At 32.0% G+C, this 144,179-nt stretch overlaps 7 protein-coding genes across 7 annotated transcripts; 4 read left to right on the plus strand and 3 right to left on the minus strand.

The window, feature by feature from the left end:
* The first annotated feature begins 353 nt into the window (after nucleotides 1-353).
* On the plus strand, nucleotides 354-68,118 carry LOC134684607 (uncharacterized). The gene is made up of 45 exons (XM_063543906.1): nucleotides 354-497; nucleotides 1,263-1,626; nucleotides 2,368-2,662; nucleotides 3,597-3,720; nucleotides 4,660-4,884; nucleotides 5,334-5,543; nucleotides 6,473-6,753; nucleotides 8,316-8,466; nucleotides 8,813-9,031; nucleotides 14,252-14,405; nucleotides 15,509-15,768; nucleotides 16,220-16,252; nucleotides 16,606-16,803; nucleotides 19,766-19,901; nucleotides 20,266-20,291; nucleotides 21,149-21,290; nucleotides 21,925-22,154; nucleotides 23,045-23,203; nucleotides 23,769-23,958; nucleotides 26,489-26,728; nucleotides 29,432-29,649; nucleotides 30,432-30,537; nucleotides 31,286-31,402; nucleotides 31,731-31,866; nucleotides 32,586-32,763; nucleotides 33,617-33,893; nucleotides 34,698-34,884; nucleotides 35,598-35,809; nucleotides 37,482-37,708; nucleotides 38,936-39,089; nucleotides 41,809-41,987; nucleotides 42,478-42,615; nucleotides 42,938-43,109; nucleotides 43,345-43,477; nucleotides 44,498-44,619; nucleotides 45,182-45,321; nucleotides 45,744-45,891; nucleotides 46,056-46,259; nucleotides 48,919-49,122; nucleotides 56,968-57,750; nucleotides 59,023-59,235; nucleotides 60,262-60,357; nucleotides 60,832-61,157; nucleotides 61,913-62,114; nucleotides 65,750-68,118. The coding sequence occupies exons 1-45, from the start codon at nucleotides 354-356 to the stop codon at nucleotides 66,031-66,033; spliced, it is 8,937 nt and encodes a 2,978-aa protein (XP_063399976.1). The 3' UTR covers nucleotides 66,034-68,118.
* A 2,414-nt stretch (nucleotides 68,119-70,532) lies between these two features.
* LOC134685685 (uncharacterized) lies at nucleotides 70,533-72,673 on the minus strand. The gene has a single exon (XM_063545661.1). It carries the CDS (start codon nucleotides 72,665-72,667, stop codon nucleotides 70,754-70,756), a length of 1,914 nt encoding a protein of 637 aa, XP_063401731.1. The 5' UTR covers nucleotides 72,668-72,673; the 3' UTR covers nucleotides 70,533-70,753.
* A 282-nt stretch (nucleotides 72,674-72,955) lies between these two features.
* On the minus strand, nucleotides 72,956-73,771 carry LOC134684608 (histidine-rich glycoprotein-like). Its single transcript, XM_063543908.1, has one exon. The coding sequence runs from the start codon at nucleotides 73,769-73,771 to the stop codon at nucleotides 72,956-72,958; it is 816 nt and encodes a 271-aa protein (XP_063399978.1).
* Nucleotides 73,772-85,931: 12,160 nt separating this feature from the next.
* On the plus strand, nucleotides 85,932-92,951 carry LOC134683871 (uncharacterized). Its single transcript, XM_063543176.1, has 4 exons — nucleotides 85,932-86,070; nucleotides 88,132-88,475; nucleotides 91,593-91,712; nucleotides 92,632-92,951. Exons 1-4 carry the CDS (start codon nucleotides 86,067-86,069, stop codon nucleotides 92,770-92,772), a joined length of 609 nt encoding a protein of 202 aa, XP_063399246.1. The 5' UTR covers nucleotides 85,932-86,066; the 3' UTR covers nucleotides 92,773-92,951.
* A 6,140-nt stretch (nucleotides 92,952-99,091) lies between these two features.
* On the plus strand, nucleotides 99,092-107,291 carry LOC134683872 (uncharacterized). Its single transcript, XM_063543177.1, has 5 exons — nucleotides 99,092-99,209; nucleotides 102,985-103,154; nucleotides 104,338-104,445; nucleotides 106,179-106,286; nucleotides 106,929-107,291. Exons 1-5 carry the CDS (start codon nucleotides 99,206-99,208, stop codon nucleotides 107,094-107,096), a joined length of 558 nt encoding a protein of 185 aa, XP_063399247.1. The 5' UTR covers nucleotides 99,092-99,205; the 3' UTR covers nucleotides 107,097-107,291.
* Nucleotides 107,292-112,249: 4,958 nt separating this feature from the next.
* On the plus strand, nucleotides 112,250-120,696 carry LOC134683874 (uncharacterized). The gene is made up of 4 exons (XM_063543179.1): nucleotides 112,250-112,344; nucleotides 114,288-114,514; nucleotides 117,113-117,238; nucleotides 119,316-120,696. Exons 1-4 carry the CDS (start codon nucleotides 112,341-112,343, stop codon nucleotides 119,457-119,459), a joined length of 501 nt encoding a protein of 166 aa, XP_063399249.1. The 5' UTR covers nucleotides 112,250-112,340; the 3' UTR covers nucleotides 119,460-120,696.
* A 2,895-nt stretch (nucleotides 120,697-123,591) lies between these two features.
* LOC134683873 (uncharacterized) lies at nucleotides 123,592-127,105 on the minus strand. The gene is made up of 2 exons (XM_063543178.1): nucleotides 126,886-127,105; nucleotides 123,592-125,706 (listed from the first exon to the last, which is right to left on the minus strand). Exons 1-2 carry the CDS (start codon nucleotides 126,935-126,937, stop codon nucleotides 125,246-125,248), a joined length of 513 nt encoding a protein of 170 aa, XP_063399248.1. The 5' UTR covers nucleotides 126,938-127,105; the 3' UTR covers nucleotides 123,592-125,245.
* Between the last annotated feature and the right edge of the window lie 17,074 nt (nucleotides 127,106-144,179).

Below are 144,179 nucleotides of genomic sequence, written 5' to 3' on the forward strand. Positions count from 1 at the left end.
CATGGTGCTTCCATTTGAAAAACGTGTCAAAATCAAAAGAAATTTACAGAATTTAGAAGAATTTGAAATGAGGGATTTTTTTTTGAAAGTATGGAAGAATTGAAGCCAAACTAGTATACTTTTTTTACATAAAATGTTGTTTTATGTACAAAACACTTGGAATGGACATCATTCAGTGTATGGAAATTGTACAGCCTCATTAAATTTTCAAAATTTTGCTGTTTTGGGTTAAAAAGTTACGATTTTGGGTCAAAGAGCAGAATTTTGAGAATTTCACCAAGATAATGCAGAAAATTTGAAAATTTGAATATTTCAGGTTGAAAAAATTATCAAACATAACCAAAACTGTGAACATGGTGTTAGTGAATGAACATGATGAAATAACTACAGACAAGTTTTTATTGACATTTATTATGAAGATCTTCCACTTCAGTAATAGTAGCCAGGGAAGTCATTGTCTCAGAGTAGCTTCTGTCTGGGCAGCTATTGGTGAAAGGGTTAATGTCACAATTATGTAATTTGGGTAAATTGATATTACATGCACAAAAATTAAGATCTGACATCTTGTCGTATCAATAAATATGTTTCACACTAACTTCTACTATCTTTGTATACTTTTTGTAGTTTAAATGTTATATGCCTATGGTTGTAATGACTTTTGTAAATTAAGATTATTATCATCAATATAACAGACTACTATTTAAAGCTCGAATTATTTTTGACTATGGAGTTTTTCATAATTACTTTTACGTATGCCAATTTCAACAAAAAGAATGCATCAAGTCAGCCCCTTCTGTGTTTTTTTAACTGTTTCTTTTTTTAGTTGGTTATCATACCATATTAGAGTTTGTTCAAGCTAGTACGTTTTCATGTTAGGTTGGTGCTTATATAATTTCAAGTTCTGATAATGTTCATTCATTTATTGTACACCGCTGTTCTTACAGAATTTGTTTTTCAAGTGAAAAATTTTGAATAGAATTATGTAAGATTTATTGAAGAACAACATTTTTATGCCCCTGACTTAGGGACATAATGTTTTTTGGGTCTGTGCATCAGTTCTTTTGTCTGTTCGTCCGTCAGTTTGTTGGTCCTTCTGTCCCACTTCAGGTTAATTTTTTTTTATGAAATTGAAGTCTATTAAACTTGAAACTTTTTATTGTCAAATGAAAGTTTTAACCCCAATTTCAGGGTCAACTGAACATAGAAAATGATAGTTTGGCATCCATGTATGAAAAGGACACATTTTTTTTTTTTATTTATAGGGAAGCTTTAAGCTTACCAAACCAGGTGTATACTCTATACATCTATCTGCTTTTGACAACACTAATAATGCTGAAAATATTGGAAACTCCAGAACAGCCAGGACCTTGTTATTCTTTGATGACCAATCAGCTGTTGACATTCTAGATGCTAATCCAATGGAATGCTCCCAAGCTTCTAAAAATAGTTCCTTTAAATGGGTTGTACAGGATACTAGTACAGTAACAATTACATGGACAGACCATTTCATTAACACTCGTCATGAGACAAATAAATGGTTGGCCATAATAGAACCATATACAGCATCAACTGTGTATGAGGAATTTGACGGAGATAGAACTACAGCAGCTATAGATAATACACAAGGTATATTGTCCTTTAGGTTATACGGATTTCAACTTGCTTAAAAAAAAATGATATGTTTTATAATAATGTGGATTTAATTAATTTTCGTGGTTGCCAATTTTCATGGATTAAGGAAAACTTACATTTTCATGGATATATATCACCATGGTTTTGCCAAAGTCTGCATATAACCTTATAGATTATGTGTCATTGTTGAAGATTTAAATTCATAGTTAACTAGTTCTCACAAAATCCATGGAAATTGATATCCAACCACAGTACACTATTTCTTTCGGACCATTTTTAATTAGGCATTCATTGCATTAGCTTTTATTAATTAAACTTTGTTTTGCACTGATGCAATTTGAGGTCTTTTGGCAAAAGAACTGAAAAGATTACTATAAGTTTACAGCAAACTTTTTCTTTTCATAAGAAAAACAATTGTTTGATTAAGCTCAAGTTGTACTGCAAAACTCCAGAATAATAAGCTAATAGAAAGGTGAAATTTTAATATGTGCACTCAGAAGATCTTTTTATGTTTTGAATCCTGCAATAAGTAAACTATTGTATAAATGGTCTACAAACAAATAATTTAGTGTCTTAGATTTCTCATTCTTGCACTGATTTCTTGCTGAAACTTTATATCTAAACATTATTATATTATAGTTTAAACCTGTACCAAGCTAAATAAGTTGACAGTAATAAAGCCAAAAAATAGATTGAGCAGAAAATACAAATGTTTAATTTTTGTTACTTTTCCAGGGATTGTGCAATTTGAAGTTGGATATGATGTTTTTTCTCCAAACCTTAGTGATTCTCAGAATTTGACTATTACGCCTGACATACATGTACAATCTGAGCTCCTGAACATTATTTGGAATGATGGAGATAAACTTATATTGACAGTAAAAGCAACAGATTTGATTGGTGGCTCTAACAATGACACTATCATTATATATAGAGATACCACGCCCCCTTTTATAGATGATCTATGGTTGACAAGAGGGGATCGGTTAAATGTTTCTGTACATTATTTAAAAGAACTAACCGAAATGACGTAAGTATGTCAGGTATATAAAAAGGAAACATAAAGAATAAGTCATAATGGGTACGATTTTTGTACCAATTTGAACATTTGTTTATGTTATTGACAGCAAATGTTGTAAGTTATGGAATATAAAGTATGTGAATGAAGTTTTGAATTTTGAATTGAATATATTCATGGTGCATGTATATATATGTGATATTAAATCTGCAACTGAAAACTTGGAGATGGGGTTGGGGTGGGTGGGGGTGGGTCACAGGGGTGAGTTTGAAACCCGACCCCGTGCAGGTGCACTCGACTCTAATCTTAATTGACTAGGATTGCCAGTTTTCCTATTGAAGGTTGGTGTTATCTCTTGGCACTCTGGCTTCAAGGCCTCATTAATAAAAAATGGCGAAATAGCCTACAAATGGTGCTTAAAAGTGGCTTTAAATGGCAACAATCTATCAAACGATCAACTGGAGATGTCTAAAATTAAAGAACTATATCATTTAGTTAAGTAAAATATATGTTTATAAAAAAACAAAAAAACAACATTTTATACCTAAAATTTAATCATGTTATTATTAAATTAACATAAGAAAAACCTAGAATAATTTCACTTGCTTCTTCAATATCCATATTCATTAACAATGAACAGAAAAAGTAATGAAATAATAAAATTGATACTTTTTTTTCTGTGATGTAATGTTTAGTTTAGGCTAGCTGAATTGTAGCTCTAAGGTCCTATTTGCGTAGTCAAAAAACATCATTAGTACACAAGAGCTTCAGTTTCTCAGCTACCGGTAAGTTTAGGCAAGATAACAAAAAAGTGTCAAGCATCTACAATCCTATTAATACTTAACTGCTGAATTACAAAACCCCTCTAAATGAAATTAAGTGAAACCAATATAGAAAAACTAGTTATAAAGTGATATATTTCATCAATAATGTATTCCCATTATAGGATTGAATGGATAGCCTATGATTACCACAGTGGTGTAGACTCTCTTTACTGGAGGATCTTTGATAATTATACAGGAACAGATATACTACATGGCCATGAAAATCTAGGAACACAACATGCTATCGTAAGTAAACACCCCCCCCTTTTTCCCCCCAAATTGAGATGTGTTGTCAACAACTCTTGAAATTCTCTATTAGTGACTGAATAAATAGCATACAGAACATATATAGTCATTCAAAAGCATAGATCATATGATTAGAAACACTTAGAACATGGATATGATATGCAATAGGTCCTCTTGAGATTTTGAAAAATTTTCTGATACTAGAGTAGAGACTTATTCAAGTTTAACACTACTAATGTAACAGGCTTATGTAAGTATTGACCTAAGTTTTGAATACACATAATCAGAGGTCAAAATTAGCGCTGGTCCAGTAGTCCAGGACAAGTAAAATTTGCGTCGGACCAGTAGATTTTGTCAGCTGGTGGTCCGGCGGACCAGTAGAAATTTGTCAATAAAAATCACTCGTTGCATCGCAGTCTCCGTTTGTTTACAAAACAATTTACCTGTGAAATCAATTACACGGTACTGGGGGGTATTACAATTGATCAAGTTAATTAATATCTCGGGTGAGCGTCCTTCACAACAATATAAAATGTGGAAATTTTTGGAAGGAGTTAAACCGCCGGACAAAAAAAATAAGATAACTGAAATCGTGAATGGTTGCATTATATAGTAGATCGGAATTTAATGAACTGTACAATATGTGAAAATTTTGAGGTCTCACAAAGGCTTTTTCAACTATTATTTTAATTTTACATTAAAAACCAAAATTTAGATGAATAATATGTGAAAAATATATTAGTGTTTGTCAAATTAATGTCATTTTTGCAGGACCAGTAGATATGGAGCCGGACCAGTAGATTTTTCAGTCCACTGGTCCGGCTGGCCAGTACACAAAAATGCTTAAATTCAACCCCTGCACATAATGTTTTGCTTGATTTAAATAATATGCTTTTATTTGCGGACAAGTAATGTCTCTTTTAAAAATTGATTTGTTAGGATGAGACAGCATGTCAGACAACTTATGGAACTACCCAAAGGGGAGCTAACTGCTACTGTACAAATTTTGAAGGCTGTTTTCACAGACACTTTCAGGTTGTACCTGCTGTTAAAACTAGTGAAGGGCTTTATACAGGAAAAGATGTAGGAGAGCATGATATTGACTATTATATTGAAATATCTGTAACAAACCATGCACAACTGGTGACAGTTCTCAGGAAGAAGGTATATGTAAAGATATATTAACTGATAAAAACTCCTACATGATAAAGTTATTGCAATTGTAACCTGCAAATTTAGAACATTTTATGTCCCCCCTTTTAAAGGTGCAGATTAAATAGACTTGTATAAAGTTTGAACAATTCTCTAGGAAATGTTTATATGTTAAAACTTACTGACAGGAATATGAACACTTTTAAAACTAGTCTTTGTTTGTAGATATATAAACAACTTTTAAAAATTGTGACTTGGATGAGAGATGTCTCATTGGCACTCATATCACATCTTATTATATCTATATAGGAATTTCTGTCATTTAGACTTTTTTATAATGTATTAACTATTTCGTTGTTTATATTTTATGATATAATGTAAGGTTTTAATGACCATGCTTTATTATATTATTTAAGTTTAAAGCAGTTTCTTTTCATTCGTTCTACAATTAAACATTCCAGATCACCATAGATATTACACCTCCACATACTGGTATGGTTCATGATGGGATGAGAGGGAGCCCAGAGGTTGATTATCAACAGGGAACCACTCTAACAGCCTACTGGGACGAGTTTTTTGATAAGGAGAGTGGTGTATTGTTTTACCAATATATACCAGGAATCAGTTGTGCTAACAAGGCAGATTTTGATCTAAATCGTACACATGTTGATGTATGTATATTGTCAATACTATGGTAGATCAAGTACTAACATTTGAAGTTATATGGTTTGCTACTGACCCCCTACAGATCCATAGAGGGTTAGTAAAATCCATAGGGGGTAAGGCCGGAGGCCGAATCAAATATGAATTTTATTCACCCTCTTTGGATCTGTAGGGGGTCACTAGATAACCGTATAACGCATTTATAGGACGCTGGACTTTTCTGCTGCGTTTTGTTGAAAAATTAACAATGAAACAACAACATTAATAGATGACGTCACCATTAACGCATCATAACCCCCCTATGAAACTTACTACCCCCTATGAGACCATAGGGGGTTACCACATGACGGTGTTTAACCAATCACAACGTGATAATTTATCAGTAGCCCTTTGCATAAAAACAATAAATAAATTGAGATTCACTTGATTATCACATGAATTTCATGTGAAATTTCAACAACAAAATTGGTATTTTTTGTGATTTTAATTGATTTGAAAATGGAGATGTTATTTGAATTACTTTATTTTTAAAATTCATATGAATTTCACAGGATAAAAATTTATGTGATTTCCATGTCAAATTCACATGATATTCACATGAAACTTCCATGAACTCATTTCCTGTGAGTTTCAGGTTTAAGCTTGTTTGCTGTAAAATTCATATGAACTTCACGTGAGATTGATGTGAGTGAAATTTGCCTGTGATATGAGGAGTGTTTTTTAACATCAGAATAATCAATTTTGCATTTTTCTACAAACTTTAACCATGGAAATGATAAATGTTCAGAACAATTATAAATTCACAGTAAACTCTTATCAAGAAATATATATTATAATAACTATGCTAACTGACTACAAACAAAGATATGGTTTTCATGTAGTAAATAATATTGCATTAATGTTTTTATGAAATTGACGGTTATGTAATGCATTACAGCTTGTAGAAACCTATGAAACCTTTGGAACCTACACAGCTCCAGGAGTAGGAGGAACATACTTCTTTACTGTCGTGGCATACAACCGAGCGTTAGATCACTCGGATCCTGTGTGTTCTGATGGTGTTACCATAGATACTACAGAACCAACAATAAAAGAGGTTACAGTGGATAATACTGTTGTAAAGGGAGGACTTGTTACAGATGTTGCCAAGACGAATTATTGGATTTTGTCATCAGATAGAACTCTTAGATTGATTCCCAATACTACACCAGACTGCATGTAAGATATGAACACAAGTATAGTGACGTTTAGCAAAAGTTTGAAACAGAATCTACAGCTGATGTGCAGCAGGGATATCAAACCCCCCAATTTATAACATATGTATCGAAGTCTTTAAAATCACAACCCATAAATATATTTCATGGCAAAATCATATTTCTGAGTTATCACATATACATTTTTTTTACATCTTAATTTGACTTAAGGTAGATTAATGGTTACTGCCATCTTGGATTGTACAACCATGTACAATCATAGTTATTCGCTCGGGGATAAATTTGCAATTTAATGGTTAGACTGTTTATTCATATAGAGAAAACATGGTGATATATTATATTATTCAAAATATTTATAAAAATATCTTTTTTGTTTGTTTTTAGAATCATTTTTTCAAATTAGCTATTTAAGGGAAGATTACTCTTTTAGTAAATTTTTTATACTGGTCTAATATGGAAACTTTTTATTTTAAGTAAACTATCTTCTCACAATTTATTTCAAAATTCTATCTCATAGAAATTTTTTTATGCACACAAATCTGTTTTTTCATGAATAATTCCACCTTATGTAATAATGCTGTATTTTGATTGGATGAGAGACATGGTATTTTTAACCAATTTCTATGAATTGAGATTTTCTTTTCTCTGCCGGGGTATTTGTCATTAGGGAATTCCATGTGCTGGGGTATTTGCTAGCAAATACCATGGCAGATGAGGAATACCCTAGCAAATACCATGGCAGAAGGGGAATACCATGTCTAAAAATAACTCAATGCATTATTTCTATTCTAATATGACAAATTCATGGTCATTCTAAATATACTGTTCCAGATGAAATATTAAGGATAAAAAGCATCATTATTGAATGACGTAAAAATTCTGCGAACCTGTACTTTTAATGACGTCATAAATAAAACTCAACGAAAATGAATTGTCAACTGTTCACATAAAACTGGAATCCACTAATATTACGTTTCGTTCAAACTGATGAACTAAGTGTAGTAGTCAGCCGAGAACCAGCATATTATCATAAAAAGGTCAGCTAGTGACTTTACATAAAACTATAATAAGAAATGATTATACGGTCAATGCAATTTGACTACGCAAATAGCACAGCTGCAGTGTATACAAACAATATACATTCAAGTAGAAATTCCATATGATACTTTTATTATAATAAACTCACTGAGGTGGAACATTCGGTGGAATTAAACAATTATATCATGCTTACAAGGGGTATTTGCCAAAAATATCGGCTCTGGAAATTTGTACCTCTCAAAAGCTGCAGAAAAAACAAACAGGAGTCTTATTTTTATCAGCTAAAGTTATCAGATAATTAATATTTTTGCAGTATAAAGGTTATTGGTATTCAATCATATATTTGATGAAACGAATTATGCTTACAACTTGCTGTCCATAAGTTACAAGAAAATCAAAAGTCTTAAAATGGTTAATGTTTTTGACCAAATATAATTTTATGTGACCTAGTCTGATATACTTTTTGTTGATATTAAAAAAGAAAGTTGTCTTAATCTGAGTCTTAAACCAAATGTAAACTATTTGCAGCACCAAGGCCACAGAAAGGACTGACCTTGACCTTTATCCTGTACAGAGATATGACAATGGATCAGCTGTTGAAGTTGATGGCACTGTGTTTTGTGAGAACTCCACAGGAGCCCCAACCAGTTCTGGTCTTTCTATGTCTACTGCTAATATGGTAAGAATTTTTATAGTATTTGAAGGGTAAAATGTAAAGTAATATCTATTCACACTGATTGTACTCGTGGAAATCATAACTGAATACCAAACATATTCATTTGAAGTATGTGATTTTTTATGCTCCTGCCTTAGTGGAGGGAGCATTAAGTTTTACCCAAGTCTGTTTGTATGACGTAAGTCTGTACATCTCAAAGTTAGTTTCTACTCTCTAACTTTAGCTTGCCTCAAGTGAAGGTTATAAAACTTAAACATAATGCTTATTACCTAAAAATTCCAATCAAATTTGACTTTTGGGGGTGTCACTTCAACTGTTCTAGAGTTATGCATTATTTTGTTTGTTTCAGTTTTCAGTATCATGGAAAGTAGATGATTTACCAGCTAAAATCTATGATTATGAAGTAGGACTATCAACTACTGCAGGCAGTGCTGCCCCAGATTTAATGAACTTTATCACTACTAACCAGAATCCACATATTAGAATACAACATGCAGATATTCCAGACGGAACAACATTTTATATCATCATTAAAGCGATAAGTGGATCCAATGTAGAGGGTCTAGTGGTATGTATTGTAACTGTAATGTAATGAAATATTACTATGAGGTAAATCTTGAATTTCTCTTTATTTCTGGTTTTATGAATTTTAATGAATATTGCGTATACCATAAACGAAGTCTTGCTATTCAACAGTTCCAGAAAAGCAGGAAAAAACATCCATATAGAAGATTTTGGATGGGGTGTTGTTCATTTCATTACTCTTGAATTTTTGATACCATTTTCTGTATTATAAATTTATGTTGGCACATCATGCACACTTTTCTCTACTCTTTATTTTTTTTTTTTTTTTTTTTTTTTTTTTTTATTCTTTGATTTTTTTCACTCACTATTCACCTTATTATACCCCTCGCAACGAGTTGCAGAGGGTATAATGTTTTTGACCTGTCCGTCCGTCAGTCAGTCCGTTCGTCAGTCCATCCATCCATCCCTCCGTCAGTCCGTCCGTCAGTCCTGTTTCTTGTCATCGCAACTCCTCTCAAACCACACAATAGAATTTCACGAAACCTTTTCAGATAATAAGGACATACTATGTAGTTGTGCATTTCGACGGGAAATTGCGATTCAATTTTTTTTTCTAGGAGTTACGCCCCTTTGAACTTATTTACTTTAATGTACTTCTGCAACAGTTTGTCATAACAACTCCTCTCAAACCACACAACAGAATTTCACGAAACCTTTTCAGGTAATAAGGACATACTATGTAGTTGTGCATATCGACAGGAAATTGCGATTCAATTTTTTTTCTAGGAGTTACGCCCCTTTGAACTTATTTACTTTTATTTACTACTGCAACAGTTTGTCATCGCAACTCCTCTCAAACCACACAACAGAATGTCATGAAACCTTTTCAGATAATAAGGACATACTATGTAGTTGTGCATATCGACAGGAAATTACCATTCATTTTTTTTTTAGGAGTTACACCCCTTTGAACTTATTTGCTTCAATGTACTTCTGCAACAGTTTGTCATCTCAACTCCTCTGAAACCACAAAACCGAATTTCATGAAATTTTGTAGATAATAAGGACATACTATTTACATGTGCATATTGGCAGGAAACTAATTTTTCTTACACAATTTTTTTTCTTACACTTATTTAAGGGCATACGATACAGTAGAGATCCCTCGTTGATTTTTTCTTAAAATTTTGATAGAAGGTCAATTTCAATGTGTACTTTTCAAATATGAAAAGAAAAAAGTACCTTTATGACTTACTTTTTGAGATAATTTGGTTTTAAATTTGCATATTTGGAAGAAAATCCCTGAAATTTCATAAATTATGACTTTTAAAGAAAGTAACGATACTTGTGAACGAAAAGTCATAACTTCATCGGGTTTTTTGTAAAATATTCCCTTGATCCGTGGCATCAACCTGCTGAAATAAGTTTAAGGTTATATCAAATCATCTTGTTCCGGATTTAGAGTGCTATATCCGAAATAAAGAAATTGACCATATTTTTGCGTCTTTTCGGAAGTGCAGAAAAAATTTGATCGTTGAATTTTTCCTGAAATTTTGGCGGAGTATTCTTGAAACAGTACTTGATTGATTGCAAAAGAAAAAAAATGGGGTCCATGTGCTTGTTTTTTCAATAATAGCCATAAACCTTAATTTTTTACGACGTCTGTCAGTATGGCGCTAAATAACGTTAAATTAAGTTTTAATCGCAACCACGTCGTGTACTCATTCCCGCCGTACACGAGTTCGCTGTCAAGTATATGCAGGTGTTTTTCAAAGCGTTGTTACTTATCATAAAAAATTATAAGATGGTTAATCATAAAATTGAAAAACATTTGTGCTAAACATTTACGAAACGAACTTTGGACAGGATCCTTTTCATAATAAAAAAAAACTATAAAAAAGGATTCTATATCAGATTGCTTTGTTAGATGTAAGGGAAAAAAAGAAAATCAGATAGAAGTATACAGGTGCATCTCCGTCCAACATAAGTTCTAAATTGCTTCATGTACAGTAAGAGGATAGACAACATTATTGACATGACAACATGTGAACCAACTATAAATTAAGTGAGGCGATACTATAAATTGATAACAGTATTACCTTCAACAATGACAAATCCGATACCTATCGTCAACAGGACTTAAAAAGGTCCCGACGTATTTTGATTTTTTTTACATTCAGAAGATAATCATCTCTCAAATTTTAATTATAAGCAATACTTCTTGTTTTAAAGTATAAAGAGCTGGTTTCATTTGTACAATTTAACTCATGCCATTATTGCCTCAATCGACCGAAAATGAGGTTGTAATATAATTGTTCATAGGAAGTACAGCAGCCGATATAAGAGAATAACATTGCACGATGTCTTTATCAATAGATAAGTTACATAACCTTTGTTACGGCGTAAACGTATGAATATTGGCGTACTTGTTTGTCTAGAAGTAGAGCTATATCTAAAGTGTGTCTCATTGGGTCGAAGCGTGACGCGGTATTGACGATTTTTTGTAAGAGTGACAAGTGAAAATCAAATTATTTTGTCGTGAAAACGGGAAATGAGGTCTAGCAGGACCAGGGAAATCACAAAAAAAAATGAGAATTGCTTATGTACATAGTGTAAGCGGGATACGAGAATCTGACAAAACAATAAGAGGGATCCGGGATCGGAACCCCCCAATGAAACCCCCTTGAAAACACTTTGCTCGTCTGTCCGATCGTCTAACTATACGACGAGTTTTAACGTGTTTACACTTTCTGATCTGTCTGACTGCAATTAGTGTACATTTGCCGATACTTCAATTTTTATCTCTCAATACATTGAAATACAATAGGGACATACTTATACAAATAGGAAGACATAGTATGATTACCAATGAGGCAAATCTTAACCAGAGACCAAATGCCTAACGACTATAGGACATCGGACGGCCTTCAACAATGAGTAAAACCCATACCGCATAGATTATGAAAGGTCCCCTATATAGCTACATGACAAATGCAAAACAACTCAAACAGGAAACTTACGGCCTGATTTAAGTACAAAACAATGAACAAATTCAAATATGATGAACAATACCAAACAACACCATTTAAGGTGGTATGGGTGTCTTTCGCCATCTTGGATTGTAAAAAAAACAGAGAATCTAAGGTCCATATTTTCTATCAAATTTGCAAAATTTGATGCAAGAATGCAGATATTTCATGTGTTTTTACATTTAAAAGATCCAATTATAAGAATATAACTTAAAAAATATAAATATATGTACAAGTGTAGATTATTTTTGGTTGTTTTTAAATATTTTGAAATTGTCATTTTAAGGGGAGGTCACCCTAAAACAGTGCATTTCTGTTGGATTGTTCATGGAATTTTCCTACTTTGTATTTTAGCCGGAAAAAAACGCACGGTGACCCTATCTTTTCTTTTGATATTATCAAAGCATTGTTTGAAAGCTATATTTTCCTAATTTATTTTACAATTCTATCATTTCGTTTAGTTTCTATTCACAAAATGGTGTTTTTTCCTGTATAATCCATACAAAATGTGTCATTTTGTCACGACCCGTAGCTTGAAAAAATGCACGGTGACCTATCATTTTTATAATATTTTTTAACACGTATCAATAGATACTACATTTTGGCAAAGTATGAACAAATTCTATCATTTTTATTTTAGACTCCCATACCACCTTAATTACAAGCCCTTTTACCAGCATGTGAACGGGCGTTTTCTTCTTTTGTTCTATTACATCCAGTTTCATATACATAAATAATAACTAACGTGTGACAATTCTGTATCTATTGGTTATATTTTGCTTAAATTCAAACCAAAAACAACACCAATATATTTTTTTTAAATCTTTTTAACAGATTAAAAAATAAAAAATAAAAATATCACTTAAAATCGGCAATTTTTTTTATGTGCCAATTTCAAGTCAAGAAAAGGATGAGACACTCTCTTTGTTTATTATTTTATTTACGAATATGTGTGTAATACGAACTTGTCCACCAATGAGGGTCTCGCACATGCAGTCGGTTTTGTTATTTCATTGATAGTCTGTTTGATTTGGCCTTACAATGACAATTCTCCGTAAAATGTGGAGGCTGTCAAATGCAAAACAAACAAAAATAGGAAAAAAAAAAGACACAAACTTAATAATTTTGATTCCGATGTTTTTCAATTCAAGATATTATTATATTTCGACTTCATAATCAATAAATGAAAATAACTGTTCTCGTCATGAAAAATATTGCATAGCTGTACAACACGCCGTAGTAATGACTTATGTGCATGGATTTCAACACCAGACCCGATTCGGCCATCATATTTTGTTAAATTTTTCTCATTAATCACGGGTTCATACGTTTACTCATTTCTTTAAGTTTCATTAAAATAATGTTTGGATGTCATAAATGTGCAATTAGATATTTGCCGCTGGACGTTAAGCCGCTATTAATACTCATAATTAGCTATTGCAGGTCGTTTTGTTACGAATTGTGTTATTGGTAAAATGTTTTTCAGTATGTTACAGTTTAAGCAACGAATAGTAAGATAGACCCAATTCCTTGCATTTTTTCTTTCTCTACGCTGAGCAGATTCCGCTCGGCCGTGCTGTTTTGGCAGTTATTCAGTGCCAGACTAAAAAGCTCCACAATTCTTTTTCCGTCTTTCCATGTTTTACTGCCAGTACTCTCTTCTGTGTCTATTAACATTTCTTCAATTTCGTCATGCAAAATTGTATTTGAATTGATTTATTTTTGTACATCTCAAGTATTTCCTTTAATCTCACTGCTTTTCGGCGGATTTCTCCGTATTTTAGAAACGGCATGGCCACTTTTTTAGCAGGTACTTTTTTGAAATTCACACAATCGAAATTAATGACGTCAGTGAATATTCCGCGAAATATGACTTCTTTTAGAGCGACTTCGCGAAATATTAACGTTTTTATTAGAAACATCGCGAAATTACAACGTCCTGGTTACTAACGTCGCGAAAACAACACGAACAGTTTTGAAAACGTTATTATCTGCCCCTGCTACTGTATCGTATTCCCTTAATTCCTCCAATGACAATGTGGGGATGTGGGGTATGTGAGCGTGCTCACTAAGGTTCTTTAATTTTCTATGCTGTAAACCCTTTGAATCCCTCATTTCATAGAGGAAAATATTCAGCTGCAAAAAAATGCATTTTTTTCATATTTTGAACTCTGATCCAATGTTGAAGTCGTTAATATGTATTTATTTATAAAATATTGTATCTGTATTTTCAGTCAATTGGACCCTGTTTTATGGACACCACACCACCAGATTTCACAGGAACTATAACTCTGTCCCTTTCTGGTCAGTATCTTGTGGCGGAGTGGGCCAGTGGAGCATTCTCAGACAGTGAGGAACCATTTGACATCAACTATGAATTTGCTATAGGTAAAAGTGGCATTTTTTTAGATTTCAACTTTCTAGTGTTTTACCATAGCAGGATATTTCATTTAAAGAACTCACAAATAATAGGTCATAGTATTTGAAAGTATTTCTAAAAGTTTTTTATCTTTTTATTTTTATTTTTTTCCAAACTGCAAAGTGCTTTAGTGATAAATAGTTGTCCTGTCTCATAGGAATTTAATTTATTAATTGAAGATTTTATTGAAGAATTGAATGCTTCTTTTTGTAAATTTATTGGGGTGTAAAAGCGTTGACCGAAGTACATTTTGTATGAAGCGTGGAAGCGCTCCATTCTAAAAATGTGCGCACAGTCAACACTTTTACAACCCTATAAAGTTACAAAAAGAAGCATTCAATACTTATAATTACATTTTTTAGCTATGATCATAAAAACACGAATTTTATGTATTTTTCTTATTTAATTCACCAGTGCACTTTATTGTTGGACCACGTTTTATCATGAATGAAAAGTTGTATTGAGCAATGCAACTGCTTACGGAATAACGTGTGATGTGCAGTTAGCCAATCAGAATAAAGTATTATAATGAAACATACATCTTATGTAATTATTGAAGAATATTGTGTGATATGTGTTTTCTCACCTTTTGTTAATCTCTGAATCGGAATAATTTCTAGTGATTTATAAAACAAAGGTTGATGAGTGTACTGAACAATCAATTAGTCAAGATTGAAATAATAGACTTAGAAAAATAAAATTAAAAAAATAGTTAATTCAAAGTATTAACTTGGAATAATATACATGATATATGATGATATGTATGTAGACATTTTCTTGAAAAGTTTTACACGACATTAAACATTGAACAAAAACAGTTTTTTCACCAAGAAATATAAAAAATGTATTATGAGTGCCAATGAAATAACTCTCAATCCAAGTCACAATCTGTTAAAAGTTAACTGTTATAGGTCAAAGTATGGCTTTTAAAATAGAGCCTTAGCTCACACCGAACAGAAAGCTATTAAGGGCCCAAAAAATGACGAGTGTAAAACCATCCAAACAAAGAAACTTTGTATTCAGAAAGTTTGATAGGTTAGTATTCTATATTCAAACATTATAATATTTTCAGGTAGCATTGCACTAGGTACACAGATACAACAATATATGCCCCTATCAGCTGGGGGTACATGTACAGACATCATAACACCAACCTGTACTGCTGTCATGGTAACAACCTTAGACTGGTCACTACATGGTAATCATAAGTATTACGTGTCCATCAAAGTGACCAACACTGCTGGCCTGGTCAAGATTAAGTCATCTGGAGCTTACATCCACAATGTACAACTTCCTGCTGAAGGTGTTGTTTTTGATATAGAGCCTAATCCGGTAAGTTGCTTTAAATTCAGAAATTATTGTGTGCATTTATTATTGTGATTTTCAGCAAAGCTACATATCAGATACCATACTGGAAATTCTTATTAATTCTATACTCAAGAAGTCACATTTTTGCATTATTAAAAACCATGCAAATATTTTCAAAAAATTCCAAAATTATACCAGAATTCAGTAGGGTTGAAGATTTAAGAAATGATCTCTGTGTAATCCACTATCATTTTTGAAGTTAAAGGGAATTTCAGAAATAAAATGAAGGCTCCTGACTTTAACAACTGCATGACTCACAGTTTAAACACCAAAAAAATAGTTTAAGACGGTAGTGGGTGGGATTTTTAAGCTCAAGAAAAAATTTCTAACTGATTGATAAACTAATTTATTGCAGCTAACATATGTATAGCTCTAATTATTTACTAAATATGAATGAATGCTTTTATTTTTGCAGGATTATGATTCAAGTGATCCATTACCCTTACAGGTAATATAATAATTTTTACAAATAATTCAAATTATTTTTGCACAAAATCGCAGTTACAAATATTCAATAAAAATCAATAATCATCACTCTTAAACAGTTATTACAAAACTTCTACCTTTCATAGAACGATACTCGAATAATATGTTGGAATTGATTGATGTTAGACCAAGCTTTAGATGCACCTACTATTTGTTTTTCCAAAGAAATATGTAATAACTTTGCTCTTTTTGTAACTGGTATTGAAAGTATTGTAAACAAATCTAAATTATCTGATTACTAAAATGAGGTGTTCTTTTCAATTATTCCGTGCAAAAATTGTACAATATTATTTCTGATAATGGTCTAAATTACAGGATATACAGGATGTTGATTTCCATACTGATGCCTCTACACTGGTGGCTCGCTGGTCAGGGTTTGATCATCCACATCTTACTGTTACCTATACAATAAGTATAGGCACTACCAAAGGAGGGAATGATGTGGTAAACAGTAAAAATGTGGGAACCAGTACATACCATGAAGAAAATGGACTTTCACTTGACTCATTCAAGGTTAGTAATTTGAATTACTTAAACGGTTTTTATGCTTATTTATGTATGTTAAATATGGTATTTTGGGTTTATCCTAAGTTAAGAGGTTTATTAGGTGAATTTTTTTTTTTACTTAGTACAAATATTTTTGCAAACAAAGTTTAGGTAGCTAACAACCAAAAAAGATAATTTTCTACTATCTTTTTATTAAGAACCTCCAATAATGTACCACACTTAGGTCACAAGTTCATTTTTGAATTATTTTGAACATTTTCAAGAGTCACAGGTCCTTTTAAATGAGAAGCAGGGCCAAAATAAAAAAAACATGTTTGTTTCCCCTTGCCCCGACCTGGTCAAAAATAAGCCCCCGACTCAAAAAATTATATGCCCCCAAAAAATTGGACTTTTTTTATATTCCCGAAAATAATTCGTTTCCTTTCCGACATTGGTTCCGATATTACCAGAAGTCTTCCCGGAACTTTCTGGAGTTATCTATCAATTTAGCGGTATGTATCGAGGGTAAACTGTCTGCTTGAAAGATGGGCGACAAGATCGCATTGTCGTCTTCTGTACGAATTCAGTACAAGGACGCGTCAAAGGTGTTACCCATCGTGGTAAATAGATTATACAGCTGTTCTAAAAGGTGGACATGGAACGATGTGTTGAACGATTTAACTACAGATGATGGTCACAACATAGTCCGAGATTACTCTGACGTCAGACAGCTGTTTTACCAGACAAGCTGGGGCCGTGGGACTGCGGCCCCAGCTTATCTGGCAAAACAGCCGTCAGCCGTCAGAGTAATCTCAGACTAGTCACAACATAGATAAATTAGATGAAGTGACAGTTTCTGTGTCTGATAAGATGACTAACGGTGTGACTTGACCCCGATTTTGCTGAAGAAATAAGAGTTGTTCATGATTTTGACAAGAGATTCAAATACGTCCAATTTGACATTATAAGGGACACACCACCTTCAAATGACAAAAACAATAATCAGACTAATAGTAATGCACAAAATGCATTTGACGTCCTAATGAGAAAAGCTACTACTCAGTCAAACTCGAAAGTGCCTTCCAAACTTGATGAAACAGCACCAAGATAATACTTGTAAGTATGTTAAAATTATTTAAGGTAAGAATTTTCTTTATTTTCTTGAAGACATGAGATGGTGTATGGTTCATAACCTGCCCCACACCAACTCAATTTCTATCTACATCCCAAACTTTGGCCTGGAAAATGGTGTGGGAGGGGCTAAAATGGTAACTTCCTAGGCAAAATGCTGTCGAAATTTTTTACAGGTGTGGACTTATCATTTTTATACCCTGCCACACGTAGTGGCAATGTATTATGTGATACCCTCAGAAAAATTTGTAGGTGTAAAGGGGAAATATTATATACCAAACATGATAGTGATTAATTAAGTTACACCGTTAGCCATCTTATCAGAAACTGTCACTTCATCTAATTTATCTATGTTGTGACCATCATCTGTAGTTAAATCGTTCAACACATCGTTCCATCTCCACCTTTTAGAACAGCTGTATAATCTATTTACCACGATGGGTAACACCTTTGACACGTCCTTGTACTTAATTGATAAAGTACATATGTATAAACTTTTATTTCCAGTTCTATATTTTGGAAGAAATCCAAAGAAACAGACTCTTAATTATTAATCTAGTACAGTTGATATAAAAGTTTGTTCAGTGCCTCTTTTCATTCTAGTCTTTGTGTGTTCTATTGTTCAAACCAGACATTTTGTTCTAGTCAGACACTTTAAATGTATTATTATATAAAATACATATATAAATAATAACTGCAAAGTTTGATTTTCTTAATGTTATTTCCAGTTTTATATTTTCGAGATTTTTGTGCCAGGGTAAATATCCTGGAATTGAATACAGTATACATGTTTAACAAGCAACAAACTATGGCAATTTGGAATCTACACCTTGTCATACATGTATTAATATGTTATTGATAAAAGCTTTAATAACTGTCAAATCAGAAAGTAGTAAATATACACTTTAATGCTACATTAGAATTAGTTTTATGCACTAAATGTGCATATTTTGAATAGTACTTGAAAGCAAAAGGATTGATAATCTAAATAAATACACTAAAATTGAGCACTAAAAACTGATAAGTGGCCTCCAGTGGACAAGTCAAACCATCCATGACATCCAGTTGGAAAAAAAAAATTACCTGCCTGCCTGGGCTGTTTACAAAGAGTAGACCCGGGGGAGGGGAAACAGACATTCTTTTAAATGTGGCCTAGAGTGGGGCGCCCATATTCGCCGGGGACACAATTTTGCCGTTTTATGATTTTGAGGCGTAAAAACTTCAAAGGATGGCTGAAATGGAAGACTTGTCTCGGTAAATGATATTATATAACAAATATGATTATTTTTTAAAACTGAGACAAAATTGCGGCACCTACTGAAAAGGATAAAAAATAGACAACAATTTTCGACCAATTTCCTGAAGAAAAAACATGAATTCAAAGAAGTATTTCTAAGTTATTCTTTGACTGAATGCCCTGAATTTCAGTTCTTTAAACACCTTTGAAATGTCTGCTATTCATCTATAATGAAATTGATTTGATCAATCATGTTGAAAGCTGCAGTTATTGGGTTTTAAATAGATGTGTAAAAACGGTGAATATGTGTCCCCCATTGACAAAAAATCAGGAAATTTCAAACACCCTTTAATCTAACTTTTCAGATGATTATATTCAAACAAACACGTTTTCAAGCTTAAGAATATTTTGCATTTGAAGTTATCTTCATATAGAAATATCAGTATTCTTTAAAAACATTTAGACCTGAACATAAACTGTAAAAAACATGAAAAGATGTGGCGAAAATGAGCACCCCACTCTAAGGTCATTATGTCGCAGGTCAAATTACGTTCTTATGTCACATAACATTAGTTGATCATTATATAAAGAATATTGATAATAATTTTTTTTCTCTCTCAGAAATATTATTTTACTGTGACAGCGGTAACATCAGTCGGCAGTACTTCAGTATCATCTGATGGAGTTGTCATAGTAACAGAATATGAGACATTATTGGGGATTACAATTTTCGATGGTACCCCCTGCAATCTATCTAGTAAGTATAAATGAAACTAATATGTTTTATTGTAAAACCTAACTGTTTTATAGTTATACAATATATTTCCGGTCAGTTGAAAAAATTTAGAGTGAAGAAAATTGTGACATTTTTTGTTAATTTTCCTGTTGATTTCTGATAATTCATTTTGCACATTTTTTTTACGGATTTGATGGGTAAAGGTAAATAAGCATTGGTGCACATCTAAATACAATAAAATATGAAAAATTAACTGATGAATCAATAGTATGTTTATTTAAAGTATTTTCTATGGTTACAATTCAGTTTTTAAAAGATTTTTTGATGATGTAAATGAGTGATATTTTTCAGATCCTGAATTAAGTTTAAATTTATCTTTTTTCAGGTCAAACATTCTCTCATCATGAGCATGTGAGTATAATAGATATTTTATTACCAATAATTACTGAAAATTCAGAAATTATTGTAAGGTTTTTATAAAGGCGAATAATGCTACTATTTGGTAATTGCAATAATAAAAACTGGCATTCTGATCTCTGATACATATAACTGTTTACCTGAAATTTTCCTGATATTGCAATAATGAAACCAGCATTTTTGTCTATTCTATAAAAACTATAATAAATGCATTCAAAAATTTCTGAACTTGCAGTAACTTAAAGTCACTTCTCTGCCTTTAATTTTTCTGTCAGATTTTATCTTTCTCTGTACTACAAGCAGGGGTTATTTGGGCTGATCAGTTGGTCCGAGACCAGTAGAATTTTTGTCGGACCAGTAGATTTTGTAAGCGGGTAGTCTGATGGACCAGTAGAGATTTGTTGTAAAAAATCATTGATTGCATTGCAATATCGGATTGTATACAAAACAAATTGCCTGCAAAATCAATTACACGGTACTGGGGGTACTAAGTATTACAATAATTAATAAATTAATATCTCAGGTGAACGTCCTTCAACAACACAAACTGTGGAATTTTTTTTTGAAGGAGTTAAACTCGCCGGAGATAAAAAAAAAAAAAAATGACATTCAAACATGTAAAAATGGAGATTAGAATAAAGTTTTTGAAATTGACTGAAGGAAACAATAAAAAATCCTAGGAAAAAGATTGTGAATGGTTGAATTATATACATGACAGTACACAAAAATAAAAAAAATCGTCCCCGACTAAAATGATAATCATGCAGTCAGACTTGGTTTCACAAGTATAAATAAGAACTTGATATCTATTTCCCAATGTCATATAATCATGCCTCTTGCTTTTGTTGTAGGACCATAGAGTACCATGTGAAGATGACATAGATGTACAATCCTCTACTAATACCCTGAGTGCTTATTGGAATATTCCATCAGATCTTCAATTGTACACGCCTGATGCTTATTTCAAGGTTGAACAGAGGTCACAAGTTTCTGGTGAGATACGTTTTAAAGTATGATAACTACCGTATAGCAGGTTAATTTTCGTGAGTGTAAATTTTGTGATTTTTATTGAATAAGCCAAGGTATGCGAAATATTTTGATGGTTAATATTTTGGGGAATTTAAAACTTTCATCAATACCTTTGCATGAGCACTTTATAAATTGGCGGAATTTATTTTGGTGATTTTGTTCTATCTGCGAAAAATAAGCAATAGTTTACACTCTGCTAATATAACCCGCATACGGTATTCTGAAAAATTAGATGTTATGAATTGGTGATTTAGGGGGAATATTTGATAGACAAAATGATTTGAATATGAATTTTAAGCTGTTTCTTCATATAAATTTTTTAGAAAGACCGGCCTTTTTCTGTTGATATTAGATATTATTACCTTATATGATAGAGTTAGCTTTTTGTATTGTTTGCAGTAAGGTTTGATGATAGCATATATAATCATATTTATATTTATTGGTGTATCACTAAAAATTTGACTAAAGTATACAGGTGAAATACCTTTTCACAGAATTATGGATATTTTTGTTAAGATTTTGGGATCAATAACAGTTCATTAATTTTTGCAATGGAGGATCTTTTTTTCTAATGCAGACATGTTTTATTTCTTTCCAGCAACCACTTGGACTGTGTTTAGGAACTATGAGTACATAAATTCTACAAGTTATAGTGTTAGTGCCAATGAACTCACTATGATCCCAGGGTATAAGTACCGTACCACTCTAAAGTTGTGTGCTAGACAGACCTGTTTCCGACCTTTGTCAACAGATGGCGTTATGATCATAACCAACCCACCAATAACAGGAAATTTTAGTGTAGAACATCAAGATGGAAGTCCTGAAAAGGTAAGAACAAGACAAATCTGTGAAATAATCTACTTCAGTTGGTTTTAGTTTAAATTTTTGAAATTGATGCATTGTGTTGATTCATTTATTTTACGTGGGTACCAATTTTATTATGTGGTTTTTACCAAAGTCTGCATTAATTCCTGAAACAAGTATAATTGCTAAAACTAGCATTATTATTGGTAATATAAACCATGTAGTTTGCAAACTGAAATAGTATATTGGCCTGAGAACACAGTTATTTCGTAGTGCATTTCTTTTAGACAATAAATTCAAATTAAAAAAATCGCACCTGCTCTTTCTCAAAAAGATTTTTACAGTGTAGTGTACTACCAGTGAGACAAATTATATCAAAATTATAGAAATTTCTACCAGCTCTAACTCAAAATATTGACCTGTGTTAAGGGGGCTTAAAATTCAGTTTGACAGCTTCAGACGTGATAAAATTTGACCTTTTTGAACTGGACCAAATCACTACTTTACATAAAGATTCAGTACCCAAATTTTTTAAACATGTAATTGCATCCCCCTTCTTCTTATTTCATGCATTTAATATCAAGAAATAAATTGGGAAAGTGTATCAAATAAAACATGCAAGTTATACACTGTTTACACTAGGGACTACATTCGTAGACAACGAAAACCAAAGGACGATAACTGTGTCCTTGGACCTAATTGATGTTCATTAATTGACTTTTCAGAAATATTGGAATAAAAGATATTGGATATAATACAAAAGGAAACTACTAAGAATTCAAAAAATCAAAAAACAGAAATCATATGTTCTTAAGCAATAGACATGCTCATAAGCAACCAGATATATAGAAAAGTTGACCTGCTATCAAAAATGGTGATATTATTATTATTTCTGTTATGTCTTTATTTAATAGTTGAGCATTACCTTGGGAAACTTTTACGATCCTGACATCCGAGATGATACAGAAAAGTATGATGCAGTTGACAAATATGAATATGCTATAACTGATAATTCCTGGATGGGTAATATTTATACAAACTGGACAGCAGTAACTGTTCCTGCAGGAGATATAGTAAGTTGGCTATCGGCATTTCATTATTTTTCAGAGTAAGTTCTTACATGTTTTCAGAGTATTTTTCTTCAGTCAAATTAAACACTTAGATTTAAATTAGAATACTAAATGAAAGGAATTTAACTTAATGTTTGCAAGATAAAGAAAACTGGATATATGCTATCCTCACTTTACTATCAAAATCCATTGTATAATGTATAGAACAGTATCGGTACATTGATATATAGGTATAATACATTATCATTGCTCTTAACCATTCAGTTTGATTTTGTCTGAGAATTTTATACATTTCGAGACTTTTTACCTGAAAGAAATATTTTAAAGAGGATTAGACAGTCAAAGTCAATTTTATAAAGAGCCTATTTTCTGCAGTATGTTATTAATTTGAAAGTTACTGCAATTTGAAGAAATTCAACTTATGTAGTAAGGGACTTTTAAAAAGCAAGTGCTTGCTAGTTACATATGGTAAACCACTACTTTTAAATATTATCTCTGAAATGCTTGTGTAAAAAATGAACACATTTAAAAAGCACATTGTATTTTACTTTTACCTGTCTTCTTTCAGGTGACCTTTGATGTGACCTTGACAGGAGAAATGGATTTTTCTAAATGTAAAAGAGTTTCTATTAGAGGATTTAACAGAGTAAAGATGTACTCCTTAGTATCTACACAAATAAAGCAATGTGATGCATTCAATCCTAAGTTAATTGTTCCTAATATTGTTATTGATGCTAAAGGGGCACCTGATTCAGTAGGTAGGTTTATTATCTTTGTGAGCTGTCACAATAATGTTTTCTAAATGTAAAATAATTTCTATTAGAGGATTTAATAGAGTAAAGATATACTCCTTAGTATCAACAGAAATAAAACAATGTGATGCATTTAATCCTAAGTTAATTGTTCCTAATATTGTTATTGATGCTAAAGGTGCACCTGATTCAGTAGGTAGGTTTATTATCTTTGTGAGCTGTCACAATAATGTTTTCTAAATGTAAAATAATTTCTATTAGAGGATTTAATAGAGTAAAGATATACTCCTTAGTATCAACAGAAATAAAACAATGTGATGCATTTAATCCTAAGTTAATTGTTCCTAATATTGTTACTGATGCTAAAGGTGCACCTGATTTAGTAGATAGGTTTATTATCTTTGTGAGCTGTCACAATAATGTTTTCTAAATGTAAAATAATTTCTATTAGAGGATTTAATAGAGTAAAGATATACTCCTTAGTATCAACAAAAATAAAACAATGTGATGCATTTAATCCTAAGTTAATTGTTCCTATTATTGTTATTGATGCTAAAGGTGCACCTGATTCAGTAGGTAGGTTTATTATCTGGTTAGCTGTCACAATAATGTTTTCTAAATGTAAAAGAGTTTCTATTAGAGAATTTACTAGAGTAAAGATGTACTCCTTAGTATCAACAGAAATAAAACAATGTGATGCATTTAACCCTAAGTTAATTGTTCTTAATATTGTTATTGATGCTAAAGGTGCACCTGATTCAGTAGGTAGGTTTATTATCTGGTTAGCTGTCACAATAATGTTTTCTAAATATAAAAGAATTTCTATTAGAGGATTTACTAGAGTAAAGCTGTACTTCTTACTACAGAAATAAAGCAATGTGATGTATTCAACCCTAAGTTAATTGTTCCTAATATTGTTATTGATGCTAAAGGTGCTCCTGATTTAGTAGGTAGGTTTATTATCTGGTTAGCTGTCACAATAATGTTTTCTAAATGTTAGAATTACAGAAGTAAACAAGCCAATTATAATGCAACCTGTTTTTTGTGTAACATTAACTTTATAACTCAATGCAAGTGGCACATGGGTCAAAATACACAATTCATTTCAGGTAGGCAGTTCTGGAAGAATTATTTTTTAGATTCCTCCACCAATATAATGAACTTAGATATGTTATGATTTCTGCTTTGAAGCAAAGAGGTTTTTAAATGTCTGGTTAATTTTTAGAATTTGAAATGAGATTGAAATAAGCTTAATGTATTTTTGTAGAATTATTATTATTATTATTATTATACAGTATTTATAACAGCGCATTATATAATATTAAAATTACCCTAAGCGCTTTACAATATATTTCCATATACATATATAAGAATTAACAATAAAATATAAAAGTCCATGTTTAAATCTTTTAAAACAAAAACAATTGAAAAATATAGTATTGATAAAACAATAAAATTTATATAAAATGGGCATGATAAAATTAAAAAGATATTGAATCGGTACCAATAAAAGTAAGTTAAAACTTCAAAATATTTGCTTAAAAAAATCTAAAATAACCAACAAAAGTATACTTAGTTTAAAATTCAAAATAAGTAATATCCTAAAAATTCAAAATTACAATGATGTAGAAAAATGTTAAGAACTATAAAAAGCATGTCTGAATAAATGAGTTTTCAAATTTTTCTTAAAAACGTTCACACAATGGATGTTTCGTAGATCACTTGGTAAATCATTCCACAGAACGGCTTCTGCTTTGTCGAATCTTCTTTCCCCATATGTTTTAGTTCTTACACGTGGCGTTGTTAAAATCATGGAATTTTCAGATCTTAGTGCTCGCATTGGTTTGTATATTTGAACGAGTTCTCGTAGGTAGACCGGTGCATCCTCGTGCAAAGCCTTGAACACATACACTAGAAGTTTATACTGACATCAGTATGTTACAGGTAGCCAATGGAGAGACTTAAGGGTTGGTGTTATGTGGTCGAACTTCCTCTTCCTTGTAATGACCCTAGCTGCTGTGTTTTGGACTCGTTGTAACCTTTGAATAGATGTTGCTGGGAGTCCATACAGTAATGCGTTACCATAATCTAAACGAGAGGTTACAAGGGAGCATACTAATGTTTTGCATGCTTCTTCGGTAATAAAAGGTCGAATTCGTCCAATGTTTCTGATCTGATTGAAACATGATTTTGATATAGCACTAATTTGTTTGTCCATTGTCAAAGTTTTCTCAAAAAAAATGTCTAGGTTTTTTACACACTCAGCATTACTAACAATGTTTCCACCAAAATTGAGATTCATGTTTGAAAGGTCCTTCACTCGGTGTTTTGGAGCAAAAACTATGAGTTCCGTTTTATCAAATAGAAATTGTTAACAGGTAAACAATATTTTAGTGTCTTTTTGAATTCTAAATTATCGGGGTTTTTTTTGTGGCTATTTTCAATATTTTCATACTACGGTCCATGAGGTGGCATGAAAACATAAAAAAATACTGCTTCTGCAATGCTTGAAAGTAAATATTATAATTTGTTTTAGATGGAGTTGGTAATGAAATAGTCCTTGTAAAGAATGCACTGTGGACTGTACCTGATGTAGATTATACCCCATATAATAACATTATATCAGCAGTCTGGCCTACTCTTCGTCACAGAGAATATAAATATGCCATCTTGGATGGCAAAAGTGTTGGTGTGGCAACCTATTATAGACAGACTGGTACCCTTTCATTAGCTAATCCCTGTTCACATGGTGATCAGATACGATGTGGTACAACAGGTTTGTGTATTTTACTGTTATGTGGGTCTCATTGGGTTCTAATCATGACGCCGGATTGTTGATTTTTAGCTCACATGGCCCAAAGGGCCAAGTGAGCTTTTCTCATCACTTGGCGTCCGGCGTCGTCCGGCGTCGTCGTCCGTCGTCGTCCTGCGTTAACTTTTACAAAAATCTTCTCCTCTGAAGGAGGAAATTTTGTTGTTTTTGGTTATTATCTTGAATATTATTTTAGATAGAGATAAACTGTAAAAAGCAATAATGTTCAGCAAAGTAAGATCTACAAATAAGTCAACATGACCAAAATGATCAGTTGACCACTTTAGGAGTTATTGCCCTTTATAGTCAATTTTTAACCATTTTTCGTAAATCTTAGTAATCTTTTAGAAAAATCTTCTCCTCTGAACCTGCTGGGCCAAATTATTTGAAACTTGGCCACAATCATCATTGGGGTATCTAGTTTAAAAATTGTGTCCGGTGACCCCGCCAACTAACCAAGATGACCGCCATGGCTATAAATAGAACATAGGGGTAAAATGCAGTTTTTGGCTTATAACTCAAAAACCAAAGCATTTAGAGAAAATCTGACATGGGTAAAATTGTTAATCAGGTGAAAATCTATCTGCCCTGAAATTTTCAGATGAATTGGACAACTTGTTTTTGGGTTGCGGCCCCTGAATTGGTAATTTTAAGGAAATTTTGCTGTTTTTGGTTATTATATTGAATATTATTATAGATATAGGTAAACTGTAAACAGCAATAATGTTCAGCAAGGTCAGATTTACAAATAAGTCAACATGACCAAAATGGTCAGTTGACCTCTTTAGGAGTTATTGCCCTTTAAAGTCAATTTTTAACCATTTTTCGTAAATTTTATATATCTTTTACTAAAATCTTCTTCTCTGAAACTGCTGTGCCAAATTGATCCAAACTTGGCCACAATCATCTTTGGGGTTTCTTGTTTAAAAAATGTGTCCAGTGACCTGGCCATCAAACCAAGATGGCCGCCACGGCTAAAAATAGAACATAGGGGTAAAATGCAGTTTTTGGCTTATAACTCAAAAACCAAATAATTTAGAGAAAATCTGACATGAAGTAAAATTGTTAATCAGGTCAAGATCTATCTGCCCTGAAATTTTCAGATGAATTGGACAACCTGTTTTTGGGTTGTGGCCCCTGAATTGGTAATTTTAAGGAAATTTTGCTGTTTTTGGTTATTATATTGAATATTATTATAGATTTAGGTAAACTGTAAACAGCAATAATGTTCAGCAAAGTAAGATCTACAAATAAGTCAACATGAACGAAATGGTCAATTGACCCCTGTAGGAGTTATTGACCTTTGTAGTCAATTTTCAATCTGCTTCCTTTGTTTAATATTCACATAGACCAAGGTGAGCGACACAGGCTCTTTAGAGCCTCTAGTTTGTAAGTGTGACACATGAAAGTCAAATTGTTGTGGCGTGGAAAGGGGAAATGAGGTCTTGCAGGACCCGGGAAATGACAAAAAAATGATAATTGCTTACATTTATAGTGTAAGCGGGATACAGGAATCTGATAAAACAGTAAGCGGGATCCGGGATCGGAACCCCCCAATGAGACCCCCTTTTATAACAATCAATAAAAAAGGTAAGCAGTGTCATATCCACATTGGAAAAACATTTATTTGATAAATTCTAGTTATCCTTGAAAATAATATACAGGGTATTATTCTCTGTTTTGTGTGTGTTTACTGATCTCCATAAAGGTACTGATTTTGTAAAGATACATATTGCTAATTACTGTTAACTCAAGATAGATATCTAATCTGATATATGATGGCGTCATCTTGCATGAAATAAAGTATATTAGAAATTTAAAAATCTCCTCTTACAGAAATTTGTTTTTGTTTTTCAATAGTTCATAAGCCAATGCTTATAGAAGAGGTTTGTCAAAATATTTTAAAGATATGGTCCTTCTATTATTAAATTATAACTACTGTATGCATGTATATTTAATATTTATAATAACCTCTACCCACGGGGGGTGTAACTTCCTATTATTGGGTATGTGTGGCTATTATAGGGGGATGTGCCAAAAATATGGGTCATAATTTTGCGAGATTTTATATAAAAATGACCCTCCTTTTTAATGACATCCTATATTAAAATGCATTTACATTTGATAACTGTATATTGATTTGGGGTATGATCACATATCATATATAAATATGCAATTGAAAACGATAAAATATATGTGCACCAAATGATGTCAATTCATATATAAAAACTTTAGAGTAGCTGGTATATTTTAAATGAATTATGAGTGATGATAAGTTAGTGCTTATATAAACATGGGTCATATTTTAAATATTGTATATAAGTATAGGTCATTTTTTCTTAAATATTTATATAACTTTAGGTACTGAATTTCAGTGAATGTTATACAAAAATGGGTACGTTTTTTGAGGCAAAAATGGCACACCCCTACCAAAAATATATCGAAGTTACCCCTCCGTGCCTCTACCTCTTTATTTTCTTGTCTGGTTGCTGCCACATTGACATATACTATCATGATTTATTTTCTTGATAATCTTAAAGCATCATGCAACATAGAAATGTTTTAATTGCACTTATTTGATGGAACTTATCAGAGGAAAAAAATCCTCTAAAAATAGTTCTGTAATTCCCATAAATTTCATCCTATTTTTCTATTCTTGTATTGTAGAACATGAGTATATGAATGAAGTGTTTTCTGCTGGAGAGTTAGTACATGGTACTCGTTACATTGTATGTGTCCATGCTGATTATAAGGTGATTGACCGTGATACCTGGGTTGAAGAGTTAGCAGCGGTCAGTACATGTAGTGATGGAGTTGTGGTGGATTTGACACCACCAACAGCAGGAGCAGTTTGGATCTCTCATAGTCCTAGTGTTAGATACCAGGTATTATTGATGTTCCTACTGTCTGTATAACTCTAATCAGATGTTCATAAAGTAACACACCACAGCCTTGTGATGTTAAATACCTTAGCCCTGCCTGAATTAACTTGACCTGGATATATCATCGACAACATAATGAATGAAACTGTGTTGATAAGTTAACAAAGAAACATACTCTTTCTGTGATTTAAATATTTCATCACAAATACTTCCTGAAATATCATTCTAAAGATTAGACACTCACAAAAGCACAAATATTTATTTTTTAATTGAGTTATTAATGACATGTTCTGAACTTAAAAGTATTTCTTCTTGTTAGATTTATTTTTCAAATGAGTTGCTGCAATAATGTTATATCCTTATAAACATATAACAGGCTATTATTTGAACTTGGAATTATTTTTAATTATGGAATTTGTATAATTACTTGTGTTTAAATTTTTTAATAAATTCCATGTTCATTTGGTTTTATAATCGTTTGAGCGGTTAATAACACTTTCCATACAATATATTTTGGTTAGATAGTGTTGTGCGCTGCACAGTTCTTTCTATTGAAAATATACTATTTTCTTTGTAATAGAAAGTGTTGTGCGCAGCACAGAACATTTCAGTACAGAACAAACATGGAATTTATTAAAAATATTAATAACAAGAAATCAAGCAAATTCCATAATTAAAAATAATTACAAGTTCAAATAATAGCCTGTTATATCCTGATTGTTTTTAATCCTGAGTTATGGCCCCTTGCACACTCAGAAATTTATCATATTCCAATGATCTTACAGAGTTCAATCACAGAGATGTATGTTAACTGGGAGTCCTTTATAGATGTGGATGAATTTGGGACAGGACCAAATCCTACTGGTATCATGGACTACACTGTAGGGATTGGTAAGTTTGAGACATTCATTTGAAAGCAGCTCAATCAAAGAATTATTGGAAGGCTAAAACATGAAATTTAATACTAAAAGTAATATGCTTTTCTGTCATTTTGAACTGAATTATTTTGACATTTCAAATGCATTGATGCGTTGACCAGCAAGATTACAAATAATAAAGTATGTACATGAACTAATGAGATTTCTGGACACTATGACATACTGTTTGTTTTGTCAGAGGAGAAGGTTGAGTGTACATAATTTTTTTTGACCCTGCCAATTTGTTAATGTGTATGTCCCTAGTCTAATTAAAAGGTTGGCCTTTATTGTTTTCAATCATATTTGTTTCTAGTTTCTTATTTTGTTTGTATTTTAGGTACATCTGAGGGAGCTAATGATGTTGTAGCATGGCAGAGTGTAGGAGTGGTCAATATAAATTTGTTTGTATTTTAGGTACATCTGAGGGAGCCAATGATGTTGTAGCATGGCAGAGTGTAGGAGTGGTCAATATAAATTTGTTTGTATTTTAGGTACATCTGAGGGAGCCAATGATGTTGTAGCATGGCAGAGTGTAGGAGTGGTCAATATAATTTTGTTTGTATTTTAGGTACATCTGAGGGAGCCAATGATGTTGTAGCATGGCAGAGTGTAGGAGTGGTCAATATAATTTTGTTTGTATTTTAGGTACATCTGAGGGAGCCAATGATGTTGTAGCATGGCAGAGTATAGGAGTGGTCAATATAATTTTGTTTGTATTTTAGGTACATCTGAGGGAGCCAATGATGTTGTAGCATGGCAGAGTGTAGGAGTGGTCAATCACAAGGCCTTCCATGGTCTACTTTTACAAAATGGATTTATCTATTATGCCACTGTTACAGGTACTGTATCTTATGATACTCTGTAATACATGTACTTAAAAAGTAGATTTACATTTAGTTTGCAGAGTTCTTAAATCAAAAAGTTATGTATGACCTTTTTATCAATGTTAGTATTGACAATAAAATATGCTAAGTTTGAAATTAAATACAATTTTATAACAGACAGTTGTAATGGACCTCTTTATGATTTTTGTCCATTCAGGAGTTTTAAGTTAATGTCAGAGCTTTGTCCTTTCAGTTGAAATGTTATCAAGATAATTAACATTTATTAACAATATAACCTGAGAAATTCTTGCCTCAGACATTGGATTTTATATTTCATTTACAGCCACTGATTTTGCTGGAAGAAGCACAACTAAGACTTCCAATCCAGTTATAGTAGACTATACCCAACCTACTAAGTCTGATGAACCTATATATTTAGTGGGTCGTCACATCACATCAACCAGAGAAGTGGAGGCATGGTAAGTAAACAATTTTTTTTTCTTGTCATTTTTTAATTTTCCTGTTATGGAAAGGACTATTGTAAACCAACTTATTTTCGCGTATACTTTATTTTGCTTAATACCAATTTACTTCCATTTCTCAGCTTTTTAAATTCGCGATTTTCTCATTTAATTGATGTAGTTTATTAAAGATTTACTTATTCACGACGATTTATATTCGCATTATTTTTCTTATCACGAAAGTCCCAAAAATAAATCCCTCGCGAAAATTAGTTGGTTTACAGAAGTTTAAGTTTATGATATTCATGAAAATACAGTATAGATTTTATTGTTACTAGCCTTGAAGATAGATTTTATTTTTACTAGCCTTGAAGATAGATTTTATTTTTACTAGCCTTGAAGATAGATTTTATAGATTTTATTTTTACTAGCCTTGAAGATAGATTTTATTTTTACTAGCCTTGAAGTATAGATTTTATTGTTACTAGCCTTGAAGATAGATTTTATTTTTACTAGCCTTGAAGATAGATTTTATTGTTACTAGCCTTGAAGATAGATTTTATTTTTACTAGCCTTGAAGATAGATTTTATTTTTACTAGCCTTGAAGATAGATTTTATTTTTACTAGCCTTGAAGTATAGATTTTATTTTTACTAGCCTTGAAGTATGTATTTTATTTTTACTATCCTTGAAGTGTAGATTTTTTTTTGACTAAACTTGAATTATTACCATTACAGTTGGACATCAGTATTTGAAGATGTAGAGAGTGGTATAAATCACTATGAATGGTACATTGGATCTCAGCCTGGGTACTATGACATCATGTCCAGAGCTATGGTCACTGGAGAAGAATGTGGACACTCAAATACACCATTAGATTTACTGGATGGTCATTCATATTATATTACTGTAGAGGTATTTGCATGATTTTGTTTCTCAGAATACTATTTATGAGTAATATAAAATGCATTTTTTATAGTGTAAGGTTGAAAAAATGAGGCAAAGCTATCTCTAAAATATCTATATGATATATAAGATATTATTTATTTAAAAGAGTACAGGAAGCAAACTGAAATTAATGGAGAAAATATTCATTCATTTTAGATCATGTTTTGTTATGACCCAAAATTATTAGAAAGATTTCTGGTAATTTATTTTAATTCAATTTCATATCCTATTTAGTTTTACTTCTTATGTTAGGAATAATTATATGGTATTAGAAAAATTGCCTCAAAGGGAACTTCATTCACAGATACAGTTGTGATCCAGGTCACAAAAGTATTTTCAAATAAGTTCAGTCAGACACAGAACTTTTAAATACCTTGAAGGATACTAATGGTTTTGTCATTGTTACTAACCATTAGATTTAATAGACTATTTTTGTTTATATAGATTTGAATGTTGGCTTTCCCGTTTGAATAGTTTTACACTTGTAATTTTGGGGCCCTTTATAGCTTGTTGTTCGGTGTGAGCCAAGGCTCTGTGTTGAAGGCTGTACATTGACCTATAATGGTTTACTTTTTAAAATTGTTATTTGGATGGAGAGTTGTCTCATTGGCACTCACACCACATCATCCTATATCTATATGTAGAAAATTGTATTTAAATAAGTTTCTACATAGTCAATGTCAAGACTTCGTATATTAAGATAAGTATTAGATCAGGGGTATTATTTTATGAGTTACTTTTGCAATATTTTAGATATAATATATGTTGCTTAAATAATTGTTCTTAAGATAGTATCACTCAAAATTGAAACCAATTTTAGGCTTTCAACAATGCTGGATTATCATCTGTTGCTACATCCTGGGCCTTTGTCGTTGATACAACGCCACCTACTGGTGGACATGTTTATGATGGAAAGAGAAGTCACATGACTGGTGATGTAAAGGATATAGACTATCAGACAGAGACTAAAACCCTGTATGGGTATTGGCAAGGTTTCCATGATTCTCATTCTCATATACAGGAGTATTACGTCAGTGTTGGGACATGTGACCTGTGTGACGATGTACTGCGTAGACAAGCACTGGGCATTGTACAAGGTAATGTGTACATTATGTGGGTTCATTTATTTTGATGGTTATCAACTTCCATGGATTACAGAAAAAATGAATTTTTGCTGAAGTCTGCTTTGAAGCTTATAGAAAATTTATATTTCATTGAATATTTAAACTTTGGGTTTACCTGTACCAATTGAATCCATGCATGAACATTTGTATCCCACCAATAATATTTCCCCCACAGTATTTGATTTATGCAAGGATATATTTTCTGTAGTACTAGCTGTTCTCAACAAAGAACATGATATGATGTACTGAGCAAATTGTTCTGTGGATACACATTCTTGTTAAAGAAGATGCTGTAACAGAAATTAAAACAATGATGTCATACCTGCCAACTGTCAATATTTGCGGGGGAATTCCCCCATGGAAGCTCTCAAATGGAAATTTTGTAAGAGTATTTTTTTTCGACAATTTTAAAGAAAACAGTAGTTTTATAATTGCTATATTCTTATAAAAGTATGAAGAAGCCAAAAAACAACATTAAAATACATTTGAACGCCCCTTTGAAGGTTTTATAGGACTACAAGAGCAATCTTGCACGTAAAACCCCCATGGGTATTTTGTTAAGTTGGCAGGTATGTGATGTAATCCTCATAATAGTTATCCAAGTAACTGTTTCTCTTGACATAAGCTTAATTTCTATAAGATTTCAATGACATTATAAAGTAAAAGAAAACTAGCCAAACAAGCTCTATATTTTAATTGAAGATGATCATTTGTTTGTTACAGCAAATTTGATTAGACTAAGTATCCATTATAACAGCATTACAATTTATTTTACAGATTTTGAGCTGACTAATGTACACTTGGGTATTGGTATAAAATACTATGTCAGTATAACAGCCTGTAACACAGCAGAACTGTGTACATCTATGTCATCAGATGGTGTCATTATAGACAATAGTCCACCAAAAGCTGGATCTGTGCAGGACGGAACAGGGTACCTTGACATACAATATCAGTCTTTAAGGTAAATAGAAAATGTCAACTGGTTTTGTACACAGGGTGTCTATCAAGAGTTACAAAACTTTTTCACATGATTTCACTCATATGCTTAGGACTTCAAACTGTCTTATTCATACCAGCTGTCATGACATAAACAAACCACTACATATTAATGGTTTTGCTGTGCGAGATTTTATACCTGTTTTCCCAAGGCTGACAATATATATCATAAAACTTATCTAGCCCTTCCCAGTGGAGGCCAAACTTTAGAATAAAAAGGCAACATCACTTAGCAGTACATTTTAAAACCTTTTAAAGTCTCTCTACTAGCTGAAAATTAGATAAGTCCTATTTAGATTAGTCCTATTTATATTAGTCCTTTTTAGATTAGACCTATTTAGATTAGTCCTATATAGATAAGTCCTATTTAGATTAGTCCTATTTAGAATAGTCATACTTAGATTAGTCCTATTTAGATTAGTCTTATTTATATTAGTCCTATTTATAGTCCTAGATATATTAGTCCTATTTATATTAGTCCTATTTAGAATAGTCCTATTTAGATTAGTCCTATTTAGATTAGTCTTATTTAGATTAGTCCTATTTAGATTAGTTCTATTTAGATTAGTCCTATGTAGATTAGTGTCCTATTTAGATTAGTCTTATTTATATTAGTCCTATTTTCATTGCATGTAGTGTTTCTTAACTAAATAAGCAAATATTTATCTTTTGTTTCAGGTCTTACATATCAGCCAAATGGTATGGATTCCAAGACCCACAATCTGGTATAGAAAAATATGTATGGAGGGCAGGTACAACAAAAGGAGGAGATGATGTCATGGCACCAGTGGAGCTCCATATAACGCAGGTTGCTGCTGTCCCAAATTTGTCCCCATTGTTACCAGTTGAGAAGACAATTTATATTACAGTTAGAGTTTACAACAGAGCAGGTAAGGAAGAAAGAAGAATTTGGCACTTCTTACACAAGATATTTCCATAAAAATAACTTTAGTCCAACAAAAGTTTTGAATTATTCACCAGTTTTCTTATGAACATTTTCTTATTATTATTCATACATATGATTATTTTAAAGGAGTAGGGACATTAAGGCCTAGTTTTGGCCTAAGAAAATAAAATGTTTGATAACCATTTCAAATTGACACATAATGTTTAGAAATGCATAGGGTCAAGAAATATAAATGAAAAAAGATTTTTCTCTGATGACGTCACAATAACGTCATGATATACACTGCTTTTACAAAATCGATGAAAAATACAGAATTTATGCAGTTTTCTGTCTTTATTTCCGTTGTGGAAACATCCTGCGCAGCCGAGAAACAACAAAATAATTTAACAGAAGCTTTATTCTATCTATTGGCATAATCTCATCAAATATAAAGTTGTTTCTTGGGTGCGCACATACTTTTTCAATCTGAAATATACTTAAAACTTGATGAAAAAACAAGGAAAATCACGAAATTTAACAAAATATGCAAAGTAGGTCATGATTTGTTGCCATGGTAACTTGTTCAATGTCAAATTTGTTTTGTTTTTCTTAGTACCTTATACCTTAGTCAAGTTTTCAGTATTTAAAGTCATAAGAAACCTCAAATTAAAAAAAAATAGGCATATGTTTTTTATAACTAAATGGATAGTTTTCATTATACAACTTATGTACATATACTTTTTTCTGAGGAAAATTCTTTAATTTGTCCACATTTAGAAAAAGTTTACTTTTTTTTAATTGCTTGCTTCCAGGAAGCAATTTCGCTGACATATTTTCCGTATGCATAGTGACCCGAGCGTAACCCTCCTCGTAAAAATCTGGTGACCAAAATACGCACGGATCTGTCATTGAAATAAACAAATATCTGATTATACATGTAAAACATGTGCTCAATACCCATGCTTTTTGTGATTTGTTTACTATAAGGTGACAATTGGTAAAACTTGGCTTTAACACACAGCATTTAATGAGCAGCCATATTTGTTAAATCATAACAAACAGAGAGAAAAAAATTGACGATTATATGATATATTTGCGAAAATACTGATAAAATCCTGCACAGAGGACTAAGTTTATGATGTATACATGCATTGGTTCAAGAATTGGACAAATATTATTTTTCACAACTCACTCGTTTCATATGACTTTAAAGATTATGTGTGATAACTTTTAAATTTGCAGTAATTTTTGGGCCAAATAAGGGCCTTATTGCCCCTACTCCTTTGATATCTGTGTAGTATGATGTATATAATAAATATAATTTGAAAATGTCACAAAACTGAAATATTGATTGAGGGGTATGACATCATCCTGTCAATTCACAACTGTTCTGATTTTTGGGGATAATAGCCAGGACAGGTGTTGACCAAAATTTTTAAATTCTTTATCATTTAAACTAAAGACCTAAAAACTGGCATTCAAATGATTTAAAAGAATATAATCACATATGATACTCATTCAAGATTATGAACACGTATATATTATGGGTAAAAGTGTGATCTGGGTAAAAGTTATAAAAATGGGAATTTAAAAAATAGTCAAAAGAAATCTCGATTTGGCAAATGAGCACATGTGCCACCCTCTTAATTTGTATACCTATCTGCCAATATTTCTAGGTTTGTGGTCAGAAGCTAGTTCCAATGGTTTCAAGGTAGATGATACAGTCCCTGTAATTACTGGTCCTACATTCCCTCAGAACTTTGGTCTAAATGGACTAACACAGATATATAGGACTACTATGAAAGTAGAATGGACTGCTGAAGATACTCAATCACATATAGAAAGGCAGTATCTATCGGTCAAGTCTCATATTGGTGGTCAGTTTGAATTGTCCTCTGTTCAGGTTAGTAAATATGACTTAAAACTTTGTTGCAATTTGAGGATAATGTTAATAATGTTAAACAAACTTAATCTGCTCTCTGGTCTGGTTGTTGTCTCTTTGACATATTCTCCATTTCCATTCTCAATTTTATTAATAACAGGCTATTATTTGAACTTGGAATTATTTTTAATTATGGAATTTGCAAAATATCTTGTGCTTGAATTTTTTGATAAATTCCATGTTAATTTTGTATTATATTGTTTTGAGCTGTTCATAACACTGTCCATAAAATGTATTTTGTACAGATAGTGTTGTGCGCTGCACAGTACATTCTATTGAAAATGTACTATCTTCTTTGCAATAGGAAGTGTTGTGCGAAGCACAGAACATAAAAATACAAAATAAACATGGAATTTATTAAAAATTTTAAAGCACAAGAAATTATACAAATTCCATAATTAAAAATAATTCCCAAGTTCAAATAATAGACTGTTTAATGTTATAAAAAAATATTTTATGAACATAAATAACTGTCATTTTGTGATAACAAATTTATCTTATACCTTAATTTTATTGTAGAATGTTAAATTCTTTATGTTGCTTTGTTAGAAATTAATGATAACTATGTTAATGAAATGATTTTTCTCTGATAAAAATGAAGCAAGAATGCACTTTGATTATCATTGATGTGTCTTACTTGAGTTTGCCTAGAGAGACTTCAGTACTAGTGAACATATAAACCTCAAAATATTTTTCGGTCTGAGTTGTTTTGAGTATAGAGGTCTACATAATAAAAGAATAAAGAGATATAGTATGATTGCAAATGAGACACAACTATCCACCAAAGGTCAAATAAGTCCCTTTAAATCAAACAGACTTTTAAGATTTTCACCAAATTATGACTTCAACTGGACCTGCAACCTAAAGTAGTCTTTCTTGATACATATTTTAAAAAATAGACTCAACATGGATGATTAACATCTGAAAGTATTGACAGCAATTAGAGCCAAGATATAAGAGTTTTGGTAGAGGCCTTCATATTGTTGCCCCTGCACAGTAAGGCTAACTGTAGGCTTTTTAACAGCACTACTGGTTCCCTGCCTAATTATTGACTACATTCAAAAGAAGTTAGTACCTTAGCCCATAATGATTTCATAGTTCATGTAGCTATTAAGCAAGCAAACAAAAGATTACACAATCAATAGTTTTTATTTTTATATATTATGCATGTATATTATGTGTTTGCAGGTAAATGGGATCGTACGGAACTATATATTTACTAATCTGAGACTACATGATGGTGTTACATATTATGTGACATTGATAGCCTGTAATGGAGCACAACTTTGTACCACAAGTGTCTCCAATGGAATGTTTGTAGACACAACTCCACCATCAAGAGGTATTTTAGGAATAAATGATATGCCATATCTAAAATTCAACTGAATCTGTTAGTTTCTTGATAGATTAAATAACACTCGTTCTACAATTAAGGCAATTGAGGATACCAATAAGTTTTGGATTTGCTTCACAAATGAAAAAAAAATTAATGTGCTAGAGGAACCTGAACATGCTGAAGGCATTTAATTAGCTTTTTCTGGTGTACACAGATATTTTTGTCATCATCATTTACTTGCAAATTTTCATAAACAGTAGCTGAATTTTGTATTCCATATTTGTCAAACAAAGTATGAATTTTTTGTTTATTAATTATGAAGCTATTTAATACAATTATGACAAATTATCGTGCACCTATGTTTGTAAGTTTTCAAGATTCAGATGAATGCAATAAGCCTCACACAGATTAAAGGGATAAATATGTACTAGTATTTGATTTAGACTAAAATTTTCCAGATATTTTAATGCCCCACCTACGATAGTAGAGGAGCATTATGTTTTCTGGTCTGTACGTCTGTTCATCCGTCTGTTCATTTGTCCTTTCGTTCGTCCATCTGTCCCGCTTTAGGTTAAAGCTTTTGGTAAAATTAGTTTTTGATGAAGCTGATTTTTTAGTCCGATCAACTTGAAACTTAGTACACATGTTACTTATGATATGATCTTTCTAATTCTAAAGCCAAATTATACTTTTCACCCCAATTTTACGGTCCACTGAACATATAGCAAATGAAAGTGTGAGTTTCAGGTTTAGAGTTATTGGTCAAGGTCATTTTTGATGAAACTGAAGTCCAACCAACTTGAAACGTAGTACACATGTTCCATATGATATGCTCTTTCTAATTCTAAAGCCAAATTATACTTTTTACCCCAATTTCACGGTCCACTGAACATAGCAAATGAAAGTGCGAGTTTCAGGTTTAAAGTTATTGGTCAAGGTCGTTTTTGAGGAAACTGAAGTCCAATCAACTTGAAACTTAGTACACATGTTCCTTATGATATGATCTGTCTATTTGTAAAGCCAAATTATACTTTTGACCCCAATTTCACGGCCCACTGGACATAGAAAATGAAAGTGCAAGTTTCAGGTTGAAGTTTTTGGTCAAGATAGTTTTTGATGAAGTTGAAGTCCAATCAACTTGAAACTTAATGCACATGTTCCCTATGGTATGATCTTTCTAATTTTAATGCCAAATTATACTTTTGACCCCAATTTTACGGTCCATTAAAAATGGAAAATGATAGTGCTAGTGGGGCATCCATGTACTTTGGACACATTCTTGTTATTGACTAAATTTTCATGGCATTTGCTATGTCTGCTACAAACACATATAAGCAAAATATCTTATTCTTTGTATATTAGTTATAAATATACATATTATGAACTAAGTATGACATTTTCCTAAACTGAATTAACAGTTATGCTTTTATTGACTTCTATTTACATTTCAATTTTGCTCCCTTGTAAAATGTTTGCACAAGGCAGATTTTACAATAAGAAGGAATTGTTGTTTTTTTGTATCCATCAAAAAAGCAATTGCTGAAACTGTGAAACAGACTGTGTAATGGAGTAATGCATTATGTTATTGAATAAAATGTGTCTTTCTGAGTAAATAAAAATAAAAATTACTCTGTGTTTGTGTTTTTTGTTAGAATTAGAGGGTTTTTAATTTCAAAATATTGGACATGGAATAGACATCATGACCTACTTTACTGACATCCAGCTTATTTGGAGTGGAATTTTGAAGTATTATTTATAAGTGGAGCCTAATAACATGGACTTATATTTTAATAAAAAGTCTTCTTTTGTGTTTCAATCATAACTTTAAGGCAGATTTTTATTGGTAAAGGCTAAAAAAGGTAATTAAATAATATTGTTGCTAACGTCACGTCTTTTCCGTCCATTGTGGTATGTCACGATCGCAATTTTCTTGTTGGTTCTCAGACAGCCCATTGAAGTTATTTTTATCCCTGGTTTTATAAATAATTGAAAATAGCAATCATATTAAAATTGGATGACGTAAGGGGGTCAAAGGACTTGAGGAATCAATATCATTGGCTGTTTTATTTTTTGCGAACGTTACTGCTCGAGGTTTCCGTCCAAATCAGTGTCACGTGAGCAACATATATTTAGATCTGTAACTCTCCTGTATAGGAGTTACGATATCGCCCTTTGCAGAAATAGATTCAGAGTCAGTTCCTTCACATGATGGGGAAGCAAAGAAGGTAAGTTGTATGTAATATCGTTACAAGAGGACCTTAAATATATTCCGTCCATCAAAAAGACGTTCGCAACAAAACGTAATGTCATGATAGTAGATGTTGCTAATGTTACTATTACGAATTGGTTTCTTGTGGATTCATTTGATATAAAGTACACCTGCAAATGACATTCTGTATATTTAGAAATTCTAAACCAGACTGTACAATTTTATTACTCCAGGCATATATTAAACATCACTGTGTGCATACATTTTAACTTTTAAAGATGTTGTTGCTCATGTGACATGTCCCAATGTCGCTAACGTTACTAATTTATGTCTCCCTCACGTAAGCAACATGAAAGTAGGAGACAGAACACAATACTGTAAAATCTGCCACAAGACATATTGCTAGTAAATATTTTACAAGCAAACATAATGCCCCTCTACTATTGTAGGTGGGGCATAAAAAACTATGACAGCTCTCTTACAAAATTGATATCCTTTTATTCATACTTTTAAAAGGAATGTTTGCTGTGGACACAGAACATGCGGCTAATTTAACACGCCATGAAAATGGTCACATGACCTGGTCCAGTCGTGCATTGTATTTAGCATGGCTAGGATTCTCAGACATACATTCAGGGATAGATTATTATCACGTTACAGTAGGGAGCGGTTATTTAAAAGATGATTTGACAGATGTAAGTTAATATTCAGTTATAATCTACTGTGGATTCATTATTATTCTTTGGATACCAATTTTTGTAGTTTTCTTGGGTACAGCTGAACCACAAATTCAAATATTCAACGTATTACAATCATACCATAGGCTAATTGTATACAGAGATTGGCAAAAACCACGAAATCAAATATCCATGAAAAATGCAAGTTTCTCCCATCCAAGAAAATTGATACCCACAAAAATAAATGAATCCACTGTATTCAGTTATAGAATTTTAATCACTGTGTTTTTTTTTTCTTTATTTGAATGAGGATTAGCAATATAAAGTGGTTTAACATGATATAAAACCATACGAAGCACTAATGGAAAAAGAATAAGTTTTATTCTGACAATGATCCAATACAAATTTGTATGCTGGCCTAAAGTTAAAGAGTTAAAATTTAAGTACAATGTCATCAGTTTTTTAATAAAAAAAAATGGCAAACAAATAAAATACCATTTTTTTGAAGGACACATCAACAAAGTATGGAACCACAACAACTGGAACTGATCACAATGATGAAGGATATATACAACTAAATACTGTACCTACTCTCAACCTTGTATTGTATGATACAGTGTATGTCACTGTCTGGGCAGTTAATGGGGTAAGACATATAAGAACTTAACTTAACGTGGTAAGACAGGTTTAACTTTGATATAGAAATAAGAAGATGTGAGTTGATTGCTATCATGGTTTAAGAAGTGCTGCAAGCCACTTAATTCTTTTAACATCTAATCTATGTTGGACTGAGAATACCTGTGGTCAAGGCAAGCCTGCATATATAACCTTCTTGTGCTTAATCCAATCAGCCTTATTTAATTGATTTATTTTTTACTATAAAATGATACTATGGTTCATTCACCATTGAAACTTTAGTTTCACGTTTATACAGTCATATTACATTTGTATACTATACTTTATTTTAGGTTGGACTAAGAAGTGCCATGATTCACTCAGCCTTTAATAAAAAATCTGGTGGTTCACTAGAGTTAATTAGACGTTGTGTGACATTCTCCTGTATAGGACATTGTGTGTGTGCTCCACAGGACCAGAAGTGTTCATATGATCCAAGTCTTATATGTAACAGTGTAACAGCTGGTAAGACTTACTATATATGATGAAGAGGTTTAGTCAGGTGGAAGTCCAGGTATAATAATATCCTGCTATTGTGGATTCACATTCCTTGGATACCATTTTTGGTGGGTAATCATAAACCACAACAAAAATTCAAAAGACAAATCCCCCCCAAAAAATCAATGCCAATAATTTATAAGTCATAAGATGATTTATATTGTTTTAATTTTATATATAACTCATGGATAATCTTTTTCAGCCAACCCAAATGATCTGATAGAAGTTTATGATGTCAATGGTTATAGTTTGGATGACCAAGAAATCACATCTTCAGATACAGTACTCAGAGGATACTGGCAGTTTATAATGAGACAGGGAATAGCTCCTCAATGGTGAGTACATCCTCAGATACAGTACTCAGGGGTACTGGCAGTTTATAATGAGACAGGGAATAGCTCTTCAATGGTGAGTACTTCCTCAGATACAGTACTCAGGGCCTACTGGCAGATTATAATGAGACGAGGAATAACTCCTCAATGGTGAGTACACCCTCAGATACAGTACTCAGGACCTACTGGCAGTTTATAATGAGATAAGGAATGGCTCCTCAATGGTAAGTACATCTTCAGATACTGTACTGATCGGGGAGTACTGGTAGTTTATAATGAGACAAGGAATAGCTCCTCAATGGTGAGTACATCATCAGATACAGTACTCAGAGGGTACTGGCAGTTTATAATAAGACAAGGAATAGCTCCTCAATGGTGAGTACATCATCAGATACAGTACTCAGAGGGTACTGGCAGTTTATAATGAGACAAGGAATATCTCACCAATGGTGAGTACATCCTCAGATACTGTACTGATCAGGGAGTACTGGCAGTTTATAATGAGACAAGGAATAGCTCCTCAATGGTGAGTACATCATCAGATACAGTACTCAGGGGATACTAGTAGTTTATAATGAGACAAGGAATAGCTCCTCAATGGTGAGTACATCCTCAGGTACAGTACTCAGGGGATACTGGCAGTTTATAATGAGACAAGAAATAGCTCCTCAATGATGAGTACATCCTCAGATACAGTACTCAAGGGGGGGGGGGGGGGGGGGGGTTATTATGAGATAGGGAAAAGCACCACAATATTTGGTAAGTATATAATCAGATACTCTAAGTAATGATAGTATTAGTTGAAAATGAGACTGGGGAGAATGCAGTGTTGACAACTCTTGGCATACTGTTTGTTTGTGATATTTGAGGAACCAACTTGGTTAGAATTTCATCAATTAAATAGAATTTTGCAATCTTTACTACTACAATAGTCAGACATTACTTTGGGTATCAGCCATTTCCTTGGTCTCATTTGATTTTATTTAGTTGATCCATTAAAGTTGCATTGATCTTCTATTTTAGGTTTGAATGGAGTGTAGGGTTGTCCAGTGGGACATTACCAGATGGAATATATACCTCTGTAGATGAAAGAGTATGGCATGATGCAGCACAACTTAAATCAGCTACATACTCTTCTCAATATGGTATAACTCTTGTTATAGATCTTTTAAAAATTAGATTAAAACATTGATCATCATAAATAAATCTGTTTGTTTAGAGTTTTTTGATTGAAAAAATGACTGATTATAACTATTGCAACATGCATTTGGTATATATCACTGGCTAATTATCTGGTACAGCTGGTTTGGTTTAATTAATTGTCAACCATAATTAGAATGTAGATACTTAAGCATTCATGATAGAAAGTTATATGAAAACCGATAGCACTTTTTTTGCATGTTTATGAAACAATAGTCTAAATGATATCTCGTGAAATTAGTCAACTTTGGTATGATGTTTCCTGCTATTACAGTGTTGCTTTTTCATTAGATTACAAATTACAAAGTTAAAAGCTACTTTAGAAAAGATAAGCTATCATTAGGTTACAACAGTAAGCACAACATCATAAGAGGTATGAAAAACTTAAGTTTTTGTACCACAGCAATTTTGAAATTAAGTGGTCTATAATAATCAAGCAAAATATGTTTGGCATAGTTTAAAAAAGAATCAAGTACACATATATTTTAAGATATATATTTTTTGCAGAGTTTTACCTCACTAATGGTGAGGATTATTCCTTCTTTGTCCGTTTATGGTATGATGGTACAACATTTGCTGACTTTAAAACCAATGGTATAATGATATCTACAGGAAATCTGGCTCTGGCCACAGCAGGAGGAAAAGCTGTAAGTATAAATAATAAAATGTTAGTACTTTTCAAACCAATATTAAAAAATCTTATTACAATGTTAAATTGATAATTTTGATTAGTTTATTGTAAATTCAGAAATTGCTGCTATGTTTTTATTATTGTGGAAAATGCAACAGGGTTATAATCGCAATAATTTAAACTTGCATTTTGAAATTTTGTATATGAATTAAACAGGATTTTTCTCAATATCTCAAGATACAAATCGCATTATAGTCTAATAAAATATTAAATGGACAAAATAATTTCTGAATTGACAGTATTCAAAAGAATATTATTTGAATAGTACATCAATATAAAATTCAATTAAAATATATCACATGTATGGTATTGATTGTATAAAGTGTTGCTACCTTGTTGCATTCTCATGAATGTCATGTGACTTTGTATATGTTATAGGTTACAGAGAAGGTGACAGGTACCAATATAAAAGATGCCGATTTTGTCAGACAAGGACGACCTATGACCTTTGACTGGAATGAAAAGTTTGTTAATGCAGCCACTTTGATCAAAGAGTTCAGAATCTACATAAGTACTTTTCCTGGAGGTAAGATTTGATATATTGAAAACTCTCAATGGTAATTCACAATTCACTGTTTGTTATGCATTGAATGTATTTTACCTAAAGAATGAATTACTAGCAAATCTGCATTCCAAACAACCTTAGTGAATTGAACTCAGTTTTTAAATATATTTCCTATTTTTTTGCAGGACATGATTTCTTGATTTTATCAGATACATTATCAGGGAAGACAACTCATTACAATATGACAAGATTAAATTATGAAGTTGGAGTGACATATTATGTCAATGTTGTGGCATACAGTTACTCTGGTGTCCACATGACAGCAACATCTGACGGGTTTACAATAGATCACATCCAGCCAACAACAGGAATGGTGTATGATGGGATAGGTATATATTAAAAACTTTTCAAATAATTATAGATTCAGGTTAGAGATGCTTATTTTAAATTTTGATGATAAATTAGTAAAATAGTATTTCCTTAAAAAATAATGACTTGTTAAGTGGATAGGAACTTTTTATTGCTTTGCCAAAAACACCCTTTTCTCTAATCCCTTTTTATATGACCGCAAACATTTTTTTGGATTGATAATGGTATGATGTCATCGTCATCCGAAACCACGTTGTCTTCTGGACAATAAATTTAGTTTAAGAGAATGGATCTGTATGAAATTTTTTAAGAAAGTTCAATACCACAAAAGGAAGGTTGGGATTGATTTTGGGGATGATGGTTCCAACACGTTTAGGTATTAGGGGCCAAAATGGGGCCAACAACAAGCATTTTTCTTCTTTCAGGATAATTACTTGTGTACAAGTATATCTATTGCTCTGAAATTGTACAACAATGTTTAATACAACAAGTAGAACTAAGAAGGTTTGGGTTCATTTAAGGGGTTATTGGGTCTACAGGAATTAAGGGCCTTAAAAGGGACCAAAAACAAACATTTTTTTCTAGTTTCCAGACAAGTTTCATATTACAGGAAAGGCTGGGAATTAGTTGGGGTTAATTGACGCAAACATGGAGGAATTATGGGCCCCCCAAAAAACCCCAAAAAGCATTTCTCTAGTTTCGAGACAATAACTTGTGTTGATGTGTATGGATCTCTCTGACATCGTACTACAAGATTCCTTAATACAAAGGAAAGGCTGGGATTGAGTTTTGGGGTTATTGCTCCAAAGGGGGTTTCAAAAATTTAAGCAAGGTTTTTTCCCCCAATTCTTTTAAGAGATTCATATTTTTTTTCTAATTTTTTCAAGGTATTGTGCAATAGATTTGTAAGATCTTAAACCACATTTTTTTGTGTCAGAAACCTACATTATGTCAAAAATGTGATAACAATACAAATTCAGACAGTTTCAAGCTTGAATATTGTGTCCAAATTTTCCCCAACTGCTGAGGGCTGACTTTTGCGGTTGTTTCAGGCTGTGCTCAGGGAAGCATTTTATTATCCGTGTTTTTGTGACAAAAATGTCGGTTATTGATTTGGGGATGCTCAGTGGGCGGCCGGTCAATCGGTCGGGCAGGCGGGCAGCGATCAAATGTTGTCTGTTCATTAACTCATGAACTGTTCAACCAAAGCTTTTAAAATTTTAATATGTTGTTACTGACAACTTAATGAAGGTCAAGTTCAATAATGGCGATTTTGACTTTTACCGTTCAGGAGTTATGGTTCTTGAAAGATTGAAAAATGGTGTTTCCAGTTGTGTCCGTGCATTTACGCATGAACTGTTTTACCAAAGCTTCCAAAATTTTAATATGTTGTTACTGGTGACAAAATGGAGGTCAAGTTCAATAATGATGATTTTGACTTTTACCGTTCAGGAGTTATGGTTCTTGAAAGATTGAAAAATGGTGTTTCCAGTCGTGTCCGTGCATTTTCTCATGAACCATTCAACCAAAGCTTTGCAAATTCTTATATGTTGTTACTGATGACAAAACAGAGGTCAAGTTCAATAATGATGATTTTGACTTTTACCGTTCAGTAGTTATGGTTCTTGAAAGATCGTAAAATGGTGTTTCCAGTCGTGTCCGTGCATTTATGCATGAACTGTTCTTTTAAAGCTTCCCAAATTTTAATATGTTGTTACTGATAACTAAATGGAGGTCAAGTTCAATAATGATGATTTTGACTTTTACTGTTCAGGAGTTATGGTTCTTGAAAGATTGAAAAATGGTGTTTCCAGTCGTGTCCGTGCATTTTCTCATGAACCATTCAACCAAAGCTTTTCAAATTTTAATATGTTGTTACTGATGACAAATTAGAGGTCAGTTCAATAATGACGATTTTGACTTTTACCGTTCAGGAGTTATGGTTCTTGAAAGATCGTTAAAGGGTGTTTTCATTCACGTTGTTGCATTTACTCACAAACCATTCAATCTAAGCTTTTCAAATTTTAATATGTTGATACTGATGACAAAATAGAGGTCAAATTTGATATTGACAATTTTCAGTTTCACCAATCATCAGTAATGGTTCTTGTGATATTGCCAGGACATAAATAAATGTTAATTAATCCGGTTTGCTGTCGTTGTGACAGCCTCTTGTTGAAATTGATGAATTTATTAAAAATGAGTAAACAAGACTAAAATTAATTTGATTAATTTATATTTATTGATTGAAGCTATTAAATTGTATTTTCGTTTATATTTGATATCATGGTTTCTGCCAAGTTTTGCATACAATCCTTTTGGAAATAATTTCATTGAACTTTAAATTTGTGGTTTGTCTTTTCCTATGAAATAAACATATATTGGTACCATACAATAAATAAAGAGCCTATATAATAAAATTGAGTACAGAAATGGGGAATGTGTCAAAGAGACAACAACCCGACCATAGAAAAAACAATTGCAGAAGGTCACCAACAGGTCTTCAATGTAACGAGAAATTCCAGCACCCGAAGGCGTCCTTTAGCTGGCCCCTAAACAAATATATACTAGTTCAGTGATAATGAACGCCATACTATTTTCCAAATTGTATATAAGCTTGTAATTTTTGTTATTTCTCATGTTTCTGAGTCGGCTTTATTGGTACTTTTTTTTAAACAGGTTTAGAGGATATGGAATATCAAAATTCTTCATCATTTGCTGGAGCTCATTGGCATGGATTTTCTGATACAGAGGCTGGAATAAAAGAGTACTACTGGTGTGTCGGTACAACTTCTACCAGCACAGAATGTGACCTCAAACCATGGGAAAATGTTGGTCTCCACGTCTCTGCATCTAGATATTTGGCCACTAATGCTACACAAGGTACAAGCTGTGATTGTTTCTCATCAAAATGTTTTATCATCCATTTAGGGAATGGTCTTTAACTTTTTGTTCAAATTTTTATTGAAATGACAGTTTTTAGTGGAAGAAGACGTCAAGTCTTCTGAAGACTTAAGGGGCCGACCCTTGGCATTGAGTCTCCGTATGCCGCATTCATTTCGTGTATTACAATTTCAAAACAACTTAAGATTCCTGACACCGATTTTTACACATGATTAGGCATCTGAATCATTTAATTTGTAAATTATGATTGTAAAACAATCACTATCGTAAATATGACCCTTTTATTTATGTAAATTATTAGATTTCATCTCATCCACATGAACGTTATTTGTTTACTTGTAACAGGATGTTTTAACTGTAGATATTTGTATTACGCATGCGTGAATTTGGTATCGGGACAACTTGCCCTGTTTACAAGTTCGCCCTTGAAGTTACAAATTTGCAATCCTGCAGACAAGAAGATTTTGTTTTTATATAAATAAAAAGGATATATAAAGTGTTGTCTTTATTCATGGTTTTCCTTTGTCATGTGAATTAGATGCCCTTCGTAACATACATGTGAACCTCCCGACGGGAGTACAAAACTCCCGTTTTCAGGGGTCTCCTCCCGTCCTCCCGTTTAGGAGAAAAAACTCCCGTGTATGAAATATTTCATGAATCAAAATTTTCAGACGCCATTTTTGATCATTTCTTACTACTGTACGGGTGTAATTGACACCTGTGTTAAATTTTACCTGAACATCAAAGAAGATGTATAATTATATGGCTTCACTTGACAGCTTGGGTGTCAAACATACTGGTAATCAACGATGTTTACCTCTGGCTAACTGCCGTTGTGTTATCAAAACGATGTGTATTGGGAATATTGAAATACTTTTTTGTTACTTCCCTTTGTTTTAGCCTGTTTTCAGTTATTTTGCTTTTTAAAATGTAAATTGTAAAAAGACTATAAATGATTAATATTTCAATCAAATAATCATAAAATGATGTTGATTAAATGAATTTAAATGATTTTGGACAAATAAAAAAAATAAAATTTATAAATTATTTTAGCAATCTAGACCCTTCAAGGATTACATTGAAGTTTATATCATAAATTTGTTTCTTTCTGATTTAAGTCAATATACAATATGTGCAACTAGACTAATAAAAGGTCTTGTAGTTAGATTAATTCCAAGTAAAATCTTGAAATTTAAATTTGAAAATGTTAGTATATATTAGATTTTATTGTGTAAGCTAAGAAATAGCAAGACATTTTACACTGTTTTTAAGTCTATTTAAGCTTTCTACAAATATGACTTTCATAATGCTTAAAATCCATGCAGTACTAGTGTTAGTGTATGTTATTTTTTAAATTAATTTACGATGTTGCAATTATACATGTGGAGCTTATTTCTTTCTGGCCCAAGACCACAATTAATGACCCCTCTTTTTCGTTGTTCACGAATATAGTTCCTTTTAAATAGAGTGTATTTTTCCTTAATTTTTTTTCTTTCCCTTCCTCACTCATTTCTTAGATTTTTTTTGGTGGAAATGAAAGAAGAGAGGTGAAATAATTTTTGGGATGTTGTATTTAAACTGATTTTGATATGGAATGAGTGATTAGGCCAAGTGCAAAAAGGTAGTATTTACAGTTTTCGGAACATCTCTTGACTTGTCCATAGGGGTATGGATGTGTATTGGCTAAATTTGTAAAAGTGATTGCTTCAATCTTTCTGAATTTTGGATATATATTTGGACTAGTACTATACATTACACACAAAAAAAATTTGACAAAAGTGCATGGTGCAATTTTTTTAATGATGCAAAACGTTCTAAAGAACTGATAGAGAAATTAATTGTGGTCTGTGGCCTATTTGTCTAAACATTTACAAATGATAAGGAGATGGAGACATGAACAAAAATATATACAGATAAGATATATAAATATAATGATTCATTTGCAAGCAGCCCTGCTTTCCTGACCTTGAATTATTCATGAATGTTCATGAATATTCAAGGTAACAGTTCATGAATATTCATGAATATTCATGAATGTTAAATGGCACCTTGAATATACATGAATATTGTTTGAACTCAATAAGCTTGAATATACATGAATATTGTATGAACTGAATAACCAAGAATTAACATGAATAATTATCTATAGAATATTCATGAAAATGAAATAGGATGTCTTTGAATAATGCATGATAGAATATTCTAGAATCACCATGAATGAAAAATATATATCTATCCCAATATTGAATGCTAAATACATACTCTAGAATAACCTTGAATGTGAATATTTCATGAATATTGAATGGTTGAATATTCTAGAATAACCATGAATATTGAATGGTTGAATATTCTAGAATAACCATGAATATTGTCATTTGAATGGTTGAATAATCTAGAATAACCATGAATATTGAATGGTTGAATATTCTAGATTAACCATGAATATTGAAATAAGTGTCCTTGAGAGGTTTTTTGAAAACCAAAAGCAAATACAGACATTTAAGTTTAAAATATTTTTTAATCATTTAATCATGATACAAATGTAGCTGTGAAATATGAATTTACAATCACTTTCATTAAGATCTAGCAAAATTGTACACTATTTGATCTAGGATTTAATCCAAACCCTTCCTTAATCTATGTGTTTTCAGATCTATTTTTAAACTAAAGACAGACAAATCTAATGGAGCAAAGTGATAATCATACATAATTTTTACTTATTTGCAGATATTTTTTTTAGTCTGATAGCTTTTTGAACATTTAGCAGTTTAGTAATTTTGCAATGATATCTTTTTCTCGATTCTCTGGTCATTGTTCTAAAATTGTCATTGTCAAAAGTTCTTATGTACATGTAGGCCTATCTTATGCTGGCTTGACTTCGTGCTTTGCATTGGCTTTTCTTCCTTTCATACTATGCTCAACCCGCTAGTTTTCTCCAAAAATGAACAGGAAAACATCTATGACACGTGACTGAAAGTCACTTATGTTGCTTATTATTTTCTTGACATCTGAACTATTCTTTGTATTGTAAAGAAAAAATCATCCTCTACGATTTCTGGCTTATGGTGTTTCGTGGAATGAAATTTTTTCTTCATTTTTTTTAACTTCTTCCTCTAGCTTCTCAATTTTCTTTTCAGAATCAGCAAAGGTTTTAACTTTGGAGGCCAGTTTTGGATATTCTGTTTAATCCTGTGATAAAAATAAACATAATTAAGTAGAATATTAAGATTTTTTAACATGTTTAATTACATTGTTTGTTTCAAAATATCTTGTTCTTAACTACACATTTAAGAGTATTAATTATTACTGCTTCAGTACCAACATGATATACCAGATATATTGCATAGGCCAATCAAGTGCGGGGGGGGGGGGGGGGGGGTGTTGCAGGTGGGGCCTGGGTCCCCCCTTTCGTGGGAAAAAATTTGGTTGATCATATAGGGAATCACTGAAGCATGACTGGAGTGCCCCCTACTTATGAAAAGTTCTGGATCCGCCACTGTATTGATCCAATATCCACCCGTTTGTAGAACATGTATGAACAAGTATATATTTGTGTAGGGGCCAGCTGAAGGACGCCTTCGGGTGCGGGAATTTCTCGCTGCATTGAAGACCTGTTGTTGATCTTCTGCTGTTGTTTTTTTTTTTTTTTTATTTGGTCGGGTTGTTGTCTCTTTGACACATTCCCCATTTCCATTCTCAATTTTATCACATTTTTTTGTAATAGTAAAACACCCATGCAACCATGCATCCCGTATTGCTTGATAAGGTTGGAATTGGGATCCATACTATAAATGGGTGGATATTGGATCAATTACCTAAAATTCATGTAGATCAATAAAAGTGACTTTACAGATAAAATTCTAAAAATTCATGATTTTAACACAAATTGAAACCTTAAATGTAGACTTTAATGGCCATGCAGGTGGGTAATTTAAACGTGTTAAAAGTTAATGATAAGCATACATTGTACATTTGACATGATAATGAGCTAACTTATATCAAAGATCTGTGGGGAAAAAACAAATGAGATCATTCTAATCAGAATGTCATTAACAAAATCAATGCAAATATTAGTATATTTTGTTTTGTGTCAATATTGGTGCTTTAATTGCCATTCATTATATATGGATTAAGCACACTAATCGTTTTATATAATATTGACCGTTATGGACTTAAAAAACTTTAAACCACAACAAATTTCATTTTATACAAAAATTAATTAATTGACATCTTAAAAGTCATTATAATTAAATATGTATAAACTAATATTTAATTTAAGCAATAAAGTCCCAGTGCTCATTTAGAAGTCTTTCCCATTAATAACTTATTTTTGATCGGTTTATATCGATAAAAGTTGCAACTTGCTAAAAGATCAGTCCTCTTAAATAATAGAAATCTATAATATCTAAAAATTATTTCAAAACAAGAAAAAAGAAAACAACTTACCATATGATAACAAAATGTAGTAACAACTGTACATAGTTTTTCCATCTAACTTGAACAACACACATAAATTCTGTAGAATCTTCATCCTGAGACTCCATTAAAAATAACAGTTGTTTTTGGTGTTCATAATCTTGGGCATTTTCCAAGAAAACAATAATGTCTAAGCCATTTTCCTTAAATGCAAACTTTTTCTATCACTGGCTAATTTTATAAACTCTGCCTCTGACAATAACATGATTAAACACAATCTTTTTCTAAAAAGCACCAAAAAATTATTTGAATCTTGTAGCTACCATGTGTGTATTTTACTTCCCAGTGGTCAGTTGGGGCATTGTAGGGATAAGTTCTTACATTTTGTAAGTCATGCATAAATGTTAAATAAATGAACAGGTCAAACATATTTAATGTTTATAATTTATGAAACATACTGGCAGTTTCAAGGTTTATATTAATTTAATATAAAAGTATATCATAAAACATTATTTCATTATTAAAAAGAAGTATATGCAGATTTTCCTGTATGTGGCCCCATTCAGAGACTGAACTAAAGGAAGTTAATTCCAGATGTGAACTCAGCAGGGGACAATCTGATAAATGCACACAACCAGATCTGAATTAATAAAAGGAAGAACTGTGTGGTTAAAAGTAATTAATATTGTTAAATGATTTGTATTGTATAAAAACTATATAAATTAGGAATATAGGATAATGTTGGGCAATGATAACTTCCTTTTTGAAGTGCTAGAGATTACAGTGTTAAAATTTTTTTTTTTTTTTTTAATCTTATTTAATTTTACACACATTATCATAAATTGCTGTTTAGAAAATTTTAATATATATTTTTATAAAGTTTATAAGAGAATGGCTGTAATAATGCCATGATATTATTATTAATGAAATTTAAGAGTAGTAAATGAGGGCATCCAATTTTTAATTCAAAAAGGGGGGGGGGGGGGTGAAAAAATTAAATATGAACTTATTTTTTTAAACTTAGTAATATTTTTGGATTATATAAAAGATGACATTCCATTTTCAAAACAACTTTTGTGGAATTTTGCAAAGCATCACGTTTTAGAGTTTGTCACTCAATGTAAACATTTCAAAATTTATTCCTTATTATTCAATTCATGAAATGTATGCAAAAAAAATTCTAAGTCCAAACATTCAAGTTAATTCAAGATTATTCATGTGAAAAAAAAAGAAAATTTACAATGTTTATTTTATGATCATGGTAATTAATAAAATTAAATTTAAAATACCTTACATGTTTTGTATTAAGATGTTATGAATATCACCTACATGAGCTACACTGTATCTATTAAAATTATCATATATTTTTTTCATTTAACTGTGGAATACATACATGTACATGTATGTTATTCAGCATCAACAATCAAGTAAAAATATACATACAAAAGTCCGAGAACAAATTTCATTATCAATTTTTATGCCGTTTGACACAAATAATTCTGAGTCATTATCATGCAGCTTTATTCATGCTTATTCATGTTAGTCACACAATGGAAAAATATTCTAAGTCCAAAATTTATTCCTCATTATTCATTCTTATTCATGAAATGTATGCAAAAAAATTCTAAGTCCAAACATTCATTCTTATTCATGTTTATTCATATTGACAAAAAGGGTTTTATTACCACAAAAAAACAATTTTGAATGAAGGAAACTTGATTATACTATGATATAGTAAGTGACTAGCATTTTAAGAACATTTATTTGTTGTCTCCAAACAGTTACTAAGAATTCATGTATATTCCACTTAATTCATTTTTCATATTCATGAATAATTTTGACACTGGAATAGAAACCATGAATGGAAGTGGAATATTCATGAATATTCATGAATATTCTACTTTATTCATGAATACATGAATATCATGAAAGCAGGGCGTGAACAATCATTTGTCAAAAACAAAACAAAACAAGAAACAGATTCTTCTTATTATTTTATTTTATTCAAATAGAGAGGCAATAAGGGAACTATAAACATTACAATTTGATGGAAATTTGAAGAAAAAAACACAATTTCTACATCATTTGGTTACATTTACGACAAAATTTATGTCGATAAAAAAACATGATGTTTTGACCATTCAGTACCTAATAGATGCATAGTTCTTGGGGGAAAAGTTTCATCAAATAATATGAATATAAATGACTTTTTTGTGGTCGTTTTTTACAGTGGGTTGTGATGATCTTCCAGTTAGGTTACCCTCATTTGGAGTGTTGTTCCCAACCTGTTAAAGGTCCATCTTTGTGCATTATTACAAATTGGAAATTTCAACAAGCATCTAATATTCTTAATCTGGAAAATAAACCCTGGTCTGCTAGCTTCATGTATATTTTTTCTACCGATTTAATATATAACTAGAATCATGCAAACAGACTTAAGGAAAAGGCATGTAAGTTCATCATACAAATATGACACTTTTTCTAGACAATCCAGATCTTGCAAAATACGTCGCTAAAAATTGTAACCTTTAAAATTGTTGTTGTGCAGTAAAAACCCATATGGGAACTTTCAAAAGTTGGCGGGTATGTAACAAGTCTTACTATTTTTATGCTCCATTTATGTGCAATATGTTTTCTAGTCTGTCCGTCTGTCCTGCTTCTGGTTATAAAGTTTATGGTCGAGGTAGTTTTTGATGAAGTTGAAATCCAATCAACTTGAATTGTTTTTCTGTTTGTCTTTTTCATTTTTAGCCATGGCGTTGTCAGTTTGTTTTAGATTTACGAGTTTGACTGTCCCTTTGGTGTCTTTCGTCCCTCTTTTGAAACTTAGTACACATGTGTTCCTCTTGATATGATCTTCTTAATTTTACTGCCAAATTAAAGATTTTACCTAATTTTCATAGTCAACTGAACATAGAAAATAATTGTACGGATGGGAAATCCATGTACTTATGACCTTTTCTTGTTTGAAGAAAAAAATATATTTTAACAATAATGGAACAAAGCAGCCTGGGTAAGTGGGGCTGCTTTTATGGTAAATCAAGTTACTTTTTATTTACCTTCTTCCACTTCAGAGCTATCAGCTCTTTGATTAATAATGAATTATTTAGATTTTTTCTCCAACATGTACTTATTTATAACAGTTGGATTGTTTTAGCTTCCTCTGGGTTTAGACATATAAATGACTAAGACAGATACTTGACGGTTACATAACATTTGGTATATTAAGATTTAAAGTAAGTTTGCCAATGATACATCAATCTTTTCAACAGAACAAGCTTAGGCTTCAATAAATAAATTAAAAACTATTGTAGAAAAAAATATAAGGTTTTAATATTTAGTTATGGAATCTCGTGCACCTCTATGTACAAATGAATAAGAAGATATAAAATAAAATTTATATTTTAGGATCAAAGATGTTCCATAAAGTATATGCCATTGATGCTGTTGGATTGATATCAGACAAAGTTGTCTCTGACGGTGTAGTTATTGATGTAACTGGACCTGTACCTGAATCATTGACACATTTGGACACTAATATCGTACAGAATCCATCTTTTGAAGTGACGAAAGGAAGTATAATATCATGGGAAACACTTAGTACAACAACGGACATCTGTACATACACACAAACATTTCACCATCCCGCTAGCTGGACAGGGGGAACAGGGACTTGTCTAACAGCAGTAACATCAACCAGTAATTTAGCACATGATGGCAACTTCTTCTTGTATTTGCGTGGGGAGCTACAGCAAACATTGACAAGTGTTGAAGCAGGGAAATTGTATCGTGTAACGTTTTATACCAGTCACTTACCAATATGGGAAGCTTACGTGGCTAATAAAGAAGGCTTTGTGAAGTTAGGGGATGAATATCATGTCTTTCTTATATACACAAAAAGTTACAGAAAAGATGATCATGGGGCTTCTACAAGAGAATTAACCTCTTGGCACAGGCATACATTTTATTTCACAGCTTCAACAAATAGTGCACAATTAACAATAGGCAGCCTTGACATGAAGACAGGACTATTCTATGACAATATACAGGTACATGAGGTCCAGTTAGACTCCACCTCTTCTGGTCATGTGAATGGTCACATTGATTACATCCACCAATGGAGTTCCATTCATGGCTCGTGGAGTTTTATTGATCCAGAGTCACCCATTGTGGATTATAAATGGGCAATAGGTAGGTTTTTACATTGTTTATATCCGCTTGCCACTAAGTTGGTGCTGTTGATTCCTTATAACTTGTTGGACACCAACTTTTTTTAGTACAAGGAAACCATGAATTTTAATGTTCAACAAATAATTTTCTGTATGATAATTATATGCAGACATTTGGAAAACCATGAAATCAAATATTCACAAAAAAGTTTTCCTCAATCACCCATTAAAATAAATGAATCCATAACATTTCCTTCTAGTAAACCTATTTTTTTGGTAAATAATTGTGTGTGATGAATTAAAATAGTGAGCTGTTTTGATTCAAATTCTTACAAAATGGATTGGAAAAAATTGTCTTCTATTCAACATTCTGATTCAAATGAATTTCATAAAGGATAACATTGTCAACAAGAATTTTCTGTGCATTTCCTACCATGTGAAAATTTTGATAATGTTACAAACAAAAGAACAATAGCAAGTTTATTAAATTGATGGTGTAATGTGAATCTTGTCTGTAGAATTTCTATAAATTAAGCAACTATAATTTGGCTTGTATAGTTCACACTGGACTGGTACATTGTCCACATCCCATCAAAGTTTCTGGTAAAAACATCTTTTTGTAACTGTTAGAAAATGTTGTATGAAACTGCGATATTTTCAAATTCTGTGTAATCCTTAGCGGTATTTTCACGGAAAATCCTGTTTTTTTATCATCAAATAGAAGTTAAAACAGTTTTTATTGCATATAAATTATTTAAGAACACTTCACAAGTGTGGAAATGTGTTTGAATATTCTTTATGTTTAAAAGATGTGAAAGTCATTTATGTCATTACTTTGGATTCATCATTATTTGTTGATACCAATTTTCATGGATTTCTTTGGTGCAGGTGAACCAAGAAATTAAAACTTCAAGGAATGATACTATTTTAAGGTTTGTATGCAAACTTCAGCAAAACCACAAAATTTAATATGCAACTTTTCCTTTATCAACGAAGATTGGTACCCAAGAAAATAGATGAATCCACAGTATATACTCCCTGCTGTTTATGAAAATGTATATATATGTAGACATTTTTTTCCCAAAAATGTATTTAAAAAAATAAAATTGGTCAACCTCGTGTTACACGTATATAATGTGTCTGAGTGTTTTCTAATAAATCATTTAAAATCGTCAACTTAGGTGGCTGTTCAGTATTGAAGAAAGATCCTAAAAAATTAGAGAATTTGTGTAATATGATAAATGTTTCAGAGATCAAAATAAAAAGGTTGTATAAGTTTCATTTTGTTTTTCAGGTTATACTGAAGGTGGAACACAGATTCAAACATTCAAATGTGAAGGACGGAGAAAGTTTGGTTTGAATAACAAAGTCAAACTGGTTGACAAAACATTTGTTTACATAACTGTCATAGCAACCAATGCTGCAGGACTGCAGACCATAGCTTACTCAGACCCAGTCCTAGTTGATCTCACTCCTCCAATATTTGACTATGTTTATGATGGTACAGGTAAGAATTGTGTATGCAATTTGAAAAGGTAAAATTATGTATGAAAAAAAGAGTTGTGATGTCAAAGACTGTACCAAGTGCTTGTTATTATTAAAACTTGAGGATGCATTTAGAGGAGTTTAACAGCATCTCATAAATGTATGATTGCTAGTGACACAACTATCTACCATTGACCAAGGATGTAAATAACAGGAGGCACCTGTATGAATTGCAACAAGAAAAACCCGTAACCGGAAAAGTCCCTTGAATAACAAAATGTGAAACAATTCAAAACAGAAAACAAAACATTTGGTTAAAGTTAATAACAGTGAACAATAAACACTTACATGAGAGATTCCATATTAAAAGTAGGCCTCCATAACATTTGGGCCAGCTGAAGGATGCCTTTGGGTGGGGGAGTTTCTTGTTGCATTGAAGACCCATTGGTGGCCTTCGGGTGTTGTCTTCTCTATTGTTGGGTTGATGTCTTTTTGACACATCCACCATTTTCATTCTCAATTTTATTGAAGACCACCTTTATAAAAAATGATTTGATATCAAACTTATATCATGTTATCTTCATTTCTTACTTCCATTATTGTTTTTATAATTATTCCTCAAGCCAATAAACAATTGAAATTTTCCTAAATTTGCAGTAATCTCCCCAGTGAATTATCTCCCCCTAACCAAGATTTGACAGGTAATTTATTTGGTCAAATTACATTCTTTTATTCATAAGTAAATGTTCAACAAGTTGGTTGCTCAATGGAAATAATATTATGCTATCTCGATGAGAGAAATAAGTGACACAGTCTTAAAAAAAATAGGCAACTACAAAAAATAAATGAAATTATTATCAAGTGCCTTCTCGTTTTCAGATTGACTGAAGCATTTCATAGTTAGATAAGTAATTAGAAAGAGTTTTAGAAATCTTCATACACGGAAATTTCATGTTTATATTCAGCAAAATTGTATGGTAACATATATATCATATTAATTGGTAACCCTAGACACTATTTTATGTATCTAGTATAATTTTTGTTTCAGGTGCTGATCAAGATGCCTGGGAAATTAACATTGTTTCAGCTAACTGGGATGTAGCAGATCCAGAGTCTGGTATTGACTTCTGTCAGTATGCCTTTGGTAAGAAAACAAACCTTGTGGTGTTATTTTTTTCACTATGATTATTGTATTCAGACTCAAAATTTAACCAATCTAGATATTGGAATTTTTGTTTTGAGCACAAACTTTGTACTCAAGTTCTGAGTAATTTTTTATGGGTGAGAGCTTAGATTGCATACAAAATGTACTGAAAAATGGGAGAAAAAGTGTCAGTACTTCTTGAAAACAATTAAGATGAGAACATCTTGATATTTATTAGTCATTGACAAATTTTGATATAACAGGACACGGGGTTTGCTACACTAGACTCTGTTTAAATGGGAAATTAAAGGTAAACATCTGGCCCTGGGGGAAAGTTTGAAAAAAGAAGTATAAAATAAAAAAAATATTATAACCTTTTTGCTGAAACTTTATTTATAATTGATAATTTTTATGAAATTTAAAAAAATGAGAGAGAAATCATGTTCAGTATTTGATTCATTATTATACTTGCAGGATATCAACCAGGTGGAAGTGACCTTCATCCTTGGACAACTACAACAGTTAAAAGTGTTTCCATGGAGTTTGATTACAGTGACCTTGAAGGGTTAACAGTGTATACATCAGTCAAATGTTATAACAAGATGGGACTAGGAAATACTACATCCTCAGATGGAGTCAGAATATCAAACAAGTCTCCCTCCACCACTAGTGCAGTTGTGTCACCATTTTATCTGTCGTCCAGTGAATATATTTCTAAAGATGGCTTCCAGAGTGTAACAGATGTCGTCAGATTAAAGTGGCAAGGTTTTACTGATTCTATTGGTATCGATAATTACTTGGTATGTATGAAAAGTCATAAAAAGATCTTCTAATTCTTATATTTCAAACAAATTGGCTGAGATGCTCATTCTTAAATGTTACGGAAAGACTTCAGATTATTATTATTAGCAGGATACAAATTTTAGCATATTTCTTGGATATAGGTCTAGGTGAACTACAAATTTAAATGTTAACCTAAGAACATTTGATTTTCCTCAATTCATAATAATAATTGGATCCCTCAAAAAATAAATGAATTTACAGTAAAGTATCAAATTGTCATATAAATTATACCATGAAATTCAATATCTGCAAACATGCAAGTTTTCATTAATCCATGAAAATTGGAACCCACGAAAAAAAATGAATCCACAGTTAAGTAAATAAAAAAAAAAATTATCAATATTTTTATAGTTTTGAAAATTGCAATTGACATGTTTGGCAAAAATAAATGAGCATTTTCATTTCCAACAGCATTTTACGTATGCACCATTTTTCTTGGATCATAATAATTGATCTTATATTTTTGTCCATCGTTCAATAATCCCAATCATAAATGCATACAGAAATTTATGAATTTACAGTGAATTTTAAGGAAAATAAAATTGGTAATTTGAAAAATAAAAATTATTATAATATTCTCTTTGCTTGCTGATGATTTAAGATTATGTCTAAAAATGCTTTTACAAGATATTGATTATATAACAAAATATAGAATTTTAAACTTGTATTTAAGAAAAATGTCATTTATAATAATGTAAAAATTTATTTGCAGATTACATTTGAAGGAAGTCAGACGAAGAAAGAGAAAGTCAGTTTCCCAATACAACAGGATTTATTCTTCACCTATTTCTATAATCTGCAGCTGACAGAGTCCCACCAGACTGTACATGTACAGGCCATTAATGTCTTGTATAAAAAGAGTGACAAAGTGTCCAGAAATATGACTGTCTTATTAACACCACCAGTTAGAGATAGTATGTATTACACTTAGTGAAACTATAAGTGTCTGTATAGAGGGGTCCTTCATTTTCTGTATTCTTTAAATTTTAAGGTTAATTTTCTATATTCTTTATATGTTTTGTCCTTTATTTGCTTTTCGTTTTTTTTACCTATTATTCTCTTATCCTTTACATGTTTGACCCCATTATTCTCCTTTATGTATTAAACTCTATCCAGTTCCTAATCTATGCCTGCCTCAAATATTGTCAGCAGACTACTTTTTCATCCATTTAGAATAATATGCATGAGTAAAAAATGTCATGCAAAACTGTGCCAATATGAAATGAAATTATAGAAGATAAGTTTCTTATTTGATAATTTAGTAACATTCTAAAATATCTGACACCAAATATTACTTTTAAATAAAACAAATATTTTGAATCTCATTCTCTTCAAGAATTTTACCATGTGTTGTTATTTCCAATGAGATAACACTGATCAGCGTGACCAAATGACGTAGAAAGTTAGGCATAATTTGAAAAAATTATACTGAGTTAAATGTTAAAAAGCTAGAAGTTACAACTGCATAAATGAGGGAACAATAGAATACACTAAAAAAAAACAAATTCTTTAGGAAACTTCAAAATAATTATCTGTATTTTTGTTGCAAATACAATTATAATCACACTTTTTGTGCAAAAAAAAAATTCAGTATAAATCTTGTGGTCTATTGGTCATATTTACTTGAACCTTTAACACCGTGTAGAACGCCACATGCTGGGTGTCGGCTATGTTTGACATGGGGTGGCAATTTTGAAGCGACAAAAAAGTAACAAGGAAAGTTCAAGCATCAAAATTTCTTATTTTAAGAACTCTCAGTAACATAAAATGTATTGCAAGGAAGGAACCGCAACGTAATCTTTTTCCTGAAAGCAGAAGCAGTCGTTTTCAGTGCTCAGTTTTCTCAAACACCTCGCCCTAGTTTTCTGTGTTGCAGATTTTGAGGCTTTAAATGCAAATTTCGGTATAAAAAACTACTTTACACAACTACCCTCCGTATTATTTATATAGAATTGTATTCCTCTCATGGACTTCTACCAAATACCAGTTTAAATTAATTGGTTTTAAAACTATTATTCATCAAAATATAAAGTGTCGCTCTGGGTGTCAGATTTTGCATGTCAAGGGGTAGAGGCTTGTCATAAAAAAAGATATGTTTGCATGTAAATTAGTCTTCATATGATACATTTTATTTCAAACACAATTTCTATACTATGACAAAATAAGGGTACTCCATTTTGTCTGTTTTAGTCTTATAAAAAGTATGCTTTTGATTTCATTCAAAGTACAAAATGGCTCAAAATATTTAATTTAAAAGCTGGTAAATAATTTCTTTTCCTTTTCAGTTTACCATGGTCAGACAAAAGTCTAGGCTATGGCTCAATAAACCCAAACCTGGTGGAAAATCACAAAATAGTCCTCAATATAAGATCTGCCCGAAACCTCCACCAGCGTAACTGCATCATACTTCATCACCAGGTTTATCTAAAAAGCACTTGTGCACGCCGCAAAAATGCATCACTCCAAAAAGAACTAGAATACTCTCTCCAAAGAAACACTCACCGGAATCTTTTTCATCGAATGAAAACTCAACTTCAAGTAATCCTGAAGACAATGATACTACAATTGCAAATGATTTCAAAACATTGAATAAAATTTTTAAAAAAGTTCATTTGGCTACTGAATTTATCCATTTATCCAAATGGTAAAAAAAAATACATTTCCTCTAGACAATATTTCGCTTAACTTTTTCCTGGAAACAGTCAGCTGAATACTAAAATTTATGATAAAAGGGATGATTTTTCATTTCCTATCGTTAATTATCCGTTTTTAGATGGTGACGTTCTTTTGTCACCATCTTACGGTGTTTATATATCTCAACTTGTACGATTCGCTCGTGTATGTAACAATGTTTTAGATTTTAACGAGAGCAATTTATGTATTACTGAAAAATTATTACACCAGGGTTTTCGATATCACAAATTAGTCAAAACATTTACTAAATTTTATCATCGGTATAAAGACATCATTCGTAAATATAGCTCAACATGCAGACTTCTAATACGTTCAGGTATTTCACATCTAATTTTTTATGGAAATATTCTTTATAAAGCACAAAGGTGTCAGTATTCACCCCAGAAACTAACAAAACCTTTGAATAGACTTATTAAGAAGGGATATAATTACGATACTGTTGTCAAGTCATTAAAGATTGTAAATTTTGGCGTTAATACAAAGTCACTGATGAGGTCTTTGCATCGGAACTAAACACATTTATTCTAAAAACAGTTGTTGGCATGACACAGGTTATGTTCTTCTCATATATGTTATGATGATATGATACTAAACCCCTAACGGGAAGGATTGTGTCTGATGTTCATATGGTGAAATCCTAATCTTTCAGTCAGTTTAATTGAAGTCTGGAGCTGTCATGTCAGTTAACTGCTAGTAGTCTGTTGTTATTTATGTATTATTGTCATTTTGTTTATTTTCTTTGGTTACATCTTCTGACATCAGACTCGGATTTCTCTTGAACTGAATTTTAATGTGCGTATTGTTATGCGTTTACTTTTCTACATTGGTTAGAGGTATAGGGGGAGGGTTGAGATCTCATAAACATGTTTAACCCCGCCGTGTTTTTGCGCCTATCCCAGGTCAGGAGCCTCTGGCCTTTGTTAGTCTTGTATTATTTTAATTTTAGTTGTTTGTGTACAATTTACATTTCACTTCTATTCATATACAATTATGTTTCCACTTTGAGGCACTTTTTGCTATGTTTATCAATAAAAATGCACATTACTTAAAAGACTAAAATATGGACCAAATGACATACCATAAGTTTGTAATTTGTCATCATAACAGTGTAGATGTGTTTAAATTAGAAAGAAACAGACAGAGACCGATTTATAAGAAAATGTTTTCCTTTTTAATGACAAGCCTCTACCCCTTGACATGCAAAATCTGACACCCCGAGCGACACCTCATATTTTGATGAATAATAGTTTTAAAACTAATTAATTTTAACTAAGAAACTGGTATTTGGTAGAAGTCCATGAGAGGAATACAATTCTATATAAATAATACGGAGAGTAGTTGTGTAAAGTAGTTTTTTATACTGAAATTTGCATATAAAGCCTCAAAATCTGCAACACAGAAAACTAGGACAAGGTGTTTGAGAAAACTGAGCACTGAAAACGACTGCATCTGCTTTCAGAAAATAGATTACGTTGCAGTTCCTTCCGTGCAATACATTTTATGGTACTGAGAGTTCTTAAAATTAGAAATTTCTATGCTTGAACTTATCTTGTTATTTTTTTGTCGCTTCAAAATTGCCACCCCATGTCAAACATAGCCGACACCCCACATGTGGCGTTCTACACGGTGTTTAAGTTAATATGATAAAAAAATATGTAATGTAATATCTGAAGGATTAAAATGTCTCCAGATGCAGGAATTTCTTGTTACATTGAAGACCTGTTGGTGACCTTCTGCTGTTGTTTTTTTCTATGGTCGGGTTGTCTCTTTGATACATTCCCCATTTCCATTCTCAATTTTACAATGTTCTACTTTTGAGCACAATTTTCATCATTGAATATTTTTCAAATTTCAGATTCCAAACAAGTAATCATCGAGTGGCATGACAACAAATTCAATGTATTATGGGAAAATGTTTTCTCTTCATCAGAAACTTTATGGTATGAAATATCAGCAGGTACATTCAGGGGAGGTTCTAATATAGTACAGTGGCTAGAAACAACCAATCAGAACATAGAATTTGGAATGCCGTCATCCATTACAGAGCCTGCTGGAATTTATGTATTTGTACTGGTACGGGCAGTTTCTGCTAGTGGCTTATATACAGACGCTGATGCTGATATACAATTACCAACATAAATATATTGTCCGATATATAAAAGTTACATTTGTCTTTCATTAAAGCATAGGCCATAAACTTCTGATTAAGTTGTATCTATGCAAAACATAAGTGATAACAAAAAAACTGACATGATGAAAGGTCAGATTCAAATACTTTTAGTATAGGTAACTCTAACATAAAAAAATCCTATCAAAAACTTCTTTGTTTAAATTATTTTTGTTATTTAAAATTTGATAATTTCTTTTAGAAGTTTGTTTATGGACTACAAGAGAAAAATGACAAAAGTGTGTCACTTTAAAAATACAAAAAAAATACCATACTCTATATTCTAATAGACAAATTTTATCACAAAAAAACTGCTTATATTTGATAGTTCTTAAAAAAGAATCAGACAGTATTCTAAGTCTTGATATTTTACTAGATAACAAATTACCAAATGGATGCAATGAAATAGAGCATTTTCAATAATTAAAAGACTTATCAAAAATAACAAAATCATGGTACCAAAAAAAAAAGTTTTTTTAAATGCTTTTTTTTTTTTTATCACATTGACATTCTTGATGAGGGTTTCAACAATTTACTTTTTTTCATACATCCACAAAAGATCATAAAAGTTGTTAGCTCATTCCTTGTGCCATTTGTTTCTTTTATTGTGTTCATTATTCATTTAATTGTACTGATTTAAAGGATGTTTATTGTACAGTACATATTTTGTATTAATTTATTTATTTTTATTGTTCACATATTCATTTTTTTTGTAGCTTCATTCATATAATTGTGATAATTTATTCAAGAGTGATCTTAGTGTATTGGATAAATAATTTGTTTACAAGACAAATGTGAAGAATATAAAAGCTTGATAGGTATAGATTATCCGGTTTTCTACACATTGATATCGTAAAATATCAGACGCGAGCCACAATGTGAACCTTTTTTGGCGAGTGAGCGTAGTGAACGAGCTAAAAAGTTTCACATTGTGTCGAGCGGCTGATATTTTATGATATCTATACGAAGAAAACCCGATTATCTCTTTATTGTTCCACTACTGGTCTTTTATTCTCTCAATAAGACAGTTTATGCTTGACGAAAGCAAGCTTGATAACGTCTCCTCTCGCTTTGTGACGTCGCTGATAACTTCTCCTCTCACATTGTGACGTCGCTGATAATGCCTGGTCTCGTTTTGAAGTCTTGATACAAGAATTACTGAGCAACAGAGCAGGTTTATATAGACGTAGGGAAGAACGATAATTTTATTTATTGCACCTCTGGTTTATCAGTGAGGATGTAATCGGTTTGGCATGGTCACTTGTTGACCCCCCTATGAAAACATAGAGGTTTCATGTTGTCACATCTACTTTTGTTCTTTTTAGAATTCCATTGTTATTTATACAAAACTTTGTAAGAAAAGTTCTGTGTATGATATACATACCGAAGAATTTCTGTAGAATTTTTTTATTGCATATTTTATGTATTGCAATGTTCAAAGTGTCGGAAGTATATATTAAGGAAATGTCAAATTATGATGCTGTATTGTAATATTCTGTTTTATGTTTTATGTTTGGTGAAGAGCATTAATACCCTCATAGGTAGTCAAGATTGATAAACACTTAGTCAAGTTAGTAGTAGTTATATGTTTTGGGATGGTTTTTGTTGTCCTATCAGTAATCACTCAAAAGTCCTTTATTTTTATAAGAATCGCATTTTTTCTCACAAAAGATGTAAATTTTAGGACAGAATTGTCTAAAAAAAGGTTTTAGTTTGAACTGTATATATGCAATTATCTGAAATTTCAAAAATCCTGGATCCACCTCTGGATAATGTTATTGTTCACATCAAGTTAATGACGTCAAATTTCTTTGATATGAAAAGTGTCCAAAGCAATATGCCACTGACAAAATGATGGGAAATTAATTGAATCATATAAATATTGTTTTTTTTCTTCATTGAAATGAATGAAACCAGAAAAAGGGTACCAGTACCCTACATTTGTTAAATTACTTTTCCAAATCATATATACATGTACAACTTTTACTTAGACAAAATGTAAGACAAATATTTGTTTAACATTCCAGTTTATAAAATAAAAATGATCAACAGTTTTATTTTGCTAATTTTTTTCTTATTGCACCTTACAATAGTTTAACACATTACATATATCATTATTCCAAGTGAATGAGCCCAGACAGACAAATTATCCGTCTTTTTAAATAAAATTGAAATATTACTTATAGGAACTGACTTAAATTGTTACATTGTTTCTTTTGCCATGTTGTTAGTTGTTTTTGTGCATAGACCCAATCTGACAACAAGCCCCTTTCAACTAAACAGTTCCGTCTAATGTTTAGCCGTTTTACCAAGTTTATCATTGGCCCAAGTTAAGCAGAGAACTGAACTCTTGCAAAATGGTTAAATCCATGTCTTATTCTGTATTTGCCTTATAAAAACAAGGAAACTAATTCAGTGTTTGAGGTTGATTGCTGTCCGTCAGAAGGTTCTTGTGAAATTTACTAAAAGAGGTATGGGTTTTGATTGTTGTTAAAATTTGTCATTTCATCTTGGGTAGCTAGTTGTCTTCATAAGTCTGTTTGACTTGTGTCTTATCCACCTTGTATTTAAACAAATAAAATATGTTTAAACTAAGTTGTCGCATTGGCAATTTTACTACATACTCTCATCTTTCACATGTTTTATTAGTCCCCTGCTGAAGAAGTTAAAGGGGCTCAAGGTTTGCACCCTGTCCCTCTGTCTTTTAAGCAAATCAATTTTCCACACTTTTTTTTGTGCTTAAATACATTGACATGATTTGTGGTTTATTTTTTTTTTCATAACAATTTACAGATTAAGTTCTAATTTTGTTCTGGTCTGATGATTTTGTGCAGTTATGGTCCATTGTCTTAGAAAATTCACTTCAATTCCACACGTTTTTCATCATGATTGAAGATATTGACTTGGTTATTGTTATAAAGTTTACACCATGACAACTTATAGATCAAGTTAGCATTTTGATCCTGTACAATGAATTTTTAACCAGTAGGGAACTGTTTTTTCATGCAATGCTCTCAGAATCATGATGATGATCAATTAACCATGAAAATGAGGTCAACATATGCTAACCCAGTTAGACATTTTCATCTTGTTTCTAGCAAGCAAATTCGGTTGACCTATTATTGTAATTCAGAAATTAACTAGTCACAACCTTTTTCATTGGTCAATAAACATGCAATAGGTCAAGGTCAGCCTCAATGTCTCACCTGCTTCGTGATTGATGTGAATATAAAGGTTTTACTGCAAGTAACACATAAACATAACATCAATAAATGATCCATGTAATTGAGGTGAAGGTCAGATGAACCCATCAGACAGACATGTACACTTTACACCAAATATAGCTGGATTTAAGCCTATTGCTCATTTAATCTGTGAAAAAAAGTTACCAAAATTTGAAGTTTGATCAATTTACCACTCAATTGAGTAAAGGTCAGATGAACCCTGCAAAACAATACGTACACTATGCAATCATTCCATACACTGACCATCATTAGTGGCAATAGGACATATTTAGTGACCATAGTTGACCTATTGCTTATAGTATCTGAGAGAAAGGCTTGAATGCGAGTACAAATCTTAATAACGAATGAGTCATGAAAACTTAACATTGACCTACAAAACATGAAACATTCCAACCACATATGTACAACTTAAAATCATTCCATACAACAAATACAATATAGTGACCGCTTTGCTAAAAAAATTATGAAAAATGGATTGAACATGTTGAACCGAGAAAAAAATCACATCGTTTTATGAACCATTCTATTGGTTTCATGGTGAGAAGAAAACTGCCTGAGGGACATGCACACCTAACAATTTATTTTTAAAATACACCAAATAAAGGGGCTCTATTGATTATAGTATCTGAGAAATGGACCAAACAACAAAAATCTTGACGATGACTAATGAGCCATGAAAATGAGGTCAAAGTAAAATGAAACTTGTAAATAAACTCATCATAGATACCAGGATTAAAATTTGTATATACGCCAGACGTGCGTTTCGTCTACAAAAGACTCATCAGGGACGCTAGAATCCAAAAAAGTACGAAGTCGAAGAGCTTTGAGGACCAAAATTCCCCCAAAGTTTTGCAAAATACAGCTAAGGTAATCTATGCCTGAGGTAGAAAAGCCTTATATATAATTTCAAAAAATTTCAAATTTTGTAAAGAGTAAATTTATAACTATAACCATATCAATGATAATTCATGTCAGCACAAAAAATGCTGACTACTGGGCTTGTGACACCCTCAGGGAAATAAATCTCCACCAGCAGTGGCATCGACACAGTGGTTGTAAATAAACTCATCATATAGATACCCAGACTAAAATTTGTATATACGCCATCAAACTAGCAAGTGCTACATTTTATGTCTTTTTTTTGTTTTTTTACTTTTGTTCTACATGTTCTAAATCTTGCTGAAATCATTAGCTTTTATGTAAAAAATACATATACTAGTTGTTAGAAATAGTTATATTTTATTCACTTTTCCATATCTATAATCCTGATAATTTAAATCTCTAGCCCTCACTTTGAACTGATATATGCAAAAAAAATCAGATAGAGTTTTCAGTGAAAGTCTTATTTTAGAGTTCTGTTGAATATTAAACCACCTTTGAAAACTGTACTTTGAGATACTGTTGAAAGTTCAGAGTTATGTCTGCCACACAATATATTGAACCTGGCTCAATTACCATTCCTGGTTATCTTTTGAACAAGTGAAAAGATTCTTTCATTCCTCACTTCATCAGAGCTTGTTAATATTGCATGGATAACTGAATAATCCTCTACCATAAGACACAACTTTAAATATTTCATATAATGTTGGTGACCTATGTTGACAATAGATAGATGCTTAAAACTACAGTTCCCTGTTAATGTATAAGGACCACTACTCTTTGTAGCAATCAAGACAACTGCGTGAAGAGATACTTCTTTCAAGGTGTTTCTGAATACTTTTAAGGCATTGTGCATTGTTAGTCCCGTGTGCGAGAATCCTGTTGAGACTCGAACCAAAAACAAAGTTCCTTCACTCCGTTTTCTTTTTACCGGAACACTGCCACCGGATTCCTCGTCAATGCCACATTGTAAATGAGTATTTGCAGTATACAAGAAATAACTGAAGCCAACCAGATTCTGAATAGACATGATAGAGGGATAAACAAGTAATGTTTGATCTCTATTTTTTTTTATTTCATCTTTCAGGAAAAGAGCTGTTCTGTGCACATTCCTTACAGGTTTATCATACCTATTGGTCATTTCATCAGAATATTCCATCAATTTATCTTGATCAGGTTTCAAACATTGTAAACCATGTCTCTGCTTTATAATCCCTATACACTGCTTAATCTCACATTTACCAGGTTTTTCAACACTGTCTGTATCTGTGAAGACATCTCTATCAGGAACGAACACTATGTTATTTTCTGCTTGAAATTTAACAATCGCTGTCTCAAATTCTTTTTGCATACCTCCATAAAAAATTATCCTTTCAAGAACATCTTTTGAACAGTTGTCAGTATGACTTGTCACTTCTTTGGAATTAAAAGGGAACTTTTCATTCCAAAATGAATGAAGAGAGGGTTGCAATTGACTTATAACTACATAAACATCACCCTCTGTAAGCTCAAGCTCAAATAATCTATAGTTTTCCTTCAGAACTTGCCTGGTTACCACATTAATTTGGACATCAAAAATATTAATTGCTATCTTGAATTCTTGTAAAGTAAAAAGTGTGGTGGTAAACCCATCAGCATGATTCTTAATTAACTCCAGGAGGGTTTTTGTATCTAATATGAATCTTTCCTCCTGAGAATGTTTAACATCAAGGTTAAAAACAGCTATCTCTTCCCGTAATCTACATTTTGCAGAGTAAAGGACGGCTTCAGTTTTTAAATTGTGCAACATCATATCATCTAAAGTACTATGCAATAGTTTGGGTGTTACAATTAATTGGTTTTTCAATTCATGATAAACCTTGTGACCTTCAAGAAATAAGGATGAACCTTTATGACCTTCAAGAAACATTGATAATCCTTTAGTTTGTACTGAAAGAGATCCAGTCCATATCTTCTTAAACTCATCTAAATCTAGTTGAAGATCTTTACCAAAGTCAACACCAGTTGTTGTATGTGCACAAGCAGTAAAACCGGACTCAATTAATATGATTTGTGTATATATAGTGACGTCTGCAATTTTCTTCACTAATGGCATATTAGATAATGTCACATGATCTACTACTAAACAATCATTACAAGTCACATTGTCTGCAAAAAGCGTAAATTTTTCTAGGTTTTTATCGATTGCTTCAATTACATTCAAGTCAACATAGTGAATGCCATTGTCCCCCTTTTTTCTACAACTAAGGACATAGTACATTGCAGATGAAGACTTTCCGATCCCTTCAATGCCTACTAATGTCTGCCTCTGACTGCTTGTTATTCTGGCTATTGTCATTTTTTCTATAAAGCAATCATGAAATTTAGTCTTGATAAAACATTTGCTTCTAAAATTCTTGGCAAATACTTTGCCACAAAGGAGGTCTTCATCTTTATCTGTTATCTGCAGAATTTCCTCTTCAAACACATCATTGGAGTCCATTGTCTATAATAAAAATGAAGACATTTTGTATATGTTAAATAATACTCACATCGACCAGTATACATGTATCTACTTTAAACATAGCATTTCTTAAAAAACGAATTTCTTTTTAATATATATGCTTTTAAAAGTCTAGTCATATTTATAAATTTACTATTTACAAGACTTAGAATTATTTGAAATGCTAAGGATTTGCAACACCTAAATAGAAATAACCTGTATTTTGGAATTTAAAATGTAAACATGTGTTTCAAACATTTTCTGAAACTCTAAAATAATGGTGATGTCTTAAAGGCTACACTGCATGGTATGAGCCTGTACCAAATCGGGGGCCTGTGGGTGATACATGGCATGTGCCTGTACCAAATCAGGGGCATGTAGGTGATGCATGGTATGTGCCTGTACCAAATCAGGGGCCTGTGGGTGATGCATGGTATGTGCCTGTACCAAATCAGGGGCATGTAGGTGATGCATGGTATGTGCCTGTACCAAATCAGGGGCCTGTGGGTGATGCATGGTATGTGCCTGTACCAAATCAGGGGCATGTAGGTGATGCATGGTATGTGCCTGTACCAAATCAGGGGCATGTAGGTGATGCATGGTATGTGCCTGTACCAAATCAGGGGCCTGTGGGTGATGCATGGTATGTGCCTGTACCAAATCAGGGGCATGTGGGTGATGCATGATATGTGCCTGTACCAAATCAGGGGCCTGTGGGTGATGCATGGCATGTGCCTGTACCAAATCAGGGGCATGTAGGTGATGCATGGTATGTGTCTGTACCAAATCAGGGGCCTGTGGGTGATGCATGGTATGTGCCTGTACCAAATCAGGGGCCTTTGGGTGATGCATGACATGTGCCTGTACCAAATCAGGGGCCTTAGGGTGATGCATGGTATGTGCCTGTACCAAATCAGGGGCCTGTGGGTGATGCATGGTATGTGCCTGTACCAAATCAGGGGCATGTAGGTGATGCATGGTATGTGCCTGTACCAAATCAGGGGCATGTAGGTGATGCATGGTATGTGCCTGTACCAAATCAGGGGCATGTAGGTGATGCATGGTATGTGTCTGTACCAAATCTGGGGCATGTAGGTGATGCATGATATGTGCTTGTAACAAATCAGGGGCCTGAAGGTGACAGATCACCAATCTAATTTAGAATGTATGTGAAGTAGGCCTACTTGGACAAAAAAATAATAGTGCATTTAATGTCATTGTTTACTTGAACTATTACCAACTAATTGGCAGAAATGAAACTTTTGGTGAAAGAAAATATATTAAGATAATTTTGAGCCAAAATTTACTTGTCTATGTGTTTGCATTCAACATTGAGGATTAATGCACTCCATAGTATACTAATTTAAGATTTCCAGAAAACCAGGGGTTATTTTTAATGGTAACTCTATTATTTGTCTATTCTGGAGACCTCAATCTTACTGGTTTCTATGAAGTTAAACTTAATGTAAAATATCTATAGAAAGCTGTCAGTGAATATCGCAAAATTCGGTTGAACAGATAGGAATACTTAATTTGTGGTCTGACAGTGGTTGTTGTGGGTTACTCATTTATTTGTCATTATTTTGTTCATAAATTAGGCCATTAGTTTTCTAGTTTGAATTGTTTTACATTTGTCAACATGGTCAATTAGTGGCCTTCAATTATTAATTAACACTGATTTTATCATAAAAAGTAGATTACTGAGAACATTTTTAGCATTGTTCCTAAATTGAAATTTACATTTTTTAGTGTGTTTTGTTTACTAAACAAATAAATTCAGGAAGAGCTGATCTCAAATATTGTCATTTTCAGTTTTTAATTTGTCAAACTCACAAAATAAATCTTTTCAATAGGAACAATTAAATGTCTCATTGGCAATCAAATACCATATCTCCTTATTCTGATATCGTGTTTTACAAGTATTGGCAATGCAACTGACAACTTAACCCAACCTGTAGATTGAAAAAAATTTAATGTAACCCATACTTTTTATAAGCTCACCTGGCCCCAAGGGCCAAGTGAGCTTTTCTCATCACTTTGCGGCCGTCCTCTGTTGTCGTCGTTAACTTTTACAAAAATGTTCTCCTCTGAAACTACTGGGCCAATTTTAACCAAACTTGGCCACAGTCAACATTGGGGTATCTTGTTTTTAAAAATGTGTCCGGTGACCTGGCCAACCAACCAAGATGGAAGCCATGGTTACAAATAGAACATAGGGACAAATGTAGTTTTTGGATAATAACTCAGAAACCAAAGCATTTAGAGCAATCCGACATGGGGTTAAATTGTTAATCAGGGTAAGATATACAAAATGTATCTGCCCTGAAATTTTCAGATGAATCCAATAACCCGTTGTTGGGTTGCTGCCCCTGAATTGGTAATTTTAAGGAAATTTTGCTGTGTTTGGTTATTATCTTTATAGTCCAGTCAATCTAGCATAAATTTGACCCTAACCTGAAAGTAATTGCAACAGAAGATTTTTAAGTTTTAATCTTTAGCATTATAACCGCAATATACACAGAAAAAAAGTCCCATGAAATCTAACTTGAGGAAGACTAAAAAAATCACCATTTAAAATTCCTATGGAGATTTGCATTGAAAAGGGAGATAACTCTTGCAAAAAAGGCAGAAATATCACTAAAAATTGATACAAAATTATAACTTAACTGCTTCTATTCATCAAAATGTATTGGTTCTTGATTTTGTAGCGGTCTTTAGAGTAGAACAAACAACTCTAAAGGGGTTTTCATATATTTTATCAAGCTATACGTTAGATTTCGTAATTCATTAGTTGACCATTTATTGAATTTTTCAACATGTCAAGGTAAAGAATCTCAAATTTTATAAAAGTAATTAAGCATGTATTCTTCTTTTGTGGTTTAAAGTTTCTTTAGATAAGTAAGTTGCTGAAAAAAATAATAATATACAGATATAAACAATACCAAATTTTCAAATTATTTTTCCAAATGGTTACAAAGCTTCAAATTTTCAATTTCTTGAATGGAAAATGTACGAAAAATATAAAACTACCCATAACACATCAGTTTTGTAAATTTCATGAGCAGAAGATTATATAATTAAATCAAATTCAAACTTACAACCCAATCAAAGAATCATACCTTACATAAATTTCAAGAAAAACAACCAAAAACTAACCAAAAAAGACTCATTTTTGCAAGAGTTATCTCCCCTTTCAATGTTAATTTCAATAGCAAATTAAAAATGCTGATTTTGAGTTTTCCTCAAGTAAGATCTTATGGGACTTTTTTCTGTGTTTATAAAGGGCATACTGCTATAGATTAGAAGTAAAACCTTTTCTGTTGCAATTAGTTTGAGGTTAAATCTTAGTTTGACTGGACTATTAATATTATTTAGACACTTTAGACACAAAGTTTGTCTTTTGAAAAGTGGTGGTGGGATAAATCAACATTGAGTTGAAAAAGAAATCTGATTGAAAAAATAAGTCCTTTAAGAGCTCCCTAAAACAAACACCTGAGAGTACACAGAGATTGTTGTTAACTCAGGATATCATGTGAAAACCATGAATTCTAATAACACTGAGTGGAACAATGTCATTTGTCTGTGAGATTGGTTAATTGTTGGTTGCCTAAAGTCAAGAGGCTTGTCTGCACAAAGAAAAGTATATAAAGGTTGATTTTAACTTGGAAGGCCTGCTACAAATGATTCTAACAATAGAAATAAGTGTGTTTACATCTTATATATTTTTGTTGTAGTTAATTTAATGTACATTCAGTGGTGGATCCAGAAATTTTCATAATTGGTAGCCCACTAACTGACTAAGAGGGGGCCACTCCAGTCATGTTTCTGTGATTCCCTGTATAATCAACCAAATTTTTCCCAGAAAAGAGGGGGGACTCTGGCCTCCTGGGCTACCCCCTAAATCCACTTCTGACATTGATGGCATCATAATTTTAAATTGGATATATATATATCATGTATATAGACAACCACAGAATCAAAATATAATGGAAGTTTGCAACTGGATGTCATTTCTCAAAAATACAGGTTAAGTAATGGAGGGTCACAATGGGGGTATTCATGATGAAGATAGAAACCAGGTGCTCTGCAGGGTGCAGCTTAATACAACTGCAGAGGTCAAACCCTGAACAGTTGTGACAAGTATGGACACAACATTCAAGCTCTGAATTTGGATTGTGATCAATTTTTCGACATTATATGAGTTTCTGACGCAAAACAAATGTCAAGATCTTACAAATTTATTATGAATATTGTGCAATTGTGGAAAAAAATTTGAAAACTACTACATGTAAACATTTCTTTATACATTATTTACAAGGAGGGTAAAGGAGGTAAATCTGAACATCCAAACATTGTATGTTAACTGTTTTAGAATAACCTCCCTTACACTGCTTTTAAATTGTCTTAATTGTCCATTGACCAGAAAAACCTAGTTCCCCCGTTTTTTAGCTCCTAATTCCAAAACGTTTTGAACCATAACCCCTTAAGTCATTACTTACCATCCCTTTATGGTATGGAAACAATATGGAATAATTTCAGAGAGATTCATCCACTTTTAAAACACAAGTTATTGTTTGAAAACTACAAAAATGCTTATTTTGGGACCCTTTTTTACCTCTAATTCCGAAACTAGTGGGACCATGTACCCCCAATCAATCCTTACCTTCTTTTAGAGATATTAAACCTTCTGGTTATAGAGTTCCATTCACTAAATCTAAAGTTATTGTCTGGAAAACCTATTGTTTACCCTTTTTTGTCCCTAATTTTGCCTTTTTAAGCCCCTTATTCCAAAACTTTTTGAGCCATAAGGCAACAACCATTTGATTTTCGGGGGGGGGGGCTATGGTTTTTTTTTTCAGTTTTTGGAGAAAAAAATAATTTGTCTTTGACCCTGAGAAAAAAAAATGGTTTGTTTTACCCTCAGCTGCCACTTTATTTAATGCTAAAATTGAAGGAAAAAAAATTGTTTTCAACTTGTCGCAAAAAAAATAGATCTATTGTTTTTTGCCAAAGGCGAAAAAAAAGTTTGTCCAGAAAAAAATCCAATGCCCCCCCCCCCCCTAGAAAATCAAATGGTTGCTGCCTAACCCCCCAAAGGCATTACTAACCATCCCTTCATGGTATGGAAACATGTGGTATAATTTTAGAGAGATTCATACACTTAAACACAAGTTATTGGTTCAAAACTACAAAAATGCTAATTTTGGCCCCCCCCCCCCCTTTTTGGCCCCTTATTCCTAAACTATTACCATAACCCCCAAAATCAATCCCAACCTTTCTCATTAGAAGTATTAAAATCCTTCTTAAAATGTATAGACACATGATAGAGATCCATTCACTAAATCTAAGTTATTGTCTGGAAACAAAGTGCTGATGCAGACAACATAGGCGATGCAGAGTACGATGACATGATACCATTAAACAACGCAACTATTTTTTTGCGGTCGTATAAACAGTCATGCCAAATGACTTTAAGGGTTTATTTGTGTGCATGGCTATCAATTGTACACTTTCTTTTAGACAATAAATAAAATCGACTGATTTTGACAAATCACATAAGTTTTACTTTTATAACAATAACAATAATTATTTGAGATTTATGACGAATCACAATAAGGATATTTTGACAAATCACAGTAAATCTTTCACTTATTTATTACTTACAATACCTAAATTGACCAAAAGAATGCAGGTATCAAAGGATACAGGTAAGAATGAATTGTTTCACGGTTACTACTGGAAAGCATGCAGGTAAAAAGGTGTGCTTGATTTGGATGTGTCATTCGTCAAGCGTCAATGTGATATGATGATGAATATGACAATGAAATATGATATGAATACATGTATCATTGGACTCAGACTTCTTTTAAACTGAGTATATACTTTAAGATGTGTTTGTTTACTAGTTATCTACATTGGATAGAGGTATAGGGGGAGTGTTGAGATCTTACAAAACATGTTTGCGCCTGTCCCAAGTCAGGAGCCTCGAGCTGTATTTGTTGGTCTTATATGTTTTATTTTTATTTTAGTTCATTTATATGTTTTGAAGTATATTATGACGCTCATTTTCACTAAACTAGTACACATTTTATTTAGGGGCCAGATGCGGCACACCTCTGAGTTTGGGATCTGCTCTTTGATTGGGTTGGTGTCTCTTTGACATATTCCTCATTTGTATTCTCACTGATTTTATAATATACATTTATAGAGCTAATATCGAAACGCTTGTAGATTAATATTATGGTTGGCTCTGTTCGTTTCAACGTTTGCTCAAACATTGTAATTAGGAGTTAAACTTTACTATCATTGTCTTGTAATGTTACATGTAAAATTGGATGTTTCTTACCTACAAGATAACATCTTATCAAATTCAAGTATAAGGTATACAGGTTTTAATTATTTTCTATTGTTTGCAGATGTCAATCTTAATTTTCCTGAATGCTAAAAATACCAAACGTTCATGTAAACAAAGCAAGCATGCAGTGGATTATCTTATTTATCCAATCGAGATAGTTAAATTATCAATTTTAAAGTCCGAGCCGCCTCGATTTTTTAAAGTAAGTCAACATGATGAACAAATTGTGAAGAAAGTCTTTAAAGGGCAATAACTCCTTAAGAGGTCAATTGACAATTTTTGTCAAATTATTTGTAGATCTTACTTTGCTTAACATTTTTGCTGTTTACAGTTTATCTGTATCTATAATAATATTCAAGATAATGACCAAAAACTGCAAAATTACCAATTAAGTGGCAGCAACCCAACAATGGGTTGTTTGATTCATCTGAAAATTTCAGGGCTTATAGATCTTGACCTAATGAACATTTTTTTCCCATCTCAGATTTGCTCTAAATGCTTTGGTTTTTGAGATATAAGCCAAAAACTGCATTTGACCCCTATGTTTTATTTTAAGTAACAGCGGCCATGTTTTTTGACGGATCAAAAATCGAAGCACACACTTTGTGCAGGATAATCTAAGGAACAATCATGCTAAGTTTCATCCAAATCCGTTCAGTAGTTTCAGAGGAGAAGATTTTTTAAAGTTAGCAAATATGATGAACAAATTGTGAAAAATTGTCATTAAAGGACAATAACCCCTGAAGGGGTCAATTGACAATTTTGGTCATATTAACTTATTTGTAGATCTTACTTGGCTGATCATTTTTGCTGTTTTCAGTTTATCTGTATCTATAATAATATTCAAGATAATGACCAAAAAACTGCAAAATTTCCTTAAAGCACACACTTTGTGCAGTATACTCTAAGGAACAATCATATTAAGTTTCATCCAAATCCATTCAGTAGTTTCAGAGGAGAAGATGTTTGAAAAATTGTTAACGACGACAGACGACGACGACGACGACGACGACGGACGCCAAGTGATAAGAAAAGCTCACATGGCCTTTTAGGGCAGGTGAGCTAAAAATGTTTATTTGTTTGTACCAAGAGTACTGATAAATAGACACTAAACAACAAAAACAATAAATAACATTGGTCGTGTTGTTGTCTCCTCGACACATTCCCCATTGACTAGTTTATATTTTTAACGTGTGTCGGCAGTAAAAGAATCATTGAAAACGTTTGGGTAAACATAAGAATATTAAGTGAAAAAAATAACATAGAACCAAAAATGCTTATTGTAGAGAACGCATACAACAATGAATGTAGAAGTGTTGAAATATTATCAAAAATAGTTTTTAACTAAAAGTTCAAATTATTAAATTTTATTCGAATCAATTTATAATTTTCCACAATGATTGTCTACGGCAATTGTCTGCCATGCAACCTTTTTATGTAAAGTAATGCATGCTTTTATATAGATGATTTAACACGATAAGGATATCAAACTTGGTTTGGCTAGCCATAAAACCAGATTCAACACACCAATTTTTCTTAATTCAATTGTTCCAGGTCAGGAATATTGCAGCTGTTTTTAAATAGTCCATTTCTATGTATGTTGGCGTTTGTTTTAGTTCAACTTCAGTCTTTCTGCTGTGCCGTTGTATTCCTCTTATAGTTGATGTGTTTCACTCGGTTGGTTTCAGTTTGTAACCCGGATGGTTTTATCTCAAATCGATTGATTGCTTTTAAACAGCGGTATACTACTGTTGCTTTTATTGAGAAAAAAAAATTATATGCTAAAAAGGTTATTCACGTCGTTTTTTTTTTGTTATGCTTCTTGTTACAAATGTATGAAAATGGACATCTACAATTTCTCAGAAGAATTTTGGAACTGTACTCAATGTTCTTCAACTTTTACTTTTAGGGTTTTTAACATATTTGATCTGAGCGTCATTCACGAGTATAACTGTAGACGACATAACGCGCGTGTGGCGTATCAAATTATAAGTCTGGTACCTTTAAAACTAATTACATTTTAAAAACATTTAACTTCTAATTTCCAACTTAGATTTTTCACTAAACAATTTCCTTATTTTATCGATAATTCTTCTGGGCACACTGCATTTATACTCCTCAGTTTTTGATGGTGCTCGTGTTTGTGATGTTTGGTATACTGTTGTTTGGTTTTAAATATGATCGTTTTTGGTGTTTCAGCATATAAATAAACTCATCATAGATACCAGGATTAAATTTTGCATATACGCCAGACGCGCGTTTCGTCTACAAAAGACTCATCAGTGACACTCGAATCCAAAAAAAAAAAAGCCAAATAAAGTACGGAGTTGAAGAGCATTGAGGACAAGAATTCCTTAAAGTTTTGCCAAATCCAGCTAAGGTAATCTATGCCTGAAGTAGAAAAGCCTTAGTGTTTCAAAAATTCTAAATTTTGTAAACATATAATTTAAAAATATAACCATATCAATGATAATTCATGTCAGCAAAAAAGTGCTAGCTACTGGGCTGGTGATACCCTCGGTGAAATAAATCTCCACCAGCAGTGGCATCGACCCAGTGGTAGTAAATAAACTCATCATAGATACCAGAACTAAACGGCAGTGTATTTTAAGCATGAACAAAAATACTATTTTGTATAATTCTTTGTAATGTTTTCAATCAATTCTTTTAAAAGGTTCACATTTGTCCAAAAAAGACGGAAGAAAGATACCAGAGGGATAGTCAAACTTATAGATTGAAAATAAACTGACAACGCCATGGCTAAAAATAAAAAAAAAGAATTTCAAAAAGATAAGAATGATACACAAATTAGCGGTTGTTGAAGAGCCCTTCCGAAAAGCTTAATTGGTGTCATTGATTAAGTCTACAACTTGTTTATTTGAAGATGAGGTAAAACTACGTGACTACTTTGGAAAATCATAGGTCTATTTTCACTTTTTTCCCCTGATATTTGACTGTTGTACCCCCTTTTCATACAAAATAACTCACACAACGGAAGCACATTAAACAAAAGAAATATGGAAATCTATTTAAAATAGACCTATTTTTTAACAAAGTAGTCACGTGGTTTTACCTCATCTTCAAATAAACAAGTTGTCGACTTTATCAATTAACAACACGGCCGACACTCGGCTAACCGAGAGATAGGTCAGTTAATCTATATTGAGTATGCGGCTATATCGGCTGTGGGTCTGTTAATCGGGTTGGCTAAAGTCTGTTAATCAGGTGTTATCGTGAAAATCAGTGCAAGGTCAGCATGTTTCATTGTATAACTTTTTAATTATATTTCTATCATAAAAACTATCCATGTCTGACAAAATGATTTTGAGTACTGAATCCAGTGGTGTAATTATTTTTTTTCTAGCTTCAATAAACGATCTATAAAATGAAAAGGCGAGTTACTCATCAGTAAATTTATACACATTTTACACACACAAAATGTAAACAAAAATTTCAAGTTGGTTGAGTTTACTTGCATGCAATCTTTTGACCATCGAAAAAATACTGGCATTATGTTTGTTTACCAGATTAACACCAATATGTGAAAAATCTACACGAAAAACTGTATTTTGGTGAAAGAAATCATTTTTTTATAAAAATATGGTCTGTTAATGGGTCGGATGTATAAAACTCGGTCTGTTAATTGGTCTGTTAAGAGTTATGAATGACATTACAAGTATAATTCAATTGCTATATGGGGTGTTATCTGAATAAAGATATAGGCCCAAGATTAGTGGCTAGAATAAATGGAAACAACACATGAACAACGAAACATAAGTTTAGACAATGGAATCTGAAAATTGATAGAAATTATTTCAAAAAGTGTAAAATCAAATTAATATTAAATTCATCAAAGAATGGTCGCATATATCTGGATATGTGGATTCTGTTTCATTGATATGAATGGCACCAATTTCTCATATACATACTAGTTAACAAGTACATAAATCAGAGATAAACTTCGTAATGTTTTGATTTTTTTTTTATCAAATGAACTGAAATATGTTTACAATGCAAACAAATATAGACAAACCTTTCAACATCAACATTTCTCTAGACCACCTTGAAGGTCACTCGATAGATTAACAAGCACGTTTGCGGACTTCGAGTCGGCTAAATGACTTACAATATCATAGGAATACATCATTACTCGAAAAATAAAATTAATATTATGCATTTATTTTGATTTACAGGAATATAAAATTGTCTTGTTGTTACACATTAAATCAGCACACGACACTAATATAAAAAAAAATTACTAATGTCTATTTCTTGTTTAGAACCACGGTTTAGAACTTGGTACAGGCATTTCCTTAGGTGGCAGAAAATGAGAATGATGACTCGGTACAAAGGAAAATACATACCGGAAATAAACTCCTCATAGATGCCAGGATTGAAATTTGATTGTTGCGCCTTATATTTACGCAAGACACGCGTTTCGTCTACGAAAAACTCATCAGTGGCGCTCGAAAAAATGTTTAAATGGCCAAAAACAAAGTTGAAAAGCAATACAACTAATACCGGCGTCACACATTAGCGTATAACTCCGACGCTGCCAATATGCTTTAAGCGTGTATTGGGCGTACTATAAGCGTACCTAGAAGGCTAAGCGTCTATCCGGCGTTCAAGAAACGTATGTTGGCGTATGTTGTATGTTTTTTATGCTGCATAAAAATTTCCTCGGGTTGTAGCGTTCATAAAGCGTATTTACTTTCCTTCAGTGGCTAGAGGTATAGGGGAGTGTTGATTTCTCATAAACATGTTTATCCCCTCCGCACTTTTGCGCCTGTCCCAAGTCAGGAGCCTCTGGCCTTTGTTAGTCTTATATGATTTTTAATTTTAGTTTCTTGTGTATAATTCGGAGTTTATTATGACGTCCATTATCACTGTACTAGACTTAGTATGCATATTTTTTAAGGGACCAACTGAAGGACACCTAAAAATGCGGGGGTTTCTCTCTACATTGAAGACCCATTGGTGGCCTTTGTCTGTTGCCTGTTCTATGGTCGGGTTGTTGTCGCTTTGACACATTCCCCATTTCCTTTCTCAATTTTACCTTTGTATTTCGACGTTCTTCAAACTTATGCAACGCGCTTTGAACGATTGCTAAGCGTTCCTATGGCGTGCAACTAACGTACATGTATACCGACTTTGTCAGTTTTCTCTGTACGTTTTATGCACGCTGGTCTATCCGCCAATGTGTGACGCCGGCATAAGGTAATCTATTCATAAGATAGAAAAGCCTTAGAATTCCAAAGAAAACGCATGGAATTTAACCAGCTGAAATGCAACACATGACAGATTCATAGATGTTACAGACTTTGAACAGACAAAAAAATAAGACTGATTGATAACTTTACGTAAATAATAAATTCATGCGAATTCGAGCGGCCAATCAGTCCATATAAAAAAATAATAAAATAAAAGTGCTCTCACAGTATTGTATCATATCGTCATATGTACATCTCATTTTTTTCAATGTGAAAATATAAACTCAAGGTAGTAAGACTATTGTCGTGGCTAAATAACTCTTAACTGACACGATTTAAATTGTCCAACCCATTAACAGACTGTATTCCCCTAATATGCATTAAAATGTGGTATAACTCAACTTATATAACAATTATGAAATATTTATCAATAACAATTGATTTTATATAACCAAAGTACTACTTTGTGTCCTTTAAATCATATCTAAAAATGGTTTTTGGCCTTTTATCTAAAATATTGCTATGCGTACAATCATAAAAACCACATACTTGCGCGACGCCTTTTCGTTTTATTTAAAATTGCGCAGGCTCTGCATTTTTTATTAATGGTGGAAAATGTTCTATGATAGATATCATTTTGTCAGACACTTTTCTTTTTTTGATGTGATTCTCATAATGTGCAAAAAAATCTATATATTTAACAGAGTTTAACATTAAAATGTGAGTTTTACTCTTAACAGACTTTAGCCAACCCGATTAACAGACCCAACGCCGATATAGCCGCATACTCAATATAGATTAACTGACCTATCTCTCGGTTAGCCGAGTGTCGGCCGTGAACAAGTTGATTGTATCATATCGACTAGTCACTTCTTATTGCTATGTCATAACATTTGTATTAGCAAGTCGGCATTGTAATACAATTATTTCTTCATCCTTCCAACAAATTGAATCAACATGACTATTAGATTCCAGCTTATAACACAGAAAATAACTTATAATTCCGCTTTATTAGCAACAAAATAACTTTACAAGGGGTGTACCATATGCGCTTCCATCAGGGGGGCTACATTAGTTAAACGCAAAGAAAAAGTACAGATGACAATTACCCACAGATAGCTCAAAGCCTTATTTTAACTAATAGATAATATTGGGTCCGTTAGTTTCAGAGAAGATGAACTTTGCAAAAGGTAACAGTCAACACACAACGACGACGACAGACGATCCAGATGACGGATATTACGTGTTTAAGCCAGGTGACTTGACAATTTCGAATCAAACATTGGACAAATTAAAAAAAAATCATCTTAACATATCCGTTTACCACAATTCGAAAGGGTGCACCATAGAAACAAATATTTGTACCAGAAGACAGTTTGTCAAATTTGATCAAAATTTACATCACAACGATCTTGTCAGAATACACAAAAAACTACTGATTTATTACAGGATATGCAATAGGACTCCCCCCCCCCCCCCCCCCCCGGAATTATTGATGTTTTAATTTTTGTGATAAATTTATCAATTGCTCCAGGTAAAACAAATCAGGTGTGTTATACAATTAACAATAGCTTTCTCTGAAGTTAAACACGGAAGTCACAAAAAAGCTTTAGAATTTAGAGGGTATGATAGTATAAAAGCCTATTGTGATCAAACCATTAACAAAAATCTTGTCAGTATAATCAGAAAATATCACAAATTGGGATCAGGAGGGTTAAGAAAACAAATATTAAAAATACAAAATTATGTTAAATTTATGTTTTGCCACCAAAAAGGATATTACGTGCTTTTCTCCTTTACTTGCTGACTGACTTGGCGTACCCTTGTTGGAATAATGGGTAAATATTTTTGCAATTATTTATTAACAGTGATACGGTATATGTGGTAAGTACAAAAAATGTATGACTTCTTTATAATTCATCAATTTCTCACTTTCTTCTTTCTACAAATCTTGATGCAAATAAACTCATAATGATCATTGATACCTGGCACCGAGAGAAAACAGGCAGAAGCCTGTTTTAATAGATATATGAAGATGTGATATGAGTGGCAATGAGACAACTCTCCATCCAAGTCACAATTAATAAAAGTGAACCATTATAGGTCAAGGTGCGGTCTTCAACACGGAGCCTAGGCTCACACCGAACAGCAAGCAAGGGCCCCAAACAGTGACAGTACTGAAACAGTAGTATGCCATCATAACATAGAAAGACACCCTATAAAATATCAATTGGAATGACTTAACTCAATCAAGCATGTTTATAAACAATAAAACTATTATCATTTTTCTCATTTTATTGTTATTTTAATTTATATTGTATACTGATCGTGTTTGTCAACATATTTTTAAAGAAGAAAATAGTGTTTTTTTTAGCTAGAGATTGCACCATTTCGTTTATTTACATCGTCGAAAAATATTTTTTTGTTCTTCTAAATAACAAATCAAGTCTTAATCACCTCTTAAAATGCATTTGTACACCGATAGCCTCTTCAATTTGTATAATCCTATAATCTGTAAACTAACCCTCACATATAAAAATCGAAAGACGATATACTCGGCATATAAATATAGACCCCAAAACAAATGAAAATTGAACTTTCTTTAATCAATCCGCACAACGTCATACAGCTTTATGTAAATAAAACAAGACAAACTCGAATAAATAGTGTAATTTGTTGATAGAATAAGTTAATAGCACGATAACTATTAGGTGATTAACTAAACAATCAGAGAATCGTAAGGGAGCTTTCCCCAGTCAATAAGAGTCATATGTGTAGCAATTACATTACACACTGGGCGAAGTAAATTTCAGTAGACATACACACGGACAGACGGACAACGAAAAACTATAACACATTTATTCATTGACGAACTTTTAAAAATCTACCGTTAAATGGTGACAGGTGATTTTATACCATATTTTTCTTTTAAAAGCAATTTGAACCTTTACAAATTGACATGATTTTTTTTTTATCAATTATACATTTTTCTCCACCAATTCTTTAAAGATACGTCTTGTGTTCGTCATTATCCAAGATCTTTTAAACGAATAATGACGATACCTGTCAACTGTTAATTTCGTTTTTTTTTGTATCTCCATTGTACATGTATATATATTGTAAATTCGTTCTTTGTTCTGCATACATTTATTCCTTTATCTGAATGCATTAGAATATAATAGACAAATTACAAAAATAGTTTATCTATGCTCAATTCTCAAAAGCGATAAAAAAAAAAGAAAAATCAAGGTAAAATGAGGAAATCGTGTTAACTCCATATGGAAAAAGCTAGTTAATCATTTGTGTATATCTAGGATGGCTGTTAGTTTTAACAATTTAACCCTATGTCGGACCACCTTTTATTTTATGTCCCTATCCTTTTTGTTATGGAATCAGGTTAGCTATAGAACGTGGGAAATATTGATTATGAGTTGCTACATGAAGGTTAATTAGTATCAGTTTGACGTCCTTAGAGACATTTGTTTGGCTATCGATACCGTCATGAAGATGACAAAGTTGTCAAACAATTGTTAAGTAAAGGACATAACTTCTATACATAAGGAAACAGCTGATATTCAGTCAAACTTTGGCCTTTGGTGTAATCTTGTTTTGTGGATAATTTAGCTGTCACTGTTTTATACTGTTTAGACAAAAAAAATGAAGGAAAAATTGTAAAACATTAAAATTGGTCGGAAGACATCTTATCAGGAGACATTTGATGATCTCAGTTATATCTATACGCTTATTTTGTCTTCCTGGTGATGCTCGCCTTTACTGTCCTGCTATAGTGGTTTGAAAAATATTGTGTATAGAAGTAAACATTTTCGGTCACGATTTTGTAGCTTAAATTTAACTTCAGTAAGATCCTTAAATGTATTTATAGTTTTTTATTTTTACAGCTGAGTATTCAAACTACAGTAAAATTCCATTGAATGAACATCGATCCCAGCAATATGTACCAGCCGAAGTCCAGGCAGATGAAACTGATACATCATCAATATATCACAAAGAAGATGGAGATAAACAACCGTCACTTACTTTACTGAAAAATCAACACTTTGCCAAACCTGAATTATATTCTGAAGGGGATCAACCACCTCCATATACACTAGTTGAACATATATGTGTTGTAACAGATACCTCTCCAACATTCAACAACGTGCCTGCTTTGGTAGATCAACCAACGTCCTTAGCTTCTTTCGTTCCATATGAACTTGAGTATCAAAAGATTTCTACTACAAAGGTAAGTGATTTCTATATAAAAGGATGTATAGGGGTAAGTGAAAACTGGAATCAGGCGACTTGAAGCAGGAGTGACGGGAGGGAAGTGAGATTAAGACGAGGGTAACTTGTTGAAGGCTCATCAAATCTATTAAAAACGGGTCTAAAACAGAGGCATATGATACCAACCGTACAATATTGGTTTACGTCGAAAAGAAACCAGACAACACAATTGCATTTTGACCTTTGTAGATAATTGCCTCATTTGCAATACCACATATACTTATTTTAAACAGTAGACATGAACACTACAAATAGTTATCAAAGGTACAAGGATTATAATTTAATACACCAGACGCGCGTTTCGTCTTCATAAGACTCATCAGTGACGCTCAGATCAACATAGTTATATACCCAAACAAGTACAATGTTGAAAGGTTATGCCAAATACGGCAAAGGTAATCTATTCCTTGGATAAGAAAATCCTCAGTGTTTCGAAAAATTCAAAGTTTTGTAACAGGAAATTTATAAAAATGACCATATTATTGATATTCATGTCAACAACGAAGTGCAAACTACTGGGCTGGTGATAACCCCCGGAGACAAAACCTTAAACTGATCACCGGTGTTTGCCGGGTTCCGCATGTAACATCCGTCGTGTTGATCAGTTTTAGTTATTTCCTTGGTATCAGGAGTGAACGCCTTCAAGACTTTTTTTTAATACATTTGTGCCACCAAAGTCTCATGCCCCTATAGGTATTGTAGGCAAATTACCTAATGCTGATTTGATGCTGAATCTCGGATCATTAGGTCACACTACAAATCAGTAAAAGTGTAAAATGACGTATTTCTGAACTCACTCGACTGTATTGAGTTTTACTCGACCAGTCTGAATTGGTCTGAAATTTACCTGGTATCACGTAACCTCAATACTAATCATACTCGATTGTTCTGATTTGATTTTACCCTTATCTTTGCTATTGAAAAAAGTCTGAAACATTACTCCACCAGTCTGAAACAGTCTTTATCCATTCTCGACATGTACTCGACCTGTACTCAACCAATTCTCAACCGTTTTTATTCAGTCTGAACTATACTATCAAATGCCTGAACAAAACTCGACCAGTCTGAACCATACTTGACAAAATAACATCTACTTTTTTAATTTTTAACTATTAAATTTACTTTCTTTTTGAAGCCAAGATGAAATAAAGACACATAATTTTTACATCCTCACATTAATCTCAGATTTACAAAATTGCTATAGTTTAATTATCTAATTTCAAATTCTGAGCCCTTTTCTCATGGACCTAAACTCGGTGCTGTGTTATTCTAATGCAATTATATTGTATCAATGGTTCTGATTGGATGACAGTTAGCTTAAATTTCTCTATCTCCTTGTCTGTAGTCTGTAACTAAGAAAGCCGACATTTTGAAATGCTGAATGTATTGACATTTAATTTCTACAATAATAAGCCAAAAAACTCGCATGTTGCACCGTATTTTTTTTTATCAAATTTCATTACATTCTGAAGCGGCACAGAAGCCAGAAAGTTTATCTTTGACCCCGGGAGCATACATATGACGTCACCTAGTGTAGGGACCAAAGAAGATAACATCGTTTCGTGGAATTTTCATAAATGAAGATTTTTAACCGAAATAATGATTGAAATTTAAATATGAACTTGTTTTGCGTTAGAATAGGGATACCTGTATTGTATTTGAAGCTTAAAGGACGTCCATCAGTGGTTTTACTGTCGCAAATACCCGTTTTCCTGTCCCCGCTCCGCGTCGCCAGGTAAACTAAATTTGCGACAGTAAAACTACCGATGGACGTCGTTAAAGCTTCAAATACAATACAGTTATCTCTTAAGTTTAACTCACACGTAAATTAAACACAATTACGTTGCCATTGATAAAACTCAATGTTTACATGTAGTTTAAATCATGTTTTGTCTACATGCAGTCGATAGTCAATGTAGGCCTTTTGTAGATTTAGTGTACACAAAACAAGGCATTTAAAACATCAATTTTACCATGTATATAAAAGATTAACACAATTTTTTATAATGATAACAATTATCGATAAAAGAGGGACGAAAGATACCAAAGGGACAGTCAAACTCATAAATCTAAAACAAACTGACAACGCCATCGCTAAAAATGAAAAAGACAAACCGACAAACAATAGTAAACAAAACACAACATAGAACACTAAAGAATAAACAACATGAATCTCACCAAAAACTAGGAGTGATCTCAGGTGCTCCAAGAAGGGTAAGCAGCTCCTGCTCCACATGTAGCACCCGTCGTGTTGCTTATGTGATACCAAATCCGGTAAATAGTCTTATTCGGTAGGTCACACTCATGAAAGGAAAAGGGATTGTAGTTAAGACGTAAGGAACATATCCGATATCATTTGTGAAACGGTTATTCCATAGCGGTTAACCAACTCGTGATGGCGTCCGTAAAATTTACGAAGGGATGATTTCAACTTCACCATTTGGAACTCTTGGTTTAGTAGCTTCCATGTGAGTAGCAACCCTCTATTAAGAAAATCATGATAGGAAATGCAAGCACTGGAATATTGTATCAATTGGGAGGTATATACACCGTATGCAGGTGCTTCCCAGAAATATTTGTCTAAACTTGATATATTTATTTGTAATAAAAACAAAACTTTACGTAGCTTTATTAACCCCTTATCAAGACTCAAACCATAATCATTGCCAACACATAATTCATTTAAAATGGCTTTTCCGAATCGACGGGACGTACGCAGAAGAATTTGCCACTTGTCTTTACCCAACAAAGATTCACTCATTAGTGCATTATTAAAAAAGGATGAAGTAAATTGCATTGTTTGTCTAGTATCTCAGATCTGTTAAAATACGTAAACACTCAGAAATAAAAAAAACCAATACCCCTCCCTTTGCCAAAAACTCATTGGAGAAGAAATACCATTTGAATCCTGTTTCTTCGTCTGTAAGCACGCTGCTGCAGCCTATGTTTTCAAATGCCTTAATCGAGACATCGAAATGAGTGTTTACGGAAAAATATAAAAGTCATATGATCAAACATACAGCCTATCCCTCAAACAGTAACAATATATTCTACAGCTTTTTTCTGAAATTTTTAGACAAAGATGGAGGATATCGATGAACCTCCAGCACCCGGTTCCAATTATCGTTGGTTAGCCATTTTGTGTCTCTGCTGTTCCGTGATACCAGGTGGGATTGCTTTCGCTTATGCCACCAAAGTAAGTGTTGCATGATTTATGATGATGTATAATTAAAGAATCTAGGATAAACAAAAACATGGTGCAACAATCGAACATTCCTTTTCCCCCATATCACTTTTAACCATTATTTGGTTTTATAATTTGTGATCATTATATAATGTAACTTCCATGAAAACTTCGAGAAGAATTGAAAAAGAAAGGTAGTATCAGGTCATTTTTACGATTTCCTACTGATTGCGTTCTATTCATCAATTAAAATTTGAAATTTAAAATTTAAAGTGCGGACACGGTAGAAAGTTTCGATTGAAACAAAAAAAGAAAAAAGTTAAAAAGCATTAAAAAGAAAAAAAAATGAAAGTACATGTATCAATAAAACAAGTAGTATACTTCAACTACTTTTTTTAATATAAATATTGTAAAATATGTTTTTACATTCCTGATTCCGGATTCTGTATTTGATAGCTAAACTTATTCCTTTTGATAATGTTGAATTATTTCATGATCTTATCTCGTTGATAATTTTTGCAGGAAATAGTTTCTCCACATTTTGTAAATAGTGTAAACTCAATTTTAGTTATGTTCATTTGTTAGTTGCATGAGTTTCTTTTTCTTATTTGTTTTGCTGTTTACAGTTTTCATAATGGTTTTCATGATTATTACGAAACACGTTAATTGAGTGAAAATTATGTTTACATCGAAATAAATTGTTATCATTATTATCAAAACCAAAGAAAATAAAATCATCCACTTTCAGTATTGTATTAAATGTACCCTTTTTCATTGCAAAACTAATTGTTCATGGTGAAAAGTTGACAATGAAATGTTCTTTATATTGGTTGGTTTTCGTTTAAAATAATATACACGCATAAATAAACCAAAACCTTTTTAAAAGATTTTTACTATCTACAAACTGCACTAATAATTTTTGTTTTTGTAGGCAAACAAAGCGAGAGCACGAGGTGATTATGATGCAGCAAGAAAATATAACCGTTGGGCTTTGATTTGGATAGTTTCATCATTTGTTTGTGGAATTTTTTCAATCATCTCTTATCTCAAATATGAAAAATGGGGCCCTTAAAATAATAACCAGTCGCAGTGTTTATTCTTACCAAATACTTGTGAATGCATTATTAGTAAACGACAAAGCTGAACGAGCTATAACAATTAAACATCTCAGGTCTATAAGTGGTTCAGTTTAAGAAGTTTCAATGGCTGAGTATTTATGTTGAACAAATTTTCTTACTGACATGTTATATTCCTAAGAAGTTCTTACTAATAAATTATTGCTTTATGAGTTAGCTTGAATAGCTATGACAATTCGAAAATCTGAAGTTTATAGAGGGTACTTTAATTTCTCATTGCTGGGTAAAACTTGCATGTTTCACTCCAACTAAGTATTATGACTGCATTATATCTATATATCATAGCTGGATAATAGATATGACAATTTAAAAATCTGAAGCCAAAGAGAGGGATTCAATTTTCCATGTCTGTGTACAATTTAAATAATCATTTTTTTTTAGAAAAACTAATTTAGTTATACCAATTAGAAAAATGAGATCCATAGAGAGGGAGTCAGCTTTTCATTGAAAGGGGAGGTGTAGTTTTTCCATGGAAGGGGGTTCAATTTGCCATTGCTGTGTAAAAACTCGTTTTATTTATACCAAGTACTAATTATTGCATTAATAATAAATTCCAAGTCCATGTGAAAAAAAAAATGTGGTATGATTGCCAATGATCCAACTATCCACAAAAGACCAAAATGACACAAACATTAACGACTATAGGTCACCGTACGCCCTTCAACAATGAGCAAAGCACATACCGCATAGTCAGCTATAAAAGGCCCCGATAAGACAACGTAAAACAATTCAAACGAGAAAACTAACGGCCTTATTAATGTAAAAAAATGAACGAAAAACAAATATGTAACACATAAACAAACGACAACCACTGAATTATAGGCTCCTGAAGTAGTTTGTTTCTATGGATATTGCCGTTTGCTTTTGTAGCAGTTCAGTGTGTATGTTGTTCCGTTGTTTTTCTCTTATAATTGATATGAACAGCAGTATGCCACTATTGCATTTACTACTCAGCCAAAAAGGAACCCCTACCATAAAAAACTGAACCCCTTGTAGGCACTATCAGCGACGGCACAATATGTGAGAAGACGTTATGGAGCTTGCCTTCCTCAAGCATTAAACTGTCTCCGGGAGAGGAGAAAACCAACAACAGATCAGTAAACAGATTATTGTTTTTTTTTCGTATAGATATCGTAAAATATAAGCCGTACGACACAAGATTACTGCGCTTTTCGTCAAAAAGGTTCACATTGAGACTCGCAGTTGATATTAAATGACATCAATGTGTTGAAACCCCGATAATCTATACAAAGCTGTGTAGTAATCATATTCAAACGTGGATACAGGAATTTGTTAAGTACATAAGCATGCCTTGGTTCAATAATTTTAATAACAGAAACATTTCGAATTCAATAATCTCGTTTCATTGGACTTTAATGTTATAACTGTTATTCTTGTACAGCTGATTAGTTGAATTTATGAAGAGTTGAATTAAAGCAAAAATGATATTGAGTATTAGTACATGCACAGTAAAAAAAAATGGAACAAAAAAAAACCATCGCTTTTATTGTTATCTTTTATCTCAAGTCACAGTGAGGCCTCCAAAACGACGTAAAATAATAATAAAAAAGAACATCGCACCTAGTTGAATTTTGATTGTCTGTTTGTCTTTTTCATTTTTAGCCTTGGCGTTGTCTGTTTTTTTCTTCTTCGATTTATGAGTTTGACTGTCCCTTTGGTATTTTTCGTCCCTCTTTTATTGCAAGTTCAAGACGACCCATTTGATTTGAGAGGATTCTTTGCAAAATAGTGTTTGTTTAATGAAACAGATAACAATTATGTCCGAAGTGTTAATGAACTGAACTAGAAGAAGAAGCAAACTGATAATCAATTATTGAAAAGCTTTCCACAAGACGAAGAAAACCCATGTTCCTTTGATATACATTGTCTTTAACCACACATTATTATCAGTTCTTAAAGTAAATATCTACTTAAATAAAACCCTTCTTTCCTATATGTCTTATTTTACAAGAGCTTGTTCATTAAATGCAGATAAAGTAGTCCAAATATAAATTATAATTTAAAAATTTCTTTTTTCTGCAAAGTTGGAAAAGGGGTCTTCTATTAATAAAACATACTTATGGGTAATATCATGTATCAACAACAGCAATTATGTATGTCTCAACTAGATATAAGAAGATGAAGAATAAGTGCCAACTCTCTATCCAAGTCACAAGTTAACCATTACAGGCCAAAGTACGGCCATCAACACCGATTTTGGATTTAGACAACTTCCTGAACTGGTTCAAAATATCATTTCAAGTGAGATTATAGAATTCTTAAATGGGGGGGATACCAATTTTCTTAGTTATAAATTAATACAATAGGAAAACAAATAAAGCATAACATCTCACACTATGATTTGTTCAAAGATTCTTTTGACTGCAGAGGAGTAACGAAAATGCATGTTTCATTGTTTATAATCTAACAAATGCAAAAAAAAGAAATTCAGATTGATTTACCTAAATGCATGCTAATTGACTAATAAAAAAGCTCCAATACCATAGTGTAGCAGTTTTAGGGCTATAATTTTTCATTAGAAAGTTAATGTAAAATGATAACTAGCAAAAAATGTTATACATTTTTATTATGAATGATTATTTTCTAAAAATGGACTTTCCTATGCCTTTTTGTTATAGGAATAACACCACTAATTCATAGCCCCTTCCATTCCATGTTGAATTCTGCAACTTCAAGCATTCATAACAAATTTGTTTAAGTTTGAATAAGGGTGTTGTCATTGCATGTCAAAACTATACCTTATCCTAATATAACAAATCAACATACTACCTTTAATTATAAAATAGAGTACACTGATTCCCGCAAGTTAAGTAATACAAAAACAGGAACTCCGGATGTGAGCAACATTCGAATACTAGTGAAATGACACTTTAAACAAGGATTACACAGGGATCCCGTAATAATTCTTTTGATAACAAAATTACCCAAATATTGCGTAAGAACTTTTTTTTTAAAATATGTACTTCTCTTTCTGACTGGGCTGAATTAAAAACAGTGGTTCTATACATGAAAATGTGCCGCTTACCTACATCGTCAACAATGGACATTTCTCAGTTAATAATTGTTTCTTCTAAATTTTTATCTTTTGTGGGTTTTGGAATCTAGTTAGTCTGATTTCTTTCTTACTAGTGTTTCTATAGTAGCTTTAATCGTGCAGATAATTTTTATATTTTCAAAGTTTCTGTTTTTGATAATAATTTCGAAAAAATAGGAAATAAACAAAAAATACATGATAAAAAAGAAATAACTGCAGACACGATTCGTTTGATAAAGGACCTTATTTGGCCCAACATTTACTGCAAATTTAAAAGTTATCACACATACTCTTCAATTACTAAAAACTTTACTTAAGTATAAGGTACTAAGAAAAACAAAACAAATTTGACATCGAACAAGTTACCATGGCAACAAATCATAACCTAATTTGCATATTTTGTTAAATTTCGTGATTTTCCTTGTTGTTTCATCAAATTTTAAGTATATTTTAGATTGAAAAAGTATGTGCGCACCCAAGAAACAACTTTGTATTTCGTCAGAATATGCCAATAGTTATAATAAAGCTTCTGTTAAATCATTTTGTTGTTTCTCGGTTGCGCAGGATGTTTTCAAAACGGAATTAAAGACCGAAAACTGCATAAATTCTGTATTTTTCATTGTTCTTGCTAAAACAGCACATATTATGACGCAATTGTGACGTCATCAGATAAAAATCTTTATGTTTTTCATTTATATTTTCTTACCGTATGCATTTCTTAACATTATGTGCCAATTTGAAATGGCTATCAAACATTTCATTTTCTTGGGCTAAAACTAGGCCTTAATGCCCCTACTCCTTTGGCAAAAATTGAGGATAGATGATATTTTTTTTTGTGAGGATAACGAAGAAAAATAAGAAGAAAATAAACCACTATTAAGAAATAAATCAGGCTGGATTCCAAAACTCACAAACGATAAAGATGTAGAAGAAACAATTAAAACAATAAAAACGAATTCACTTACAAGCAATAAAAATATCAAGCACAATTTAACCCAAGAGGAGAAAACAGCATTGTAAAATTTTAAATCAGATAAATCAATAACAATAATAATAGAAGCCGATAAAGCTAATGCAGTTGTAATCATGGACTGTGAGTATAACAGAGAAATATTTTTAGATATGTTACAACATGAAATGTTTTATGAGGTGACAAATAAAAAAGAAGTTAAAAAACCCCAAGTAAAACGATTAAAAATTACTAAAGAAACATAAGACGGAATTGTATAAAGAGACAATAAAGAAGAGATGGGTTACATTTCAAACTGTAAATTTTCAGTAATCTCTTTCTATAATTTACCTAGAATTCACAAAAGTGAAGAGATTTCAAATAAGTTATCAGATCAAAACAGTGACTACATCGTACTTTTAGACCAAATGATTTAAGATTTTGACCTAATGTGATCGGACCTATCAGCGTGTACACACATAATGAACGACATTTTATAGACATTGCGCTTAAACCTTCATGTCGTTAAGTTCCCAGTTTTATACGAGACGATTTGGAATGGTTAAATCATCTACCAAGAACTGTAAATCTAAATTAATTCAGAACTTCTTACTTTTGATATCTCAGTCTTTACACAAATATTCCTCATGACTTAGGAATTACAGCCTTGAAATATTGGATAGAAAATACGGAAAACGTCATTTAAACAGATTAACAAACGATTTATTCTTACATATTTGAAACTTACACTAAAAAGAAATATTTTTTACTTTGATAGCTCATACTCTCATCAGATAAAATGAACAGCTATGGATTCTAAAATGGCGCCTTCATATGCCAATTTGGAACAATTATTATACGAAACAATGGATCAATACGGAAATAAATTTGCCATTTTCATACGTCAAAAGTGGAAACGATTTTCTTGACGATTGTTTTATAATTTGGAATTCGGATATATCTGTCTCAGATTTTTACTTTGATTTAAATTTTAATCCACATATTCGTTTCACTATTAACAGAAATGTCTAGAAATGCTGTTTTTGGATATTTTAGTATTTATAACGTAAGACAATGAAATTGTGACAGATATCTTCTCTAAAGATATGTATATAAAATTTTACTCAAACCATCAAAAACATGCAAAATTAAATAAACTTTTAACGTAAAAAATAATTAACATTTACCAGTACAGAAATACTACGACAGACCAGATATGAAGAACTTAAAGTGTATTTGAAAAAGCAATATTGATTAATATTACTTTTACTGTTTAGTCTGCATTTTGTGGTATCCATGTAACGTGGCTCGGTACTTATATACCTCGTTATTGTTGTATGTTATCTTTGTAATCTTGTCTCTTATATGTTTTGTATAATGCTGTGTATGATTCTTGGTTACATATGACGTTTTTCAGTCCTTATACATCCCGTCGTTATGTTGTTGTTCTATTATAATTTCTGTATTCTTGTCCTTCATTTTTGCTAATAAACTTTGTCTATGTGCCTTTTTGTGTTTCTGTCTTATATATGACGTGGCACGGTACTTATACATCCTTTCAGTATGTGTTTTTGCCATGGTTAATGTTAATATATTTGTTTGTTTCAAGAGTGATAACAAAATGTTGACTTCTGTATCCCTATTATTTGACATATTTATTTTTTGTGTCTGTTTGTTTTATTCACATATCGTTGTCAATATATGGAATTGTATGCAACTGTTATACAAGTGAGATGTTTAGCTCGCTATGAAACTATATTTAATCCATCATTTCCTACATAAGACAATGCCTGTACCAACTCAGGAAATGAAAGTTCTTATCCATTTGTTTGATGTGTTTGAACTTTTGATTTTGCCGTTTGATTAGGGATTTCCGTTTTGAACTTTCCTCGGAGTTCAGTACTTTTGTGATGTTACGTTTTGGTCAAATTTAAACAAAATTCACGAAAACAAATATATTTACACCGATTTTGAAAAAATACAACTGATTTATTACATGACATGCAATATGACACCCCCCCCCCCCTAATTTATTGAAATCTAAATTTTTGCAATTGCTCAAGGTAAAATATCTCAGGTGTGTTATAAAACTAACAATACCTTTCTCTAAAGTTAAAACACGGATGTCACATGAAAAAGCTTTAGAATTTAGATTGTAGGATAGTATGAAAAGCCTATTGAAAACAAACCAGTAACACACATCTTATCATTATAATCAGAAAAAAATCACAAATTCGGGTCAGAAGGGTGATGAAAAGAAACATTGTCATATGAAATTATGTAAATTTATGTTTTACCGCCAGAAAGGATGTATCTGCCAACTGCTTCTGCTTTTTGTCTGGCTTGACGTACACATGTTGATATAATGGGTAAATATTATAATTTATTAATAGTGATATATGTGATAAGTGGGACATATTCATACTTCATCAGCTTCTCACTTTCATCATACTAAAAATATTGATGCAAATAAACTAACCATAGATACCTGGCAACGGGAGAAAACAGATATAATCCTGTTTTTAAAAGCATGTTTATAGACATGAAAACTATAATTTTATCTCATTCTTATAGTTATTGTTATTTGAATTTTTATTGTATTCTGAAATTATTTGATGAACTGATTCAGCAATTCGAAGCCAAAATTTCTAAAGTAAGGCAAATGCCGTATACATTTTAAAAATCTTTAATCCGATAAATTTTATACCTCTCATACTTAAATTGGTCTGGTCCGTTAAAGCTTTCCACACAGTTTAAACTTCAATCGATGCTACCAAAACTTCTTTAAGAACTTATTCATGCATACGAATAGAGTATTAGGGTTCTAAGATACATTTGGTATTGAAACCAAAACACTACAGAACTGCTGTTCCCGATTTAATGCATCGCAAAAAGAAACAACGCATTAGAGCTTCGAAAAATGTATAAATTGATATTAAAATAAAATTCCACAAAAATCCAAATGACTTTTATTCCGTTTGTGAAGAAATCGCTGCAGCTTACACACTAAAAGCCTATAGAATTGGTATAATTCTATAATCAGTAAACTAACCCTCGCAGATTAAGATCGCAAGACGATTTACTTGGCATATAAATATTGTCTAAATATCCCTGAAAAAGACCACAACGTTGGAATATAGCTTCAGAAAATTTCAAAATAGAAAGAGAGTCTACATTCACAAAGTCAAGAACCAGTTTTAAGTTTGTTGTTTTGGATCCAAAAATACTAGAGTGTTATTGCGTGACATGGTAAACAAATCTTTAATATGGGGGTTAGAGTTGAAAAACTCTCTCAAAAGAAGTAGACATGCACCTCAAAAGCTTACGAAACCTTTAATCAGAAGTGATATACGGTACTTGCGATACTGTTGTCAGATCATTTTTTTTTTAAAGATGGCATATTTTGGTATTCATACTAATTTTAATTCCGAGGGTTTTGCATGTATTCTAAAACCAGTTGTTAGTATAATACAGATTATGTTGTTCTCATTTATTTAATGATGCTATATTACTAAACCCCAAACAGAAGAGATTATGCTTGATTTTTGCACATGTCCAAGTCGTCAGCTTCTAGCATTTGTTAGTAATGTATTTTTTTTGTTAACCTCAGTTCATTTAAATGTTTAGGAGTTTAATGTAACATCGTTTTTCATTGAATAAAGATTCATTTTGTTTAAGATTAAGCTGAATCCTGTGTTCGGGTTGGGATTTTCTCGGTGTGTTGAAGACCCATTGGTGGCCTTCGGCTGTTTTCTGATCTTTTGTAGTGTTGTTACTCTTTGACACATTCCCCAGATTCCTTCCCAATTTTAAAAAAGTAATTGATCATAAAAAGTACATTAAGTTAACAATACCAACCACCGTTTTACATTGTTCAGTAAATCCAAACCGAGGATACCAGTGTATAATGAAATGGGGAAAACGTACCTAACTCTGCAGTTATTTTTTTTAATCAATGCAAACTACAGCATAAAGTGTTGAGCAAACGATTTAAAGCATACAACAACAGCATACAGATTTAGGTGAATAAATCATTTCAAACTCGACTTATAATGTAAAATTTGAAAACAATCAGTTATTCTAACGCTTAAATTAAGAATTCCAGAATTGAATGTTAACTTTCCTTTACCAATTATAATGATGTGTAGTAATTGAATTACAATTGGGTATGGTACATTAGAGTTATCATTCGACCGAATAGTATACAGACGGACGGACGGACTTCGACATACTTTAATAAATCTATTCGATGATGGACTTTTAACAATCTATTGTTATTGGTGACATGTGATTTTATAACAGATTTTTTCTTTTAAAAGTAATTCGATCGTTTACTAAATTGACAAACTATTTTTCAACAGTTATACAAACATTTTTTTTCAAAGTCTCTATACAGATGTCTTGATTTAGTTGTTAACACAAAAATCTTTTACACGAATGATGGCTAAACCAGTCAACTGTTAATTTTGTTTAAATCTCTATCGTATCACTTGTCAGTCTATTATTTGTTCTTCTGACATTGTGTATCTAAAATGTGTTAAATATTATAGTTGAATTAAGGTAATACTAATAGTTTATCTATGTTCAAATCTCTTAAAGCCATAAGGTATAATGGAATACATCTCTTAAATTCCACAACGAGTGAGACTTAATACGTCGAAAGCGTACTAAGTGAATCCTTCTTTGCATGCATAAAACGGTTGATACAAAATAGTAGTCTAAGGAAAGATAATTTATTTCATGTATTTGGAGCCAGTTAATCAGTCTAATAAATAGACAATTTGTGAACATTTTTAGTGACTGTTATTTATGCGGATAACACTTCTCACTTGTCGTGTATTTTAAGAATCGAGTTTGCTATAGAACGTTACTAATGTTTACTCTTTGTTGCACGGTTGGTGTCAGTTTTACTTTAATTGGTAAATATTTTCAATCACGGCCAATAACTATTAAAATGGGAAAGTTTAAAGTTTTCAATCATTACTTTTTATTAAATTCTTTTTTTCTGCTCATTTTTCTACTTTACAGCAACCAATTATAGTTTTATAATACTATATTAAAACCTGTTTAAGGATATCTGCTTGTCATGCTTTGGAATTTTTGTCAGATTTTCGAAATCCTCTGGTTTTATCCATGTGAATGTCTTGAAAAAAAATTGCCCATGAACCCCTATTTTTCTTTTTATAAATCTTTTACATGTATAACTATAAGCCATTTGTAATAGTCTCATAAAATCTGATTTATTTTTTCATAGTATTTGAGGACTTTGACTGGTCAATGATAAAGCTTTGAAAAATCAAAAGAGAACATTTTCCCGCCAAAATTTCAATGGCTAATATCTCGAAAACGATCACATTGAACTCTATATTTTTTTGCTTTTTTGAAACCTCAATTAATCCCGTATCAGTATATACTAGTTTCATGAAAAGTTATTTATTTTGAAACTGAGCAGAGAACATCATTAAGTTTAAAAACAAAACCATAACTAATATATAAAACCAAATGATAAACAGAACTGGTGCTGTAAAACTAAAGATATTTTTGGTAATTATGGCTTTAACTTTATTTGGTTAGGACATAAGGTAGATAATGTAGTGTTTTTATTAGACAATTAAAAAAGAGAATGGTTGATACACTTATATGAGAAGCAAATGCTTTTTTTTTTGTCTCAAACAAATGTCAATTGTCAATCATATATATATATTTTTGTACACATACTTGACATAAGGATGAACTCGACACACTGATAAAACCAACGTTGCCGATAAGGGAGTAAATTAAAAAATTAAATTAAAATTAAAGTCAGGAATATCACAGTTGTTATCCATTCGTTTGATGTTTTTGAACTTTTGATTTTGCCATTTTATTTGGGACTTCCCTTTTTGAATTTTCCTTAAAGTTAAGTATTTTTGTGATTTTACTTTTTACTAGAAATTATGAACCAATCAATCGAATAAAAAGGTTACAATACGAAACTCACATGTATTCAAAATATCTTTATTGTTCTTTATAAATAATTCTGTGTCATTTAAAATTATTTTTCTCATTTGAAGCTTGATTTCATCTGTCCCTTTTCTACCGTTTAACCTTCTCTGACTGAGTAAAGGCCCTAAAAGTACTAATATTGTTTTTGAATTTTTACAGCTCAGTCTTCAAACTACAGTCAAATTCCACTGACTGAGCATGTTGTAACAGATATTTCGCCAACATACAATAGTGGTGCAGTGAATACATATCAACCAACATCATCAACTTCTGAGCATGTCGATTTATTTGTATCTGAGAATCAAATTGTGAATATTTCTTCTCGAAAGGTTGGTAATTTGTATTTAAACTAAATAAAAATGAGTATAAAATATTCAAATCATTTATACTTATAGATGTAAATGAACTCATCATAGATTCCGGGATTGAATGTTTGTAGTTGCATTAGACGCGCGATTTGTCTTTAAAAGACTCACCAGTGGCGCTCGAATATTTTTTTTTTTTAAAAGTACTAAGTTGAAAAGCATAAAAACATCTTAAAAGTTTTGCCGAATACAACCGAGGTAATCTATTATTGAGATAGTAAGGACTGAGTATTTAAGAAGAATTAAAGTAATATGTAAATAGTTAATTTATAATTAGGATCATATCAATGATAATTCATGTCAAGACAGAAGCGCTGGCTACTGGGCTGATAATAACCTCGTTGAATAAAACTCAATCAGTACTGGCATCGATCTATTATTTGTAAATAAAATCACCATAGATGCCAGGATTACAATTTATTTTTTGCGACATACACGCGTTTCGTCTACAAAAAAACTAAAATGTGACACTCGAATCAAAAAGGTTAAAAGAGCCAATAAAGTACGACATTGTAGTATAAGGTAAATAAAACCTAAGTGTTTTGAAAAAAAACCAAGCGCGGATATTGTCGATGTTTTACTTATTACTTTTGTTCTTCTATATAGTATATATATTCTACATGTGGAGCAGGAAATGCTTACTCTTCCGGAACACCTGAGATCACCCCCAGTTTTTGAAGGGGTTCGTGTTGCGTAGTCTTTAGTTTTCTATGTTGTTGCTTGTGTAATATAATTTGTCTGGTGTCAATTTATTTTCGATTTATGAGTTTGATTGTTCTTCGGTATCTGTCGCCCCTCTGTCCGATAATGTCATGTTCTTTGAGGTAACTATTGTGAGAGTGAATAATCAATTTAAAGACTGAAAGGTTACTCTTTCTTGTAATAATCAAATACAAAAAAAACCTCATCAAAGATTCCAGAATTAAAATTTTATATGTGCACAAGACGTGCGTTTCGGCTACAAAAGACTCATCAGTAACACTAGAATCAATAAAAATTAAAAAGGCAAAAGTACGAAGTTGAAGAACATTGAGGACAAAAATTTCTAAAAGGTTTGCCAAAAAATGAATATTTTAACTCCTTCGATTTTCATGTAATTACTTCATGGTGTTTATTTACAGCATTTGATCTTCCCTTACTTTTGTAGAGACACAGTTCAAAACAAAATCCACCAGATTATGTTGGTTGTGCAATTTATGCATGTCTTTTCTGCTGCTTGCCATTCGGTTTAGTAGCCATAGTGGCTGCAAACAAAGTGAGTGCAAAATTATAAATGTTTTATCATTTTATATTTAGTTTTGATAGGTAAAAAAAAAAAAAGAAAACACTTGGTGTAAAGTTTGGGTTAAAAAATGATAACAAAACGTTTTATGTTTCATATAGGCATCCAAGTCTTTTTTCTCCATATTATTTATCAATTTGTCTTTTTTTTTCTGTCCGTAAATTAGTTGTAAAATTATCAATATATTATCATTTAGAATATAAAAAAAGCAAGGGTATATGTTTTTTCAATTCCTTAATTTCAAATTTAGAATATAGATTGTAGAGTTCATGCAAGGTTACTTTTGCAACCAAAAAAAATAGAGAAAAGAAATGGAACACACACAACATTTAAGAAAATAAATAAAATTGTTTATACAAAAATTAAAATGTATGAAAAAAATAAACAATTGTAGAATTATGTGGTTATTATATAAACGGTACTAATTTTAAGGCATTAGATTTACAAAACTACATGTTTTATTTCGAAGTCAATTTAAAAACTATATATATTCATATTTAGTATATTTAAAAGAAACCATAATACAACTCTTAAAAGTTCCCTGGCCATTACTGGTCATCGGGTAACATATTTTTCTTTTAACCAATCTGGACACCCCTCGGTGTGTTCTAGTCTGTTGTTATTTATGTCTTATTATCATTTTGTTTATTTTCTTTTGTTACATCTTATGACAACGGACTCGTACTTCTCTTGAACAGAATTTTAATTTGCTTGTTGTTATGCGTTTACTTCTCTACATTGGATAGAGGTATAGGAGGAGGGTTGGGATCTCTTAATGAGGTTTAACTCTGCCGCAATTTTGCGCCTGTCCCCAGTCAGGAGCCTCTGGTCTTGTATGATTTTTAATTTTAGTTTCTTGTGCATAATTCGGAGTTTAGAATGACGTCCATTATCATTGTACTAGTATACCTATTTTTAAGGGGCTAGCTGAAGGACTTCTACGGGTGCGGGAGTTTCTCGCTACATTGAAGACCCATTGGTGGCCTTCGACTGTTGTCTACTCTATGGTCGGGTTCTTGTCGCTTTGACACATTCCCCATTTCCTTTCTAAATTTTACAACAAGGAAAACCTTTAAATATGCGTTATCTATAACGTAAACCCCTGTCTTAATTCAAAATTAGAAACAAAAGTAGTTAATTTTTCTCTTTTCTTTGGAATTTCTCGTTACATTGAAGACCTGTTGGTGACCTTCTGCTGTTGTTTTTTCTATGGTCGGGTTTTTGTCTCGTTGATACATTCCCCATTTCCATTCTCAATTTTATAAATTATGTTTAAATCTCATAATTACTATTAATACAAATGATCAAACATCCAATTTAAAGAAATATTACTCATATATGAAGTCGATGGAAGATTTCGGCCATATCAGGGTTTGATTGAATTGAATAGCAGACAATTTGATTTTGATTAAATTTATCTGCTATAGCTTTGAAAACATAACACAATAGAGAGGCGTAAGATACCATAGGGATATTCAAACTCATATATCGAAAACAAATTGACAATGGCATGGTAAAACACGTAAAATAACGAAAAGACTAAAAGAAGTCCCAAAGCATGAAATAGAACACTTGAGACTGAGAAAAAACACAAACCAACTAAAATCTTGGCTAAAAAACGATGGAATCGCTTGAACTACACAAGACATTTGATGTTTTAGTTATTACTTTATATTCTTTAATTAAGGCATATTTTATGATTGTAGAAAGAAAGTTCAGAAAGATTTCCAGCAGGTGATTTAGGAATCATCTTTTATGCATGTCTTGGCTGTTGCTTGCCATTTGGTTTAGTAGCCATGTTGGCTGCCACAAAAGTAAGTGTTGAATTATAATGGATTAATCATAAAATATTTTCTGATTTAAATCATTGGCAACAGCAACAACCATTTGTTGACACATGTAGTTATTTTGTTACCACGCGTGATCGAACTCGACTTACTTATATTCAGTCATTTGTAGAAGAAAGGCGAAAGATAGCAGAGGTAAGTAAAACTCATAAATCGAAAATAAACTGACAACGCCATGGCTAAAAAATCACAAAATATATATAAATAAAAGACAAAAAGACAAATAATAGTACAAAAGACACAATAAAGAAAAACTAAAGACTAATCAACACGAACCCCACCAAAAACTTGGGGTGATCACAGCTGTCATCTAGGCGATAATTTAAAAATGTGGCGAACATTGTATTTAAATCGCAATAAATTGTTATTCAAATTGTACACTAACTTAGTAAAATCTCTTCTTTTTTGATGTTGTTTAAAATAGACCATACCGTATGTTCTTTGTATTTTACATCACCGAAGATTTCCGTCTCTTGACTTATTTGTTCATAATGTCTTGCTGAATTTTGTGTGGTAAAGTTTCTACCTTTATCTTATGTAGCTTTCGAGATAATATATAACTGTAATAACATATCTATCACCAAAATACATTAATGATATTTTTTGCAGGGATTGAAGGCAACAGCACGCGGTGTTAATCGTACAGCAAGGAGATATAATTGTACGGCCTGTACTTTGACAACTTTATCGGTTCTTTGTGTAATTTCTATTTTCATCCTATATCTTTGTTCAGAAGAAGTCAAATACTCAACTCCCAGCAAAATGCATATTGATTGATGGTACTTTTTGCAGGGATTGAAGGCGACAGCACGCGGTGTTAATCATACAGCAAGAAGATATAATTGTACGGCCTGCACTTTGACATTTTCATCGGTTCTTTGTGTAATTTCTATTTTCATCCTATATTTTTATTCAGAAGAAGTCAAATACTCATATTAAAATTATATTTAGCTCTCTGCTTTCTTATCCAGAAACCGCCCTCCTGTATTTAATAACTTTCACATAACTAAAACATTGCAATTAACAAATTAAATAGGTAACCCTTTATTACTCCTGTATGGTTTTTTAAAAATTCTGATCCAATTATATTTATATATGTAAACAAATTTAGTATAACGTCCATTTTCATTGAACTAGTTTTTGTTAAGGAGCCAGCTGAAGTCCGCCTCTGAATGCAGAATTTCTTGCTAAGACCAATTGGTGGCTTTCGGGTTGTTGTCTCTACGACACATACCCCATTTCTAATTTCTATGATGGATTTAATTCAGAATTACTACCACACACATATATATATATATATATATATTGCCTGTTGCCTTTTATATGTATTTTGAAAACTTTTTAACATAGAGTTGCTGTATTTTTGTCGTATACTCTTCTCTTGTCATACGATTATTGGTTTGTTTGATATTTTAGTAAGTTGTGTTATATGTTTATACAGTTGGGACTGCTGGATTCCAATAATGGTCACATTAACCTAATATGTTTGTTTGGATTGCTCACTAGGTTTTGTAAATAAAACGATATCATAAACAAATGTCAAACACGTAAGAGGTTTATCTAGCTATAAAGTAGTTCTTTAGAAAATGTCTGTACAAAGTCAGGAATATGTTTTCCACGTGTTCTGTTGATTGAGAGCGTTTGATTTTTTCGGTTGGTATGGACTTCCTCTTTTGAATTAGATTTTTTTTTTAAATTCATATCAGATATTTTACCCGAACAAATGTCTGGTGTAATATTTCTTTTCTTCTGGTTGTTTTCTTTCTTATCGTTATCATTCTTCCAACTATAAAAAACCGATGAAACTTAATTATAATGAAAAGCACAATATGTAGATGTGCAGGACACCTTTGCAATTTTGCATGCAGACATTTGTGTGGAAACAGCGACAATATGAAAAAATATCAAATACTCAATCTTCTATTATAGAATACAAGTTAGGAAAATATTGCATTTTATGCCTAGATCATATATGTGAAGCAGCTAACGATTATACATTATGGGGACATTCCCAAAAGTAGCATTTACACTTTTAACTTGGTAGGGAAAAATACATTGATTCTTTCATGGTACGTTACCAATCATGGTCAATATTGCATTTGTTTTTGAAATTTTGGAAACTGTCATTGTAGTCATAGAAACATCACAAATAAACCTTTCTCTACATTCTTTTGTATTTTGAAAGTTATCTGCTGCTTTAGTTGTAATTGTTCTTCAAGTACTCATCTGGATTGTAAGCAGGAACTAGCCACCGACCTATAGCTACTTGTCAAACGTTAAAACGTTTAGCGTGTGCGTTATTTTGTTTATTTTCTAGTTCTTATTTAGCAAGCTTGTTTGCAATGTAGTTTCCTGTTATGAATATCAAAGTTTGCCAGTGTTTTCTATCTGCTACACTGTAGGGATCCCAAACTGTTGATGAATTTTCATTCTTTGAATGTACTATTTTAGCAGTTTCCTTTCCTTCCTACACCTCCTCGTGTTCCTTCTGAGATAAACCTAGGGTTACATTTACTTTTTTACGACAAGTGATTTGTGTGTGGTCTACTCCATATCCTTTGATATTAGCACTCCTAGGTTTGCACTACCCTGTACTTGTTGTACAACGTGACAAATATTATTTTTTTTTCTACCTATCTGCTTGAACGATGATGATATATGATTGTCAATGAAACACTATCCACCAACTTACAACTGACGTGGGTGTAATCGACTATCATTCACCGCACGGCCTAATACGAAAGTGCCAGCTTATTTCTTCAAACATAAGTGATACGGCTCAATTATGTTTCGCTTTTTGTCATGCTCATGATTAACATTAGGTTTTCGAAATCTGTAATTGACGTAATGTGTACAGAATCTGATTTTTCATGGTTTGCAATAGACCATTAAGAAATAATTGCTTTCATATTCATGATGTTAACGAAACGGAATTTAAACACTAAGATGAGATAGGATTGTCAATGAGACAGCTATCCAGTATGATTGGTCTTCATACACAAATAATTCAACACAAAACCTTAGCGACATTATTTCAACACAAAACCTTAGCGACATTATTTCAACACAAAAAAAACTTTATTTTTAAAAAAAAAATTCTATACGTTCTAAATAATTTTTGGGCATTTTATGATCAATAAATCATCATTTCCCCTATTAAATCAAAAGACAGTTAATTTTATTTCGAACTATAAAAAGGACAAAGCTTTTAACAGTGAATTCAAGATTAAAGTAAGCCTTTAAAAACTTCTTGTGGTCTTCAATATAATTAATCTTCTTGCATCGAGTTTGTATTCTCCTTTGAACAACGTATGTGTTGATGTACCTAGGGGAGCAAACCTTTCCACATAAAAGCAAAATTAGAAGGTTAACAGTGCCTTATACACAGATTCCTTATCAGCTGATTTGTGATCGGGGCCAATCTCATTTTAAAATCATAACTTTTGAAATTGATAACATAAACATTTTAAAGTTCTTAAAAACAAAATTAATGAATGATAGAGGTTTTAAAAAGCATGTATTGCTTACCTGCATCATCAGCAATAGTCACTTTTTGGTAGAAGTCATTTTAAAAGGATAATGAATCTATTAAGAATCAAAGGATTAACTCAGTCATGTTCGCGTATTTCTAGATCTTATCATACTTATCCTTTTTCCTTTTTAATGACGCTATCTTATTTACTATAGAGTTGACCTCCGCATACCTTCGATGGTCATATGAGCATAAACATACATACAGATTTAAATATTATCGAACTAGTTTGCAATTGGATTTTTTCTAGGTCTTTTTAATTGAACTTTTTTAGATTAAGAATATATGTTGCTCGTCGTTTTACCTTTAAAAAACTGATTTATGTGTGCATCGAATCAATAAAATGATTTACCTTAAAGTTTGTTTCACTTTTAATGTTGACATTTGTTTCCAATATATAACTGAACACATTCAATGTATGCGTTATACATCTCTACATAAGTGGTTAAATTGAAGTTCACATGAATACGGATTCAATGAGGTCGAATTATTCACTTGCAAGTGCATAAACCTTTTTAATGTTTATTAGCTTGATTTTACAAAATGTAAACCACATTGGCTGCTAAAAGCGATTCATTGTTTCACTCTTTTATTTTCTAAATGTTTGAACAAACAAAAATCCTACTTTTAGATTTTTTTTTATATATCTCATAGCTTAGTGCCCCTTTAAAGTTTCAACTGATCGATTATGTTTTCAAGGTAATAAGAAAATATTTGGAATAAAATCGTCATTAAGTCGATTTACAATTAAGGCCAGACTTATTTTTTTGTACATGAAATTCTAGTCTTGATGATAATATTAGCTACTTCAAGATTCTATACGTTTAATATATTTTTCAAGACAATAGGCAATTCAAAACAAATTAGATCAATTCGTGATTAAAGGTCAATAACTTAAATACGGTGTTAACTGACGATTTTAACCATGTTGACAATGTTTTATTATAAATGATTTTGTAAATTCATAATTGGTATCCTCTTGTAGCAACATATGTGTGCCTAGGGGGTGATTTAATCGTATATCTTTTCTTACTTATTCAATTTTTGTATTTAAAGTGGATCTCTATCTATTATAACTTACAAGATAATTGAACCGATAGTCCAGTCGTTTAAATGCGTTCACTGCGACAACTCCATTGACGAGAAACTTTCGGTGATGGAGGTTGCTGAAATAAAGTTCAAGATGAAAGGCAAAAATTAAAACAAAAAAAACCCAAATAATGGTAAAATTTGTCGTTCATTGACGTAAATTTCATAAAAGACGTTTGAGTAGTTTAAGAGGAGATGATCCTGTTAAACGGAAACAGACGACGGACTATGACGGACGACGACAGACAATGAACGCCTTGTATTAACAAGACCTTACCGTTGCTCTTTGGACCAGATTAACTGAAAAAGTCAAAGGAGTAGGTCCAGTAAGACCCCTTTTTGGCCCCAAAATATAGTAATATTACAAAATTGTTAAAATGTAATCTTTTAGTTATTTATTGGATAGTAGAATGGTTCTGATTCATAAATATGGGCTGTTTTTAACAATACAATGTACATATATCGGGTACTAGCACCATAAAGTCATGCTAAATTACTAAAATCTTCACCATTCTAGCTTTTTATAGGTAATTTTGAGACGGTTTTCTTGTAAAACGAAAGTGGCTGCATTCGTGTTCATCCTTAGAATTGAAATTGTAGTTGTATTTGATGATAATACATAACATATAAAGGTTGAGGATGAACACAAATGCGGCCACTTTCATTTGCGACAAAAAACATATGAAAAGTGACATTTTTCGGCATATTTGGTAGATTTATCATATTTGAGCTTGAACCGGTTCGTTTTTAATGACTTAAGTGTTTAAAAAGTGTTAAAAATCTTTCGTTAAATGAACCTGAAATTTGAGGCCAAAATCTGTTCTTAACGGAGCTAATCCTTTTCTATTGGGTTTATTTAAAAAAAAAAAAAAAAAAAAAAAAGCAATTTGACATGAACAATTAACAACAACTCCGAAGAGACCATAATTACAAAGATATTTGATTCAAAATACAGTTTGCCTTTAATAAGAATTCACCAAAAAATTAACATTTTCTCAACGATTTTGTCAAAATACCTCAAAAACTACTGATGTATAACATTACATTTTGCCGTATTTTGAACGTTGAAATTTCAATATTCTAAATAAAGTGCAAATGAACAAGGTAAAATATTTTAGTTTTGTTAAAAATATCAATCAATGATGTTAAAACACAGAGGTCACGGAAAGCACATTAGATATTAGAGAGATTTATAAAGCCTATTGAAAACTGACTACGCACAAACATTTTGTCCTACATAATAAGGAAATATCACGTGATAGAGTCAGGTGCGTGAACAAAAGAAATATTTTCATTTCGAATGATATAATGTTGATATAAAATTATCTTTAACACAATAAAGGGTTTTTCTGTCCACTTCCTCCACTTGGTAATTGGCTTGACGTACACATGGTTGAAAAATGGGTAAATACATTTCTTTTTATCTATTAGCAGTGATATATATGTAAGATTTCTTACTACAAATCTAGATGCAAACGAGAGAATCTTTAAAATGCCAACAGAATAAACATTATAAAAAAGAAGCCTTCATTTGTCATACGGTAGAAATGCCCATTACCCCAATTTATATTACCGCATACATTATTTCTTTCTGAACGACCAATCGTGTTTAATTCGTCTTTAAATAAAAACCACCAAGATAGTTTGAGAACGGGTTGCTGCTCACAATGAAGCTATTAAACCCATAGTTCCAATGGTGGAGTTGAAATCGTGTCTTCTTAAATTTTACGGAAGCCATCACGAGTTGATTGACTGTTCCGAAATATTCGTTTCACATATGATATCGGCTATGTTCCCTATGTCGTTACTACAATCCGTTTCCTTTTTCACTATTATGACCTACTGAATTTACCGGGTTTATTATATCATGAGCAACACGAAGGATGTAACATGTGGAGGAGGAACTGCTTACCCTTCAGCAGCACCATAGATGACACTCAGCGTTTGGTTGGGTTCGTGTTTTTGTCAGAAAATTTGTGAGAAACATGAGGTCATGGTCATGTGCTAAATTTTGAATTTGGCTTGTTATTACTATTGTAAGAAGCCGTATAAGATATCGAAAACATATTTTTATTAAATTGCTATATGCATGTTGTAACAGTCACATTTTGATTATAATGGTACTTTAATATCAAACGAGTGTTCTTTGCTCTCATATTAAAAACTTGATTATAGTGTTTAAAACAAATTACCATATATATGACAGACTAAGGGTCTTTCGATAGGAGGTCTTTTCTATATGACCGCGAAATAGAAGTCAAGGTCAGAGGTCAAAGGTGAACTTGATGTTCTTATGTTTATATCTATACACGATAAAGCCATGGGACTTCTGGAATGAGTTGCAAGCCATATTATTTCGATAAGCAAACCAGATTGGACCTTGTGTGAACCGGAAGTAACTATTGTTTGTGCTTATTCAATGTACATATATATCGAACCATAAATTTTAGGAATCAAACTATCACAGGATTCCCATACCAGAAATAAAACATTATCTCCCTTATTCAGCACAAAACTTTATCGACAAGATATATCGGTGGAATCAGACTATAGTAAGCTATCATCAAATAGCATGTTTAGTTTATTTAATTTTTCATATCATACCTTTGTTTTGTGAAAAGACTTTCAATTCTTTGTTTTAATTTTTAATATTTCTTGTTAATTTAGCATATATCATGCTAATGTTTGCTGGAATGCAACCCCTTAGAATAGGTGGATATTTATCATAACTCCATCTGCTTGAACTTATAATAAAAGTTCCAACACAGACTTTAGACCAATTTCCCGAAGTCGAAAGTAGAGGTATATCTAAAAATAAACAAAATACTTAGGGCATAAGGAACAGATAGTCATAGGTCTAATTTCACAGTCTAGGTAGGCAATTGGTGAGGTTTGGACACACTTAGCTAAAACCACGGTAGTATGTGCATTTTATATCATCAATATAATGGAGAATGTTTCATGATTAAATCACAAATCCTGAATGTAGGGATAATCTTGTCGGTTAAGTGTTCTAACCAGCATGTCATCACTTAGGTGCTGATATCAAATCCACCTCTTTGATTGTTTGTTCGACTATACTATAAATTGTCTAGGATTGCAAGTTTTATAAGCAAAAGTAAGTGGCTCTCTCTCAAGGTACGTTAACCAAACCAATACAAACTAGTTTGAAGAACGAAAGAAAAGTAAATCAGCAATAATTACTCTATTAATCAATATGCAGAGCTATAGTTTTATAATCACAAACAAATTGTCTGTATGAAAAATATCTGTATTATGCCAATCATATTCACATTTTGACTTTGTAAATTAATTTAATTTGGTTAAACTAATTTTAATATTTCCAGCCCAATCTTCAAACTACGATAAAATAAAACTGAATGCAAATAGGACCCAGTCTTATCCATCAATCAAAGTCCAACAAGATGAACCTGCTGCATCATCAATTTATCACAAAGAAGATGAACGACCATCACATACTTTACTGGATACGCCACGTCCATATACTACAGTTGAACATATAACTGTTGAAACAGATTTTTCGTCAACATACAGTATCGATCTAGATCAAACTGTAAGATTTTTACCGCATAAGTTCGTGATTTGAATATATGTTGGGGTTGACAAATGTAAGGGAGCAGGGAAATCAGGGGTGGGAAACATGAGGGAAGTGCGAGTCATTAAGTGGGAACCAGTTGAAGACAGGGAGAAAACTGGATATGTTGGAAAAGTTTTTTGACTGATGGTCGAATGGGAATAGAAAGAGGAAAAATAAAATCAGAAAAAATCATGAACTCGAAGAAAATTCTATACGGAAAGTCCCTAATCAAATTGCAGAATCAAAAGACAAAACAAAAACAAACAAGTTGACAACAACTGTCATATTCCTGACTAAAAATGGTGGATTGAACCTGATTTTATATAGGTTGCTTAACATCTCACTTGTAGGCTTATGACAGTCGCATCAAATTCCATTATATTGACAACGATGCGTGAACAAAACAAACAGGCATATAAGGTAAAAATGTCAAAAATATTGCTACAGCATTCAACATTGTATTATATAGATATAGCACATGAGCAAAAATATAAGACAAGAATACAAGAATATCATAGACAATAACATAATGGTATGATGTACAAGTACAACAGGTATCTAAATCACAATAAAAACAAACAAATATTGAAGCACAAAAGGCATATATCACATTTAACAACTTCCTTCATTGCTTTAACATTTACTCTGTCGTTTTACGTCATAATGTAAACGTCACACAGGTAGAGATATAAAATATTTTTGTCGTTCAAAATGAAAGCGGGAAAAGGAACTAGGAAACCCCAGTCTCCATCATGTAAAATATACAAATATGAGTATAGAGTAACAAATTCATTGAAGCCAATTTTGTGAAGTATAAAATGTCATTTTAGGTCCTTACGACGTTCTATTGTTAAATATAAAGTTTTATTTCTGGTGTTTTTCTGGTTAGTTTTAATTTGTCTCGAGCTCCTTTGACCGTTTTCGTAGACTGGAATTTTATGCGACTGTCATACAAGTTTTAGATTTAGCTAGCTATAAAACTAGATTAAACCCATACACACAAGAAATGACTGTAGCAAGATAAGATTATGACAGTTATTAAAACCATTCGTCTTAAATTAGACATTTTGATTTCGCCATTTAATTGAATTTTCCTTCCTCGATGATCGTTTTATTACTTTATATTTAATTAATCGAATGATGTGTTTGTTTAGATTTATGGTGTTTCCTCGTTTTTTTTTAAACTACGTCTCAAAAGAAGTGTAATTTCTAAAAAAAAACACCTAGCAGGTGCTTGTAATACACCGGTTCCTGACTTTAGACAGCGCATAATGAATTTATTGGGGTTCAACATAGCTGTTAGCGCCCAAATCCTACCTAAATCTGGGACAGTAATGTTACAGCACAACATAGGAACAGACTCATTAGAGAGAAACAAAACAGAAAAAATCTAATATGAATACAGGCGGAATTTGGAACAGCATTTATCCACCCCCCACCCCTGACAACACAAAAGATGTTAGTTATAGATTTACATGTAAGAGTACTCACAGTTACTGACACCTATTCCAAAGGCAATAACAATAACAGTACATATCCTCATACTCATCCTCCTCCATCACAGGTATACCACTGTCTAAAAATAATAAAAGGAAAAGAAACATCATCCCTTGTGTCGCAAACTTGTTTTCGTACAGTTTCTGGTGCAAAACTGAAATATGTCATTCTCGGATAGGAGACTTATAGCTCTTCATATTTGGTTTATTTAGAGTAAGTTGCTGTGGGTAAATGTCGGCAGAGTATTTGGAAAATATTTGATTATTTAACAAAAATATATAATCAAGATAACGGCATGTTCACACTTTACGGAATTCAAAAGCAGAGGTTACTCTACAAATAATTAAAAAAAGTCTTCAGTTACTATCATAAGATGTTGACCTATACGATATGTTTATGTTTCAACTCTCTCACGACATATTTTAGCGCGTTTAGACCTTTAATTTTGATAACAGAAAAATTCCTATCAATTTTCCGATTGTGTCACATTGATTGTGATATTCTGACTTAGTGTGGACTCGCATGGTCGATGACACAAGCATATCAGTAGACGCTGAGCATGTTGACTGCTTTTGGAGGTCAGGTTTAATACCACCAACTTATAGTACGTCACATCAAGTTACATACCAAAAAGGGTTAACAAGATATTCCCTTGAATTTGACATTTGTAGGGAGTTTCATTGCAGTAAAACAAATTGTGTCATAATTATATCTTGGGTTTTTCAAAGCATTATTTTTTTTTATGCCTCTATAGAATATTTTGAAATTTAGGGTTACATGGTTATAAAGCTTGCATGTATACAGGCAGAAAAATGGTGACAATTTGATTGCACAACTTCCAGTAATGGTTATTTTTTTTTATAATAAGAAACATTATGTAATTGTTTTCTATAGTATTGGACAGGATAAAACTTTACACATGCGAAGTATATTTTATTTGAAACAAAGATAAATTCGCCACAATTTTTTAATTTAACAAGGACTAATAGGGGAAATCATTTGTGGCATTACACCTTCATATGGTACCCTTAGTTTTCATATCCTTTGTTTACCATGCTTGATTTTTATCTTCTACAGCATATTTGTTGTCAGTGGATACATGAAGATCCACCAGACAATTCCAATTATCTTAGTTTAGCCATTTTTGCATGTTGTTGTTGTAACTCTCTATTGGGTGTGGCTGCCATCATTGAAGCCTCTCAAGTAAGTGTTGATTGAGTAATGTATTAACATTTAAAATTAAAGAATATAGGATGAAAAACTATAAGTATTTTTTTTTCGAATACAGTGTTCTACGATTAGATCGTTTAATAATTGGTGGTAATTAAATAAAATGTAAATTGCTGAATTATGTAGTTATCAAATGTACCAGGATTATAATTCATTACGCCAGACGCGCGTTTCGTCTACATAAGACTCATCAATGACGCTCATATCGAAATAGTTATAAAGCCAAACAAGTACGAAGTTAAAGAGCATTGAGGATCCAAAATTCCAAAAGTTGCGCCAAATACGGCTATGGTAATCTATGCCTGGAATAAAAAGATCCTTAGTTTTTCGAAAAATTCAAAGTTTTGTGTCAAGAATTTTGGATCCTCAATGCTCTTCAACTTTGTACTTGTTTGGTTTTATAAATATTTTGATTTGAGCGTCACTGATGAGTCTTATGTAGATGTAATTATAATCCTGGTACCTTCGATAACTATTGTAAACAGGAAATTTATAAAAGTTACATTATTGATATTCATGTCAGCACCGAAATATTGACAACTGGGCTGTTGATACCCTCGGGGACGAAACGTCCAACAGCAGTGGTATCGACCCAGTGTCCTATTTAAAGAGTATTCATGAACTTTTATCAACTGTTTACTCTCGGTGAACAAGTACATTATTTTTATTCCTGATTCGGTGTTATAGAAGTTAATTTGAGTTATGTTTAGCCGTTGAAAGACATTATCTTGCTGAATAAGATAGCAGGAAACCGTTTCTCTACATTTATTATAACAGTAAAAACACGATTTTAGTTATGTTTATATATTTGTTGTTTTAATTTGCTGATTTCAATTGGCGTTGTATTTTTTTTTAAGAATATAGCTTCAAACGGAAAATGTGTTAACCTTATTTTCAAATCAAAATAGTACTCATACCAAAAATCAAATGATCGACTTTCAGTGTTGTGTAAAATAGATCATCTGTTTCATTGCAAAACAAATTGTTCTTGGTACACAAATGATATAGAGATGCAATAGGGATATAAAATCATCCATAAAGTGTTTTACTTTGATCTGAATATAGCTCAAATAGATAGAAACGTTTTGAGTTAACAAAGAAATAAAAGAAAACAATCTGTGTGCTAGAATGTTCATTGTTATATTATAGTTCGTGTCTGTGTGTGTTACATTTTAACGTTGTGTTTCCGTTGTGTCGTTTCCTTTCTCTTATTTTTGAGTGTGAATTCACATTACTATAAGACGTGTCACGGTACTTATCTATCCAACATTCATGTATTTGGTTTTGATGTGATATTTGTTATTGTGGATTTTGTTTAATGCTTAGTCCGTTTCTCTGTGTGTTTCATTTTAGTGTTGTGTCGTTGTTCTCCTCTTATATTTAATGCGTTTCCCTCAGTTTTTAGTTTGTTACACAAGTTGTGTAAATATACAATGTTAGGTTAACTTTTATAAATAAAAAATATAACTTTTTGTATGATGCTCAGAATCTGAGGAAGGGAAATGTTTACAGAGCCCTTCAACTGTTTTGGGCCGCATACCAAAAAGATTTTTTTTCAGACATTGACCTAATACTGTATATTTATTGAAGCTCAATAAGAATACACTGCTGGGAAGAAAATTTAACACAAACATAAAAACGAAGCTTGGATCATTTAATATACCCCAAATATCCCGAATAGTAAATAAAAGCGACTTGACATTAAATTGACAGTGCGTAAAATATAATTTTGTTACTATATATGGTAGACAAACACTATTGAAAGTATTTTAGCTGCAGTTATCGTTATCAAATAGTTACAACTCCAAGAATGAATAATCTTGCGATTTTAACCACTGTGGCTTATTAAAGATAATGCCTGAGATATAATTTTAGATCTAATTATTTCTTTTTAGTCATTTTAAAGATAATAGATCAATTGATAAATTTCGTCCTGTCAGAAGTCGATTGAACATTTCTGGCAATATTCAGCAATGAATTGTGTCATACTCCTTATTTGTTTCCATTAAATTCTATCTTCAAACTACTTATTTTAGTATTTCTTTTGTAGGCTTCTAAAGCGAGAGCACGTGGTGATGTTACTGCAGCAAGAAGATATAATAAAATGGCGTATAATTTGATAAGATTTTCAATTGGTTTTGGATGTATTTTTCTTATTGTTTCATTATACACAGCGCTTTTTCATATGATATAATATAACAAACAGTGTATTTCTGAAAACAAACTTATACTCAAACATGAGTTAATCAGTTATTTAGTTAAAAATTGTAATACATATGCAGAATATGTTTGCTGCAATATAATGCATAGTACAAAATCGTGAGCCCAAATTCTTTCCATTGATTGAAAGTTGTAAATGTTTATAAAATATTTTCAAAGGAAGACAATTATTTATAGATATCTCGAAACTGTGAAAAAAAACAGCCTAATCTTAAGCTTTATCAAATAGGTTGAGAAAACTTATAAATACTCTTGAAAAGTGTCTAATGTTTCATGAGCAGCAACGTTTGGCGATAAATCATGTTAAGAATGCAGTACATTGGCATTTATGATACCGTCGAGATTATTCAGATCTAACTTAATTCTGGTTAAAATCACCCCTATATAGATATGTCCAAACGCTGTTGTTTCTATAAAATAATTCTGCTTATATGCAGTGTTTTTTTCTTTCCAAACTTACAACAAGAATCGACTCTCTTCTGGCGATTGATTATTTGCCAAAATGCGATTCCTATCAATGGAAAATAAAGGTACTTTTTTTTTACATTTTGCTTGAAAATGCATTAAGATCAGGTCATTGTGTTTGATCGGCTTGACCGAAGGCAGAAATTAAATCACCTACACAAAATGTATCGTATTAAATATATTAAATCGCTTAAAAAAATATACCAGTATCTTTATTACTTTTTGTTGAAAAGCTGAAAATAAGATACTTTATTTTTTAACTTTTATATTGAAATAACTAGTTTGTTCTTCCCTGGCCGGGATTCAAACTATCATGATACTGAGATATCGTTGCACTTTATCGCCTTGCACTATACCCGCGTATATTTATTTCGTGGTTTTGGTATTGTCGCTGAATTAGCTTATTCTTAATTTTGCAGTATTTTCAAAAAAGAATGTAAACTGAATTAATCTATATATGCGTGTATTTGTTTTTGTGGAAATTCGTGAAAAGAATTACACCGCGAAAAAGTACATACACAGTAATCGTTCCGTTCCGTTATATTTTCGTGGTATGCTTTAGATACAGCATGTTCAGCACATTCCAGGTTCTCTCTGAAACACTTAAACTCAGATTCTTAACTTAAGTTTTTGAGAAATCAGCAGTAGAAGGCGACTATCGTTTTTATGTCCCTTTAACCGGCATGCATGAATCGATACATGTACGTTCATAAGTTATGTAAAATTTGTAAACGTTACCGTTATTTGGATAATGTTGGCATAACGCAGATTTGTGTTAACGAGTGTATAATAATATTCTAAACTAAATATTTTATCTAATCGAATACATCTCTGTTTGTTCTGAAGTAATTGGAATTGAAAATTGAATGTTGTTTTTAATTACTTTTTTCTAATGATAATTTTAGCGTCTGTGTACGCTTGTCTCTGGATAGCTTATGGACACATTTCACACCTCATTGCAATCCCACTCAGAATGTTCCTCCATTATAACCTTACAAACAATAAAAAAAAGTACTGTCATGATTTCCTTCCTCAGACACAGATAGTTAACCAAGCCGTTTGAGGGATCCTCTTTTCGGAATTTTTGCCTCAATGCTCTTCAACTTAATACTTGATTTAGCTTTTCAACTTGTATTCTATTCTATAATGATGGGAGTTTTTAACAACCTTGACCCAGATATGTACCGGACCATATGAGTATTTGGACCATACCCATAAGGCCATGACCATATGCGTATGGTTCAACCATATGAGTATATACTCGTTTGGTTATTAACGGGCCGGACCATATGAGTATTTGGACCATACCCATAAGGTCATGACCATATGCGTATGGTTCAACCATATGAGTATATACTCGTTTGGTTATTAACGGGCCGGACCATATGAGTATTTCGACCATATAGGTATTTTTTTTATAATATATTGTAAACGTTTCAAAAATAAAATAACCTATATGTTCCCAACCCATTCAAAGAAATTGATTGTTTAAAAAAGAGTGTTCCAACTATAGGACCACAACCATAACCTGCTCCCACTTGGATCCGCCACTGTCATGCAATTCGAAGTTTATAAAATGTATTTATGATACCTTATGTATGCAGTGATATGTTGCTTGATATGTTTTTAGTTAAGATTTTAGGCCCTTTTTGATATGAATTCGTGTAATATTCATCCTATCCCCTTTTTTGTTTTAAAATTGAAATGATAAACATGTTTATTTCAAATCGATTTTTTTTTTAAACCAAAACGAAAACGTAAGTAGAGGGCCTGAAAGGGGGACGGCAGCCCAAAAGCAGCTGAACGATTATAGTAAAAATTTCATTGAAAAAAAAGTATATTAATTTGTTAGTAAGCACTTGCTTACAATGCCACACTAGTGCTACGCCATTGGAACCTTTATTATGTTTTGTTAGAGTTTGAATAATATTGTTGTCTCTAGAACATATAACATCCATGAAGGATGCATTAAAGATTAAGAAGCGAAGTTTTGGAAACATCAAAACGTCAACCTTTTCTGTTACGCATTGATTTGAAATTATTCTCATCCGTTTTTAGTTATTGAATTGTTTAATATAGCGACATTAAATTATCCCATCTCTTTATAAAAGTGTGTATCATCAAATCCATGTATATCATTATAACTGACTATTTGCGGTATGCGCTTTGCTCAATTTTGAAGGCCGTACGGTGACCTATAATTGTTAATGTATGTGTCATTTTGGTCTTTTGTGGATAGTTGTCTCATTGGCAATCATACCACATCTTCTTTTTTATATAACAAACTTTTACACAGATGATCAGTACATGCGATTAACTTATATAATCCTATATATCATATGGTAAATAGAGAAAGGATCCTATTTAAGTATTCCTTAGTTAAATCAAGTTTATGCATACGACTTAATATTTTTACTTAACTAAATGTATTCTGAGTGAAATCGAAGTATAAGGAATACTTAAGTTAATATGTTTTACAAAACGGGCACTGGGTCTCAAATATCGTAACATGACTGCAGTAAACCGTATTCACAAAACAACTTCAAACATAAACTATGGTCCTTGTCGGTGACTTCTTGTGTAACATATAAACAAGAAAATGTGGTCTGATTGCCAATTTGACAGGCCATACCATGTGAAAAGTGTTAAAGTCTTAAAGGTAAACGTGAAACAGAGTGTTAACTACCTCGACCATATGAATATATAATCATACGGTCATGACTATACGCGTATGGTCCAAATACTCATATAGTCCGGAAAAGCTATCCACTCCTCGCACGGTTGGAAGATATTTATTCGAGCGTTTTTTTTTTATAGATGATGTTCTCTCACTAAATAATTCAAAATTTCGTGATTATGTGGAACTCATCTATCCAACCGAACTAGAGATATAGGATACAACAGATTCAGTTGAGTACAGTTAAGTATGCCTCATATCACGACTTGCATCTATAAATTGACAATGAGGGTCGGCCGTTTGAAAAAAAAATAATATAGATGATTTCAGCTTTCAAATTGAGAACCTTTCATTTCTATGCAGCAACATTCCAGTAGCGTCTGCTTACGGAGTTTATATGTCCCAACTAATACGATATCCCCGGGGTTGAATTTCCTATTATGATTTCCTTGATACAGGGTTGCTGCTCACAAAGAAACTAAGTTTTACGGATGCCATCATCCGTTGGTTGTCCGTTAGGGAAAACCCGTTTGACAAATGATTTCGAATAGGTTCATTATGTCGTAACTACAATCACCTTCCCTTTACACGAATGTGACCTACCGAAAAAGACTATCTACCAGATCTGTAATAACATAAGCAACACGACCGGTACAACATGTGAGGCAGGATCCTCTTACCCTTCCGGAGCATCTGAAATCACCCCCCTTCAAGGTTTTGGTGGTGTTCGTGTTGCTTACTCTTTAGTTTTCTATGTTGTGTCTTGTGGGTATTTTTGTTTGTCTTTTAGTCTTTTTTTGTGTCAGTTTAATGTCGATTTATGTGTTTGACTGTCCCTCTGGTTTCGTTTGCCCCTCTTTTATGAGTCTTATGTAGACGAAACGCGCGTTTGGTGTGTAAAATGTAAAGCTTGACAACTTTGACTATTTTTTATAAGGGATTTAACACTAGAGATAAAAGAATTACATGTTCTTGTTTTTGTTGCACTTGGTGATAAGTGATAGTATTAACTGGTCATTTGGACATTTCTTTAAAAACTCTAAAAATGCTTCTTCTGCTTTACACATTTCTCCACGTTGCATTTAACAATAAACTAACAGCTTAAAACCAACTGTGTCCCGAGACTTTTCACAAATTTGCTGAAAATCATTAAAAATGATCGAAGTTTTGGTAGTTTGTCTTTTTGAACCAAGCATTTGACAAGAAAGTAGAAGGCAAAATAAACCCACCGAGTTTCTATGTTTCCATTTGTTATTATTTCTAATTGCAAATCTGCATCAAGAGATATTTGCTCACTTTTTCCAAATGCCAGGATATATTGTTCTATTTCATCTTTTTCATTTATAATCGATTCGAAAGTATTTAATGCCTCTTGAAATTTCTTTTGTGACATAAGGATAATTCCATACAATGTACATCACTCCACACGAGTTCAAACCATTTGAATGAATTTCACCTATCATGAATTCTTCAGCTTTGTGTAAATGTTCGTTCCGTTCCGTCGAATGTGCATGATATGTGTAAGCTACAGCATGATAAGCACATGCCAGATTCTCTCTGAAACACTCAAATTCGGATTGTTCATTTGACATTGCTACAAGTTCTTGAAGAAGCAGTAGCAGAAGGCGACTATCTTCAATCAAAATTGCTACGTTATTAAGGTAGCAGATCAGCGGCATAGGACCAATGTATCGATTAATTGTAGGATAGGAATCCGTTAGGATATCCACCGATTCTTTTGCCTTACCTCTATTCAATAGGAGCAAGCTCATTCGGAATGACGTCGTTAAGCAGGCATACGAAGCCGATCTTTTGATATCCCTATGGATTTTAAATTTTTCATTGTCCTCTAAAACATATGATATATTCTCACGAAAAACGTACGGAATAACCTCTCTCCCGATCACTCTTGAATCAGTAAATTGCAAAATGGGTGAAATGGGATCTTTTCGAATTTGAACGAGTCTTTTTTCCAGTGCTTGCTAATTCTCAAGGGGAATATGATCAACTAAATTGTTTTCTGGTACAAAGTAACTAGGGATATTTTTCCTTTTGACACAGTTTATCAAACTTTCAATTAAGTATATCAAACATTGTCCAGTATGTATTTCCCACATAGGTTTTGGAATTCTTTCACAAGCGTAGAAGAAAACAGTTTTCAAACAATAAGACGAGATCACGTCTAAATCTTTCAGACATAAATGTCGTAACAGCTTGAAAAATAATAAGCACTGTCTCTGTTCGTCAATAATGGCATTCCTTGCTATTTGCTTTTCTGATGAAGCGAATGAAATCCTCCATTCAATGTCGGGATTATGGCTGTTCTTATGAGCAACAGGTACAACATGGCACCCATCGGAAACAATGTTATCAACGAATTCGTTACCGAGCCATTTGCTTTGCTTGCTTCTTTCTATCCATAACCTTGCCTCTGATGGCCAATCTGTTACTGGAAGAGCAAGTACTATGTCGAGTGATGTCCGGAGACCATATTTCGAAATATTTTCGGCGTTCAAGGTTGTTGAATACTCAACTGATACAGCGGGGCCATGTATCAGTATGACTTTTTCGTCATCCTTATCACTTTGAAGATTAAAACGCCCAAAAATTTTCCTCTGTTATTGCTTACCATTTAGGAAAACTTTATCTTTCAGCGTTGAAATGTCCTCGTTGTCTTTGTATTTGTACAAACGTATTTTTGTGTAGCCTGGGTGAACTTCATATGATTCCAAAGTTGCATGGACATTTGTTTCTTGTCTAAATACCAATGAATTTGAAATTTGAAAACCCTTCTCCAGAAGCAATATATCAACATCGCAATTGGTATTTATATGTGAATCTGTTTCAATAGTCATAGAGTTTGGAATGTTAAACCCTTCTGCCGAGCTGCCAACCGCAACAGCATTTTGAAGATTTTTACTTTCGCAAAATTCCTTCAGTTGTGATTCTATTTTACTATCACGCTCTAAAGTAATAAGTCGCTTTGGAAGAAGAATATTAATAATGAAAGACAAATGTGCTAGTGATAGGTTTGCTTCCTCGTCCCACTCTTGAACTATAAAGGGTAACGCAAAAATATCTAAAAAAGAAAAATGTTAGGTATTAAACTAATTCGCAAAACAATTTGAATAAAATCTGTTTTCATTAAATAATGTTTATATATATAGTACTTATATATCAAGTTAAAGAAATATCCTAGAATAGAAGAAATGTATGTTAAAAATCCTATAATTCCTGTATTTACCTTTGTTTTTCAGTATATTACCTTTTGCAATGCTTTGACCTAAACCCCCATAACTCAATCGCTCAATTACTCAGTAATCCAAAACAATAAATGTTGTTTCGGGATAAATGAGTTTAACACGATGTGTGTCACATGTGGAGCAGGATCTGCAGTACCTTCTGTAGCACAGAGTCCGGTGATTTTAAATCTTCGTGTTGCTTACTTTTTGTATTTTGTGATGTATTTGTTGACTTTGTCATGTCCTCGTTTTAAATTATTTGCAATGACATTGTCGGGTTGTTTTGATATTGTGAATTTCACTATCGCTGTGTAATGCTTCGTCTCAAAATTCGTATTATAATAGATCAGATGTATTTGTTTGTCATAAAGAATGATATTTGTTTAAAATGTGGTATATTCTAAATATGTGCCATTGTAAGGAATGACTGTACAGCGACAGCGTTCTAGGTATGATATAAGGGGAGAGAGTAACAGTTTAAACTAAACGGACACACACGTATTGTTTGTTTTTCTAAAGAGGGTAATATAAAAAAAAAGATGTGGTATGATTGCCAATGAGACAACTGTCAACAAGAGACCAAAATGACACAGACATTAACAACTATAGGTCACCGTACGGCCCTCAACAATGAATAAAGCCCATATCGCTTAGTCAGCTATAAAAGGCCCCGATAAGACAATGTAAAACAATTCAAACGAGAAAACTAAAGGCCTTATTTATATAAAAAAATGAACGAAAAACAAATATGTAATATATAAACAAACGACAACCACTGAATTACAAGTTGATTAAGAAAACTGATGTGAATATAAATATTTAAAGAATTTGATCAATTTTACCTGAATGTATAAAGTTTTAATGTTGTAGAACGTTTATGCCGGTCATAAAAAGTCCATCAAGTCTTTTATGGACATAGCTAGGAGGCTCCAAAAGGGCAACATTTTGATATTTGATATTTAGCCAACGATGTTTAATTTATAAATACGTATTATACTTTTAAATGAAATAAATACCTGTGAGGGATTCAAGATCTGATTCATCAATGTCAGTTTGTGTTTCATCCATAACACTTTGTCCAATTATTCAGTTCTAATTGATTTCAAAGATGGGAATCATCAAGTTTAACTTGGCATTGAAAACACAAGTTCTCTTAAATCTTTGAGCTGAATTATATAGGTTGTTTTATCTAAAGAAAGCTAAAAACTTCAGGTATGTAAATTGGTCAGTATGTTATGAATGTGAAACAAAAGCGGAAGTTTATTAGGATTTGATAATCTTCAAATCGTAACACGGTTCAAGCTTTGTTACGAATCCGTTTATACAAGATTGTATTAGATTTTAAATATTTAAATGACTTAACGGAATTCTAGAAACTGCGATTTGTTTTTCTTTTATGGTTTGAATTTAATTTCTTGTTGACCCATTGTGGTCTATTAACAATACAAAAGTAATCAATACAAAAAGTTTTGAATTAGACTAAATTTTACTACTTCATTTTATACATGCTAAAAACAATGAAAATATATATATTAGTTTGTTTACATACATATTTTGGGTACATTAACAAACAAATAAAAAATCATTTTGACAAAATCTGAAGGAGGCAACACCATATTATATTTTCTTAAACACAGTATTCAAAAGAGAAAGTCAACCAGTAATCGAATCGCAACCCAACGACCCCAAACGGTCTACCATTCGGCATATGCAATTGTTCAGATACTATTGAGGCCGGTAAGGCTACTCGATACTGAATGTACTTATTCAAAAATAGACGCATACTACCGAACAAACAAGTTAAACACTATAATTTATCTTTTATCTATCCAAAATAAAATCAAACTACTATATTTATTAAACCAGACTAAACAAACATATATTTTTATCCAAACCATCACTGTTATAAAGCGTTGTTAATTTTTTAGGTAAATACTATTGGGTTATTCCTTCAATTTGATTTAATGATTAGTGTAATAACAAATGGGTGTTCGTGTGTAAAATGTATTTGCAATACAAACAATTTTACTTAAGTTATTTTTAAAGAAAAATGTAATGTGCCTTATGAAATTGCGAGCATTTGCGTGTATTATTAAAACAGGATAATATACTCTTTTCTGGGTAGTTGTTTTCGGACATCACCTCTAAAATTGGTATGTCTCAGTCATAATTTCCCTAGTTTTACTGACGTCCATGATGCGACCATAACCGATTAAAATTTGTCAATAGTCGGATGAAAATCAAGTGAATCGTGGCTGGAAATTTACTAAATTTTTAAACATGTATTTTATCCCAACAATCAGATATTGTTCAGGAAAGGTCCTGACTCAGCTATTTCCATTCGAACTTGTCCCGATTGTTCCCTTCTCAATATCGATTTAGTTCTTTCGCAGGTAACAACTATATCGATTCTGTCCTGATTTCGTCCCGATACTCAAGAATGCGATCCTAAAGAGATCCGACAATGATCAGACAGTGATCGGAGCAAACTGAAGAAAAAAAAAACGTTTACACGACCGTCCCATCAGAATCTTGCACGAAACGACAGGTCATTTCTTCCGATTATGCCCGTTTTAAAAAGTAAGATCACAAAAATAAAGAACTCCGAGGAATATTCAAAACGGAGAGTCCCGAATCATATGACAAAATCAAAAGCTCAAATACATTAAACGAATGAATAACGGTCACAATTCTGACTTTATGCATACATTTTCTTACGTACATTGTAGAAAAGTGTGGATTAAACTTAGTTTGATAGCTAACTTAATATCTTACTTATATGACAGTCGCATAAAATTCCTATATTTTGACGATGATGTGTCAACATAACAAACATACATAATAGGTAAAAATGTCAAAATAGGGATACTACAGTCAACATTGTGTTAAAACAAAAAGGCATATAGACAAAGCACATAAGCCGAAATGTAAGACAAGAATAAAAAAAAATTGTAACAAAGAACTATAGCACAATGACGGTATGTATAAGTATAGATCCACGTTAAATGGATATACCAGAAATCAGACTAAACAATATGATAGGGCATATTTGCCAATGAGACAACTATCCAGCATTATTTGTATTCAAATAAAAACTTTCAACAAATATCTAGCAATTTTATTTCAACGCTAAGTATAAGTTAAGTATTTTCTATAAGTTCTAAATATTTTATTTTAATCCACATAACTAATACATCATTATTTTTTCCAAATTAATTTATATATTCTTATTGTGTACTCTAAAAAGACTAAACTTTAAAGAATGGAATCAAGATGTTATTTAGTTAAATACCTTCATAATTCTAAGCAATTAATCTTGCAGTTTCGAGCTTTTTTCATTTTTGAAAATAATTTCTGTTTATGCACATTATGAAGCTTCTTATTTTTAAGTAATTATTTTTTTTCATAGGGACAATATTGATAGGTTTGCAGAGCCCTATGAACAGGTGCTTAGCAGCAGAGCCAGATGTGTGATCGCGACCTGTCTAAAGAGCTTACACTGGCTCTTAAGACCAGATGAACTAACACAAGTAGAATTTTCTATTGGATCTATTCGGGAAAAAAGCATTTTAACATAAAATTGAGAATGGAAATGGGGAATGTGTCGAAGAAACAACAACCCGACCATAGAAATTGAGATCTCAACCATCCCTCTATACGTCTATAATGTAGAAAAGTAAATGCATAACAATACGCACATTTAAAATTCATACACAGTTTACAACAACTCGAACGGGTCATCAGAACAAAAAAAAATGTTTCAAAATAAAGTTTTCTAAATTTGATCAAAATTCACAGAAAAGAAAATGTTCACAACGATTTTGTCCCAATATACCTGAAACTACTAATTCATATTATGACAATCGGATGGAAAATATACTGCATACAAAATTACGACACAGATGTAGTCCTTTAAAAGCTCAAGTTAATTAAGTAAATGACCCAAGTTGTGAATGCAGGTGTCCATTAGAAGATTTGATTCATTTTACTTAGAATGTCCATTCAATATAAAGTTTAGACATCAGCTCTTTGAAAAAAATCAAATCTTAGTTGCTATTTCCACAGAACATATATTATGTGGAATGGACGAAATTAGTGTTGAACAAAATACAATTTGCTTTCAGAAATATACATAGTTATATACACCTTACAAAAAGATTATTTGATGAATATTCCAGTATCGAAAAGTATTATACAGTTTTACTGTTACTGTTTAAGCATGATATATTTATTTTGTACATTTTTCATAATGTATTGATTTATGTAATTGCTATCATCTTGAAATTTTGTATATTGTACTTAGTTGTAGAGAATTATGTTAGGTTGTTGAATCTTGTATCCAAACATATTGTATATTTATATAATAGAATATGTTTAAACTGAACTAATTGGTTTTTGTTATTTGCCAGATTGTGATCTTTGAAATTTGAATATTTTAAATAAGAGAGTGTACAAGGTAACACATTCTTGTTTTGTTAAATCAATCAATGATGTTAAAACACGGAAGTTAGAGAAACAGCATTAGAATTTAAAAGAATAGTTTATTATAAAAGCCTATTGAAAACAAACTATGCACAACAATCTTGTCTGTATAATAAGGAAATCTCACATATTCGGGTCAGGAGGCTGAATAAAAGAAATATTTTATAGTTGAATGCATTTATGTAAATATGACGTTCATCCCAAGAACGGGTATATCCGTCCACTTCCTCTACTCTTTAACTAGATTGACGTTTATATGTTTGTATAATGGGTAATTATGTTTCTTTTTATTTATCAGCAGTGAAATATATGGTAAGTGTGACATTTTTTTTAATTCGTCAGCGACTCCCTTTCTTTCGTCTAGAAATTTAGATGCAAAAAAGGTCCACTGACCGTGCATTAAGCAACATTCTAAGAGGATTACCATTTTCAAAAACAAATATTTTTTATTATTATTAACACATTCGATTATTATGGTTATTTCTTGATGTATAGATTCTGCGTACTGATGTTGTTTATTATCTAACCAACGTGTTTTATTGTAAATTCATTTGTCTTTGTTCTATTTTTTAACATTACTTCTACTGTTGTATTGTTTTATGTGATATCCGTTTAACGTGGCTCGGTACTAATACATCCCGTCAATGGTTTGTATTATCTTTCGTATTTTTGTTGTGTGTTTTGAATATGCAACTTTTTGAATTTCTTTGGTTCTTATAACGTACTCTGTACTTGAAAAGTATGATATTGTTCTTTTTTTTTTTATGTCATTATGATAATATTTCTATTATGAATTACAACATACGTTGAACCACAAAATCATCCAATCGCGTAGTGGAATTAACTATTTGTGGATTCTTATTAATTCTATTTAAAACTATTTTGAATCTCGGTCTATTTCTGAAATTTAATCTTACATATTTTTGATTTTTAACCCTGTATGCTAACATTGCCTATGTGAAAATTTAAAACTGTTTGTATGTACATTGAACGACAAATGTATGTGAAATTACAATTTTCTTACGTCAGACACGCAAATCAATGAATGTGTTTGTAGATAGATGTTTTTGCGTTCTGTTAAATTGTTCCTTTTAAAATTGTAACACGATGATGACTGCTGTATCTTTATTTTGACTATTCCGTTTATTGTGTCTGTTAAGTTAACGCATCATTGTAAATATAACGGAATTTGATGAGACTGTCATCAATCGAGAGGGTTAGCGCTATAAAACCAGGTTTAATCCACCATTTCTACATTGTTAAATGCCTGTACTAAGTCAGGAATATGAATATCTTGTCCATTCGTTTTTTATGTGTTTTGTTATTTGATTTTGCCATTTGATTATGGACTTTCCGAATTAATTTTCCTCTAAGTTCAGTATTTTTGTGATTTTACTTTTTGATAGTGTTTATAAACATATAATTGACAAATAAAGTATCAAATGGGACATTTTTTCAGTTTACCCAATTCATATTAGATAGATTTTACGACATGTACTATGCAGTTTCGAAAAAAATACCTCCTGGATTGAAAAGCTGAAATGCACTACTTTTTTTCAAATGTCAATCATAGGGCTCTGAGGAATTATATGCCCCGAACTTCCCTGAGATTAAACTTATACTAAAATTTTATCTTTCCCCACACTTCACTTTTGTCTTCATCGGAATTCAGTTTTTACCACTAATCGTGTGTATTTATGCTGGTAACTTTCCAAAATTATGTCTACACTTGGTAATTTAACTTTTAATGTTCTTTATATCAGATAGCGTTTTAAATATAATTTTCAAACTAAGGTAATTTTTGAGAACCGCAGAAATTGGTCAAACATCTAGTTTCCAAGTCAACTGTCTCATAAGGAGCATTTGATTATCTCAGTATTATAATCTATTTTTACATCTTGCATTCCTGATAATGTTTCCTATTTTAAACTGGTTGCCCATCTACTGGGGTTTATTCAAAAGTGCTTATCCCGGTGAATATTTCCTTTGAAATCTCCAACATCACCCGTTATTGTTTCTCTTTGTCTATTTTTCTAATTGTCTTTTGTTTTTCAATCCAAACTGTAAAGACACATTACAAAACATGGATTCACCGTTTAATTAAAAGGTATGTGATTTAGCTGAGATAAATGATAATACACATTTTAGACAAGTAGACGACTTCACAGATTGCAAGTGGGGATAATAGTGTCCATGGTTTAAGGAGTCGGGAGTTGACAAATGGACCCACAATAATCCCTGCAGTATTTGGTTGATAACTAACTTATATAATGAAAAAAATACACATTTTGTGGTCCGTCGAAAATATATAAAGGCAACATTAGTATACATCTGTTCGAAAGTCATAATTCGATTGAAAAAAAACAAATACGGGTTAAAACATTACAATATTCAAGTGAATTTTCGTTTGAAATTGCGTTACTGTTACTGTATTTTAAAAGTAAATAGTATTTATTAATATTTTGTTTGCTGATTGATTAACGAATTCTAAGAATTCCACGTGGTAAAGATGAAATAATCTCACTGTAAATATTATGGACGACCTCACTAGTTGGTTGACCGTTATGAAATGTCCGTTTCAAAGATGATAGCGATTTATCCCTTTTGAACAGCGGTATACTACTTTTGCTTTTAAATATGTTCATAATGTCGTTACTACAGTACATAGCCCGTTCCATCTTTCCAGAGCACCTGCTATCACCCCTTGTTATGATGGGGTTCATGTTGCTCAGTCTTTCGTCATTTACTTTGTGATTTGTATGTATAACTGTTGGTTTTTTTCTTTTTTAGCCATTGCATGTTTTGTCGGTTTTAATTCGTGGTGTTACCCTGAAGTGTTTTAAAAGTAAATAGTATTTATTAATATTTTGTTTGCTGATTGATTAACGAATTCTAAGAATTCCACGTGGTAAAGATGAAATAATCTCACTGTAAATATTATGGACGACCTCACTAGTTGGTTGACCGTTATGAAATGTCCGTTTCAAAGATGATAGCGATTTATCCCTTTTGAACAGCGGTATACTACTTTTGCTTTTAAATATGTTCATAATGTCGTTACTACAGTACATAGCCCGTTCCATCTTTCCAGAGCACCTGCTATCACCCCTTGTTATGATGGGGTTCATGTTGCTCAGTCTTTCGTCATTTACTTTGTGATTTGTATGTATAACTGTTGGTTTTTTTCTTTTTTAGCCATTGCATGTTTTGTCGGTTTTAATTCGTGGTGTTACCCTGAAGTGTTTTCAAACAATACCTCATCAGAATTGTAATTAGTGCCGAGCTAGAGGTTTCTTGTTATACACATCTTATGTAGTTGAGTTAATAATCTATAAGTTTCCTATGTCAGAATCAGCACCGATGATTTTAATTAATCGATTAAACTAGTATTAAAATAAATAAAAAATGTCCCAAATGATGATCGGATGACAATTTTCCCTACTTTTTTTTTTTTATATCTATGAATATTTTTTTGTTAGATGTACTTATTATCCGTATCATTGGCTATTGTAATTTCCTTTCTCGGATTAAAAACAGGTACAATTAACATTTCGCGTTACTTGTTGTTTTAGCTGCATTCCCCATAAAAGGAGGCGATAAAACAAATCATACAATCAAAATTCACGTGGTTCATGTAATTTGCATTTGACGTTTAGATAATTATCTCATTTGCAATCATACCACATATTCCTATTTTTTATTGAGAACACGAACAACTGCAAATAAAGGCAACAGTAGTTTACCGCTGTTCAAAACTCAAAAATCCATGGACAAAAAACTAAATCGGGGCAACAAACCAAAACCGAGGGAAACGCATTAAATATAAGAGGAGAACAACGACACAACACTGAAATGTAACACACATAGAAACGGACCAAGCATCAGACAAAATCCCACGAGAATAACAAACATAACATCAAAACCAAATTCATGAATTTGGGATAGACAAGTACCGTGACACGTCTTATCGCAATGTGAATTTACACTCAAAAATAAGAGAAAACAAACGACGCAACGAAAAAATGTGACACACACAGAAACGAACAATAATATAACAATGGCCATCTTCCTGACTTGGTACAGGATATTTTTAAAGGAAAAAATGGTGGGTTGAACCTGGTTTTGTGGCATGCCAAACCTCGTACTTCAATGGTTATGTTAAATATAACATTGAAATGACAACATTATATTACAGGACTACAACAAAAATAAATAGAAGAAAATATTACACAAAGAAACACATGATTAATAGATAACAAAAAGCATCAGGTTTAAAATTCAATACGCCAAAAACGCGCCTTGTCCACACAAGACTCACCAGTGACGCCCAGATATAAAAGATCGAAAGTTGAAAAAGGTTGTGTCAAATACGACTATGTTTTTATGCTTGGGATAAGAACATCCTTAATATTTAGAACAATTAATTCTATTTCAAACAGTAAAATTCATCAAATGAATATAAAAGAGATATACATAATGAAACTTAATAATTAACTAATTACAGAAAACTAAACCCGAATACATAATGCTAAGACAGACACAGAATAGACACACCCGACACAGTCCAGGCCTAAATGCAATAAATCATAAAATGACGTCACATACGATGGCGAAAAGGCACAAAAAATACGTCACATTTGAATTTATGAATTTTTTGAAAGAGCACAAAAATGACGTCACATATGAAAAACTATAATTCAAAAGTAAGATAGAATAAGAATGGATTTAAGATAATATTAGAACTTAATACTGATATTACGTTTAAACACAATGCATATTGCAATACTCATTAATAGCAAATAACTATAATATATATATGTCCAGTTTGTTATGAATCCAACTTAAAACGTAAATTACCGTACAAATTACGTTGAACAAAATTTAAATTAATAAATGAGGCAAAATGTTTGGATCATCGCCGATGCTCTGGAAAGGTCATTGTGTGTCATATTCAACATGTGGCACCCGTCTTATTCCTCACTATTATACACAATCTGTGATATATCTTAATAGGATTTTTCATAATGACCAAACTGCTAGACTTTTCATCAACAACACATTTGTTGAGTATGGTGGATTGCTTTTTAAACAGACTGTCGATAAATCACTTAGTATCGCTGGTCGATTTTTTTGTAAACTAAAACATTCTCTGATACGTTCATTTAACTATAATTGTAATTTCATTCGTTTAAACGGTTAGTGCATTAGAGTGAAATTAATTTCTCCTGGGTGTTTTTTCATCAATGTAACATAGAGGACGTTAGGTTTTCTCGCTTCTAAATTATTCTTGCGGTATTTTATTGCCCATGTAATCATTTAGTACGACACCGTCAATCTGAACAGTTCGCTTTTTTCTTGGTAAATTTTACTTCTGGTTAAAAGTTTATTCAGTTATTTGAGAGTTTTTTGCTTGAAAATGAAGTTTGAATTATATATTATATTTGTGTATATATGTATGATTATGAATAATGTTTATTTCATATTAAACATAGAGCATCGGATTTGTTGTGCGACTATCCGCTTTACAAAGTCTTTGGTATTTATTATAGCCTTTGTATGGCGTGTATATTCAGAACGTGTATATCTATTTGGATATTTGGTACATGTATTGATTATACTTAGATATTTGGTACAAGTATTGAGCATACTTAGATATTTGGTACAAGTATTGAGCATACTTAGATATTTGGTACAAGTATAAATTATACTTAGACATTTGGTACACGTATTGATTATACTTTGATATTTCGTACAAGTATAAATTATACTTAGATATTCGGTACAAGTATTGAGTATACTTGGATATTTGGTACAAGTATTGATTATACTTAGATATTTGGTACAAGTATAAATTATACTTAGATATTTGGTACAAGTATTGAGTATACTTGGATATTTGGTACAAGTATTGAGTATACTTGGATATTTGGTATAAGTATTGATTATACTTAGTTATTTGGTACAAGTATAAATTATACTTAGATATTTGGTACACTTTTTGATTAAACTTAGATATTTGGTACAAGTTTTTTTTATACTTAGATATTTGGTACAAGTATAAATTATACTTAGATATTTGGTACAAGTATTAATTATACTTAGATATTTGGTACATGTACTGATTATACTTAGATATTTGGTACACGTATTGATTATACTTATATATTTGGTACAAGTATTGATTATACTTGGATATTTGTTACAAGTATTGATTATACTTGGATATTTGGTACAAGTATTGGTTTTATGTCTACATTGATGGATTGTTTATACCAGGAGAATATCGTCAATTTGCAATCGTCAACTTTTTATTATTCAGCAGTATCCTACCCTCTACCCTATTTCATTTCTACTGCATTTATACGCTACGTCCGTTCATGTTCATACTTTATGGAGTTCATAAACAGACGTGTGCTCAGATCTCAGTCATCACCACGAATCATTTGTCGTCCTATACAATATGCCTGTGTCTCAAATCAGCAGGGAAATAATTTCGCGCGTTTGGAACTTTTCATAACAGAATAATAATTTGATCTGTACATTTTTCGATTGCGTTGTTTTCCTAAATGTGATATTCTGACTGATTGTGTATTCGCATAGCTAGTGAAACCTGCGTATTAGTATACGGTGACCATGTTGACAAGTCTCGATCCTTTAAATTTAGAGTTCATAAAATTCTATAAGTTTCAATTTGTTTACCTTGATTTGTATCTTTTATATTATATTTTAATTTTAGGAACAGAGAAGAACTTTAAATCCATGGCCACGAGACAAAGACGATAATCTTTGTCTTGCAATTTTTGCATGTGTCTTCTGTTGCTTCCCATTTGGTTTGGTTGCCATCGGTATGGCAATGGAGGTAAGTGTTAAAAATATTCGACGTATTATTATTTAGATTTAAATTACAAAGATTTTTTTTAGACGAATTGTTTAAATAATTGATTATCTATTGTTTTTATTCCCACATAAGGCGTTCAGCAATTAGTTCGTTCTATAATTTATGTTCATTGAAAAAATGAATGATATGAAATTATCAAAAAAGATGACTTCATGCGTTCTATCCATAAATTAAAAATTAGGATTTAAACTGAACAGTGCGGACAAGATTATCTATTTCGATTAAAATAAAAAAATATTGAAGAAAAAGAACCAAAAGAATGTACCAATACAACAATGACTCTTCGTGAACTGTTAACAATTTTTTACTATCGTGGGAATATTATATATATATTTTTTTGTTTTATCAATGTGAATTTCATCTGTTGATTTATTTTAAGATTATCTAAAAACATGATTCAAGTTGAGTTTTCGATTTTAACCAGGAAGTTGCTGGCAATAAACCTCAAGGAATTTAATAAGAAACAATAAAGGGGCTACTAGTATGAGAACGTTACTGACATTTTGCAGTCTTATATTGTGAATAACAAATCTGACCAAAGAAATGAGGGAAATATAAAATGCATTTAAGAAATTCGGTCAACATCATATTCAAATCAAATTAATACATAATCCAAAACCAAAATACGTTTTATAAAGCTTAAAAAAAGAAAATTTAGGATTTAGGTAGAAGAAAAGGAAAACAAATCTATGCTAGATCATTTTCTTTGAACTATCTATATCTCCTTTGATATTGTATAAACATGATAAAAGAGCTAAAGCATCCTTACCAAATGAATATAACACCTTTTATAAAGTCGTATTTGTTGTAGAAATGACAAACATATAATATTGTCCGATTTAAGTTGCTCTGTTACAGTTTAAAAGATAATAGCCGTAACACGTTTATATACAAATATTATGTCATTGTCAGAAAAATAAAACTGTGTTTGTATTAGATTTAGGACCTAGAAAAGGGCGATTTTTACCGAACCCTTTCGATTGTTTTGTGCAAAATACAAAGAAGGTCATATCTTTCTGACAGTGAAAATTGTGAATTTTGAATTTTGAAAAATAGAGGTTGTCATGCTTTTCATTCTATCTTAAAACTGGTGCATAAATGATATTTCTTTTGTAGGCAAACGAAGCGAGGAGACGCCGCGATTACGTTGCAGTAAGAAAATATAATAGAAAGGCATATATTTGGATGATTTCAGCCGTTGTTTTTGGACTTACTGCTTTCATTCTAATAGGTTTACGAGGTTACAGGTAGCTTTTATAATACCAGGATCTTTTTCTACTGTTATTGGTTTCACTGAAATGTACATTTTAACAAATGCAATAGTTTTGATTTTATTCATTACTTCTCCTTCGTGTATAGTGTAATCAGCAATCAAAATAAATACATTAATAGAACCAATTATGTCTTTTGATATATTTGTACTTATATAACATTCAATAGATATCTAAAACATACCGGTATCCATACCAAAACTGTATCAGTTATTAGTTTAAGATACTAGTAATTGTGCAGACTATACACTAGTTGCAATACATTATACAAACTATATAATCGTGAGCACATTGATTGCAAGTTGGAAATCACCCAAAAGAAACAAAAATGATTTAATTCAAATGTAGACATGAGCTCTGTGCAGTATAAACTAGGTCTATTTGGAAAAAAACTAATATATTTGCCAATGAGACAACTCTCCACAAAAGACCAAAATGACACAAAAAATTAACAACTATAGGTCACAGTACGGCTTTTAACAATGAGCAAAGCTCGTACCGCATAGTCAGCTATGAAAGGCCCCGAAATTACAATGTAAGGCAATTCAAACGAGAAAACTAACGCCCTAACTTTTGTACACAATGTTAACGAAAAAATTAATATGTAAAACATAAACGAACGACAACCACTGAATGCCATTTTTCTATGTTTTTGAATTTCGTCTAGAAAAAATAGATTGAAAAACAAATTGAATACTCTTAAAACGCTTCTTGTCATTCTTTCGGGACACAAAACTGCCAAAATTGCAGTCGCATATTGGCATGACGTTGGCGTCGTCGTCGTCGTCGTTCGAAGACATTTGGTTTTCGCACTATAACTTTAGTTTAAGTTAATAGAAATCTATGAAATTTAAACACAAGGTTTATGACCACAAAAGGAAGGTTGGGATTGATTTTGGGAGTTTTGGTTCCAACAGGTTTGGAATTAGGGGCCAAAAGGGTCCAAAATTAAACTTTGTTCGATTTCATCAAAAATTGAACTATGAGGGTTTCGAATCTAACCGTGTATTTATATTCTTAGTTTTTGGTCCCTTTTTCAAATTGATCTACATTAAGGTCCAAAGGGTCAAAAATTAAACTAAGTTTGACTTTAACAAAAATTGAATTCTTGGGGTTCTTTGACATGCTGAATCTAAACCTGTACTTATTTTTTTTTTATTATGGGCCCAGTTTTCAAGTTGGTCAAAATTGGGGTCCAAGATTAAACTTTGTTTGATTTCAACAAAAATTTAATATATGGTGTTCTTCGATATGCTGAATCTAACCATGTAATTCGATTTATGATATATGGGCCCGGTTATCAAATCGGTCAACAGTGAGGTCTAAAGGGTCCAAAATTGAAATTTATTTGATTTCATAAAAAAATGAATTATTGGGGTTCTTTGATATGCTGAATCTAACCATGTATTTTGGATATTGGAATACCACAAAGGGATGGTAAGAATTGTCTTTGGGAGTTATGGTTCAAACCGTTAAGGAATATGGTGCAAAAAAGGAGGGAAAAGGGTTTCCAGGTTAATGGACAATTACTTAGTACAAATCATAATTTAAAAGCAGTGTAAGGTTGGTAATTGAAACTCATTTGAATATCTCACCTTAACTGCTTTTAAATTATGTAAATTGGAAATTTGCCAAAACCTTTATTATTAATAAATTCCATTGGAAATTTGCCAATAACTTTGGTTTAATGAACTTCATTGGAAATTTGCCAATATAAAATGTTGCTGATGAATATTTTTGTTTATCTCACCTAAACTGCTTTTAAATTATGTACATTTGAAATTGCCAATAACTTTAGTTTAATAGACTTCATTGGAAATTTGCCAATATAAAAAGTTGCTGTTGAAGCTTTTTGTTTATTTTAAGCAATGATTATTATTCTTTGAAAATTGGAGTTATCTTTCGTTGTCCAGAATAGTAGTTGAATCAACTTAAATCAATGCTTTATACAATATACAATGCAATGTTCACTTTTCTACAAACAGATAAATAAAAACAGTCTTTGTCATTCAGTGATTACAAGCACTTTGATTACCATTCTAGGGTTATGCCTCTTAACAAGTGGAAAAATTGAATCGTTTCTGTTCTCTTAACTTAAATATTCAACAGCAAAGTGAATTGCTCAAAAGCAAAACGAAAATATGTTTAAGTTCATTAGACAACATTTATTCTGATTCAGTTATGTTCTTTTTCACGGGTTCAACCGAACATAAAGCATTTCTTTTCTATACAAGGCTTAATAACACACAACACAAATTTACTATGGGATGTAGGTTTGCAGCATCCAGTCTTTTAATAATTTCATTCGGAACATAATAACATGTGAAAAAAGAAAATCTAGAATGACAGGTATTACGCCAAATACAGTCCTTATCAAATTATCTTCACAACAGCCTGAACAATCTACAAAATATAATTACAAAAATTAGAAATAGTTCACAACTTCATGTAAATGAATGAAAAGAGAAAGTTGATTAAATACTGTAACTTTGGACAGTATACATGTGCATCTTTTGAATTGTACAATTCTATAAGAATAATCTTAATATACGTGTGAAAGACAGTACCAGTCCTATAGAAAAACAATTGTTTTTGTTTCAAAACAAAAAATAAATAAATAAAAGTCAAACAGACCTTAACAGCAAGTGAATGCAAACCGTCGAATGATTTAATTCCCGCTTAGGTATGCACGGGTGAATCCACCCATGCAAATTACTACGCATAACGGTATTCGTTAAGCCTTATAACGAAAAGAAATTTATGTATGTTCTTTTTCACGGGTTCAACCTAACATAAAGCATTTCTTTTTTATGCAAGGCTTAATAACACAAAACACAAATATACTATAGAATGTAGGTTTGCAGCATCCAGTCGTGACAAAAGGCGAAAGAGTGCCAAGGTATAAGAAACAGAAGCACCTCCTCTTCGTAAACTATACAAACTACATTGTTTTTGTCTATCCCTATTGCGCTTAAAGCTTATCTGGCTCTAGTGTAAGATGAAGGCTTATATATTTTACTCAATACTAAGGTATCTTCTTAGGGCTGCAAAGAACAAAAATGTACTCCGAATAATCAATCTTAAGACTTGCTAATTAAGTGAATAAGTCGGTTTATCAGTACTTGCTATCATAACTTTACTGCCTTGTCAATAAATATCGGTCTTGCTATTGTGAACTATAGTGTCAACGTGTGTTTTATGAAAACTGATATCACTCATTATTATAAGCGAGAGTTCTTTGTATCTAAAAAATCAAGCATAAGCCATTTATAACATACAAAGTAACATATAGTTGGACAGGTTAGAATTATCATGATACAGGTTAAATAGAAAGTTAAATTCTTTCTTTTGTATGAGTTCTGCCTATCCATCAAGTACAGAGAATCACGGCCAGTTCCGTGATACAAGCGGCCATGTCCGCATATTAAACTCATGTACACTGTATAATCTTCAGTGACAACACCAAAAAAACATAAAGCGGCAAGGTCCACATAAAGAAATTTTTACTCAAAATTCATTCATTCATCTTAGCATCAAGTTTCAATACAAGACATGAAAAGATATGCAAAGTCCTATCCTTCAAGGATAGAACATCACGGCCAGGTTCGCATATTACACACATGTACACTGTATAATCTTTTTTTTTCTCAAATTTCATTCATTTACTTTAGCAACAAGTTTCTATACAAGCACATTTGAAATAAACCTATATTCGTTCAAAACCGAAATCTCAGCACACCCCCCGTTGAAAAAATTAGAAGGGGTTTCATACTCAACCAAGTTTTGCACTAAACCAACAAACTTGCCGGTGTCTACAGACTCCAGTATCGGCCAGAAAACTGTCGATTTTATGTAAAGGATACCCAAATTACCATTAGCTTTACATATAATTGAATATGTTTTACAGTGTAAGCTGTTAACGATACATGTGACAAGAGCAAATTATTATCGATTGACCAGTCAAACGTGAATGCATCAATGTTAAAAATATACCTTTTGTTAAAGGATAAAAAAACTTTGAATTATATCTTGGGAGTTTAGCATTGTCACTTTTAGCAAACCGATCTAAGCTAAAAGGTCCCAATATTTTATTAAAATAATGGAAAATTCTGTGGGACAACGACCAATAGTCAAAATCAAATATTGTCTTATTAGTTAAGCAGCTCACCACACAAATCATGCAAATGGTGATACCAGCATAACACTTTGTAAAAATACGCCTTTGGGTGTATGTAATCATATTAGGGGGGTAGCCATGAAAAAAATTCATTCGATCATGGCGGCCATCTTTAATTTTCAAAATGGCGTCTTCTCTGAAAAAAGACATCATATGTGAGGTCCGTTTTGCTTGTAGTGTATCCAAAATGTTACAAAATTGAGTAAATCATTGTTATATTAGATAAAGCATCACTTTCGATCAAATATCGGTCGATAACTCACTGGTTTTATGAATATCCCGAATATGACTGTTTTATAACCCGAATAATGTCAGTCGTTATATTCCACAATTCTTCGACTAATCTTCGATTGCTACATTAGGTTCGATAGGTTATAGTCCAAAAGAGGGCGCAATTTTATTATAGTTAACTTTTTTAAAGAGTGTGTGTTCTTATTGTTATAAGACGTGTCTCGGTACTTGTCTATCCACCGTTCATATATTAGTTACAAAACTTTATTTGCAATACTGATCGGATATTGATTTGTAGGAATTATATCCGTATTACTAACACAATTCTATAATAATAATGTTGTTAATACATCAAATAACATAATTTGAAAAGTAATCTTGCATTGTATACAATTTCTAGAATTTTACGTTTCTCTATGTTGCGTAATAAAATTAACGGTACCAATTTTTATTGCACCAGATGCGCATTTCGACAATACATGTCTCTTCAGTGATGCTCGTGGCCAAAATATTTGAAATCCAAAGCTTATATAAAAGATGAAGAGCTATAATCCAAAAGGTCCAAAAAGTATAGCCAAATCAGTGAAAGGAATCAGAGCTTTGCATGAGGGAGATACATTCCTTAATTTAAAATAATTTCTAATATTTTGTAAATGCGTAAATGTATTCATGTTACAGACACACACGCTTCGTGCACTTCCCTAATATTTGATTAGTTTCACTCGGTTCTAGTTTGTTGTTGCATTTATTCATTGCTCAGATAATATTTGCGTCATTGTTCTATTAGTTAATTGGTGATTACTTTTGTTTATATAAAAGTTACTTAGTTTCGAATTCGCTTATCAGCTTCCTCAGCAGATAGTTGGGAAACTGATTGGACAAAATGTTGTTTGTGTCAGGAGTTCACAATAGACCTACTGAAATCGTTAGACGAAGGATATACAATGTTTGGCAAAAATATCCCTCTTTTTCATAAATTAAATGCCCTCCTTTTCCCTCTTGATATTCGTCGATTAAACCACGGAGAGGGTATTGAAAGCACAAAGAAAAAAAAAATATCAAGTACCATAATTTGTGTAGGATAAAGTTCATTAATACTAAACTTGAGAGAGCCCAGAAACGCAATATGTCACCGATACCATCTGGAACTTCTAGTGATTGTACGTCTCCTAAACGTTTTAGGTGTACTCCTCGTTCTAAATATCAACAAAAAATCCAGCTGTAAATGTGCATAAACGTTTCATTTGTGAA

The sequence above is a fragment of the Mytilus trossulus genome, chromosome 9 (genome assembly GCF_036588685.1).
Source record: "Mytilus trossulus isolate FHL-02 chromosome 9, PNRI_Mtr1.1.1.hap1, whole genome shotgun sequence".
Classification (NCBI taxonomy): Eukaryota; Metazoa; Mollusca; class Bivalvia; order Mytilida; family Mytilidae; genus Mytilus; species Mytilus trossulus.

Excerpts from the sequence above, each read along its gene's own strand:
- LOC134684607 (XM_063543906.1), top strand. The coding sequence starts at position 354 with ATGGTGTTAGTGAATGAACATGATGAAATAACTACAGACAAGTTTTTA. Across the intron at positions 1,627-2,367 it reads AGCTATAGATAATACACAAG|GGATTGTGCAATTTGAAGTT; the intron begins GTATATTGTCCT and ends TTACTTTTCCAG. Across the intron at positions 33,894-34,697 it reads AGCACTGGGCATTGTACAAG|ATTTTGAGCTGACTAATGTA; the intron begins GTAATGTGTACA and ends TTTATTTTACAG.
- LOC134684608 (XM_063543908.1), bottom strand. The coding sequence starts at position 73,771 with ATGCATCACCTACATGCCCCAGATTTGGTACAGACACATACCATGCAT.
- LOC134685685 (XM_063545661.1), bottom strand. The coding sequence starts at position 72,667 with ATGGACTCCAATGATGTGTTTGAAGAGGAAATTCTGCAGATAACAGAT.
- LOC134683873 (XM_063543178.1), bottom strand. The coding sequence starts at position 126,937 with ATGGATGAAACACAAACTGACATTGATGAATCAGATCTTGAATCCCTC. Across the intron at positions 125,707-126,885 it reads AGATCTTGAATCCCTCACAG|ATATTTTTGCGTTACCCTTT; the intron begins GTATTTATTTCA and ends TTTCTTTTTTAG.
- LOC134683871 (XM_063543176.1), top strand. Across the intron at positions 88,476-91,592 it reads AAAAGATTTCTACTACAAAG|ACAAAGATGGAGGATATCGA; the intron begins GTAAGTGATTTC and ends TGAAATTTTTAG. Across the intron at positions 91,713-92,631 it reads CTTTCGCTTATGCCACCAAA|GCAAACAAAGCGAGAGCACG; the intron begins GTAAGTGTTGCA and ends TTGTTTTTGTAG.
- LOC134683874 (XM_063543179.1), top strand. Across the intron at positions 114,515-117,112 it reads GTATCGATCTAGATCAAACT|CATATTTGTTGTCAGTGGAT; the intron begins GTAAGATTTTTA and ends TATCTTCTACAG. Across the intron at positions 117,239-119,315 it reads CCATCATTGAAGCCTCTCAA|GCTTCTAAAGCGAGAGCACG; the intron begins GTAAGTGTTGAT and ends TTTCTTTTGTAG.
- LOC134683872 (XM_063543177.1), top strand. Across the intron at positions 103,155-104,337 it reads TGAATATTTCTTCTCGAAAG|AGACACAGTTCAAAACAAAA; the intron begins GTTGGTAATTTG and ends TTACTTTTGTAG. Across the intron at positions 104,446-106,178 it reads CCATAGTGGCTGCAAACAAA|AAAGAAAGTTCAGAAAGATT; the intron begins GTGAGTGCAAAA and ends TTATGATTGTAG.